Genomic DNA, 144,179 nt, shown 5'->3' on the forward strand with positions numbered 1-144,179 from the left:
CATATTTAGTACCCTTACAGATAAGCCCTATCACACCGGCATTTTCTGCTTCGTACATCTATCGTTTCTTTCAAAAGTTGTTACTGCACGGTTGGAGATGCTTATATCAGTGGGGGGAAATTAGGGAACATCATAATAATTGCATACGTGAATACGTTCAGCGCTTTCGTGAAATGTGGACGCCCTTAGAGCACTTATGTCATGAATGCAAATTTCTCGCAGCCTTGATTTTCATAATGTGGACACTAGTGTGAAGATCAAGAATTTCTAGATTTCACGAAGTAAATTGCTTTATATTTTGTGATGCAAGTGGCTTACATAGCCAAAAATCTGAGCTGCTTGTTTTTGACTAGTGACTAAGCACAGAGTCTGTTTGTGAAGACACTAGTGGCATGGTAGATGAATATGTTATAGGTAGGAACTGGATACTACCTTCTTATTAACTGAAAATTTTACGCTTGCTGACAAAAAGCAATATGAATGTAAAAATGAACATGTAGGACGAGTAGTAACAAGTAAGTAAGTGTCACAGGTATGGTGTTATATAACATTCTGCTAGCAGCCAGAAGAACTGTGTGAAAGAAATTTTGCCCAGAGTTCTTCCTCACTGGCCAGCCACGGTCACGTTACTAATGCAGGCAGAATTGGGTAAGCAAAAGTTTGTGGTTACTTTGTTTATCCACTCTATTTGATTATCTGGGTCATGTCGCCTGTTTTGGCGCGAGCCTTCAGTTTAAAGCGAACAATAGCACAAGTACCAGTATTGTATGCCTGATAGGTGCTTTATTTTCTTTCCTCATGTTCATTCTGCCAACAGTCATTAGCAAATAATGTGCATTAAACTGACTTCGGCCTGTAAAGTATGTCCATTCAATGTTTTTCCAGTGCACTTTCATCTGCCAGTAAGTCTACTGCTACGTATCATTCGTGGGCGCGGGATGTTGGACGCTATAAGTGGCTATCTGACTGATCTTCATTTTGAATAGGCCACAGTTCCACTCACTAACTGAACCGTTTTCAGCTGCGCTGCCAGACTATAGAAAGGGGGACCTCGCCTCTTGTCATTCTTTAGCATGCTCATGGCCACAGTGCGTTGTCCCTGAGAAGTCAGCTGCTATCACAATTTAAAAAGTGCCTATTGGCTGCTATGAGTTTATCCTGAGCACGAATTTTCACAGTTATGTAAGCATTAGTTATGTGACCGAAGCCAGCCAATGAGCACGAACTGCTGGCAAAATTTTCAAGTGACTCTGCAGGCAGAGTGTCTGCTCCCTATATTATGTTAGCCACACTGCTTTGTCAGTGTGCTGAATTGTTTTTTTTTTGACAGAAATTTACTACCCAGCCAGAAAAGATATTGCCAAACCATGAATTTTAGGCCTGTACACATGGTCACTTCTTTATTTTATGTTATTCTGGACATGACACCCAAGTCTAGCTTAGATTAGCAACATCAGCTTAACTTATGCATGGAGTTGAGTTGCTGCATGTGAGAAAAAAAGTCACTGCATTGCTAATAGGATTTTGACTGGTACAAAAAAATTATTTGTCTTTATGGCTTGTAGTATAAGTGGTGCTGTTCATTTGATGCACACAGTAACACGTGAACACAAATGTATGTGTACCTTGCATTTATGTGCATGTGTGTGTGAATAAAACAGCACAACTTCTGATATCAAGGTACGTTGTACCAACTATACCCATTAAAGATGTTCTATGTGGTATTCAGCCGATCTTATTAAAATTTTATCACATGGTGCAGTTACAACATTTCATACCTGTATGTAAACCAATTTAACAACTGTATTCACTGCATGTGAGAATGCACATTTTAGGCCAATGCAGTACCTGGGGTAGCAACTTTTTAGTTAGCTTTGCCACAGCTTATTAGAGGGATCTTGTTGATTATGCCAACCAAACAACTCGTATAAAGGTTTGTGTTTAGTATACCAGCAGTTAAATACTGAATGCAGCTGCAATTCTTTGTATACTAGTGAGATTAATTCCACTGCTCATTGTTCTGTAACATGTTGTTCTTCAGTCACACGTGTTGACAGTATTTGGCGTCATGAGTTCTAGGCTAATTTTCACATGGGCCTTTCGATGAAGTCAAATCTGCCTCTTCAACAGTCAGTTTAGTGGAAAGCCACCACTGAACCAATAGCTCAAAGACCAATTCCTGCATGCTTTTTGCCAATTGGGTAGCGCGCGGAAACTATGTGTGATACATCACTTCAGCTACACCAATAATCACACAACTAAACCTGCCACATATAGGTAAATCATTGATATAGGCAGAGGAAGATGATGCACGTATGTAACAGTTACTCATCCCTTGAAATGTGAATGATCGAAACCTTTGCGAGCATATCAGTCACAACCATCCAGCAGCACAAGTGGGAACACTTGTGCTATCCCAAGCGAAAACAAGTAAAATAGTACCACCGTCTCAGCTGGTTTGTCGTGATTACTTTGCCTGCAAGTTCCTTGTTTATATTGGATAGGCTTCCTACTTTATAAATTAACAGCTTTCACAACATTTACTGCGCTAATGAAGGCACAGCACAGATACCAGTACTGAAGGAGGTATATACAAGTAGGACAGAGAACTTGTGGGTAAGTTCAAAAATAAACGGGTAAAACTATGTCGAACAAACCATTTTCACATTAGAAGATATGTCATCGGCAATTAATACGCATTCAGAACATGCAATAAGTGCCCTGTGTGGGAGATTGAGACCTGTGATGCCAAACACCTGTTTACCTTTTAAATATTGACATAAAGAAAAATTCCAGTCTGTACTTCTGTGTCGGAGGGTAGAATATCAAAGGAGAGGTGCAAAACGGATTCTGCATGTAGTAGTCCCTTATGAATGTGCTACTCAAGTTGTGCCAAGCATAGCTATCTGTGTGCAAAGCATTGGACAAGGTACCATATGTATGTCTGACACATTAAAAATCTTTTGCATTGAACATTCTGAGCTCTAAATGTTATGCATGCTGTTTTCAGCTACAAATAGCGTGCATACGTATTTGATCTGCACCACAAAGAGCTGATGTGACAAAAAAAAAAAAATGTGTATACCTTAGTGTTATGTTGCTTTGCATGGTGTCTCAGTTTACTTAATACAGTTTTGAATTTACAGATTGCTTCACATGTTTATAGCTAAAAACCACAGAAAACTACTTGCATTGTGACTGCGAGGTCACAACACGAGGATTTGTGTGGTATCCTTCCTGTTCATCAGTGTGTCCTTGCACTATAAATGTGAAACGTCACACCTGCAAACCTGAGCATCCACCCTTACATTTCAAACACTTTTTTGAATGCTTGGCAGTTATGCTTACAAGCACATTGTGACAGCAAAGCTACACCACCTTAATTTAAGTGCGATGTAAAGGGTTGTTTGTGCATAGCCAAGCTGTTCTAGCGTGCCTGCAGGGATACAGCATTGTCCAGTGGCGCCGTATAGTTCAGGCGTAACAGTGAACTAGTAAACAAAGCGGCTGATAATACTAAGCTGACCCATATGTAGGAGCATTGCATTATCTAACCCACACGCAAAGTTGCTTTCAGTATACTGAATAACCACAGCTTTGATTTACCAAGTTATATTGCTGCACACACACAGCACTGAAACAAAGTCTGTACAATGGTGAGAAATGCGCCAAGGAATGAAAGATTACTTGTGATGTGCGGATTTGAATAGTAGATGTGAATGCATACCCATTTCACCAGTATGCATGTTTTCTTTTGGAACAATTTTACATTTGGCACAGAGGCTGAGCCTCTACGGCCTCTTGACTGCATATTTCTGTGCTCTCACAGTGCTAAAGGGAGTATCATTCATTTGGCTACCCGAATAGTGAATAGGTAATAGAGCACTACAATCTTTCAGTTTTACACAGAACACCTTGTGCATTATTCACAAAGCTGAACCTAAGGAACTATTCGCTGGTTTGCTATGGAAATAAAAAAATGGCAATGAATGTTTCCTCACTTTTTGTGTGGCCCTGTCTTCTGCCCTACGTGCCTTCATTTCATTGTCATGAGCATGTTAAAACAGCAACTAATTAAAAAAGACAAACACAAAACTACTAACTACATCAACCTTTTCACACCACAAGAGGTCACTGAACTCACTGCTAAGCTACACTTGATAATCTCGGTTTGCTTTCAAATAAATACAGGCACTGGCCAGCTGTTTATGTTACGCTATGCATTTTTCATTTTTCTAAAACATGGCTGTGCATGAGCTAGCTAGGTTGTTACTGCATAAATAAATAAACATGCAGCCCATGCCCAACTAACTCATATAAGCCGAGTAAAGCTTATTTTTTATATGTAGAGCAATCAAAATAGAACACGCACGTATGATGCTGACAGTATCAAACAGTCTCAAGTCGAACATCCTTGTTTGGTGCCATGGGTGAGAGGGAGCATGAGTGTCAAGGTACTACAGAATTTTGTGCGCTTCGGTAATGTTTGTACATTGTTGAAATGTTAAATTAGGTATGTTAAGTAGAGAAGTGGCAACATATTGGCCACCCAGGCGGGCAAGAAAGAATGTAATTGTTCGGTTTCACTCAAAATAAGTTTTCTTATCAGCAATGTAAGTTATATGCCTTCAAATAAATACTCCCCTTGGAAACATCTCATGAGTATACATATATCTGCACAAGGTCACCGCTCTACATACATATTGCTTTAAGCCAGTCATAGTGAATTGTACACTCACTGCTTAACCTTCAATTCCTTGCTGCATGAAGTTAACCACTTATGCACAACCTCCTTGCACACGGTGAGAACTTCATTCATCGTTGGGCACATCATTTAAGGTTATATTTTGTTTAGAAAGTTTACAAGCAGCAAGTATTAAATTCCTAAGGTGCATGTTTCATGCCTCATCTTTGGTGCCTTTATATCTGTAAAAAAGGAAAAGGCATTCCATGCATCCAACTACTTTAAGCACTCTCATAAAATTGGCAGAGTGAAAAAAAAAGCACGAGCAAGCGTATCATGTACTCGGAGCCTCATACGCGCGCTCAGTGGTAAAAAGGTGCCTTGGCGACCTACGCAAATGCATTCCGCGACAGATGTGCGTGTGTTCCGTATTCTTGCAAGCTGTCACTAGCACTACAGAAACCGCGCTGACCGCGCTTCCGGCGACACTATCCGTTTCGCGTGACGCAGAACGCTTCACGTTCGATAATTAGAGAGGTTTTGTTCAACCAGCAGAGGCAGCGCGCACTGCAAGTAATCATCCGAGAATATGTCGCGTGCTGCGACGTGATGCGATTGCAATACATCTGTAAACGGTGGTGCAGATAAGACGACTGCACAATGTTTCGAAGAAGGATGACGGTGCCAATGCAACATATACGGCTGCAGAACAGAATGTGGCAGCCTAGAGTCGCATTTTCACCGGGACGCGGAAACTTGAAATCCCACTGCCACATCTGCAAAAATATGCCAGTGTCGTCTGCTGTCAAAGGTCGTTGCCAACCTTGAACACCTATGCTCCGCCGAACGTTTGCCGGCTGTCAACATGCCGCGTCGCCCAATGGGAGTGCGCGTGTGATCCGCTCGTGCGCATTGAGCATGCATCGAATTTCGCGACAGCTTCCGGCTTTTGGGCTTCCGCAGGCGGGCGGGCTAGGGCGGAACGGACGGGCGGACTGACCATGTACGGGCCCTAAAGCCCGGGATACATGGCGCGTTCTTTCACGGCGAACATGGCGCGGCAAAAGTAGAGGCGGCGGTACGACGCCGGTGGTTCGCTGGCTTCGCTTACATGCAGCGACAAACAGGCGGACGCCGCCGCGTGCTCGCCGCTTATGTCTCAGTGTTGCCAGACTTTACGAATGTGTTTCTGGATAAGAAAAAAATAATAAGTAGGGTTTTTATTGTATTATTTGTTGTTACTGACTAAACAACTCCGAAAAGGTTTCATAGTGGCGCTTACGAACAATTTCTGCACACGTTATTGAGCTGCAAGCATTTTAGCGGGGTGGCTTTGCGCCGTCTGGCTACGTTGAGTGAGCGGTTGCGCCGCGGAGTGCACGCTTTGCGGTTCTCTAACAGTGGCGTTTACATTGTGTAAAAATAAATTGTGGTGATTAATGTTTACTTCAGTTTCAGTTCCTGTTTTAAAGCCTCCTCCAAGAACTAGCGTTTAGTACTGCAGCCGGAGAGGATAGAATTATCGATATTTAGCGTGAAATGGGCCTGTCACCGGCTCTCGTTCTCGGTGCCCTAAGCATTGCGTGCGACATTTGGGCCCACACAGATGCAAACTACCAGGAGACCAGGCATGGTCGGCTTCTAACTGTAATGTGTCGTACCTCTTTTTCCTCGAGGCATTCGAGCAGAAGGGACTTTCTTTCGCTGGTCCTTGTAGTCCTGGCGACCACAATCCCAAACTATGCCACGTATTCGCACTGCTGAAATGAGCTTATAAGTGCATTCTAGTCTCGCTGCTTTCCATGACTTTGCCATGGTTACATACAGTATTGTCCCTAGAGCACTTGGATATTGTGCTGTCTCCGCGCACCTCTCTTGCAATCTGCGACAACTGTATACCGAGCGCGTGCTTTTTCTTCGTACCAACGCTTGGCAGTGTCATGTAGTTATCTGGAACACCCGATTTCTCTGCAAACTATTGTAAAGCCTTTCGGCGTTTCACGACACTAACCCTGGCATCATAAAAGATGTGGACGTGCTCGGCAAGGTGCGCTGCAGTGACCACAGGATGGTAAGAACTCGAATTAGCCTAGAACTGAGGAGGGAACGGAAGAAACTGGTACTTAAGAAGCCGATTAATGAGTTAGCGGTAAGAGGGAAAATAGAGGAATTCCAGATCAAGCTACAGAACAGGTATTCAGCTTTAACTCAGGAAGAGGACCTTAGTGTTGAAGCAATGAACGACAATCTCGTGGGCATCATTAAGGAGTGTGCAATGGAAGTCGGTGGTAACTCCGTTAGGCAGGATACCAGCAAACTATCGCAGGAGACGAAAGATCTGATCAAGAAACGCCAATGTATGAAAGCATCTAACCCTACAGCTAGAATAGAACTGGCAGAACTTTCGAAGTTAATCAACAAGCGTAAGACAGCTGACATAGGGAAGTATAATATGGATAGATTTGAACATGCTCTCTGGAACGGAGGAAGCCTAAAAACAGTGAAGAAGAAACTAGGAATAGGCAAGAATCAGATGTATGCGTTAAGAGACAAAGCCGGCAATATCATTACTAATATGGATGAGATAGTTCAAGTGGCTGAGGAGTTCTATAGAGATTTATACAGTACCAGTGGCACCCACGACGATAATGGAAGAGAAAATAATCTAGAGGAAGCAGAATCTTTCGCTTTCGTCAAATGTGCGCTCCTAGGACGCTCACTGGTGCCGTGCATCGCCGTATGTGTCCCACTAGTTTCGTCTGCCGCTCACCTTAGGGCATACAGCTTGCCATGTTCCCTACTGGATTTCATTAGGCTTCTTGCATAGTAGTTTCAGTTGTCCCTTTGCACGCTATCTTTACAAGCGTCACCTTTTCTATACGTACGCCGACAACAGCACGTGGAAGCTGCAACGGGGAAGTCAGTAATTTATAAAAGTTACTTTATTTAGTGTACGGATATTTGTTTTATTTGCATTCGTACGTTTAATTTCTTTTCTCGTTCTTGTTACCTGCCATTTTTGGAAATAACTCTTGGCAGCGATTGTATTAATAATAGTGGGTTGTTTCTATGCGTCCTCGTACGCGTTGAGCGCTCTGTCTTAATTCTCAGACACGATCAGTGCAAGATATTTTCAGTGTGACAGGAGCGAGTGGTGCCTGAGCACGAATTTAGCACAACGACATAGTCTTTTTCGCAGCCCTAAACATGATATACTGCAACAATGGGGCCGAAACATCAAATGTGTTGACAAAAAATTGGAGGACGCTTAAGCTTCACCTTCAAGATCGGAACGCGATAGCGTTATCGTGCCCCATTCGCACCGCCCACTCAAAACGATCTACGCGAGACAAATGCCGAGATCGGCACGGACAGCCGGGCCGCGACGCCCCATGAAGGCGGACGCGATCATGGGGCGAGCGGCACGCCACGTGTCGGGGCACCGCCGTACATTGCGAGGAGGGGGTCTTCTGTGTTTGCCGCAAGATGGCTCTGTGTTTGCCGCAAGATGGTGCGCAGAGCGCAGAAGAAATGGAGCGGAAACGTACTTCGCTACTCGTGTAACTGCGACTTCTGTAATTTACATGGTCATAATTACTGATATACACCGCAGTATAACTTTCTACGGCACGTTTCTAAGACAACACCGCATTCACTAGAGGCGCTTTTGTCCAGATTTTAGCTATCGAATTCGTGGCTGAGTAGATTCTGCTTCTGGACGCCGTGCAGTACAGATGCAGAATGGAGGGCTCCTCAAGACAAGAACTGCGAAAGCGGCCGACGTTGGCCGTGGTACCCCGTGTTCTGCGTTGCCCAAAGATTACCGTGTCATCTTGCCTCCGTTACCAACGGGTCAGGGACAAAGACGCGCAGTAGTATTGCACTGCGACGTCACTGGACGACCTTATAAAATCGACGACTTCCGGAAGCCCTTGAAGGATGCTGCAGTAATTCAGCAAGCAGGTGGAATTGGTGCATGCTAAATATCGCACGTGTGGCTGCTGAAAATGAAGAAAGGTGAGGCAAAGCAGAAGCTGCTAGACGCCGGACTGCTACTGGTTAAGGACCGGCCATGCCTGGTCATTGATCCAGCGCGGCAAGAACTCAGTATTAAGCTACATTGGGTCGCGTTCGACGTCACCTATGAGACCATTCGACGAGCCTTCCGAGAGTATGGCGAGATAAAGGAAGTCATCAGTGATCGGTGGAAGGCCGAGGACTTTGAGGGTGCCGAGTCAACGACTCATGTAGTGCGTCTTTTGCTGCGCGATGGTGTCACACCAGACCGCATCCCACATCATATGCGTCTTGGTAGCGGCACTGCGCTAGTGGTTGTGCCTGGACGTGCCCCGTTATGCCTTCGTTGTCACAATACTGGACACATCCGACGTGAATGCCGAGTGCCCAGGTGCGCTGCTTGCCGAGCGTTCGGGCACGAACAGGCTAATTGTACTCGCTCGTAGGCTAGAGTTGCAATCGTAGGTGGTGAAGCAGACCGGAGCGAGATGCTCATGGACGAAGAGGAAGCGGAGAGCGTGGCTGGGATGGTGGCGTCTATCAGCGACGCGGCTGCAGTGGCGGCGTCCACCAGCTCTGCAGGTTCGCAAGAGAACAAGGCAGACGCTCTGGCAGGAGACGCCACTGTGGAAGACGCTTCGACAGGAAAGTACGAAGAAAGTTCGGCAGAGCGCCCTTCTGAAACCCACTTTTTAGGAAAGCAGCTGCCACTAAGTACGTCCGGGAGTAGTGAGAAAATAGCTGAACTCAAGACCGCAATAAGCGAGGCCGTTGCGACGCTCGAAGACAGTGATTTTACGGACGAGGCTGCAATGGACGCCGACGCAACACCTACGAAGCGCCGACTCAACAAAGCAAGCACAGCTTCTCAAGACACCCGGCTACAAGCAACGGAGAGGCGTGGGACCGAGCCTGGAACCAAAAAGCCTCGTGTGGCCACCAGCCATCAGCGGTTGGCGTCGCCTACACGCAGCGGCGGCAAGTCGACGCCCTGAGCGTCGACTGGACTGCGGGCTGCTACAAGGCAAGGTCTGTGAGGGGAGCGCCGTAGGCTCGGTCTAGTGTCACTCGCCAATATGGAGTCCTTAGAGAGGTCGATAAATATTGCAACACTTAACGTCCGAGAGTGCCAAGAGGCGGCAAAACCAACTTTACCGCCTCGTGACGGAGCACGATTTTGATATTGTAGCCATTCAGGAGACCAAAGTAGAGAGAGAGGATCAGATAGAGCGTATGGTGCGTCATTTCGCGAGACGCTATAACGTGTGTGTTGCCCATGCGGTGGGGAGGTCTCCGGGTGCATTTTGTTAATTCGGCAGAGTTTTGGTGCTGTAGTGCAGTCGGTGACTACCTGTGAGTCAGGCCATTTCGTTGTATCTGACTTTTCCATGTTAACAGAAAATTGGCGAGTAATTTGTCTTTATGCACCAACTCAGGCTCTAGAGCGAAAGCTCTTTTTTTGAAGAAATTGAGACGTACTCGAAATGCGAGCGTAGACTAATCCTGGCGGGATATTTCAATTGTGTCTGTGCGGAACGTGACAAAACCAGTGGGAAACACAATGATGCAAGTGCTGCTGTTTTGAAAGACTTGATTGCAGAATATCATCTAGAAGACGTGGGTGAACGTCTTTGCGGCGGAAAAGTCGTCACCTTTACCCACGTTCAGGGTGCGAGCCATGCTAGACTTGACAGAGTGTACGTGTCGGCTGAACTAATTCAGTCGTGTCGAGATTATCGAGTCACACCTGTTGCATTTAGTGATCATTGTTTGGTTTCTTTCCGTGTTGGAAAGGAAAAAAACAAATAACAAAGAAATTTCCTGGGATCTCTGGAAATTTAATGCAAACTTGCTGAAAGACGACGAGTTTCGTGAGTAGTTTCTCAAGGCTATAGATAAAACAACTCAAAACTTAGACAGTTGGGGACATAAATGGGAAGTTGGTAAGCAAATAATTAAATTGAAAGCACTTGAAAGGGCCAGTGTTTTAAGTCATGCGAAAAAAGAACTCGAGTCCTGTCTTAGATGGAATCTGAAACAATTATTGGAAGCGGAAAGTATACAACCCGGTTATTTCTTAGAAGACATAAAAAACATAAAGCAAAAACTTGCGCTGATAGACCAAGAGCGATACAATGGAGCATTGATTCCAGCCAGAGCTGAAAAATGGTGCACAGGACAAATGCCAAAAAAACGCGCCTTGGGAGACGAAAAGAAATATGCTTCCCAAAATGCAATAACAGAAATAGAACATAATGGGTCACTGTCTACCAACAAAGAAACAGTAGCAAGTTCTTTTTTGGAATATTACAAAGTATTGTTTTCTCGTAGCCAAATTGACACTGATAGATTTAAAAAACACTTCATGTCATTGATGCCAACATTAGATGATGAAACTAAAGAAATATTAGAAGTGCCCATAACAGTGAAGGAAGTTAAGAATGCGATTGACCATTTAAATAATGGCAAATCACCGGGACCGGATGGCTTAAGCGCTGCATTGTACAAGGCGTTTAAGGGTGTTATCGCGCCCGTTTTGACTGAAGTATACAAGGAGGCTTACGCGAACAAACATCTACCGCCGTCCTTTTTATCAGCACACACGGTCCTAATACCAAAAACTGAAGACCTAATCAAATTATGTAAAGTAACATCGTATCGGCCGGTTAGCCTGACAAATATAGACTATAAAATATTAATGAAGGTATTGTCTTATAGGTTGCAGACAGTAATGAAAGACTTAGTCGGTCCACATCCAACGTACGGAATAAAAGGAAGGACAATTATGACAAATACACACATAGCACGGTCCATCCTTGAATGCTGTGACAATGCAACTCAGTGTCGCTATGCTGCAAGTTGACCTTGAGAAGGCATTCGACCGCGTGCCGCACGATCTGTTTCTATCTAAACATGAATATGTGAATGTAGGTAATGTGATCAGCGAAGGTGTGCGGATGGCTTACGCCGGATGTACGACGAGATTGATAATAAACAAAACAGTAGGTGAATACATACCAGTACAGCGCTCGGTCAGACAAGGGTGCCCATTATCACCGCTTCTTTTTTGCATATATATTGAGCCCTTTTGTCTAAGCGTGATTAGGAACAACGAGATACGAGGATTTCAATTACATCAAGCCGTGGTAAGCCTTCTTACTTACGCTGATGACATTGAAGTTTTCTGTGTTGATCGTAAAAGTATAATGCATACTGTCAATGCTGTTAAAAGTTTCTGTCAAGCTAGTGGTAGTGCAGTAAACTGGGACAATTGCGTTGGGTTCTGGCATGGAGAATGGGATGTCGCACCAAGGATGTTTTTGAACATTAAATGGCAAGAAACACCGACAAAATACTTAGGAGTACCTCTGCAGTACTACTCTGACAACGAGCCTTATTGGAAAAAACAACCCGCCGTGGTTGCTCAGTGGCTATGGTGTTAGGCTGCTGAGCACGAGGTCGCGGGATCGAATCCCGGCCACGGCGGCCGCATTTCGATGGGGGCGAAATGCGAAAAACACCCGTGTACTTAGATTTAGGTGCACGTTAAAGAACCCCAGGTGGTCGAAATTTTCGGAGTCCCCCACTACGGCCTGCGCCATAATCAGAAAGTGGTTTTGGCACGTAAAACCCCATAATCGAATCTAATCTATTGGAAAAAACAAATGGAGGAGTTACGTGAAAATGCACAAAAGGGGAAAGGATGGGATAAGTCGATTTTCGCACGGGCCACGACGTGCAACCTATTTCTTGTAAGCAACCTATGGTATGTAATGCAAGTTTTGCATTGCAGCAGGTTAAATGTACAAAAAATGCACGGAGTGTTCGCGGTCTTTATCTGGAGCTCTCTATGGGAAAAAACAAGCCGAAAAAATCTGTTTAAAAGAGGGAGTGACGGTGGTCTTGGTTTAGTGCATCTGTACATGAGACAGCTCGTCAGTCCATTTGTTTTTCTCAGAGATGTAGATGATAGCTTTCTCAGAACTATGATTCAACTGAGGCTGGGTAAAGTGCTACCAGAGTTTGTTGTGTCTTCGGTGTGTCAGCAAGGACCAGTAAGGGGATATCTAAAAGAAGTGGTGTCATCTTTCCGCTTCTTAACGGTGTGTTTTTCTTTGCAATATTTGACTGATGTGTCACGTAAAAAACTGCACAAGGACCTTGTGGATGTGTTATTTCCTGTGCCATTGTACAGTGAATTATACTGTGCAGGCAAAGGAAATGATGTTTTGAACGCGTTAAAAAAAATGTTAGTTGCGCCAGGGCTTAAAACCTTTTTTTTAAGCGGCACACAGGAATCTTACCTGTTAAAACATGGTTAGAAGAAAAGGGTTTATTTGTTCCGTAGAGTAGTCATTGTTTGTTATGCAAAAAACCAGAGACGATTGAGCGTGTGTTTTTAGATTGCTGGGGTGGAGTGTTCTTCTGGGACATCTTACAGAGAACCTTGAAAAAAGAGTTGCCATTAAGTCCGCATGGAATCCGTTATCTCACGGTCGAAAACGACGATGGTGTGCCTTTCGATCTGGTTATGCTCCTGGGCCTGCCCAGTATATGGCGAACTCGGACTCCTGTACACAATGCGGATATTGACACTAGACCAGTTCGCGAATATTTTTGCGAATCGGTGTCCCATTTTGTTGAAGTGCAGAAGGTGCAGTCGTATGTACCAGAGTGGGCTCCAAGGTTAGAAATATTGTTGCAGATGCCGAAATACTGATGGCTTGTAGTCTGCAAAGAGCTGACGGTTCTCGGTATTATTATCTTGTTAATCTGTTCTGATCTCGTAAACTCTGTGAAAAGCGAGGCAATAAAGAAAAAAAATTCGTGGCTGAGTGGTAGCGTCTCCGTGTCACACTCCGGACACCCTGGTTCAATTCCCCCCCAGCCGATCTTGCAAATTCTTTTTTATTATGAGTTACTTTCTGGGATTTTTCGCTCGCCGCCGACGCCAACGACCTCAGCTTTTTTGCGACACGAGTTCCTTAACGCTGTCGCGTTAAGGAGCTCGTGATGGGACTGCATCTGTTCTTGACAGCGGTATGGGTATAATCTGGGCACCATCATGGGCCGACCGGGCAGCGTCATCCGCAGTGTCATTTCCCGAAATTGCGCAGTGACCCATTATCCACTGGTAGGTGATGTTGATTGCATAATGGTAGAGAAAGCTCTAGGACACTGGTCCAGACGGGTTTCGGCACTCAAGGCCTTAAGGGCTTTGCTCAAGTTCTTGAGGACATGTGAATTGTGCGACCGCCTTTGACTATTGTTGCGCCTAACATCTCGTTACTGTGTGCATTTTCCTTGTTTTTTTTTTCTCTCTTCCTTCTCCTTTTATTCCCTTTAACCCTTTCCCCAGCACAGGGTAGCCAGCCGGTATTTACACTGGCTAACCTCCCTGTCTTTCCTTCCCTTTTGTCTCTCTCTCTCTCTCGTGATGGAGCTCGTTAAGGAGCTCGTGATGATGCCACTGTAATCTGCGAGCGTACTTTGAAGTGTGCTATAGCCAGTCGAAATGCCATGCGATGTGCCTCAGTCCACAAACGATGCGGCGCCATTAACAATCTTCCCCGATGTTCCAGAGTATGAATAGAAGCCTGTTACTCGGAAAAGAAAAGAGCGCAACCTGTGTGATCAAGCACCACCAAGAGTTGCGAGAAGACGAAATATTAGTTCATATTAACCAATGATAGCTCAGAGCACCCAGGCGACGATTATAGTGGTTCGCCGGCGTCACCAGTAAATTCAAAGAGTTTAACACCCCGTCATTCCCGACGAAAGATAACTTCTGAAAACGAGGAAATGTTATTGAGGACATCGGCAACATTTTTTTTAAGACTTCCATGATGTACTTATTGGAGTCCGCCGGATTTACTGCAATTTGACGTTGTTAATCTGGGCTAAGCTTACCTTTGCAGTCACCTATTTTCCTGCATTTAACATTTACGCAGAATAAAGGTTTGAAGCAGAATATTTCATGGTAATTGCAGTTTTTGAAAGGGTTGGTAAGAGAAGTGTACCGCATTTATAATTACCTGTTTCGTGAGCACGTCACTTATGCTTGTAGACGAAACATAAGTATACACAAATTTGTACTCTTCATTTAATGGTCTCAAACATTCAACATTCGGCTGTAACGATCGATGGTGTCACTTTCACGTTCAGAGGTACCAAAAATGCGCGGCCAAACAAGCGCAAACGCCCAAATTCTGTCGATCCAGCGCGGCCGCGCGACGGACGCCCCCACGGAGGCACCAGCTAAAAAGGGAAAACACACAAAAACATTCGGCTGCCGCCGGAAGTCGGTGAGAGATCGATCCTCGCGACGCCTGGTGAGCACGAGAGGCACTCCCGCCACTTCTGTGCGCCCATACTGAATTAATGTAAATTAATATGTGCGCCCATACTGGGCAGCATCTACATAGGTAGTTAATTGCAAGCTTTTGTGCGTAAAGTTATTATAGTGCGTAAAGCTCGTGCCTTGCGTCTAGCCGTATTATATTGGGGGTGTACATTCCGTGGGAAAGGGCTAACCTGAAAGGTAGCCCTAATGGTGTGAGAGAGCATCATATCATTCGCGTCGATGGTCAAGGGGGTCATACCTGCGGACATTACTCTCCTAAGCAAAACTACACCCTTTGGGTTGTATCTTGCCACACAACAATAATTTTCATCTGACTTGTCCGCATTTCCTTTCTTTAACGCTGCGAACCCGGTACTGCCAAGTCATGAACGACGTGCGCGTTGTCAGCATGGCAGAGCATTTTCGACAGGAAAGTAGCGAGCGCAGCGTTTTAAAGAAAGGAGACGCAAGCAAGGCAGATGACGATTATTGTTGTAAGCAAATATACACCCCAAAGGGTGTACAGCTGTTTAAGAGCGTAATGTGCGTCTGCCTGCCTTCAGAGACGAGAGGCCGACGGTTTGTGCCGTTCTTTGTGCTTCGATTACCTCCGTGAGGGTATGGTGAACCTCTAATTGTAGGAGCTGTTCCGTGCTGTGCAAGTGAGAATTCCCAGTATACATGTGATGCTTTTTCTCATCAGCGCATCAATTTTGCCCTCCTCCGAGCGGGACCAGTTAAGTGCCGATGCTACGCAATTTAGGTGGCACATGAGGAACGCATGGTAAACCTTAAGGAGATTGCTGTCACTGAGACTGCCTCTGCGGTTCGAGGTACTTGTAACTAATCGGGGCATGTTCTCCGTCTGTGTCTTGACGCGGAAATCAGCTTGATTGTTGCTTCCCTTTGTATTTAACACCAGACCTAGAATCCTGACGGCTTTGACTCTGGGTGCCATCTGACCGGATTCCGCATATAGGTTAAAGGGAATCTCGTCGAGAGGGCTAGAATGTTTCTTGCCCCTGCGCGATCTGGTCTATAAAACAGTAGTTCTGACTTTGACGGTGACAGACAGAGCCCCGTCACTTTTAAGTACTCTTCGGTAACATCTAAGATCTCCTGAAGGGCACGCTCCACGGCCCCGTCGGACCGCCCCCTCCCCCCCCCCCTTACCCCGCACAAAACGGTGATGCCGTCCGCATAGAGCACATGATTCGGGCCCTCGACCCAAGCCAGCCTTTCCGAGAGGCCCTTCATCGCTATGCTGAAAAGGAGCGGTGAGACTACATCGCCCTACGGAGTGCACTTAGCTCCTAACTTGAACTCGTCGGATCTTAGTTCACCGATTTTAATAGTGGCTTTACGGTCCCTTAAGAAAAAGCTGATGTAAGTGTATCAGGTAGATAAGCCCAAATGATACGTGCCTGCGTGTAGCATCTTCGGCGCATGCTCGCCACTTGTGTGCCCTTTCCTGTACTAGGTATAAAACGAGCACGAATAAATGCTGGGGTGTCTTCGTTTGCTGAGAACTGGTCCATGCTGTTACTCTGTCGACACTACAAACGATACATGGTGTCAGAAGTCACGCCCATAGTGCTCGGGCACGGTAAAGCAGCATGGAACTTGTGAAGCCACCAGAGCCGCTACATTTCACCGGTGAAATCAGTAAGCAATGGAAGCTTTTCAAACAAAAGTTTGAACTTTTCTTGCTTGCCTCCGTGCCCGACAAGAAGCCTCGACCGGATGCCTCAAAGATTGCTTTACTGCTAACCGTGGCAGGTGACGACGCACTGGAAATTTACAACAACTTCACCTTCGGGGACGATGAGAGCCGGGAAAGTTACGCAACTGTCATAGCCAAGTTCGACACCTACTGCGCTGAACAGCTGAATGAAGTGCACGAGCGCTACCTCTTTAGGCAACGCGTCGAAGCTCAAGGTGAGCCGGTTGAACAGTTTGTCAGAGAGCTCAGGAAGATGTCTCGTTCATGCAACTTTGGCACCATGGCAGAGTCGTTCATACGTGACCAAATAGTTTTTGGTACAAATGATGACAAAGTAAGGCAAAAGTTGCTGCAGGATAAGACGTTGACCTTGGCTAAAGCGGAAGAAGTCTGCAAGGCTGCGGAAATGACTGCCGCGCAAAACGAAATCTGGTCTCGAGAACAAAGACAGATTGACGCTGTCAAACTACGGGAGCGTACGAAGCAGCAGCAGTGCGATGAACGACCTGCTATGTTCAAGTGCCGCAGGTGTGGACGTACGCACGGTCCGAGAAGCTGCCCTGCATTTGGCAAAGTGTGCAGAAAATGCCAAGGGCAGAATCATTTTGCTGTCCGTTGCAAGGTGAATAGACAAGTTAGGGAAGTGAGGAGCACCGAAAATAGCGAAGAAGAATTTGACATCCTTGATGTATCTGTCAACAGCGTTGGAAGATCGTGTGACCGTGACTGGGTGGTCAGAGCGCAAGTTGCGGACACGACAATAGACTTCAAAGTTGACACAGGATCGCAAGCTAACCTCGTGCCATTCTCTGCCTACAAAAAACTGCAGCCGAGGGTACCCTTGGCTAGAAGCAACTGTGTCCTACGATCTTACAACGGAGGAGTCATCAAGCATCTCGGAGTCATGACTACCACGGTGGCCGTCGGAAGCAAGACGGCAAAGATTAATTTCTTCATCGTGAAGAAGAACCGTCATGCCATACTTGGACTGCGAGCCAGCGAACTGCTTGGACTGTTCTCGCGCACCGTAAACGACATCGGAACAAGCAACAGCGAGGCAGTTGTCCAAGAGTTTCAACAACTTTTTTCTGGGACTGGATGTATCAAGCGACCATACCGCATGGTTCTTAAAAAAGATGCGGTGCCAGTCGTCCAGACAGCCCGCCGTGTGCCCCTTTCCTTGAAAGAGCCTCTGCGCGAAGAACTTGACCGCATGGTCAAAGCCGGCATTATAGCCAAGCAAGACCAGCCGACGGACTGGGTGAGTCCTCTAGTTATCGTCAGAAAAAAGGACGGAAAACTACGGTTATGCATGGACCCGAGGAAAATTAATGACAACCTCAAGCGCGAGCACTATGAGATGCCGCGTCGAGAAGATATTGAATCGGAACTAGCTGGAGCACGTTTTTTTTCGCGCCTTGACGCCAACTCGGGGTTTCACCAGATACCGCTGCATGATGAAACGTCAACAATTTGTACGTTCGCGACTCCCTTCGGTCGTTACCGCTTTCTGAGGCTGCCCTTCGGTATAGCGTCCGCCCCAGAAGTGTTTCAAAAGGCTCTTAGCGAAATATTCGAAACACTGCCAGGAGTGCGAGTGTACGTTGATGACGTCATCGTGTGGGGTGCGACAAGAAAAGAGCACGATCAGAGGTTACGAGCGGTACTAGAAGCAGCACAGAAAGCGGGTCTAACGTTTAATGCAGACAAGTGCAGCATTGGCGTGCGCAAGATTTTTTTTCTTGGCGACGTTATTGCGGCAGACGGCATACGCCCAAATCCTACCCTGGTCAGTTCTTTGTTAAGTATGCCACCGCCGACTGACAAGCAAGCAGTGCAGCGCATGCTCGGTGTCGTAAACTATTTGTCGAAGTTCCTGCCATCGATTACCGAACGAACGAAACTGCTTCGCGACTTGATAAAGAAAGACCGTATCTTTGAGTGGACGGAAAACCACGCGAAAGAATGGAAAATGATTTGTGACAGTCTGAGCAAAGATCCTGTACTGGCGATTTTCGATCCTAAACGGATTACGAAGATAACATCAGATGCTTCACAAAATGGAATAGGCTCGGCTCTCTGGCAGCTTCATGAGGGTTCTTGGAAGCCCATCGCTTACGCCTCACGCGTCTTAACCGAAGCGCAACGTAGATATTCCCAGATAGAAAAAGAGGCTATGGCTGTTGTCTTCGGGTGCGAAAAGTTTCACCATTTTGCGTACGGACGTAACGTTGTCCTCGAAACAGACCATCGACCCTTAATAGCTATCTCGGAGAAGCCGATTGGAGAAATGCCGCCCAGACTGCAGCGATTTTTTCTTCGCTTGCTTAGATACCACTACAAACTCCAATTTGTTCCAGGTAAACGCTTGGTGGTCGCTGACATGCTGTCTCGAGCGTCCGTCGAAAGCCCAGAAGCAAACATCGACGATGACGTGGAAGTTCACGCGGTAAGCGTTTTGTCATCACTTGTCAGCGAGGAAACTTTGAAGCGCTTGGCAGAAGAAACTAGCAAGGACGCCTACTTGAGTCAAGTCATTCATTGCTTGGAAAGCAGTCGTCCAGTCCCTGGGACACTAAAATCCTTCGGAAGTGAATTGGTTGTCTTGAGTGGTGTGTTGCTTAAGGGATGCAAGGTGGTGATAGTTAAGCATGCGCCCTGAGCTACTTCGAAGAATTCACGAAGGCCACTTGGGAATAAATAAATGCAAATCACGAGCACGTAAGCTGCTGTTTTGGCCTGGTCTCAATGCTGACATTGAAGCACACATCAAGAAGTGTGCAGTCTGCCAGAAGTATGCATATCGGCAGCAAAGTGAACCGCTCATAGACCGCCCAGTGCCTGAACATGCATGGTACCGAGTAGGTGTTGATATTTTTCAGTGGGCCGGAAAATCGTACCTGTGTGTTTTTGACGCATTATCCAACTTCCCGGAGGTGGAACTTCTAATTGATACAACGACGGCCACAGTTGTGCAAAAGCTCAGCGCAGTGTTTGCACGGTATGGAATACCTATTGAAGTGTGCACAGACAATGGTCCGCAGTTTGCGACTCATGAGTTTTCACTGTTTGCCAAGAAGTACGATTTTAAACACATTACGTCCAGCCCGCGGTTTCCTCGCTCGAATGGCCTCGCAGAAAAAGGCGTTCAAATAGTAAAGCGAATTTTAAAGAAGACGTCTTAGATGAACGATGACTTGTGGCTTGGATTACTCGCTTACAGGAGCAGTCCGCTAGAAGACGGTCAGTCACCTGGAGAGTTGCTTCAGGGCAGACGACTTCGCACAACTCTCCCAGACTTCAACGAAGCCCACAGACAGTCGGTAAAGAAACATGAACAGTACCGAACCCCAAGACGCAGTCTGGCACCGCTACAAAAAGGCCAGGTCGTCAGAGTACGAGGAGGCTCGTGGTCGCCGAAAGCAAAGATTCTTAATGCAACTGCCCAACCAAGGTCGTACCAGGTCGCCACCGAAGACGGCGTCGTCTTGCGACGCAACCGACAACATCTCATGGCTACGGCTGAGCCTTTCAGCATTGCGCCTAGTGATGACGACATACCAGACGACAGCCACGAGAACGGGTCCCCGTGCCAGGTCCAACCAAACAACGAAAGTGCTCCCGCCATTACGCCACCGACACGAGAACCAAGAAGATCCCAGCGCGAAAGAAGACAACCACAGCGGTTGCGATATGACGACAATTTCGTGCAAGTTCCGTGAGCTCTAAACCTTCTGAACTGCGTACGCAAACTTTAATCGGTGATGGTGCTGTGTATTCTTCCGAGCTCATTTGTTCGTTAAAACGTTAAAATTGTTTAGTTTCCTTCCAAGAAAGGAAGATGTATCAGGTAGATAAGCCCAAATGATACGTGCCTGCGTGTAGCATCTTCGGCGCATGCTCGCCACTTGTGTGCCCTTTCCTGTACTAGGTATAAAACGAGCACGAATAAATGCTGGGGTGTCTTCGTTTGCTGAGAACTGGTCCATGCTGTTACTCTGTCGACACTACAAACGATACAGTAAGCTTGAAAGCGTTTCCCTCTGTTTATGTGCGAGATCGATTTCAGAAAGAATCTGTGTATGATGGAATCAAGGGCTTTGTCGGGATATAACGCCAAAATACCCCTGACATCCCTGGTGTTCACATCGATGATCTGCCTTTTGATGAGAAGCATGACGTTCTGCGCGGAAAGAGAGGGCATGAAGCCTACCATGTCATACGGGCACAATTCTTGTTCCTCGATTTATCTCGTTATTCTTTCATGGAAGAGCTGCTCAGCCACCTTGCCCACGCAGGACATGAATGAGATTGTGTCTGAGGTTCTAGGGTGTGAGTGGTTTACCTCATTTCGGGTTAAGGACTACAGAGGCAGTTTTCTAGTCCTGCGGGACCCAGCCAGTTTCCCACGTACGGTTGACCGGCTCCGTAAGCTTCTCGATTGATTTCTCATCGAGGTTACGCAGGAGTCTGTTGAAGGTGCCATCCGGTCCAGGCGCCGAGCGCCCCTTTAGCTCGTGTAGCACCTTTCTGACATCGTCTTTAGTGACTGGGGCGTCGAGCTGCTCTATGGCTTCACCTGTATACTCTGGGTAGTCCTCGTGCCCCGAGGGGCCTGCAGGGGAATACCTGTCTGCTAGGCTCTGAAGTATGTCTACGTCTGTTAGCCCCTCTCATTTAAGATGGTGGATTATTCGAACAATAGCCAGGCACTTATTGTTTTCGAATTGTGAGTCATCTAACAGCTACTTCAGGAGGTTCCATTTGCCTCCCGTGCGCGTCTGTCCGTCGACTGCCGAACAAACCTCGTTCCGTTATTGCTTGCTCAATTCTTGGCAGTACGCTTCGCTTTCACGATTTGACATCGCTACTTCCTTACGCAGCCTTCGACTGCGCCTCTGCGTTTCCCATCTGGCGAGTAAGGAGTTTTTCGCCTCTACCAGGTGCGCCACGTGCGCATCCGTCCTGTTGACTTTTAAGCCTGCTCGAGTGTTCTAGTAACAGCCTTGGCGTCCTCCCTGACTCTCTTTAAGGGGTATTTGAAGCACTCGTACTCCTCCGAGTCTTCCCCCCCGCCGTTTACGGAAGGCGTCCCAGTCTACTACGCTGAACGGCTTAAGGGGAGCTGCGCTAACTTGCAGTGAAATTTCCACAACAAAGTGGTCACTTCCCAGATTTTCTTGCTTACTGTGCTAACTAACACAGGTGGTCTTCTTAACGAACGCCAGATCCGCTGTGGTCTCCAGCGACACTGAATTACCTATGCGCGTGGGAAACGGTGGGTCCGTAACTAGTTCTAGTGAGCAGTTTGCAACCGCTTGAAGTAGGTTTATTCCTTTAGGGAAATACATTGGCTAAATTAAGCATTTAATGAATATATTTCGTTTTTGGGTTTAGGCGCTACTACATCTCTGGGAAAATGTAACCCAGGAAAAAGAAGTTGGTTTTGTATTTATAAAAAATAAAACGTTATTAGATAAGCAGGCTTTAAATGATTACCTGGAAAAGAATGAGCAGTAATATAGGTGAGGCCGACGCGCACATTGAGAGCCGGCAGCAGTCAACCGCGTGTAGATCAGATAAAAAGAAGTTAACAAATCAGGGGTAATATACGCTAGAAAACGACAGCGTTTGTCAGTTTCCCATAGCGCCTTAACGTGACTTGGAGGAGCTCTCAGGCCCTTCCTTCTTTACTATTTGTGTGTCACAACAGCACGCCTCTCCAGTTTCACACACATTTTATTTATTTGCCGTGAGTGGCCATCTTACATTGAGGTGATAATATATAACGAGGAGGGCCGTTATTCTCAGCTATAGTAGAAATAGGTATTAACGGCGGCGGTAACCATGGTGACCGGCGGCCCGTCCGCCGTAGTTAGCTGGACCATATCGACCAGCACCATAGCCAGCACCATAGCCAGCACCATAGCCGTTGGGGCGTCCATATCCAGCGTAGCCCGAGCCTCGGAGCCCCTGTCCATACGGAGCGTATCCGGAACGTCCGTATCCACCATACCCGTAGGCACCACCACCACCAGCAGCAGCAGCATTCTGGCCGTATCCGTATGCACCGTATCCGCCGTAACCGTTCGTGTAGCCAGGCACTGCCGCCCTAGCACCGTATCCTGCAGTAGCTGCAGTTCCGGAGGGAACCGGCGGGACAATCGGCGCGGCGTTGAACACGACATCGGCGCTGGCTCCGGGTGCTGTGCCCGGCTCGTTGGTGTCTACTGTGGCACGGAATCCGTTGGCGTCGGCGACGTAGTTGACACGCCGGTACAGGCCGTACACGTCCATGTATCCGTACGAACCGGTCTTCACGTTGTTGGCGTCGCCCTGCTCACTGCGGTACTGCCGGTTGCCGAACTCATCCACCGTGTCGTATCCTGAATTGTATGGCTGGGGTGGCTAGAAGGAATGGCGCCATCAGGATTTAGAATCGATGGAAACGTCTGAATGGGCGTAACATAACCGCCAACTTCGACGACCTCATGCACGCTACGTTAAACGCCTCGCCGAAGTGCAATATGGAAGTTCAATATCATTGGTTAAACGCAGAAACGCTTCCGATTGGTGCCAAGTGTTGGTTATTAGACAATGTCTGGCTTGTCATTTCGGCTGCTTGCTATTACGAATAAACCGCAGTTATTGCTGGCAGCACTTCCGACATAGAAGTGACTTACCTAAATCGTATTTTGCGCTTGCAAATTCGTCGATTGGGTGCACACATGCTCGAAGAATAGTTATCTAGCAACTACTTCAAATGTCAGTACAATGGTGCCCTAGTGGCTCTTCTAACAACGAAATATATTTCAGCTTACATTTGGTAACGAGGGCTGAAAGTGATGGCTATCGGGGCAAATACCTATAGCGCTACCATCGGAAGATAGAAGCAACTTTTCAGCCACGGACACCAGTCTTCGGAAACGCTATCTCGGTGGCCAATAACTATACTACAGTTGAACAGCATTCTGTTTATGAAACGCGGGGTAAAATTTCAAGGTCCTCCAGAGCTCTAACTATCTGTTCTCCTTAATGCAATAATGGAAATCAAAGAAAGAAATCAGTGCTTCGTTTAATGAGATCGTTCAAAAACGTTGAAAGGTGCGCAGTGCTGTTCTGCGCGCGAGACATGGGTCTGGTGGCCATATGCGAGATACATTCTGATTCGCGGAAGCGGTAGTAGCGGAAGGATGGCATTACTTACTGCGGCGTAGTCAGAATATCCTCTGTAAGGACTCCCTGCAGCAGGGCCAAAGTCGCCTCCGTATCCGGGACCTTGGTATCCCGCCCCCGTTTGGTGGTTACGCAGCGCGTTGGTTCGCCACATAATGCAAGCCAGGAAGAGCTGCAACTGGAGTGGGAAGCAATGTCGTTCTCCTAGGGAAGTACCATCTCTTATCCCCCGCCAGAATAAGTGCGAGGCTGGGGAAAACTGTCATTTCATCGATTTTTGAGGCATTCACTCCGGTGCTGACAGAGCGAAAACAGCCCTCGTTTTTCAGAAAGTCTGTCAGAGTTTTGTGGACGTAAATACGAACGTCTAACGGTTGTGTGCTATGCAACAATTCTTTTCTATCACCATTCCAGTTGGGCCTCTGCAATCCGCTGACAGAGTTCAAATTTTCTTGCGACAAAGTGTATGTCGAGCGTTCGCTCCAACTTGAACAGCAAGAATTTCTAGCGCGTTTCCTTGTATATGATGCCTTGAGTTGCTAACAACCAAAATGACAAGATAAACTTGAGCAAGTGCGCACTGTTTTAAAAGGGAAAAATAGAAAATTTCCAGAGTAACGGGAGAGTCAATAAACGATTTCGTGAGACTTATCTCGACGAGTTACTGTTTGCCGCTGTGGACCGCATAATTTTCACGCCCTGAACAAGAGAGTTGATCGGGAACAGAATATTTAGAATATGTACGTTTTTGATGAAGCGATCACTGGCCTGATAACCGGGACGAAGGAGCGAGTGATTAAATTAATCTCGAGTGATTCTCACGGTAAAATAAGCTGCAGCTCCCTGTCTGCTGTTGTATCAATCTCAATGAAGCAGCGACGGGACTAATCGAGCTGCACTGATGTGAAGAATTCAGGATGCGGATTATCCCGCACAAGAGGTGGTCCTGACTGGATGGCAAACATTTCTGCACACACGACAAGCAAAACAAAGTATTATGTGCAAGTAACCCTGCGAAACGAGGCGACTAATTACATTCTAGAGATACCGAAGTGAATATTTGTTTAGCTTGCATATTTATCGCGAAGGTTGAGCTTGATGCGCCAGGTTGAAAACGGTGGAAGCGTAACATGCGACCATGGCGTAACATGGCCACCCAATTCGGAAACGTTGGAACACGGGAACCAAGGCGAACCACGACGCCTGCTACTACCAATGTTGCAGAGAATGGCTTTTACAGCATGTTTGACGCAGATGCGTCTGTTGTCTGCAATAACTTAGACCAGCTGTGGCATATACGACCGCCTGGTATATCGGTCAGTTCACATATGATGCGCTTTCCAAAGAATAGAAAAATAATAAGCTTGACAATATCAGCAACAAAATTTTGAAAAGTAAGTTTTTTCCACAACAGGCGTTACAGTGGTGCAGTTTACCATGTTCCATTAAAAAAGTCTGACGCTCTTAAGTTTTGGCTAGGTTAGCAGTGATTTAAAATAAGGTGTTGAATTTATTGGCAGCTTAGCATCAGTTTACGGCAATTAAATTATTGCCGTCGCTTCTTAGAGTAGCATGTGTTGGTGCAACAGCTGCAGATGGCCTTCCTCAGATTCCTGCCGTGAGTTGGATGTAGGGACACCTATTAAGAAGTATTTATTTATTTATTTATTTATTTCAGTACTCTCAGGGCCAGAGGCATTACAGAGAGGAGGGGCATACAAAATCGGCGGCAGATTTCTTAAATTTGTTGACGTCGGTGATGGCAGCCATGAAGGCAGGGAGGTGGTTCCAGTCATTTCCAGTTCGAGGAATAAATGAATTTATACAAAGGCTAGTTCGGCATTGCGGTATTCCTACCTTGCAGTTGTGGTCAGTGCGGGAAGATATATAAGATGGAGAGAGGAGTAACTTATGTTTGAGAATAGGGTTGGTATAATAAATTCTGTGAACAAGACACAAGCGAAAATATTTACGACGCAGAGAAAGAACGGGAAGACCAAGTGCAGATTTCATTGCAGATACGCTTGCTGTTCGGGAATAATTTGAAACAATAAAACGGGCGGCGCGGTTTTGAACAGACTCTAAAGCGTTAATTAAGGTTATCTGATTAGGATCCCAAATGGAGCAAGCATATTCTAGTTTAGGCCTGATTAACGTCCTATATAGATGAAGCTTAATGGTGCTGTTAGAAGCTATGAAATGGCGCCGTAGGAATCCGAGCGTGCGGTTAGCCTGGTTAGATATGTAGTTGATGTGCATTTTCCAGGACAGATTGTGTGTTAAGTGAATACCCAGGTATTTGTAAGATGAGACAGATGATAACGGAGTGTTATTAAGAAGATAGCGAGGGGTGTATTCAGGAGGACGGCTGGAGATACGCAGGTGTTTGCACTTGGTGGTGTTAAGTGTCATGAGCCATTCGCTGCACCATGAAGAAATTGCGTTCAAGTCCGATTGCAAACATGCTTCATCAGAGGGATTAGTAATTGAACGATAAAGCACACAGTCATCTGCGAAAAGGTTAATATGGGAGATAACGTTATCAGGAAGGTCATTAATGTAAATTAAAAACAGTAGAGGACCTAACACAGAACCATGAGGCACCCCAGAAGTTACGGAAACAAGAGGCGAGTCATAATCATTAACTGAGACATATTGACGACGGTTGGAAAGAAAACATTTAATCCAGCCTAATACCTGATCGTTAATATTAAGAGCACCGAGTTTAATTAATAATAGATCATGAGAAACAGTGTCAAACGCCTTAGCAAAGTCTAAAAAAATGCAATCCACAATAACGTTAGCATCCATAGCGCGAAACAAATCATTAGTGAAAGACAGGAGCTGTGTCTCACACGAAAAAAATTTTCGGAAGCCATGTTGACATGAATTGAAGAAGTTGTTAGATTCAAGGAAGGTAATAAGATGAGAATAGATAATGTGCTCAAGAAGTTTACAGGGAACGCTGGTTAATGAAATAGGCCGATAGTTTAGTATTGAAGCTTTACTACCTGATTTGTGCAATGGAACCACCTTCCCCACCTTCCAATCAGGAGGGATGGTACAACTCTGTAATGACTGTTCAAAGATTGCACAAAGAATTAATGATGAGCACGTAGATGTACTTTTCAAGAACTTCGTTGTAATGCCGTCGACGCCTGAACAAGATGAAATCTTCTGTTTTTCAATTAAACATGTCAAACCAACCGAATCAATGAGTATGGGATCCATGGGTAAAAATTCACGTGTACAAGGATGAGGGACAACATTCGGCAAGGCAGAAGAAAAACACGAGGCAAAAAATCATTCAACACTTTGCAGCAATCGCTCTGGTGTATTGGAGTGTTGTGATTATCGCAAAGATCTATTGTATTCGGCTTATTCCCGCTGACCACATTCCAAAATTTCCTCGGATTATCTCTAAGAAGGAGCGGGAGCGTGTGCTGGTAGAAATTTTGCTTTACTTCATACGAAGTTTGTTTATAATCCGTCTCAGCGGTGGCGTAAGCGTGCCAGCGTTCGGCCGTTTGAGTTGCTTTGGCCCGCCGGAATAGCCTTTTTTTCTTGTTCAGTAGGCGCCGCAGACGCGCGTTAAACCACGGGGCATGAGAGTTAGATATAATGTGTTTCTGAGGGATGAATTTATTAATTAAAAAATTGACTTTATCTTTGAATAAGGTCCAATTTTCATCAATGTTGCGCGTGTGGACACTTGGAATGAAGTCAGTGACAAAATCCATTAGTTCGCTGTTTATAGATTCAAAGTCAGCATTTTTATAGTCTCGGATAACTTTTGGGGTTTTGGTAGCGGGAACAGATATGCGCAATTCAAAATAAATGAGGCAATGATCACTCAAACCAGGTAAATATCTTAAACATGAAACAAGCCGCGGTGTAGTAGTGAGAAGGAGGTCAAGAATGTTAGCAGATTGGTCAGTAGATCGTGTAGGCTGAAGGACAAGTTGCTTAAAATTAAAATCCATACAGAGGTTGATGAAGAGAGAGCACTCAGATGAGCAGTCAGATGAGGGAGGAGATTCATGCCAGTTAATTGCTGGAAAATTGAAATCACCAAGAAGGAAGAGTGGACATGAGGGGAACCGGACAATTAACTCATTTAATACATCATGTAGATCTGAATGAAATGTTAAGGGCGAACTGGGTGGGCGATAGCACGCACAAAAAATAAAATCACGATATCCGAGAGTGACTCGCGTACACACGATTTCCAAACGAGTAGCAATATCTATAACACAACAACTCAAGCCGTCACGTACGGCGATCAACACTCCGCCACCAGTACGCGAGACACGATCACAGCGAAAAAGTGTGAAAGCTTTTTCACATTGAAAGATTTCATAGTCTGCAATATCACTCGAGAGCCAAGTTTCAGTTAAGATAACAACGTCAGCACACTATTGCCACTATCCTCGGCAAATATCCACTCATGTTTTTGTTTGGCAGACTGTGCCCCCTTTAATGCAGCGTCGGGCTCTCGATGTGTTGCAAAAGAGTTCATAACGCGGAGGATGTTTGCCATTGCAGCAGTGCTTTGTTACCCAGGAGCGCGAAAGCTTCAAATGGCGGCGTTGTCAATTTCTGGGCTTCGCGCTGCTCATGGCTGACAAGATATATTTGATGATTGCAAATAAAGTAACAAGAAGTGCCACAATCTCACCTTCAAGAACATCTTGGCTCTTGCGTGTTCGAGTACGGAGTGCTTCAGCGTACTGTGGTAGCTACCACGCTATCGCAGCAGTGAAGTGGTGTGTGCGAGGTTTCTAGCGGGAGGCATTTATACTCCCGTCGACGACATCTACCTGACACTAGTGCCCACGTGACAAAAGCACCGTTTTCAAAACAGCGTTGTAGCGCACGACCTTGCGTGATGCCCGGTCAGCGGGTAAGTAGCGCGCTTTACTCAAAGCGTGACCACTGCGAGGACCTTGTTGCTCACGCAAGGCACAAGGAATAGAGCATGCATTTCACAATTTGGAGGTTGTAAGCGACGCTGCTGACATAAAGTCTTAATGCGTGCAAATGCGCGTTGCCAGTCTAGACTCGACTCCTTTAATCTCTTACTGCTTTTTGCAAGTGTTTTCTTCAGCAGTACGGGTTGTGTGCACATTTGTTTGTTTCCATTGTAGGGAGGCAAACAAATAAATTTCAGTTTGCTTATTGATGCAAGCTCACTTTGACGAAAGCCCAGAGTAGGCAAAGCGAACAGCAAGTTGCACGTGACATGCGTTGAGATAACCTAACTGGACAATACGCTTATACATTAACGCTTACTTTTTCTTTTCAGGAAACATAAGGCCCACTTTAGGGCAAGTACTAATACCGTTACTGCTATGTAGCAAAGAACGAGGACTACGAGTTGATAGGTACCAAGTTGCCATAATATACACAAGGTCATTTACCTCTGCGCACAAAAGTGATACATTTCATATCAATACTTACTGGTGGGATAACCTAAAACCTGGTGGCAACTGTACGGAGGAAACACGGATATCTTTTAAGTCACCTCATTTTATTAAAAAAAAGCGTGCGCAACATGGGGGACCGGCATTCTGACTTGGAAAACGGGGCTCAGAAATGGTTTTGCAGATCGTTTTCCAGACGGTTTGAGGGGCCCTATAACATAAAAATATTCCTATGTGGTTTAATTTCAATCTCCTTACATCAAATTTGCAAGCATCGGGCGGTGACCCGCAGCCTTGCGTCAACAGCCCAATCCAACGCCCTTTTAGTTTATAGGAGCGTACTTTTCCTTGCTTTCAAAACGAATAACATTGCCTAGATTGCGCGGTTTTTTGTTTGTAATTGGCCGCCAGGAGGCGATGAGCACGCTCAAGTGGAGAGGGTGCCGATGGGGCCGAGCCAGCGCACTGAAGATAGATACCGAATGAAGGGGTTGGAGCAGGCCTTTACGATTGGTCCGCTTTCCCTTTCTTAGCTTGCGGTGGCTGGTCGAAAATCGCGGCGGCGGGCAACGGAAGGATAAGAATGCCGATAAAGCGGATGCCCAGCATGGAAGAGTTGGCAGAGTGAGGTCGTAAACGTGCGGAAAGTGCTCGAAAACGTTACACGTCCACGCAGAAAGTTTTGTTATACACATAAACCCACGCTCACCGGCAGGTGCGAGTAGCCAGTGCCTGAGTGATCGGCGGGAGCCATCTTTTATTCCTTTGGGAACGGGACAGCCTGCGACTATTCAGAAAAAAAATTAACTTTTGTTCGGCATATTACTGCATTTTAATGCGTACACGTCACATTGACGCGGTGAGCTTTCGCGGTTTTGTGACGTCGCGTGACAGACAGGTGAAGTGGGTGCAGCCTGAAAACTTTTGACCAATAGCCGAGGGCTAATTGCGAAAAGACGTCGAATGAGAAATAACTACTTTTCTTTTGTTCGGTACAATCATGCGTAATCAGTGTGTACACGTCATATCAGATCAGGAGCTATCACGGTTTTCGTGACGTCGCGTGAAAGACAGGCGAAGTAGGGGTGGTTCGAAAAAGTTTTTGACCAATCGGAGAGGGCTGATTGCAGAACTGGAATAGAAAAGTTTGGAATAGGTTTACGTTATAGGTGCCCCAGATTAGAGGCTTTTTACAGGCTTGCGCAGATTGCATCACAAGAATAAATCAGAGGCCCACGTAAAAGCTGAAACGTTACTCGTGTTCAATTTTTCAGACAACAAATTTTGGGCAGCGTAAATGGCAGCGTTTAAAGAAGGCAGGTGAAGAGGCTAAGTGTGGGACGATAACAAGGAATCAAGAAATGTTCACAGTATGCACGCATGTACTCTGGCGGAGCTGCTACTAATGAAAAATGCCTACAACAGCGGTGCAATGAGGACGCGTCCGTTGCGCGTTGTTACCGCTGGAGACGTGAGGTACACAGTATCACAGCCGAGTGCGAGGCTAAGATAAACAGCAAGCACTCCTGTGCCATTTGCGAGGAACTAGTCACGTCTACATGAGCGTGACAGAAGGGTGCCAAATTTCTTGGTGCACCACAGAGTACTGCATCGACCGTCCTTTCTTTTTCAGGCCTGCGCCCTGCCCGAGACCGGAAGTGCCATACGTTCACCATACGTTTAGCCGCCTAACCCGGTCCAATGATTTCAAACAAGGCCTGTACCCGGTGCCGGCCGGCCTGGCCCGCCTATTGCGGTTTGGTTCGACCTATCAGATGCTGAGCCTAAACGAAGCATAGGGGACTTCTCAATTGTTGTGAACATGCTGGTCGAACACATGCAGTATATTCTTCGATTATTCAATTATTCGATTTCAAAACACACATATACAATAGACAGAGAGGCAAAGATTGAAGGAACAGGGAGGAAACTACCACTGAGATGGGTTCACCGCCTGTCTACTTCTTAGGAAGAAGGATATAGAAGAAGTTGACTATTATTTAGAATAGAGAGATTTCACTGCGCCAAGTTTTGTGCCTAAGTTTCCGTGTTAGAGGAATGAGCAGGTAAAAGGCAAAAAAAATTACATTGTCTGCTCACCGTGCTCATCCTATTAAGTTTGATATGGGCGACCATACTACGCTTTCCAAATAGCTGTGCGGAAATATATAGCGAAGCCATAGGTGAACACTTCCATAATCCACCGCCAGCCAACTCAACACACTTGTGATTCTCCATAATCATTGCAAGGTGCAGTGGTGTAACGAGACCTAATAAACTACTCGCAAATGTAAATTTAAACACGATGGTCTAATGTCTTTCAGGAATATGGCAATGCACTACTACTAGGAGTTTTCATTAAATTGAAAACCATGGCATGCATTAATATGGTCCCACGGAACACGCCATATTTTACTGATTTATTCCACTTCTTTTTTAATGGTGTCAGTTTTTCAGTCGACAATATAATCATCCGTGTTCATACTATAAGTAATAGAACAAATTTGACTATCTAGTTCTGTTTCAACACGTATGTAAGCACATTACATGTAAACTGTAGGCACCATAGTTTTTTTCCCGATATGGTGTTTCTTTGTTCACGTAAGTTCACAAGGAACCCGCACGGAGAAAGCAATACATGTGCATATACAAGTTAGGGAACAGCATGATTGAGCAACTAAACAAGTGAAAATATTGTTACGTAGGAAGACGCAGACGAAAAGCTATGTACAAGTATATTTACAAGAAAATACGCTGCGCTTGGCCAAGAGGCAACCGCCCGCGCTAGCTTCTAATCGTCGTCGTCGTCTTCTTACTGCTCGGCTCTTCGTCATTGGAAATACTATCCCGTAGCACTACACCCGGCGGCAAAAGCGCCGTCCCGGAGCGACTAAAGGCCGGAGTCTGAAGCAGTGTAGTAGGTCTTGAGCCTACTGACGTGCACGACATCACTAGATGCCAGAGTAGATGACGAGGTTGAGCTCACAGGAGCAATTTCGTACGTTACAGGCGTCACCTGGCGCAGCACGTGGTAGGGCCCTGTGTATCGCGAAAGGAGCCTTTCTGAAAGTCCGACGTGACGAGAGGGCGACCACAGGAGCACGAGTGCACCAGGTGAAAACTGTACGTCACGGTGGCGGGCGTTGTACTGACGCTGCTGCGTGGTTTGCAAGTCCGTCAGTCGAGCACGGGCAAGCTGGCGTGCATGGTCGGCGAGGGCGACGGCGTCGCGCATATACTCGGTTGTTGAGATCGCAGCAGGAGGAAGTACCGTGTGAAGGGGCAAGGTTGGTTAGCGACCGTAGAGTAGACAAAATGGAGAAAATCCGGCGGTGTCGTGCCGGGAAGAATTATAAGCAAATGCGACGTAAGGAAGGGCAACGTCCCAGTCGTGGTGGTCCTTCGAAACGTACTTGGACAGCATGTCGGTATAAGAGTACGGTTTAACCGCTCTGTCAGGCCATTGATTTGAGGATGGATATGAGGTAGTCAGCTTGTGTTGAATAGAGCAGGAAGGCACAATGTCGGCGATAACTTTCGAGAGGAAGTTACGACCACGGTCAGTAAGCAGCTGTCGCGGGGCGCCATGCACTAAGATAATGTCACGCAAGAGAAAGTCCGCCACGTCAGTGGCGCAACTGATAGGGAGAGTCCACGTGATAGCGTATCGGGTGGCGTAATCAGTTGCGACGGCTACCCATTTGTTCCCAGAGGATGACGTGGGAAATAGACCAAGGAAGTCTAATCCAACGCGAAAGAACGGTTCCACGGGGACGGTGATCGGCTGGAGATGACCGGAAGGTAGCACCTGAGGTGTTTTCCGACGCTGGCAGGGATCACAAGCAGCAACATAGTGTCGGACGGAGCGAGCGAGACCAGGCCAATCGAAGCGGCGGCGGACGCGGTCGCGGTGCATTAAAATATGCACTGAGATCCGAGATTAAATTTTCTTCGTTCTGTTTTCGTTTGCATGTCTCTTTCACCGAGGTTGCAAAATTTTCAGCATACGTGTTGGCCTAAACTCTTTATATATGAAGCATGGAAACTTGAAAGTTCAAAGTTAATAATGGACTACTAATGCGATAAACTGTGGCAGAGAATTCATTTTGCTTGAAAAAATAATGAAGAAATAAATGGGAACCAGGAGCAAGTTGCACTATTCCTTTACAGACAATAAGTTTGCGCATGAATATTTAGAAATTTATTTGCTCCCTGTTCATTTCAATACTGTAGGAACGTGCTCAAAATTTGTCGCATTTTGTTTTTAATTGAAATGAATACGTACAAGGAAATACAAAGTGACACATTAATGACCCCTGAAATCTCCATATTCTTGTGCAGAAGGGGATACCGTTAACGACACTGCCTTATGACGCGTGTTTTTCTCTTGAAAAATGGAGCCATTTTTAAATCTGCTTCATTGATTCCGCTCGGGGCAACGTATTCTATAAGAAGGATATTTTGGGCAACTGAAGGCCATCTAGGGAATCGTTTTGCCGCGAGTCTCTCAACGTAAAAACAGTTTACAATCACTTCAACGCCATTGCAGTACGAATATTTGAGTGGTCAATGTGAGGCCTTAATAACCTGGAAGCAATGTTGACCACAGTTTTCTGTCGTGACGAAGACGAAAACATTCCTGTAAAAGCAATCTCAACGTGACCACTGAAGCTAGTGCGATTAGCACTCATGCCTTATTTTGTTATAGCGCAAGCTTGACACGGACAAAAGGAAGGCACATCAGACACACACAGCGCTGTGTGTGTCTGATGTGCCTTCCTTTTGTCCGTGTCAAGCTTGCGCTATAACAAAATAAGATATGCCGTACCAACAAGCCCCTATTGCTATCCTTAGCACTCATGCGACACACCGCATGACCGAAAGCACCTTTATTTAGAACACGTAGTGGTTGTTTTGAGATTTCCATTGCTTCGGCTATATTCGACATACCCTGTTTTTGTGAAAACCTTCGCTCGTCAGGATCGATCACGAACTTTATGGCAGGATAACAACAACTGCATGCCAACGACCGCGCAATTACGATAGATTGATGAAGAAGGAATGGCATCGAAGGAACAACGAAGGCGGTATGGCGGCGATGCCATGACGGCAATGGAATGACAACAACTGTATGACGACGATGGCGTGACGAAAACAGCATGACGGTGACAATGTCATGACAGTGACGTCACGACGGTGGTGCGGCGAGAATCGGATGACGAAGCTGGACTGGCGATGACAGGACGACGACGACGAGAGCACGACGAGGGTATGACAACAAATGCGTCACAATGGCTGTAAGGTGACCAGGACGATGGCGCACATGACAATGGCGGCGTGATCACGATTGAATGACGACCGCATTGTTATGGTGAGACCAGGAATGTCGTCGATGAAAAAAGAACGTGGTATGATGACGACGGTATAATGGCTATTCGATAACGTTTCTGGAATGGCAATCGTACAACAGTGTTACAGAAGACTGCACGACTACAACAGGATGATGATGACTGTATGACGATGATGGATCATGACCGGATCACTACCCCGATGACAGGGCATAATAAAAAGTTCCTAATGTAGGATATGCATTCTAATCCTAATACGTCGGGGCGTATAGTCAGCTCCGGCGATCTTTGGTACCGTTTTCCCAGTGACCGAAGAGCACCGCCAATATACACAAATCTGTGCACCGTATCACTGCTGTGCCATGGCTTGCCTACGCCGAGTTTCCCAGAAACAGACAGACATGACTGACCTGAAACTTTATTAGGTATACCTTCTTTGTAGTGTTCAGTTTTGCGCAGTTGCAAGTAATTCTACTGGGCCTATGCCTGAGCCTATTAAGCCTATTAATGTCGGGGCGTATAGTCGGCTCCGGCGATCATTGGTACCGTTTTCCCAGTGACCGAAGAGCTCCGCCAATATACACAAATCTGTGCACCGTATCACTGCTGTGCCATGGCTTGCCTACGCCGAGTTTCCCACAAACAGACAGACATGACTGACCTGAAACTTTATTAGGTATACCTTCTTTGTAGTGTTCAGTTTTGCGCAGTTGCAAGTAATTCTACTGAGCTATTAACGCTAATGCCTGGGTCTATTAGCGGCCTGACTGAGGCCCAGGCCCGGCCTGCGCACGATGCCCCTAGGCCTGTCAGCTATTGCTTAAGCCTAACAATTCCGGGAAAGCCCGAGCCCGCGCTAGTATTTACGAGACAACGTTTACTTATAGCGTACTCCCCCCCTCCCCTCTTCCTTTGGTCCGAAGCGCAGAATCTGTTAAAGAAGATGCGCGTGGAGTGAAGGAGAGCACCAGGCGGCAGCTCTCTCACTTCTCGCTCCCTGATGCCCCAGCTTACATGTTCTGCGTGAGACGACTTACCCGCCTCGAACAAGTCACAACAATGTGATTCCCTTTTTAAGCGTGTTACCGCAGTTTACATAGAAGCGACGCGCTAGAAATGCAATGCCTTGGGCCACTCGCGACATTCATGGAGACGAGCAGGCGATGACGTGTCTCTATTGGCATCTGGTATGCGCGGCGACTCGAGCACTGCCTTTCACCTAACAAACTTCACTTTGCGCATGGTGTGTCTATTTTTTTTCTCACACAGAAACCGCCCTAGAACAGAGGCTTGAAGAAATGCAAGTGAATTTTTATTGCGATAGCAATTATATGGACACTCCAGGCGGGTTTCTGCCATCGCCGTGAGGTTCCGCTTGAGTGAAAGCGTGTGAGGATGAGCCGGCGAACGCGGTTCAATCTTTTGCTAGAGCGAGGAACGTGGCCCGGATGCCTGCCCTATTCTGTGGCGCGCGAAGCAGGGGGTTGAGGCGAGGGAGGAGGGGCTTTCTTCTACGGCGGCTGCTGCGGTGCCTCAATGTCCTCCTCGCCCGCTGCTCCGTACAGAGTGGACACAACCACGGCGTCTACTACGGCGTTGGCCACGCGAATCGCGGACGTGGTGGTAGACGCGTCGCCGGCGCTCGTGTTCTTTGAAAGCGGTCTGGGACGTGGCGAAAGTGCGCGCCCGCGCAGGCCTCATCTTCAAAACGATCTGCGATGTTTGCAGAGTGCGCGTAGTGCTGGTAGCTTCATATGCGCTGTGCGTTCCACCTTTCGTTCACGTTGAAGCGACAGATGCACGGAGGACAATTGGCTCGCGGCTCCTGCCGCGATTCCTAACTGCACCGGTTTCATACAGTTTCCGCTTTCATAGAGCGAGATGTGTTCATATTTACCAACGCGCGTGACACCGTGCTGGTTAAATTAGTATGGGTAAGTATTGTAGTATGTGTAGTAATTTAGTATGGGTATAATGGGTAAGCGTGACTGAACAAGGACGTAGAAAGAAGCAGACACGCAAAGACAGCGCTGTCTCTGTGTGTCTGTTTCTTTCTACGTCCTCATTGAGTCACGCTTACGTATTGTATCATTGCTAATTTAGTTAGTAAGTGAATGTTTACAAGCTTATACGGTCGATAAAGCTACTATAATTACTCCGTGCAGCTATCTAACAATTTTCTATCGCAATCGGTGCTTCGCCTTAATGTCAATTATGATATTGGCTATCCCCGTTTGCTCTGATCCATACCACTCTCTTCCCGTCTCTCAACGTTACTCCTAACATTTTTCGTTCCAACGCTCTTTGCGTGGTCCTTAGCTTGTTATCGAGCTTCATTGTCAACCTCCAAGTTTCTGACCCATATGTTTGGATCGGCCATTCAATGATAGGGGTAAGCTTCCAGTCAGGATCTGGCAATGCCTGCCATACGCACTCGAACCCATCTGTATTCTTCTGTAAATTTCCTTTTCTTGATCACGGTCCCCTGTGAGGGCGTTAACGTTTATAGACAGGGATAAGTTTCGGATGATCCGGGAGGAGAGAGGAAAAAGGGGGAAGGAATTCGAAGGCCTGCACCGGCCGTTCTGGAGGATTGAATCACCAAGGTGAGGGAGGATGTGAAAGTGGCTACGGAGGAGATCACTACGGATTTGTGGGGTGATAGTGTTGATATCAAGCTGGCCCATCTGTTTGAAACCAAGCGGTCTGTGCTGGCTAGGCGGAAGGGGCAGCGGCTTAATTGCAGGCTGCGCAAAAAAATTTCCGAGCTGAATAAGCTGATTGAGGAGCACTGTAATCTTTTGTCTAGGCAACAGTGGGATGACGTATGCAACTCGGTAGACGAGCAGGTGCGTAACGGGAGATCGTGGGGCTTAGCAATTGCTGTACTCCAATACGAGAGTTAGTCAGGGGCACGTCCTTGCTAGAGCTGTACACGAAGCAGTGGGGCCTGCCTCAGAGGAAGAGCTGGTTGAGAAGCTGTCCAACAAATACCTTCCTGTTGCGGACCCGCATGCTCTTTTGACGGAGCAGGTGTACACCGGAGAGGACAACTTTTCCCTAGATGAGGACTTTTCTGTGGACGAGATAAGCACGGTTTTGCGCAACCTTAATAGCAAGTCGGCTCCCGGACCATACCGAATTTCGAACAAGCTTTTGAAGAACCTGGACGATAGGTCGATCGAACGGGTCTACCTTACCGGGGAGGTTAACGCTTTGTGCAGAGATGGGTTGGTTCCGGAGCAGTGGAAGACAGCTCTCACGGTGCTGATTCCCAAGGCTAGGCGAAGTCCCGAGCATTGATAATTTAAAGCCTATTTCGCTCACTTCGTGTATGGGCAAGCTGGCCGAGCATGCGGTGCTTAGTCGGCTTACAAGGTACCTTGAGGAGAACGAGGTCTACCCCCACACTATGATTGGTTTTCGGGCCGGGCTGTCGACTCAAGACGCAATGAAGCTTATCAAGCATCAGGTCATTGACGGAGATGGAAGGGGCGTTAAGGCCATCCTAGGGCTGGATTTGGAGAAGGCTTTTGACAACGTTCGGCACTCTTATAATCTTAAGTCCATTTCCGGTCTTGGCCTCGGCGGGCGCTTTCATGACTATGTTGGGTCCTTCCTGTCAGGCAGGACCACAACCCTGAGGGTTGTGGAGGTGGAGTCAAAGACATTAAATCTTGGAGGCTAGGACCCTCTTCAGGGGGCCGTCATCTCGCCCAGATTCTTCAATATGGCCATGGTCGGATTGGCCAGGAAGCTCTAGGAGATTGAGGGTATTAAGCACACCATGTATGCAGATGACGTGGCCATATGGTGTCCCGGGGGCAGTTAGGGCTATATCGAGAGTGTTCTGCAGGATGCGGTAGATGTAACCGAGACTTATTCGGGCGCGACGTAGTTAAGGTGCTCCCCCTCCAAGTAGGAGCTGTTGCTGTAGAGTCCTACTAGAAGGGGACCGAAGTGAAACGACGCCAACACGCTGACGATCCAGAAGATCATTGCCAAGACAGAAAATCCGGTACGCCTAGTGAAGAGGGTGGCCAACAGGCAGACGGGGTCGAAGCAGGATAGTCTGATTAGACTTACGCACGCATTCGTCTTGTGTAACTTTACTTATGTGGCGGCCATGTACAAATGGAAGCCATCAGAGAAGGAGAAGCTTGACAAGGAGATTACGAAGATTACCAAGAAAGTGTTGGGAGTGCCATTGTGCACCAGCAACGACCGACTTCTCCAGCTGGGCATTCATAATACATTGGATGATGTAGCTGAGGCTAGGACGCAGATGGTGCGTCTCTCTATGACTAGCGCGGGTCGGCAGATTCTGAGTTAGGTGTTCCTCAGGAGAAGATTTCGCAGCTACACGTCGGTATTCCCTTGAAGGTCCGTGAGCGGTATCACGTTAAGCCGGTTCCCAGGAACATGCATCCGGAGCGAAATGTGGGTAGAAGAAAGGCCAGGGGGGCTTGCCTGGTGAGACTCATTCGTGATGAGAGTCAGAAGGTTGGCTTCATCGATGCTTCTTTTAATGAGGAGAGGAAGGTGTTAACCGTAGTTGTAGTGTACGATGATGGCAGTGTCGTTAACGGTGCTATCGTTCGGACTGATAGGCTAGAGCTAGAATAGCAGCTTGGGCTTGTTGGTTTTCCATCCTGCTAGTAACAGCGCAAAATATAGACAAGGGACGAGACAAGAAGACACCACAAGCGCTGACTTTCAACAACGTTTATTCCGAAAAAAACACGGCTTTTTATAAACATTGCCCTCATGTGTCGCAGTCACGTGATCGCACATCATGTGAAACAAGCACTTTTTTCTTTTATGCACTCAAGATAGCGGTTGCACGTGCAAAAGCTCAAGTTCTTTTTTTGTCAGTAACAAGGACGGCGTGCTAACGCATTGATCACGAAGTCTGGTAATCTCGGCTGCCTCAATTATCTCCCGGACCAGCTGGTCATTGTGTTTCTTCAGCACTTTACAGCGTCTAAATTCTGCGGCGCAATCTTTTGAGGGGCAATCCCTGATATGTATGCCTAGATTCCTGTTAGCCTGTTCGACGCTAAGTTTATGTTCCTTCAGTCTCTCATTTGTGCATCTAGAAGTTTGCCCTATATACCTTTTTCCACATTTCAGAGGTATTGAATACACAACGGCTTCTGCGCACTCCACAAAACGATTCTGGTGATTAGTCGTGCACCCTTCCTGGTTTATCGGCTCTTCAGCATTGACGCGTCGGCAGAGGCTTTTTAGTTTTTTCGGGGCAGTAAGCACTACATTGACTCCAGCTTTTCGCCCAATCTTTTTCAGGCGGTGAGATAGGTTGTGCACGTATGGCAGGGCCACGGTCCGTCGTTTTTCTTTTGGCTTCTCGCTACCTGGCTCGCCATGGGCACGCTCGAGTTTTAGGTTCTTGCTCATTTTTTCCGCAACGGACACAAGAAGGTGCGACGGGTAACCAGCCCTAGTAAGCCGGTCAACCTGCCGACGAAAACTTTGTTCCATTGCGTGGATGCACGATTTTTTGAGCGCATTTGTTAGACAAAGGTTTGCAATTGCTCTCTTCACTAGTTTTGAATGCGCTGATTCGAATGGCAGTGGCGCCTTGTCGCCTCTGGGTTCATAGGCCCAGCAGACCTTCCCTCTGGAGAGCTCGAGCCGGAGATCAAGGAATCTCAAAGACCCTTGCGTGGGGACCTCGTGGGTAACAGCAAGCGGCTGAAGCGCATGACTAAAGCATGTTAGTGCCTCCGAAACTGCGTCATCTGAATTCGTGCCAGAGCCATCACATAGAACCAAGTAATCGTCAACATACCGAAAGACTTCCCGGACGTTTGTTCTGGTTAGGGCGTTCTGAAGTAATCTATCTTTCTGGGCAAGAAACAAATCGCTAAGTACTGGCGCAATACATGACCCTATACAGACGCCGCGTTTCTGGAGGTACACATTCCCTTCCCACGTAACATAAGTGGATTTCAAGTATACAGAAAGGAGTTCCAGGAACCCACCGGTTGAAACCCCGGAGGCGTTCTGAAAAGCGACAGCACCGTGTGCATCTATACATTCTTCCACGCACTCCAAAATTTCATGTTGGGGGATCGAATAATATAAATCTTTAACATCTGCAGAGCATGCTGCAAAGTCAGTGCTAGAATTGTCTTTTAAAAACCTTATTACAGCGTCTGAGGATTTCACCTGGAAAGGATCGTCAACAGTTAGTAGCTTTAGTTTTTCTTGCAAAAACAGGGCAATCGTTTTCTGCCAGGTGCCCTTCTCAGATACTATAACCCGCAGGGGCCACTCAGGTTTATGCGTTTTTACAGTGAAAAACATGTCAAGGGATGATTTTTTGCTAGTTTCGATGCTACGCACAAGGCGGTCGAGTTTGAGATTTCCGCATAGCTTCTTTGCAGCTGACTTTGCTTTTCGCAGAACAGACTTTTCATGACTGTTAAAAACAGGACTTATGGCCTCTAACGCCTTATATTGGTAGACGTCTTTCGGCATCACAGCGAAGCCCCCCTCCTTGTCAGAAGTAAGCAACAAGAGGGAATGTTCTTTCAAATACGTCACCACTTGTCGCACAGGTAGGCGGTTTGTGCCCATTTTGCAACGGGCAACCACGTCGACTCCGTCGGACAGGCACCTGGCACTTTCAGACTCTGGCCCTGCGCGCGCAACTCGTCGCACCATTGCCAATAGTTCCGGTGTAGAAGTCCTCGGCTCGACGGCAAATTTCGGTCCATGACGTAGAACCTCCAGGATCGAGTGAGGCAGAGCCTCGACTCCGCTGGTATGGACACTGCTTCCAGGCGTCCGTGTTTCTGCTGCTCTTCGTTTCAGGGTAGTGTCGGTGCGCAGCTTCGCCAGGATGACGTTCCACAGAGCCTCGGTAGACCTGTCGATGACGCGCAACGTATCCCGCCATTGCCAGGTGCAGCTGGAGAGACGTAGGCGTAAACAGTCCCTGTACAGACGGGCCTGGCGGTACCATTCAGATTTTAGAATCTTCAAGCATCTTCGCCCGTGGCTATCAGAGGGTGCATGTCCTCCAAAGAGGGCAATTACTTCCGGCGGAAGAATCTTCATACGTGCGCAGAACGACATGGTTCTCGCTCGGCAGACAGCGTTGACAATGAGGGCAATGAGTGCTGGGAAGTCGAGAGTGAAACATTGGAAAGGGCCCGAGGTACTAGAAATGTATTTCGCTAGAATAGCAGCTTGGGCTTGTTGGTTTTCCATCCTGCTAGTAACAGCGCAAAATATAGACAAGGGACGAGACAAGAAGACACCGCAAGCGCTGACTTTCAACAACGTTTATTCCGAAAAAAACACGGCTTTTTATAAACATTGCCCTCATGTGTCGCAGTCACGTGATCGCACATCATGTGAAACAAGCACTTTTTTCTTTTATGCACTCAAGATAGCGGTTGCACGTGCAAAAGCTCAAGTTCTTTTTTTGTCAGTAACAAGGACGGCGTGCTAACGCATTGATCACGAAGTCTGGTAATCTCGGCTGCCTCAATTATCTCCCGGACCAGCTGGTCATTGTGTTTCTTCAGCACTTTACAGCGTCTAAATTCTGCGGCGCAATCTTTGGAGGGGCAATCCCTGATATGTATGCCTAGATTCCTGTTAGCCTGTTCGACGCTAAGTTTATGTTCCTTCAGTCTCTCATTTGTGCATCTAGAAGTTTGCCCTATATACCTTTTTCCACATTTCAGAGGTATTGAATACACAACGGCTTCTGCGCACTCCACAAAACGATTCTGGTGATTAGTCGTGCACCCTTCCTGGTTTATCGGCTCTTCAGCATTGACGCGTCGGCAGAGGCTTTTTAGTTTTTTCGGGGCAGTAAGCACTACATTGACTCCAGCTTTTCGCCCAATCTTTTTCAGGCGGTGAGATAGGTTGTGCACGTATGGCAGGGCCACGGTCCGTCGTTTTTCTTTTGGCTTCTCGCTACCTGGCTCGCCATGGGCACGCTCGAGTTTTAGGTTCTTGCTCATTTTTTCCGCAACGGACACAAGAAGGTGCGACGGGTAACCAGCCCTAGTAAGCCGGTCAACCTGCCGACGAAAACGTTGTTCCATTGCGTGGATGCACGATTTTTTGAGCGCATTTGTTAGACAAAGGTTTGCAATTGCTCTCTTCACTAGTTTTGAATGCGCTGATTCGAATGGCAGTGGCGCCTTGTCGCCTCTGGGTTCATAGGCCCAGCAGACCTTCCCTCTGGAGAGCTCGAGCCGGAGATCAAGGAATCTCAAAGACCCTTGCGTGGGGACCTCGTGGGTAACAGCAGGCGGCTGAAGCGCATGACTAAAGCATGTTAGTGCCTCCGAAACTGCGTCATCTGAATTCGTGCCAGAGCCATCACATAGAACCAAGTAATCGTCAACATACCGAAAGACTTCCCGGACGTTTGTTCTGGTTAGGGCGTTCTGAAGTAATCTATCTTTCTGGGCAAGAAACAAATCGCTAAGTACTGGCGCAATACATGACCCTATACAGACGCCGCGTTTCTGGAGGTACACATTCCCTTCCCACGTAAAGCCGTGTTTTTTTCGGAATAAACGTTGTTGAAAGTCAGCGCTTGTGGTGTCTTCTTGTCTCGTCCCTTGTCTATATTTTGCGCTGTTACTAGCAGGATAGGCTAGAGGTCGCGGAGCAAGCGACTATTGCGCTCGCCCTGGTTGACAGGCGCAGGCCTTTTGTACAAAGTTATTCAAAGTCGGCCGTTAGGGCCTTTGAGAAGGGCTCGGTGGCTGAGGTTGCTTTTCAAATTATGCAGACCTGTAAGTTCTCTCAACACTAGTTATGTTGGTTCCCTGCTCACCTAGGAATGATTGAGGGAGTCCCTCCGAATCTCAATGAGTCCGCTCATGAGGCAGCGTGAGATCTTACACTCCGCTCTGTCCTGCGCCACGACGTGGCGGTACTCCCCGAGAACAGACTCCCTTTCCACATACAATGAGATCACGAAGTATTACCTTCTTAATCGCAGGGTTTACGATTTGCCGCATCCTAAACTAAACAGGGCTCAGGCACTTCCATTACGCTTTCTACAGACTGGTACTGTTGGAACCTCAGTGCTGAAACCCGTTATTGCAGTCGCACCGCTGGCACGAGTTGTTGCAAATGGGTCGCAAGCCCCAAGGGTAGCGTTGGCCTGGCGGCCTGGGGCACAACTGGAAGCATCCGAAGGTCCTGGCAAAGCATGAGTCGACTGCTAACAGAACAACTTGTTTATTCTAGCATCGCAAAAGAGCTGCCGGTCAGGTCGACCGAAGTGGAGAGACGGGAGAGCACGCTTCTCGACGGAAGAATTTGGAGCCTCTCTCTTGGCGTCCGGGGGCAGCTGCTTTTATACTCTTGGCGTCGCGGGCAAGAAGGAAGGTCACGGGATGACACCACGTGACGGCGGGGCACGGACGAGCTGAGAGACATCTTGAGACGAGTCTAGTGACTCATCAGCCAGGCCGGCGCCGGTCAGACCTCCTTGCTTCACACTTGGGGAGCTCCTCTCCCCGGCTGCCGCGCTTTGACAAGCGTGGGCACACACAAACACACGCACACACGAAGACACGTGGCACTGAAACACGCCTGGACGCGCTTGGCGGGGAGGCTTTGCGGCAGCTCCGAACGGGCCAAAATGTCCGCCGCTTTGAACGAAGCCTCGGCGACCGTTGCATCCGCGCCGGCTATACCGCGCGTCGTAGGCGAAACGTAACAGTACTTACCTTGACCACAGAGGCTGAACATGTTTTATCCTGAGACGTATACAGAGCCTTATTGCCAGGATTGTGGTGCTTTTGCCACGCTCGAACACATGCTCTGGTCTTGCGAAAGAATGGAAGACTCGGCGATCAAGGACGCGTCCATGTGGCAGGCTGGACTTCGCAGATCGGACCTGGATGAACAATTCTGGGCTGTCCAGCAGGCTCACGACGTGGCCATGAGGCTTGGCCTTCCAGTCCCGACGTGGGAGCGGCCCGTTTAGTGGTTAATTATTGCTACTTGCAAGACCAAATAAATTTTATCCATCCCCAAATTTAGGTTGCCACACTTCTAAATTCAAGTTTGCTCACTCCAGCCACATGTATTTTCTATGGAGCCCTGTGCATTCCTACAGTAAATGTGTCACGCGTTTTGCGTTTGAAATACGATTTTGATACTAATATTGCTGGGGTAGTTGCCAAAGAATACTACACATTAATGAGTTAGCACCAGCAGCCGGGGTTAGAGAAGACGGTTGCAGTGCTCGACGTCGGAGGTTCACTTTCCTCATCGACTACGCATTATTTTATTTTTCTTAAAGCAAAGCAAGTCAGCAGCCTACCTACCTCCCTACCGCAAACAGCCAACAATGAGGAAAAGAACGCTTCGCATTAAAACACAAGTAGGGGCAGATAAACCTATTTAGCTGCCTAATGTAGGCGTCTCACGTGTATTGGGATGGACCTACTGACTGATGGCAAGTGTAATGGCAGAGGCTTATGAAAGTCCTTTTTTTCTATGCAGGGAACAGAATTTAACGCACGGCAACCACAATAGTGGCTTGATGGATCATGGTTATAACGACGCGCTTTGAGGACGGGGCACAGAAAGAATACACAGAGGACCAACGCCGTTGAAGTTTGGTGTATGTGAGCTGTGCGCTCTTTCTGTGTCTCGTGCTCAAGGCGCGCCAGTATAACTATGTTCCATCAAGCCAGCAGCCAACTAGACACTTAATCACAATAGCGGGTTCACGAGGCACAGGGAGTTCGGCACCATGGGTTTGGTGATATGGTACACTAGGCTTTCTACAAAATCAGCGTCGTTGCTGATTTTGTAGAAAAACGCATTTCTTGACGTGTTTTCTTTGCTCATATGAAAAGAGTAAGAAATTTCGCATTTTTGCATTCAATGAATTCAACGCGGAATTTTGCATTCAAATCGAGCGCGCATGCGTTGGCTATCTTATTATTGACAATTTCAATTTTGATTCAGTCTGGCTCTTTCCCATGTCGTGTAGCACCCTGCGGCCAGAGCCTGAACTGCATCGGATGCCCATAGTTCGTTGAGATGTATTCTTTTTGAAACAATCACATCGGTCGTATTGACCAATCAACGCGCAGCACTAATCAGAAGGGCTAAAGTGATCGGATCCGAAATTCGGCTTTATGTGAGCGCGTTTCTTTGTGTTTAGTGATATGTGGTTTGCGGGAAACGACGAACCATGTTTCTTTATTTTTCTATTGTGCGGATGGAAATTCCCCATTCCACTTATAAAGAAGAAACTGTTTTTCGTTGTAATGTGTCCATAAGTTTTCAAGTTATGAGAAGTCTACTATGGATACTCAGCTATTGGGCATGCTGGGTAATACAGTATATTTATTAATTCGAACACGCGTTTTAACAAAAGCCTACGAAATTCACCAGAATTGCGTCACTACGTGTAGGTATCTGCCTAGGCGGACGTCATTCGCTAGTAAATCCAAAGCAATTAGTTGACTAGGTAAAACTTTACACTACTATACCTTTCGTAAGAAACTTAGAGCATATATATATATATATATATATATATATATATATATATATATATATATATATATATATATATATATATATATATATATATATATAGACACGTTGCAGGGGGGGGATCGTCATAACAAGCGTAGTTCCGTATTTATAGATTTCAGTATGCCCAAGTAGACCTAAATAATCGGCGTCAAATTGTTCGTTCAATTTACCTGATTATGCACGCTGAACCGCGAAGCGCGGCTTGCTGTGCGCCCCTTCTCAGACATATTGGGGCGGCGTAATTTAAAGCTTTGATGTCCCGTATCGCGCTATAGGGCAGTACGCTCGTCTCGTCCCTGCTACTAAAATGACTATGCGTTGGATCGGAAGCAGCGCGAAACGTTAATTGGCTCCAGATAGTTGTGAGAGGGAAGCGCGACGGCTGCTTCATTTTTCGCCAACCTTCTACGTAACATAGTGGGTCGGATGGCCAGCCACGCTTCGCGGTGCTGTGAGCGTAATCAGGTAAATTGAACGATTACTTTGACGCCAATTATTTTGATCTACATGGCCATCTTGAAATGTGGAAACACGGAATACAACTATTATGACGACGCCAATTAACTTTCTATAGTATAAACAGGCGCCGTAAAGCTTCTTTGTTAAATGTTAGTCAGTTTAATCAATCTATTTGTGAACAGATTGTTTTCTGTTTTTCTTGAAATGATGCCCGACCGTGCAGATAATTCATATGTAGTGGCGTAATTAAGGTAAATTTCGAAGGTAAAAAAATGCTGTATACAAAAAATTCATCGACGATTACGACACTTCATAATGCGATATAATGGCTGGCGCGGACAATCTGTATCGTGGGCCGCATTGAAAGCGGAGCGCCATGTGGCGCGACTGCCTCGCTAATCCTGAGATCGCGAGATGCAGCGCGTGGGTGAGGCGTGGGCGCGATTCGCAGCAGCCGCCGCAGACAGATTTCCGCTCATGCAGTGCTTTGGTGAATAGACGACGTATGCTACTCTGGCGCCACTTCGTAGCCATCGTGGCCACATAGTCCGTCTTGTGCTGCACTACGCTTTAATTCTCACGCTTTTCATGTACCCTCCTCCATCGCTTTCCGCCTCATGGTTCCGCTGCACCCTCCTCCTCCTCCGCTTTCCTCTTCGGGCTCTCTTCGCTATCGCCGTCTTTCGTATTCCGCTACGCTCTGCGTTCGCTCTCATCCTTCACGGTGCTCGTTCGCTCGGTTACGATGTACGACGCCGACGCTCGCTGCAGGAACGGGCGCTTAAAAACATTGTTCACGTAGCAATGGAAGGTGACTGAAGACAAGGCGGTAAATGGGGCTAGCTGGTCTGCCAGGCCGGGATTCTTAGTAGGGATAAAATGACAAGGACAGAGAACAGGACTAGGAATTATCATGTCTGACCATCTTTGTCTTTGCGCTAATAAGGATTTCTGTATGCGAGTGAGATGCAAGCTTCAGGAGAGGGAATTTCTGGAAAGTGCCAAGTGTACGTCATAAACAAAACACATAAATTAATACAGCGCAGCACAAGAACATCGCGTAAAAACTGTATTAGCTGGAATAAATTTATTGCAGATCGTAATAAATTATTACAATGGTATTACAATCGTTTGGTGGACTATGATTCGTTTTAGCTGATACGTACAAATGCGGCGCTAAATCGAAATGAAAATAGGGGCATTAGCGACACGACATCGGGATGTGTTATGCCTTTTGGTTCCTTTTGTGCTGATATTGTGGAGTATCTTATATTTAGTGCATAAACTATAATACATTTCCTAGGTGAGTTCACACTCTCAGCAGCCTGTTTTATGGAAGGCCATAGCGCTCCTGCCGAATCAAGTCTTGGGGCCGAAGAGTTTCCACAGACGAGTGCCCTGCAACGACAAAATAAGAAGTGAGGGCGCGTCATTAAACACTCATTGCTGTTGCAGATCATGAACAGCAGGTTGCCATTATGCCTCAAGAGAAAAGTGTATAACAACTGTGTCTTACCAGTACTCACCTACGGGGCAGAAACCTGGAGGCTTATGAAAAGGGTTCTCCTTAAATTAAGGACAACGCAACGAGTTAAGGAAAGAAGAATGGTGGGTGTAACGTTACGGGATAAGAAGATAGCAGATTGGGTGTGGGAACAAACGCGAGTTAATGACATCTTAGTTGAAATCAAGAAGAGATGCGCATGGGCAGGGCATGTAATGAGGAGGGAAGATAACCGATGGACATTAAGGGTTACGGAATGAATTGCGAGAGAAGGGAAGCGTAGCAAGGGGCGGCAGAAAGTCAGGTGAACGGATGAGATTAAGAAGTTTGCAGGGATAACATGGCCACAATTAGCACATGACCGGGGTAGTTGGAGAAGTATGGGAGAGGCCTTTGCCCTGCAGTGGGCGTAGCCAGGCTGATGCTGATGATGATGATGGTGTTGCAGAACACAAAACAATGAACATTAGGCAGTTACGCAGATGCAGGGAATGAGATGATTTTGCAGCGCCACAAGAACGACAGGAACCACTAAGTAGTGAGAGTTAAGATGTCAAAGTTGAGTTAGTTCATAGTAAGGCTTGTTACAGCGCAACACAATACAGGGACAAAAGGAAGTATAAAACGATGACACGGCGCTGTCATCCTTATACCTTCTTTTGTTCCTCTCTTGTGTTGTGCTGTAACAAACCTTACTATGAATGCCAACCAACTGGCCCAACTTGCCGTTTTGATGTTGAGTTAGTTACCAGTGGCAGTGAATAAAATTCAGAGAAGTGCGTGCCATTTATGACTCCATAGTATCAAAGATGACATCTTGTTCCCATTCTGTTTTCTTGTAGATGGACTCAGGCTTAGCCCAGGTATCATTTTACGGTTCCTCCATCCGTCATACCTACTTGATTTCAACATCATCAATAGGAGGAAAAGCTCAGAAGTTAAGCATGCAAACTGCTGGTGGTTTTCTTCCCTAAAATGCCGCAGTACGAAAGGGTACCTAAGAAAAGCAAAGCATGTGTTGGAAAGCAATGTATATGCACAGACGACAGGGGTTGACCGTGTATGCAAAAGACGTTGAAAAGTTTGATTGCTATAGGCAGGTTCTATAGCTTTCTGTGAGCGTGATTCTCTAGAACACTCGTCTTCCGGTATTCTTTTCCACTTCATGTCATCTCAAACATCTCATCTCAGGAAGCCCTGCATATAGCAGAGCTGGCATGTTCAGCTTCCATTAAATTCTTTCGACCTCTTTCGAGACCAGTCAACCGATAAGTTCTGCGACATCTTTGTCCTCAAGTCTGCCTCGGCTAGCACGTGCAGACTTACTCTGGCCCTTAGAAGCAGGGGACGGGTCAAGGATATTTTCGGTGGTCTCGTCGCAACCGCAGAACTTAGGCGAAAGTCTGTCCATCCCGCTCGTAAAAAAAGAAATGCAGGGAAGTGGAAGTCAGTGAAATACATCAACTGTAGTCTGCACATTCCTGGGCCATTTATAGCGCCTTAGAATGTGCCATTTTCCGTTGTTAGGCAAGCCTAAGGTGTCGCTTCTGATTGAGCGTCGTCTTTAGATGGCAGTATTAGCTAAAGTTTCACTTCGTTCTGTGCGTCCTCCTCAGTACTGCTATTGAGTTCACGGGCACTATAACGTAAAGCCATTCCAAACTGCTTCTATCCCTTTTTCTGCCATCAGCCCTCCACGATTGATGAAACATGTTTCGGGTTACCTACTTGCCCCTTTACCTGTCTGTGAAGCCACATCACGAAAACCGCTAAAACTCCTAAATCTCATATGACGTTCATACACTGATTACGCATAAATAGACACAGAAAAAAAGAAATAACTACTTACGATTGCACACACTTTTCGCCATCAGTCCACCGCTATTGGTAAAATGTTTACTGATTGTGCCCACTTCGCCTTTCCGCTATGTGATGTTGCAAAACCACGAAAACTCACGACGTGAACGTGACATTCACGCATTAAACATGCAATAATAGGCAAAACAAAACTGAACTTTTTTATATAACCGGAGCTGCGCAAGGCACCACACGCGCGGCTTCCCACAGACGCCGCGCGCACTTCTGCTGCCTCGCCGTCGGCGAAACAACGGAAGTGGCATCCGCGTCCGACTCCTCGCCTCTCTCGAGACGACTACATCGTGGTTCTCAACCCTCGCATTCCTTGCGAGCTCCGAAACTTTCCCCCGGCTAATCATGTGGGCGACGCAATGCGGACTTACCTGGGTTACCCGACCACCACACAAGTCCAAGCGAGGCCGATCTGGGACCAGATCATCATCATCTGCAGCACCACCGTGATGCCCAAGACACAACAACTCCTCGGAGATTTCCAGCTGCCGGTGTGGGACCAGCAGCTACCCGTCCGAGGTCACGTCAAGCCTTCAGGGGAAACTTTCAGGGGGTTATCCCTGTCAACCCTGCCGAGATCCCTCCAAAGATGAAGTCGGAACTTCACTAGCCCCAAGGGACCATCCTTGCAGTTCGTAAGCTCGCCGACTCCACCGCGGCGGTGGTTACCTTCCAAGTCATGAAGCTCCCCCGCTTCCTCTTCTTCCACTGCGTGGCGACGTACGTTCGACCATATAAAGAAAACAATCCCGGCCTGTCCGCAGTGCAGCACCATCGGCCACCGGCTGTCTGTGTGCCCCCACTCTAACCCAAACCGCTGTACACAGTGTGGGACCCTCGCTCCCGAAGGCCTTACCGACCACGATTGCCACCCCACGTGCCTCCTCTGCCACGGTGCTCACGAAAGCGCGGCTAGAGGCTGCACGAGCAAATACCGGACGCCCACGTCGCCCAAAACTCATTCACGAGGGCTCACGTCACCACCACTCCTCGACAAGGGCGCCCACCCGAAACAGCCTGGCTCCCCACGTCCGGCTGACAGTCAAGAATTTCCGCCGCTCGATGCCTCGACGGCGCCACCCCAGGTGAGTAGTTGGGCAGAAGTACTGCTTCCATTCATGATGGCTACTAATCGCACACCCCATCGACATCTGCCGTCTCACTTCGATATCATACAGTGGAACTCCAGAGGTTTCGGGAACAGGCGAAAGCGCTTACACCTTTCCCTTTTTCTCCAATATCGTGGCTTCTAACAGGCTGTCTTGGCACTCCAGGAATCTGGCCCAACTCCAAACCTTTCCGGCTGCTGCCCCTACGTAGGCGGCACCACCACTTGCCTCCTCATGCATAAGATGTACACGGCGGTTCAGATCAATCTCGATTTGGACCTCCCGTAGGGCTACTTCATGGTCTCAGTGCTCTCTTTGCAGAGGGGCCAACCATCGATTCATATTCTGAACGTGTATTGCCCCCTTCATCTCTCGGAGGTCTCCTTCACGTGACTCTTACACCAGGCCTTGCATACGGTAGCCCGTCAACCCCTGGTGATAGTTGGCGACTTTAACACCCCCAGACTTCACTGGGGTACCCCTATGAGAAGACCAGAGGCCGACAGTTTAAGGAGCTCCTCTCCTCGCTCAGCCTCACGTCGCTCACCGATCCGGTACGTGCCACACGTTGCGGTAATTTGGTCTCACGTGACACTTGCCCGGACCTCTCCCTCGCCCGTAACATCCGCGATGCTACGTGGTAGAATCTCGATGAAACCCTCCGTAGCGGTCATTTTCTGCTCTGCATTGCCTTCACAGCGCGACCGAAAATGCGCCAACACTGGGGACAAGCCCGTCTTACCGACTGGGCCCAATTCAGATTTCACCCTCCCCCCCCCCCCCCATCTCTGATTCAGGCGAACAAGCGGCGTGGGCATCCTATGTCCCTCATGGGCAACGAGCGCACACTCAGACCCTTGCCACCTCTAACCTGACTCCTGCTATCGACCCACACCTCCTGCATCTATGGGATGCTCACCGCGGCCTCACACCGTTGGCGGCGAAACAAGCTGAACTGTAAACTCCGCTGGCGTATCGACGTCGTCACCGCACAAGCGGCTGCATATTCTGTGCAGCTTGCCGACTCAAACTGGACCGACAACTGCACGAAGGCAGCAGGTCAGATCAGCTCCAAGAGCACGTGTAGACTTTTCCGGAGCCTTCTAGACTCCTCCACCACCCGCGGAGAAGCATAGCGTCAACTCTGCTGCGCCTTGCATACCTATCAGGACACGACGGATCAACTCAGAGGGATCTCTGCGACCGATACATATGTCGCACGGTCGACACCGTGGGCCCAGAATATACATATTACGGTTCCCCCAACTCCGACTTCGACGCTCCATACAGCTGCGGGCTGCACAGGCGAAAATGCGACGGGGCACGGCTCCTGGCCGGGCTGGCATCAAAGTGTCGCTCTTAGCCCATCTCCTCGACCAGGCTCTTTTATCGCTGCTCCACCTCACTAACACGATATCGGACCGCTCGCCGCTCTAATCAGAATGGATCACTTCGCTGGTCACATTCATCCCCAAGCCGGGCAAGCCAGTTAGCAATGAGGCCCTCATACCCACATCTCTCACCTCTTGCGCCGGTACACTCATGGAAACTATGGTCCACGATCACATTTGCGCCTACCTGGAGGCTAGGGGGACCTTTACCGACACGATGTTTGGCTTTCGCCCGCATCTGTCGGCACAGGACGTCTTGCTGAAGCTCCACCCCAATGTCACAGAGCCCACTACTATGCGCCACAATCTCTAACCCGGCCCTACCTCTCCGATAACGCAACTCTGGCGTCAGAAGCTATGGGTGAAGCCACTCCCCCGCAACATGGATACCGAACAACACCCCGGCCACAGGCAAGCGTATGCTGCTGGCCCTGAGGCGCGCCACTCCGATTGCCTCGGCGTATTCTATGTAGACGTCTCGCGCCCTTCCCCGCCGGCCATTTCACGGCCGCTGTGATCACCGAGGGTCACCACGTCGATGGCCTCTCCTTTAGAGTCGACAGTGTGACTCATGCACATGAGGTTGCCATCGATTTGGCCGCCTCCTACCCCACCACTCGCACTATCTTGACAGATTCTCGCTCAACCTGTTCTCGATACATCCAGGGATCCATCGCCACGCCGCCGGCTAGTCTCCTTCAGGCCAGCTCCTGGCGCTTCAACCCTCACTCCAGTCTGGACCCCAGGCCACACAGGTCTTTACAGCAACGAGGCGGCGAACGCCGCTGCCCGCGCTTCTCTCCTCCGGGCCGGTGCCCCTCCATGTCCTGAGTCGGATCCTGGCAACTCGAGCCTCACACGCTACAGCGATATTCTGGATTATTATCGCACTTCGAGCCAGCTCTACCCTGACCTTGTACGCGGGTTGGCGAAAGCGGACGAACGACTACTACGGAGCCTGCAGACCAATGCTCTCCCTAGTCCGGTGGTCTTCCGACACTTCATGCCGGAAATCTCTGGTATGTGCCCGACTCTGGTATGTGCCCGGTCCTCGTCGACACCTTTCACGCCGTGGTTTCGTGCCCCGCTACTCCACGCTCTTTCTCATCCGCTATCCCCATTCCTACTAGAGAGGCTTGGGAGGTGTGCCTGCTCGGCTGCTATAGCTTGGAAGCTCAACGTTCCTTGGTGGCGCTCGCCCGGGCAGCGGCCATCTTCAATGGCGTCGCGAACTAGGGGCTGCCACTCAGGCGCACCAAGCAACTTCCTTATTAACTTCTTGAATAAAATGTTTCAGAGTGCTTGGTTATCGTACGGGCTCTTCAAAATTTCGCCCATATCTCTACGGTCGACGCTTTGACGTGGTGACGGATCAACCCGCTCTTTGCTGGTTGTCTAACCTAAAAGACCCGTCGGGCCGCCTTGCTCGGTGGGCCCTCCGAATCCAGGAATATGATATGCGTGTCGTCTACCGCTTTGGATGCAAACACTCTGACGCCGATGCCCTCTCGCGCTCCCCACTTCAGACAGCGGCAGGTCTACCTACAGACATGACATGTCACCACTTGACATCCTGGACATGGCATCGGAGCAACAAAAAGACCCATGGATCGTCATGATATTCGACGTTTTGCAAATCCTTCGGCAACTTCGGCACCTCGAATGTTACGCCGACAGACGCAGCATTTCACAATCCGCGACAGACTTTTATACCGCCGCAACTACCACATTGATGGCCGGAAATGGCTCTTAGTAGTGCCTCGCCACCTACGACAATAGTTATGCTACACTTTTCTTTCTGGCCCGCAGTGTGGTCACGGCGGAGTGTCAAAAACCTACACACGACTTCGCCTACGATATGATTGGCTAGGGATGTACACCTCCGTCCACAAATACGTACACACGCTAGTGCATTGCCTGCCAGCGACGCAAACGTGTCCCGAATCTCTCTACCGCACCTCTCCAAGCACTTCCCTGCCCAGCTCAGTCATTTGACCGTGTCGGCATTGATACATACGGGCTTCTTCCATCTACTGGCGCTGGCAACCAATGGATTGTTGTCGCTGTAGATAATTTGATGCGGTATGTTGAAACCGCCGCCTTGCCTGGCGCATCAGCAAAAGACGTCGTCTAGTTCGTTCTAAACAATGCACTGGAGTCTGTATGGTGCAAGATAGTCCTATCTGATAATTTCACGTTCACTGTTTGAGTGGTTTATCACTCGCCCAGCTCAGATATCAGCACAGTGCAAATAATATATGAAATTCTCACCGAGGCGTCAGCTCCTGACGATACTTCTTGGGGGGGGGGATTTAATCTGTCTGGGTTATCTTGGTGCAATGATACGTGCATAAGTTCTGGCGGGCGCATGAACCTTGCGATGAAAAATATCGTAGACACGTTTGGTCTGATGCAGTACGTTACCAATCCTACTCGCAATGACGCTGTGTTAGACTTGCTGTTTTGTAACTCGCCGGATTTCGTAAGAAATGTGACTGTCATTCCGGGAATTACCGACCATCTGGCTGTTGCTGCCGGTATCCACAAAGAAAAAAAAACCGTGCGAAGTTATCTATGAGTAGAAGGGTCTGCTTTTATGAGAAGGGTGACTACGATGCAATTTCTGAGAAACTTCGTAATTTCTGTTTTCGAGTGCTTATCTGAGGAGCGTAATGTGCACGATATGTGGGACAATTTTAAGAATATGTTACTCGAACTGGTAAGTGTACATATCCCCAATGTTGATTCGGCATGGCTTAAAAAGCACTAACAGCCATGGGTAACAACGCATATACTAAAACATATCAAGAAAAGGATGAGGGTATTTAACGCATTCAAGAAAAGCAAATCAGCTGCTCATTCTTCAAAACTACATATGATTACACGCAAATATAAACTAAAAATAGGAAAAGCTAAAGATGACTACATCACCGAGCTGAGTAACAAAATGAAATCAAACCCTAAAATGTTTTGGAAGTACTTAAAACAGTGTGCTTCAGATTCCTACGGAACACAGGAGTTAAATTATAATGATAAGATAATATAAAGGGATAAAGCTGCGTGCCTAAACAACCTTTTTCATTCGGTATTCTTACGCAACCACACCTGGCATATTCATCCACCTACAACGAATCTTTCGCCTATGCTTCCTGTTGAGCTTAGTGTTAATGGAATTGAAAAACTATTGAAGGATATTGCTGAGAGTAAATCTAGTGGTCCGGATGGAATTTCCCCACGTGTGCTCAAACGTTGCATGGAGTCAATTTCTATGTATCTTTATTTAATTAAAAAAATCTTTATCGACAGGTATTTTACCACATGACTGAAAAATTGCACACGTTGTTCCGATACATAAAGGTGGGTCCAAAAAAGACGTTGGCAACTACAGACCAATATCACTTACGTCTATCCCGTGTAAAATACTTGAACATATCTTATATAAACAAATAATAAACCATTTAAGTAAGCATAAGGTACTAATTAACGAGCAGCATGGATTTCGTAGGGGACTCTCTTGCACAACACAACTAGTTGAGTTTTATCATGACATAATATCCAGCGTAGATGCAGGAGGCCAGGTAGACGGTGTGTTCCTGGATTTTGGGAAAGCCTTCGACACGGTATCGCATTCACTCTTATTGTTTAAGCTTAATACCCTAAACGTTGATGCAACTGTTTTTAAATGGATTGAATGTTACCTTTCCCAAAGAAGGCAATGTGTAATACTGAATGGAGAATGCTCCGAATATGTAGATGTTACGTCAGGAGTCCCACAGGGCTCCATTCTGGGTCCGCTATTATTTTTGATGTACATTAATGATATTTCTGCCGGAATTTCATCTTCTATACGGTTGTTTGCGGATGACTGTTTTGTCTACAAAAACATTGCCCATCAAAATGATACAATTGAACTTCAGAACGACTTATCACTTATTCATGATTGGTGTACTAAATGGAAAATGACTTTGAACATGACAAAGTGTGTACATCTCTCATTTACTAAAAAGAAGAAACTAATTCAGTTACGGTATCATCTGAACAATGTACTACTGAAGCAAGGCAGTACGTATAAGTATTTAGGTCTGCTACTGTCGTCTGAATGTTCGTGGAAACCTCAGGTAGACAGTATCATAGGCAAAGCTGGTGAAGCTTTGAATTTCATTCAGAGAAACCTGCGGTGTTCACATGCGAATTTAAAACGTATGGCATATATAACTTGTGTTAGACCACTCTTAGAATATGGCTGTGTTGTGTGGGACCCCCACGAGGTAACCTTAATTGCCGCTCTAGAAAAAATACAAAAGCATACTGCCAGGTTCGTCTTGGGGCGGTATGGAAGGAGCGAGAGCTGCACTGCAATGAAGGCTGAGCTAGGATGGGAAACTATTTCTGCCCGCCGCAAAAAACTGAAATTAAAATTTATACATTCAAGTTACTATAATAAAACTGGAATTAATAGGGAAATTTACCTACAGAAACATCATTACATTTCAAAACGAACTGACCATAGTTGCAAAATCCTCGAGTACCCTGCCAAGACGAACATTTATGCCGATTAATTTTTTGTTCGAACAATTAAACAGTGGAATAGGCTGACTGAAAAGCAAGTGCATTGTGTGAATGAAGATGTATTTTATTCCATGTTGTAACCCCCTTGCTGAAACGCCTTTGGGCGCTGCGGGGTAATTGATGAATAAAGAAAAATAAAGAATGTGCAATATGGCTGGTGTATTACATATTGCATATTCACATTCCATATTGCGTATGAATATGCATATTCCATATTGCATATTGCATATTGCAATATACAGTATTGCCAGAAATATGCAATTATACACCACGGTAGCGCAAGGACGCGAAATAACTGCCGCTCCCCTCCTGACCTCCCAAGAGAACCAACGAAGTTTTTACGATCAACAGAGAGACGTGCACTTTTCGCCTGGATCTTTTTTACTGCACGACCCGTTGTGTTGGGCTGTCAGAAAAATGTATCGGTACACAGGCCCATACCTAGTGCTGCGTGCCCTGACTCCAGTTACATATGAAATCGCTCTATCGATGCCAGTGCCTCATCTGCGTCGCATGGCACTGATATTGCGTATGTCTCACGTTTCAAACCCTATTACCCTCTTGTCAACACCGATATTTAGATGCACCGGGACGATGCTTCTTCCGCTCGAGATAATGCTAAATGCATATTGCGCGTTTCTTTTCCACAATGCGCACGGGCGCCCCGACGAAGACGAACTGCTCCTGACTCTTGAGCCGTCGGCTGAACAGGCCAGAACAGCAGTTGTTTTTGTAGATATATATTTTAAACAGTATTCAGTGTTCAATCCATGGTTCGCATAAAGATGTTTTTTCTGGGCCATTCTCTTGTTTCGAAAGCGCATTCACCTAATTCTTTCTATAACATCTGGTAGAAATGACAGACGCTCCTGATAATGGCTGCGCACCTGACAACGCGTCCTAGTAAAGGAGTGCTTGCGCTTTCAACATTAGTTCAGCTATTGAGGGCCTCTGCTCGCCTGTCTGATACTCCGTATCAATGAAGTGCCAGTGGGCACACAACTTCCTGTTACACTGCGGACGGGCACTTCAAGGAGAAAGTTGCAGCATTTTGGGAAAAGTCCATTGTAGGCTGTACATTGGAAAGGGCGTTGAATGTAGATTGCGCTTCGCGTGTGTCAGGCGGAACAGCTAAAATCTGCTGGAAGTAGTAACGACTGCAGTTACCCGCTACCCTTCGGTGCATGCGCGCCTTGTGTTTCGTTGCCCAGACACACAAGCCGATCGCGTTGTCGCCACACTGGAATTAACTCTGCTGCTCAACCCACCTCTTCCTCTGTTAAATGGGTGTATCTAAAAAAATAAATGCCACTGTCCTCAAACGTGTGATCAATACAGAAGCACTTTGCGAAGAATAAAGTCATGGCGATATACGAAAAGCGCTTGATGAGGAGTTCTTGCGATCAGTTCACAAGACACCGCACCATAACGCAAGTTTAATGCATCCAACGTGTGTGACAGTGCTGTCGAAAAAGTTCGTGTACAGTTGCAGTCAGTCTTAAGCAATAAATGTGGATTTGTTTTCTGCTAAAAAAATGTATTGGAGGTTATTGCAAGCGTTTACCCAAGAACATCAGAGGGCGTTAAGCTGTAAAGTATGCGGAAGTTAAGAAAGCGCTCCATTCGCCTCGGTCGGTGTTTTACACTCGTTTACAGCCTACGAGCTTATTCTGGATGACAAAGGCACTCTCTTGAAATGTAGAACATTCAGACAATAATTGTGTGTTACTTATATTTAAAGTTATACAAAGAATTTTAAGCAACCCGCTTCTTTCCTTATTGGGAAATTGACTTAGTTCGATTGGTTAGGCGTGCATTCGAGCTTTTCTCATTGACTGCTTGTCAGCTTTCATTGCCTATATTGTGTTTTCCGATTTGTTACACTTGACGCACTACTGTAATGTTTTGTACTGTAAATATACAGTATAATACCTGCTCATGGTGTCAGAACAATTGCGTTAAGTGTGTTGGATGCAGTATGTGGACTGAAAAAAAAAAGTGGCCTCTCCTGTGCTTAGCAAATCGATGTCAAGCGACGGCAAGCGCAGTATGATTGCTACCTTTCAGATCCACAACTGAAAGCTTCACAGTTTTCTTACCATGAAAATGAGCTACTGACATTGAATACATAAATCAGGTCGCGGTTTGCGAACAATTTACAGTGCCTAAAGTGAGGTACCACATGTCGTGAGTCTAAAATTTGGTATATGCTTCTGAGTTATGATTATATCTATGCGTGCCAGGAAAATACAGTAATCAGGCTTCTTTAGTTCCTTTGGCACGGAACTATATTGCTGCGACAACAGCTACTGTAACACCTGCCACGAACTATACCACCAAACACAAACAATAATGGCCAGAAACTGCTTAGCGAGCATGAGAAACCGCTTGGAAAACACTTCACATAGAAGGAACTGAAACTGGACTTCAGATATTTTGCGTTTGTGCGCTGGGCCAATCACTACTATTTAATTTGAATTCACTATTTTGAAGCTAACAAATCTGTATGTCTGATTCGTTACTTTTCAGGTGCAGCACAAACTGTGCGTTCAATCCTTCTTATTCTTAACGGTGAGTTGAAAGTGCATTTGTATTTGGCTTTGTTTCTGCCGTAGGGTAACAGACTTTTGCCCATATGCCCTGCTTTTATATTTCCTTGACTCCCGATTGCGGCTGCGTCAGGCTACGTTCAGAATGTCAACACAGCAGTTCAGGCTGCAGATAATTTTTTACCGGCTCTTATTAGCACAAGGTCATGTTACGTACAGGTTACGGCAGTATGTTCTGTTATGCTCACCCATTAATGCGAGAGCCCTGTCAAGTTCCGTCCTGAAGATGTCCAGCATTTTCTTGACACCATCGGTTCCCTAAAGTAAAAAGTTGCAGTCAAAGGCATGCTTGATGTATTTCTTAAATAGAAATTTAACAAAATGCTGCGGTTCCTGTTTACACGTTACCAAGCACGACCTCCCCTGTCGATAACCTCCGCGGATTTTCACCAAAAGCATACACTTGGGTTTAGCGCCGTTCCATATGGTCATCTCCTGCGGCAGGATCTATGATGCTTGGTTATTGGTTTGATGTTTTGAAACTTCGGATACGGCGAAGGAAGTTTATTTTAGGGAGCAGTGACTAGTAGGAAATAGACTCAGTTCCATTTTTTTCATGCTTTAGTGATCAATACTGGCCGAAGGCCAGACGTCGCCGGAGCCATTGTTTCGACGAGGACGCCTGCCTACATGTTGTAGAGAACATACATATGTATCTCGTATTTCATAGTTTATGAAGGGGCTGGGGAAACGTGTGAATGGTCCATCTAAAGAAAGGCTGCCGGATAAGTAAGCACAGGTGTTTTGCATGAAGCCATTGCTTTCCACTTTCGGCAACCTAATTTATCAATGAAAGAGCTTTACAGTTGTTCTATTCAGATACGTCACGTTGCCCACAAATGGCAGATGTGTTTTGGGAGCAGGTGACGTGTGGACTGCCGGCTCTCTTTCACCTCACCTTTTCGTAATAGACATGCAGAAATAAGCGGCATCCAACACTCGTCTTTTACCCTCGCCTATGCCCAATAAACAATTCAAGACGCCGCTGCTTGTTATTTCTTCGCCTTAGCCTCATTCGGTCGACTGATGCTTCGCTTTACTTTGAACCCTTTCACAGGCCAATTGATTCTGCTCATAGAAAATTTTGCTTCGACATATTTTTCGCATTTTATGAATCATGAAAGCGTACTGCTGCTGAATGGCTTAAGAGTGTTTAATTCTTCATTGAGTTTTGTCAACTTTGTTGAATAAGGTCTCTATGTGATAACTCTCTACATAATAGTCACTTACGAGAAAATAACAATGTCATGTCTAGCGTACTTTGGAAGCACCCATCCAGCCATTTGAAATATCAACTGCATGTAAAACACTGAAAAACAATGAAAGAGGTGAACCGGCGACACAATACTATATTGATATCGAGATAGAACACACAGGTGTCTACATTTCAACTCGTTTTGCTAAAACATACATATTCAAATTTTGTAGCACAGGTAAGATCGGAAGTGTTGGAAGATGTTCGCGATCTTAAATATCATTAGTTGCATCGGTGGTTGTGCTTTTCAAGCAATATCATGCTTTGGACAATAGCGCACACAGTGCCTGAAGGGGTTAAGGAATTCGGTCAATTCAGTGTTTTGGAGAAATAAACTTTTCTTTTTCTGACAAGTAAGCATCATCATAGGTGCGATAGACGACCCTTAACATGGATGAAATAAACTGTACTACTTCAAGCGCTATCAAACTCTCGTCTCAGTTATTCGGTAGGCACCAGGGGATGAAATCACGAAGATGTTTGTTCGTATGTGGTGCTTACCAATGGCAGCCCGTCTTCGCTAATAATATGTCTAGATTCAGGATTGGCTGAAATTTTTGTCTCTCGAACAATCCTAGCGTACGAAATTTTTGTCACTGCAGGCACACGTGGACAGGATAATTACAGTATTAAACCACAGCTTCTGTAGGTGTAGTTCTCGTTCGCTGCCGTGTACAGTAATATTTTGATGACCTTAAGGGTAAGGGTGTTACTTACTGCAAAAACCAGCCCTTTCAAGCGTGTAAAATTTTCAGTAAGTACACTCTTACGTTGTAGGCCAGTCCCGAGAGCGCAGGCCTGCCGACGAATACAGCTCTGGCACCCAAGGCAAGCGCCTTGAGGACGTCAGTTCCCGTCCGCACGCCGCCGTCCAGGTAGACCTCTGTGCAGTTCCCTACGGCTTCCATGATCGCCGGCAATGCCTCGATCTGCGCGTGACGCAGGTGTCTATGATAAGAACTTTTGATCGGAACTGCCGGACAGTTTTCGTTTTACAGCATAAGTGATGTGCTTATTCGAACAGCTGCTTCAGGTGGTGATGGTGTCCGCTGCCGCCGCGGCCTTCACCGCCGGTATCCGTAGCAGTTGTCGCCGGGAATGAGAAAAAAAAAGTAACTAGATCCCGCCGGGATCAAACCCGGGCCCGTTGCGTTGGAGGCAGCTATTCTACCACTATACTCACTATGCTCTATAAACGCGCCCTATCGCGCAAGGACACACGCGATCTGGCAGGCGCGCCGCGTAGCGTCGACACGTGCACGTTTCGCATTGCAGTTGCATATTATTACATCAGGTAGGACCCCACATACCAGGTGCACAGGAAGGGGTACAAGGCAGTTGGAGAATGAGGAAGAAAAAAGAAGTTTAAGGACATGTATACAACAATGCTAGAAGAAATATACATTGTGCACCTGATTAAATACAGCTAGCTAGATGAGTATGTCACCGCCTCATTTCAAAGGAGATGCGAATAAATCGTCAATAAATCATCAACATCATTAGCATCGTACTGTGCTACTTGCCTGGCGATGTAAGACGCGCGCCGCGTAGCGTCTCTACGTGCGCCATTTGCATTGCAGCTGCATATTATTACGCCAGATGGCATGCCATGTAGCAGTTGCATATGCAACAGTACAGGGTAGAAGACTTCAGTAAGAAAAAGATTGTGCTTATGTATAGACATTGATGTAGCGAAAAACAGGTATTGTACATCTGATTAATTAAAGCAGGCTAGTTGACGGTTTTTCACCGTCTCATTTCAGAGAGAATGCCATTAAATCATCACCATCATCATTACTATCCTATCATGCCATTTGACATGCGCGCCGCGTGGTGCCAATACGTACAAGCTTTGTATTGCACTTGCGTTATATTCCACTAGGTGTCCTGACATGTTGCAGTTGCCTATAGCAGTTGCATGCTGCATGTAGCTGGCATGACATGAATGGAATTGGGAGGCCCCAGAAAAGCAGTCAAATCCTACAAAGGTGATGTCCTTGAAGTAATCTTCACCGCAAAAACAGACGAAGATTTGTGTCCGTTCCATGACATCGTGACGGGAGAGCGCTTCTGGCAGCACATGTCCGCTCTTTCTTGCAACGCCACCACATGTTGACACATGTAGACCCTTTCAAGCTAAACTCGGAATTGCTCGTGCAGGACCTAGCGGAAGTATTTACCTGTAGCAAACTATGGTGTCTCTATCGACGTTGAGGAGCTTTTCTACTCTGTGCCATACGATGAGTTTTTAGCAGTCCGTGATTTCAGGGAGTTGCGGCCTTTCAAAACTCCTCGTTAGTCAATGTGAGCATTTTTTTGGAGTTGTTGAAGTGTTATTTGTGCTCCACGATTGTAAGCTATGACATCAATAGCTATGTGCAAAAGAGGGGCATATGTATCGGCTCTTGTGTTGCGCCTGTGCTTTGCGAGATTTTTCAAACGAAATTGGACCGCCGGTTGCAACCTGAACTTGTAGAAAGGCATGTTTTAAGAGTGTGCAGATACGTTGATGACTTTCTTGTTTTTTTTTAAGTGTACCGAGTAACCAAACGTCCCTATCAGCAGCTAATAGCGTGTTAAATTGTTTTAATGATGCTTCATGTTCTGTCTTTTACCCTTGAGCTTCCCGCCAATGGCGTGTTGCCGTTTTTAGACCTCGCTTTGTATATTAAATGGGACGACCATGTGTATGGTCGTCCCATTTAGGAAAAGCCTACCTCATGACTCCTCATACACTGAGCTCGTCAAACGAGGGATTGCTTTGTCGTGCCTGAACTAGGCTTTGAGAAAGTCCTGTAACCACAAGGTCGAGCACAGCTTCAGTTTGCAGTTGTCACGTCTCGATAACTCGGGTTTAGTGTTTTGGTGGCCGTGGGAGGTTCGCTTTTAAAGAAGCTCAAAATGGCTCAACCACACAGGATAAGCGGAAACCAAGAAGGGTTGTGATGATGCCATACATACATGCAGTTTCGCGCCACCTGAAGAAAGTAGAACGCAAGCATTAGGTGGACGTAGTTTTCGCAGCTCCCTGTGAGCTCGCGAATTTGTGCTCTCTAATACGTAATCGGAGCGAAAAGTGAAAAAAAAATACACGTGAGAAGAGACACGTAAACCCCCTTGTGACTTGCCCCACTGAGGTCGTTTACCACATTCCGCTCCGCTGTGGCAAAGTTAACATTGGCCAAACGGGTCGATGTATAAACGACCGACACAGGGAGTACTCGGCGTCTTCAAAGGCTGTTGCGGGTGGTATGCGCCTACCTGACCACGTCAAATATTGCGGTTGCACTCCGCTATTTAGAAATGCAACCATTCTAAACAAGTCTAATGAGAGGGTGGCGAAAGGAATAGTTGAGGCTGGCCAGATATAAGCACAATCTGCCACGTGTGTCAGTGTCCCGTCAGTTGCCTTGACGGATAAAGAAATTAGTATTTCCTTGGGTGATTGCATTCTTTTAACATTTTTGTGTGTGATTATGCATGAGTTTTATATCTGCCTTTCGACTGCACATGTGTCGCCTTCCGCTTCCTGGAAAGTATTGCATTAAACTTCAGTTGTAAGTGAGCGTCTGTGCTGTCTACTCTGTTGCTTCCCGCCCGTTTTCCCGCTCAATGACACTACTTGATGGACCTACTGGCCCAACAGTCTACGCTTGTGGCCGCATTTCGATGGGTGCGAAATGTGACAACACCGGTGTACTAGGTTTAGGAGCATGTTAATGAACCGCATGCAGTCATAATTTTCCGGAGTCGCCCACTACGGCGTGCCTCATAATCAGGTCGTGGTTTTAGGACGTAAAATCGCATGATTTAGTTTTTAAAGCAAAATTATAAATCGCCTTAGAGTGAGCAAACGTTGATTGCAGGCGATCATTCCAAAATAATAGGTCGATTATTACATGAGAAGATGAAGACCAATGTATCAGTATTTGAATTACGCGCCAAAGCCCCGGCGACGGTACGTCAGTGTGACGTTAGGGATTCCAAAGAGTTTTTTGGTATTTCGACTACGTTGGCTCAGTAAAGGTTGCTGTAACTTGACGTGCCGAATATGTGGTTCCTGTAGAACACAGCGTAGTAAATCTGTACCGCTAAATAATTAAGTAAGCCCTAGAAGATGCCATCAAATTCCAAGACGTCACGTCGAGTTGGTGCGGTTACTTCAAGGGGGCTTCGGCACTCGTCTTTCGTAATATTTGTGAGGCGTCGATGGAATGTTCCTATAAGTGGGAACTATTCACTTTCACAATAAATAGGTCATTTAAGAGCCCCGCAAGAAATTTTGGACGCGTTTTATTGTTGTCCAGTAAGGTTGTTTGGTATGCTTACCTAGAACTTTGAAGTTCACTGTTTAATTTGGTACTGTACTTTCTAAACAATCTTAGTCGTGGGATCATGGCTAGAGATGAATTTGGTACTGTGCTTTCTAAACAATCTTAGATCGCGGAATCAGGGCTCTGGAGGCAATCAGTACGATTTCCTCCAGAGCCATAAGATACTCTGTAGGGACTAACAGGCGAGTTATGGTCACTCTTACCAACTTCTATTCTTTCAAACGATCAGGAGGCGAGCACCACCCCTAAGAAAGGCACTGTGGCTTTATGTTTTAGAGATTTATTCACAATCCTTATGCTTAATTAGACATGTCGTTTTATTGCAGAAACAACGTTATGATCCGCCACTCGCGAGGTAATCGTTATCCATAAAAGCGACATCATGAGAGATTCAGTCGCAGACAATTATTTGACGAGCCATTCGTCTGACAAATAGCATCCGACACAATGGTTGCAATTAGTAGCCTCATAGCTTAGCTTTCAACCACTTCTAACGCCGTTTAACTAATGCTTGTTACTGTTGTTAGTTCGGCTAACTAAAATTAAGAGAATTTCAATGGTTGCACATGTCTGATGCATGCCGTATATATGCTCACAGTGGCCGGTGCTCCGTCCAGCTGTCGACCGCCATGGTTGGACACAAGGATGGCTCTGGCGCCATACTCCACCGCACGCTTGGCGTCCTCTGCTGCGAATTCCCCGGAAACCACCATATCAGCATTTCATGAGCCACAGTAAGGCCAAAAGTATAACACTCGTCTTATACCACGAATGATGTTAGCACTTCCGCGATGCATGCGCTGCTCAAATTTTGCGGTCATACTCACTCAGTGTGACATACTAAAGAGTTGGTACTACAGCTGAAACCAGTACCGTGACAACCATTGCTTAAAGTATAGATATCCCCTGTCGTCAAATCTTCTCAGCCCTGGAAATTACATGTAGCAGTCAACCAAAATTGAATCTGAGAGAATTCATTTCAGCACCAGCTGAATGAAGCGATGTGTGGGATGATATAAGTAGGAGGAAATTTAAATCTATCGTGGCCATGGCGGCATTATTGCGAGGTGATATTGCGATTATTACGCGCGCATTGGCAAGAGCCTGTAACGGCTTGAAAGAGCTGATAGAATGTCAGGCCTTTTGCTGTTCCTGGCTAGCCAGAATAGCTTTAAAACCGCGACCACCTCGAGTGCGGCTGAAAAGTATGAACCCGTCGTAACACGATCGGAACGATGGACTAAAGGTTCGGTAGAAACAAACGACTTGTTTCTTTGATGAGTGTTTGAGAAATTTCGCGACTTAAGGCTAGAGTTCCTTTCATTGCTAAGTTATGAGGTTTGTTAATGTTTTTCTTCTTTTGGCAGAGCGATCAATGCTGTTGCCCAAATGGTAGTCTATGACGATACGTGTAGAAATGTCAGGGTATATGTAAAAGTAAAATAAATGCAGAAAATAAGAAGTAATAAATAAAGAAAGGAATAAAAATAAAACTAATATATAAAAGACTAAACAAACCGCAGAGTTGTGTGTTTGTGCATCTATTCAAGCAATATACCATAAGAACCATTTAGAACCTAATAAAGCTATTGAGGAATACAGCTTCGGTGGCCTTCCATCCTCACATAGTGGAAGGGCTCGGAATTTCTTTCACTCTAGTTGTAACAGTTAAGTCCAGCAGGTTTAGTTCAATAGTCACAAAGTATATTTAGAAGAACGTGTACAGCGGTATTCACACTATTGCGATATACAGGGCACCGTCGTGAGGAGCTGCGTTAGCCATCTATGAAACCCTGTGGGCGAAAGCAGACGCATTTCTTGAGCCAAGGATGGGATGTCGGTACGGTGCCCGCAGCAAGAAGGCCTGATGATGTGGCCGAACACCCTTGCGTTGATGAGGTCAGTTCGATCGAGTTAGATTATGATCTCATGGCGTTGCTAGACATCAGTGCACAAGATATTGCAGCATGCCGCGCGTCTTGATTTGCTTTAGTATTAAGGCGAAAGCCTTAACTGGCTCGTTGCGCGATGACCTTGAAAAAAACGCGACTTCTAGTCGACTACTACAAAAAAAAAAAAAAAGAAACTCACGTCACCGTCTTCCAGCGAACGGCGGGTGTAGAGGGGAACGAGCGGCGCCCGCCGACAGAAAAACACGTGTAACGTAGCGGCGGGGGCGGTAGTTGCACAGTCGACAGCGAAGCGAGAGAGACTGCTGTGAGGGGCGCTCACTAGGCGCCTAGCAGATTGCGCAGAAGTTCTTGGAGTACGCTACGGCCAGGGATGCTGGCCAAACGAGAAACGAGGTGCGACGTGCGAAGCGGTGGGAACAAGGCGTGGGTCGGCGAGTGCTGCTTTCCCCTGCTGAGAGGATGCAACGTAATTTTGTGCGACTTGCATTACACATTTCTAACACTTACGGGCGGCAAGCATGCTGCACCTTTAAGTAGTACGTTAAATGCTCGCATGTGTTGTTGAGGACATCGACCTAGACCGCCATGCGCGTACTTCACACTGCAGCTCGTTATGCCTTACAAGATGTCTGACCCCTCTGATCCTATAACTTATAATTTAATGCATAGCTAAGTATGCAGGAGGCTTTCGTTCATGTGTTATATGAATATAATAGGTCATATAATTTTCTCAAGTAATTTTCTCTGATGTAATCAATAATCCCATAAGACTCGGCAAAAATTGTAATTCCTACATTCAGAGCTTCTCCACTTCAACGCTTTCACGTCGTATAGCAGTTAACAGCGACTTCGGGGCGAAAAGGCTGGAGTAGGCCGGGATATCGCTCGTGAACAGCGGCAGCACAAGACAAGGACGAAGCGAGACGACAACACCACGCTCTTACGATTGCAAGACGACGGTATGCGGCGAACATGCCGTGTGTGTACGCGCACGCGCGCGAGAGAGAGAGTCTCTCGGTGCGTTTCTATGTCAGAACACCACGGAAGCTAAATAATACCTGTAGCAGAGTGTGCGTGGCCCACAAACTTTCCACGCACGTCGTGCGCTCGCTTGTATGTTTAACCTTCATGATGGCGGCGGGAAACCAATATGCGCATAGTGTTGTCCGTTTTATACGAGAGGTCTATAGCTTTTTAGAAACGGACGTCCTCTCTGCTTATACAACCGATATAGATGTCTTGGATAACGGTCCATATTATGCGGAATTACACAATGAAGGAAAAAGAAAACGCTAGTAAATATCTTCCCTGCAACAAATTGATGTCTTCAAGCACACAATTCCGTTAATAAAGCTTTCGGCTATTCGATGACATTGATAATTATCGCCGACTGTTTCGTCACGGATTTTTAAAAATAAGCTATTTGTTGCAATGTATACAAATCTGTACCTTTCGCAATTATCTGTGTATAAGGTATCCATTTCATTTGCCTGTACTACATCCTCCTCGACCATCCGTGTGCTCTCTGCTTAGTATTTACAAACTTGAACAATCGTGTCTTACCGGTTATGATTCCTTTGAGTACTATGGGCAGCGACGTGAAATTCTGGAGCCAACAAACATCCTGCCACGAAAGTGACTGGTCGAAGAAGTCGTTCGTGTACTCGGTGAGACCCGAGCCGCTGGTGGCATTCGTCATGTTGAAGTTGGCGTAAATGGACTGGTCGAAATTACCTAACCTGAAGCAAAAGAAAATACAAATGCGACTGAACAAGAAAACTCGAACTTGGGGCGCGATCGGAGATATTTTGTTCGATACGCGTTCTGTTCAGTTGCTGCGACGTCACAAAGTTGCAGCATGCAAAATTTGTGACAGCGGGGCGGAGAGAGCAGCCAATCAGGAAGCGGTGACCTCCCCGGAAGTTTATTTCGTCGTTTGTCGTCTGCTTGCAAACAGTATACTACAAACCCAAATGTTTCTCGTCTTCCAATTGAATGAAATCTTTGTCTAAAAAAATTTATTTTTTCTTTTCAAGCCCAAACACGTTTTCAAATAGCAGTACGTGTGACTACTGCAATTTATAACTATTAAGTTCTTAGCATCGTCCCTAGGTGGTGTCGCGCACAGCGAGAAGGAAAAAGAAAAAAAAAACGACTGGAAGAGTGGCGCACTTTTCAAGAGGCAGCGACAACATCCCAGTGGCTCGCTGGCACCGATGATGTTGTCGATTTCTCTGTGCAACCAACGAATTATTTGTTTCGAGAAAGAAAAACGACGCCGGAATTAACTTTCTGTCATTTCTTCAAACGCGTTTCGCAAACGTGCCATTCTGCAGCCGAAAAGGCCGCCTGTTGGATCCAATCCAATCCACCAGACGCGCCATGCGAAGCCGTATGATCGCTCCAAACTTCTCAACTCCCGTCGCGTTCGGACGAAATGCTCGGTGGGCGGATGATTGACAGGAGCGTGTCGTCATTTTGACGTCACCAAAAACGGGGCGGCGCCCCGCGGCTGGCGACGTCGGCGCGGAGTAGGCCAATCGCGCGCGCCGGTAACCGAACGAACGCGCCGAACAACCATCTCCGATCGCACCCTTGCTGCGTAATTTGTGCTCGCTCGAAAAAATATTGAAAGCCGTTTTTTTGTGTACGCTTCTCTTTGCGCTTTGCGATGACAGAACAAAATTTGCCGGTACTTTCACTTCTTTCATATGCTGTGACAGATACAGCTGACGTTTAACTATTGCGAAGGATCGCTGCAAAAAGAAATCGGAAAAGAGGCTGTTTCAGCCGAAGGCAAGACATTGAAAGCGATCGCAGTTTTAGTGGTGTGATTCAGCCAACACCACCTAGATAGCGCATCTCTTCACACCCATCCATGACGTAATGCTGCTGGCCCGACTGCCATAGAATGTAATCGGTATGCTTCTGAATAAGGCGCGGTGATTTTGACGTCACCGCTTTCGTCACGCCAGCCTCGGCAAAGGGAATTTTGGGCCAGTAGCATGACGTCATGGATCGGGGTGAACAGGCCTTGTGCTGTGTAGGTGGTGTTGCGTTAGCACGAATACTGAATAAAAATAAAAGGCGTGGCTTGCACGTCAGGCGGGCCGCAGTGGGAGCGAATGCCTCAGCCATAGTATCATTCTCTGCCGCTGCTCTGGGCGGAACGGCGCTAGCGGTCTGGGACGAGACGCGTCGGTTTCCACGGGCGACGGCGTTCCAAGAGCGTTCCTCGCGCATTTTCTATGCTGATCCCCGACAGCAGTCGTTGACCGCAGGCGCTATGGCAGATAACAGCGTTTTCGATGCACGCGGCAGGCCGCACTTTTATTTTTCAAGCAAAAGCTTTACTGGCCGCAAACTTGCGATTTCGCCGTGGTGGTGCTTCGAGGAGGCACATGACGTCACAACGCGGGCCTCACCGCATATATTTCTCTCTCTCTCTCTCTCTCGCTCCCTAGTCACTACTGCGCATGCGCCACTAGTAGCACCAAGCCCCAGGCGTTCCGCTAAGGTCCCTCTATAATCTTCAAATAGCGCCATCTGCCGCGCGCGCCCCCTAGGAAGTTCCTGTAGCAGACGGCGCCCACGCTATACCGCGGCGCCGCGGCATTCGTGAGGTGAAAAAATATCTGCATACGCGCGGAAATAAAGCCTACTGGTGCCTGACTGTGGCGAAAAACGAAAGGACCCGAACTGCTAAATTTAGTCCTTTAATTTCAAATGAGAGCTCCAAGAAAATAGCTCAAGAGAGCGTAATGGGGGCTTTATCGCCTCGATTCCGCGTGTTTACATTTCGTTCGTTTGCTCTCACTCACCGCACGAGCCTTGGTGATTGCTTGCGCCTAATCCCGTATGCTCTGTGAAATGTTTTGCATGTAAGTGTGCTGCGTACACATAGCGGTTGCATTGAACGAAGAAGTCATGTAAAAATGAAGGCTCACAGTCGCTTGGACCGGAAAACTTTCGACATAACGTCGCTCAAACGTGCGATTCTCAAAGCGCGCGACCTTCACGGCAACTAAACAACATCCTGTGTGTGTGTGGAAACGAGTGCGCCAACAGTCTTCTTGCCGCTGAGTGTAACTGTCATGTAGCGATTACGCGACGACTGCTCTGACTTGTGGTTCAATGCTACGAGCCAGTGCAACTGTCGTGACATGATGAAGAGGCGGTATGGATCGTGTCAGCGTGTCTCCTCGATCGTGTTCGGGCTGCCAGCGCGATCTGATCTCGCGGCACACCAATATCAAGCGTAGTGTCTGCGCGTGTGTGAATGCGGTTGACTGTTCTCGTGAACCGTGCGACGTCGCCGCGTAAACTCGAATCATGACGCGCATTGTTGTGTTTATCCATTTTCGCCTCCGTGCACCGCTAAAGCCCCGTAAGAATTAGAAGGCCCTTATACGAAACGCACGCGGATTGGCCCAGCTATTACTGCACTGTGTTTTGCTGGCAATCCGTGTATCGCTTGTGGCGATTTTCTTATGTTGATTTGCAGTTGTGTGTTTTTCATCACTAAAATGGCATTGCCGATTACTGAAACATCTTCGAGTGTAAGGGAAACTTGGAAGGAACGAGCTCGCAGCTGTATGTAATGTACTTTGATATACTCTATTACGCTTTATTATTTGACGGCCAGTAGGTGTGGATATATGCAGTATTCGTTTTTAAAAACAGAGTAATGCAGGCACCTAGCAATATATTTATTCACATATGCAATGCACAAAATACGATTAGGATATTGTAAATTATTTGGACATTATGTAAAGCGCAGTTAACAACGCGCGCACAAACACAGGAAAGTGTAAAAGTAGAATTCGCTGCTGAATTTTATTTTTTATCGCACGTAACGCAATGCGGATATTTGTCAGCGAGTTAATGCGTTTCTGCCCCACTATTTACTTGCATGCTAGGTAATACTGCACTTGCTCAGTTAACGGGCTCGTAATGCACTAAAATCAGTAATCTCCTCAAACTTCGGCCGTCAACATTCATGCCCGCGAATGAAATAATACTGCAGCTCTGCACACACAGGTGTATACTTTCTCTCGCACCTTCGTATCGCTCTACGTTACTTTCCTTGCATAGTCGTGCAGTTACCGACGGTTCAGTCTTTCCGTCCATTTCTATGCAACCAGAATTACCTTCTGGTTAGGTTTTGTTTGCTGCGTGGGATGCAAAATAACTTCTTGTCATCCTCCGTCTGATCTCGGCACCCATCCGCACAGCAACAAGGCATTTCGGTTCTTCGCATCCTAGGTCATACCGATCTATTCAGCGGGCTCACAGCGAACTAAAATAAATAATCTCCACAAACTTCTGCCCTCAACATTCATGCACACGAGTGAAATACTATCACCGCTCGACACACGCACGTGTATACTTTCTATCGCACCTTTGTATCGTTGTCTGTTACTTGCCTCGCATAGTCTTGCTGTTACCGACGGTTCAAAGTCCGTCCGTGCAATTCTGTGTAACCATACTTTTCGTCTGGTTAGGTTCTGGTTGCCGCGCGCGATGCAAATAACTTCTTGCCATCCTTCGCCTGGTTTCGGCACCCAACCGCACAGCAACAAAGCATTTCGGCCCTCCCGGAACGAAATGATCGCAGTGATGTGGATAGCACAACAGGCGAAACGCGCGCTCTTCGCCCGGCGCGCAGGAACTTTCATGGCGGCAAAGGGGCGGAGCAAGGTCACATGTCACCGATCAGCCTATCGCAGGCGTTGTCGGTTGGATCAAAGCCTGGCGGTACTTTTAAATTATTGAGGGATTTTACGTTCCGCCGCTGCGCAGCGCCGCGCCTTTCCGCAGCCGACGTTTTGTATGACGTCACACCGCGTTCCTCGTCGTTGCCTACGCTCGCCTCGCCAACTGCGTCGCATGCCTAATAACATGTCGGAGGATTGAAAAAGAGAGCTCGCGTGTGCCGCAACCACACTTGAGGCAGCAGTATGGACGGCGACAATTCTAAGAAGCAGGAGGAGGCCTGGAATCGACATCGGAACGAGATGAAGAGGAAACAGATGAACAGGGCGCCGAACTACTGGCTAAACGCCACAACATAGCTAGACAACCAGACTAAACTGGACTTGCAATCAAGATTAACCAAGGTTAACCATGCTATGCCTTAGCTTTCCCTACGTGTATCCTGGCATAGCCGAGCTAAGTCACTGCCAATTTTTTTTTACTAAGCGGCCGCGGCTTGAGTTACTTTTACCGTGTGCTAACACAGACAGTAACACAGCTTTCCGTTCCGTAAATAGCTGTCAACGCTGTGGAAGCTACGCAAAATGTTTTTGGTCAGGAAACGTTCTCACTTTGTGCGTTCCGTCCATGCTTCGCTGCGCAGCAACAGCGCTCGCTGGCTCAAGCACGAGCACGAGGCTCCTCGCGACGGGTTGCTAATAAATAAACCCGGAAAGAACAAAAAATAAAATCAAAATAAAACTGATCTAAAACAACGCATTGTATACCGCAGTGTGTTTGTTTCAAATGATTAAGACTTGTTTCATTTAAAAGTGAGCATATATAAAGAATTCGCAGTTACTCCCGAAAAGCGAAGCGCCGATTGCGACAGCAAATTAGCAGATAGCTGTACGAAAGACAGCAGTTTTATATGCCGTATAGATTTGTAAACACTCGCTTACTAATTAAAGTAACAATGATAGAAAGTGTAAGGGTGACCCAATGAGAACGAAGAAAGAAACAGACACACAGAGAGAGCGCTGTCTTTGTGTGTCTTTTTCTTTCTACGTCGTTGTTCAGTCGCGCTTGCACTTTCTATCATGAATTCATACTAACTAGCCCGTGAACGTGTTTTAAGTAAATTAACCAGCACGGTGTCACGCAAGCACAGGTCAATATGAACACATCTTGCTCAATGACAGCGGAAACTGTCTGCGAATACGCTGGAGTTAGGAATCACGGCAGTAGTCGCGAGCCAATTGACCTCCGCGTATCTGTTGCTTCAACGCGAACTAAACGTCGAAAACACAGTGCATACCAAGCTGCCTGCTCTATGCGCACTCTGCAAACATCGCAGATCGCTTTGAAGATCAGGCCCGCGCGGGCGCGCAGTTTGGTCAGGATCACCAGTCAGCCTGTAGAGACTGTGAAGAAGTACGTCTACATAGGTGAATTAGTCACAGGGAATCCTGATCCTAAGAAGGAAAGTTACGGTAAAATAAAAATGGGTTGGTGCTCATACGGCAGCCATTTTCCGCTGCCGACTGGAACCTTTCAATATCATTGAAAAGAAAAGTGTACAATCAGTGCATTTTACCGGTACTGACATGTGGGGCAGAAACTTGGAGACTGAAAAAGAAGCTTGAGAACATGTTAACGACCGCACAAAGAGCGATGGAACAAGGAATGGTGGGCATAATGTTAAGAGACAGAAAGAGAGCCGTTTGGATCAGAGAGCAAACGTGCGCCGATATTCGATATTATATATATCGATATATAATATATATATTATATATATTCGATATTATATATATATATATATATATATATATATATATATATATATATATAGCCGATATTCTAATTGACATTAAGAGAAAAAAATGGGGCTAGCAGATCATGTAATGCGTAGGTTAGATAACCGATGGGCCATTACGGGTTACAGAATGGGCGCCAAGAGAAGGGAAGTGCACTCGAGTACGGCAGACGACTAGGTGGGGCGGTGAAACTGGGAAATTCGCGGGTGCTAGTTGGAATCGACTGGTGCAGGACAGCGGTAATTGGAGATTGGAGATTGTCTTAATATTCATCCACCGGATATACAACCCAAGACAGCGTTGGTCATTAAAAAGATTTCCCCATAGTAAGCATATGTACAAAGAGTTTGCTTATACCTATCTCGCAAATGTATTCATGGAACTTAATGCATAAAGACATGTTAGCGCTGTTCACTTTATAACATAATAAAGGTATATGAATTTATCCGTAGGAACTTCCGGAGCGCGCTGCCAAAACGTGCTTGTTTAGGCGAGGCAAAATAAAGAAAATTGTAGCTCAGAAGGAAGAGATAAAAGTGACGAGAAGGCTTGCAGTACTACGCAAACAAAAAAAGAAAGATAATGTAGCGACAGCAGTTGTGAAGTTCCCGTACAGATTTTCATCACGTCAAAAAGGTCGTAGTTTGCGTCCATTTCCTTCTTCTACATTTGCACTTATATTAGTCTTCCCGTGTTTCCGTTTGTGCTCCCGTAGATCACGAGCGTGTATTCTCTACTGCTGTATTGTAAGTACTGCAAGGGCGGTGGCAAGAGGGACGCCAATTGCTTTCCCGCGCGACTTGTACAAACCATATCTAACTGATCGCAGACGCGTTTGATGTAGCTGTCCAAGCTTATAGAAAGGACGCTTCCAAGGTGACCTGGTTTACGCGCAGCTAAGAACCATATTGTTCTGACGGCCCACCTCGCCACTCAGGATTTGCCCGTGAGCAAAATTTTCGGTATATTTTTCGGTATATGTATTTGTTAAATATTATGCTCCGAAAAAGAAGTTAAGAAGCCGAAGTTAGAAGCGAGCGTGGAGCCGAGCGCACGCCTGTATTTTTTTTAGTTGTTGCTGCAAGCATCGAATAAAGACGTTCTCAACTTCGGCTCCACTTCCTGGTTTTCAACATATGGTGCCGTGACCAGGATATGAGATCTACAGTCGAAGACCCCTGACGATGAAGCGAGCTACCTGAAGAGGACGACCGACCAACGCGATCAACGCAGCGACGCTGCGACAGAGTCGAAGAACGATCCACGTTATCACGAGGCTTCCGATTCCCGACGTGACGACACGGAAAAATTACGACGGAAGCGGGCTACCGTTCGAGCGGCGGTCACCAGGATCATCAACGACATGACAACTCTTATGCAAACAGAACCAACTCCATCTGGTGAGCTGACCGACCTTCTTGACCTATTAATGATAAAGGAAACTATGCTTACGGACCTTGATAACCAAGTGGAAGAGCATGTTACCGTTGATAAATTTGAGGATAAGCTTCAAAGCGTCGGACAGTATCAAGAGTCTATCGTCCTCACGAAATCCCGCACTGAATACATTTTATCCGACCAGCAAACAACGACTACGCACGCATCTCACGATGACTCTCATCAAGCACGCGCACACGTTAAGCTACCGAAGCTCGATGTGCCGAAGTTTCATGGTGACCCCATTAAATGGCCAGAATTTTCGCATCAATTGGAGTCTACTGTTGACCAGGACTGATATATCACAGACGTAGACAAATTGAAATATCTTTGGAACTACTTGATGGGTAAAGCGGAACGTGTCATCAGCGGCCTGTCGACAACTAACGAGAGTTATAGCACAGCTATAGAACGTCTCAAAGAGAGATTCGGTCTGAAGTCACTGATTGTTAACCACCACATGCGTCGTCTTCTAAACCCATGTAAAGTTCGTCCTTGCGAAGATTTCGAAGGGCTTCAAAGGTTGCATGAAGAAGTGCAGACGCTCGTGAAATCCCTGCACAACCTTGGCGTCGAAGAAAAAGAATATGGAGTGCTTCAGAAAACTGCTATAGTACAAAATCTTCCGCAGGAAAAGGTACTCCGTTATACTCAGCGCATCTTGTCTTCGACAAATACAGGCGTTGCTAGTGACAGGCGAAATGAAATGTCTGTTCTTCTAGACTTCTTCAGCCTTGTAGTAAGAAGCCGGGAACAGACTATAATGATGACTTCTGACAAGAGAGAACAGTCCTCAACTGCAAAACGACAATCTAATGAGCATTTCCAAGGTTCTCCATCTATGTTAACCGTAAAACTGACTCCAGAGAGTTGCATATTATGCGGAGACAAAGATAACTCGGTGGATGTCTGACCAACGGAACTAACAATAGACGAGAAAAAAGAGAAACTACGCAAATAAGGATGCTGTTTCCGCTGCGCTAGATGATTTCACAAAGCTAAGGAATGTCGAAGCTGGAAGAGACTAAGCTGTGCGAAATGCAAGGGGCGACATACCACCACGACTTGTGACCCAAAATGGAAGCAGAAAAATACAGAAACGCAGACAACTGTTTCCAGCTCGTGAACAGACTCGCTAAAGTACAGAGTTCTTCTGCAGACCACCCGAGTTTGGGCTCTGGGCACTGGATGCAAATGCTTTGTAAGAAGGTTGATTGATGGTGGCAGTCAGCGCAGCTTCATCACGGAATAATTGTCTAGGAAGCTGAAAGCCACTGTGTTCGCCGAAGAGCAGCTCACCATCTCAGGATTTGGAAACGTTGCAGCACCGCGGAAATATTATTGGAGAGTGCGAGTCACGCTGCATAGCCAGTACGACACAAACTCACTTGAAGTAGAGGCTATAGTAGTTCCGGAAATATGCAATGACTTGTCAGCATTGACAGAGACAAATGTACTTGCAAAGTTGAAAAGCAAGAACTTATGTTTGGCTGACGTCAACGCAGTTCAGGTCCCGGCTGATCCTGGAAGAAGCGTCCTTATAGGTGCAGACTATTACTGGCAGCTCGTCAGCGGAAGAATTCATCGACTGGACGACTCCTTGACCGCCATCGAAACTATCATAGGATGGACACATCATGGAGATACCTGAAGTCCACCTAAGTTCTACAAGTCGGAAAGCGTAAGGAACTTCAATATATGCCTAACGGAAGCCAATGTTTCCCAGCAACTTTACTTTTTATTCAGATACCCTAAATGCCCTTATGGGCATTACATAAGGGGGGGGGGGGTGTTAACAACAGGATATTTCAAACAAAATTATGGGGGAAATGCAATATAGAACACCGTGGTAAAGATCACCGAATACAACAATAAAATATAAAAAGGAAAGAAATAAATGCATACATGATACAAAAAAAATCGGTACAATGCATGTAGATGCACTTACAATGCGTCAAAGGCACAAAATTGTTTTTAATCAACATGCGTGAAACTGCGCTTCAAATGACTTACATATAAGTCATGATCATGTATAGAAGCGATTTCTTTTGGCAACTTGTTCCAGTGATAAATAGCAAGAAAGAGCAATGATTGTCGAAGGAGATTCGTACGCGCAAACATGGAACGCACTTTGAAGGGATGGTCGAGGAAGTAGCACATCTGGAACTGACTAACGAAGAGAGACTTTCGAAAGATGAAGAGCACGTTCTGAAGAAAATTGTGGAATCAATTACTAGAAACAGCGGTCGCTATCAAGTTGAACTTCCGTGGCGCAGCAATTGTTCCCAGCTTAATAACCGGGATGTCGCGTTAAAGAGGCAGGAGTCCTTGCAGAGAACGCTACATCGAGAACGAGAGTTTCAGAAGGAATATGACACTGCCATTAGGAGCTACTATAACAAAGACTTCGCTGAGAAGGTCACAATGGACAGTACGAGTGAACGTATCACGTGCTATATGCCACACCGAGCAGTAGTGCGACGCGACAGAACTACGACTAAAGTACCGGTCGCATTCGACGCCTCTTCTCGTGCTTCGGACTCACCTTCACTCAACGACGTCTTGTGGACAAGGCTGAATTTGAACCCCAACATCATCGACTTACTGCTGAAGTTTCGCAGCTTCAAGATTGGAATTTCCGCCGACATCGAAAAAGCGTTTCTTCAAATATCGCTGGCTGAACAAGACCGAGACGCGTTCCATTACTTCTGGTTTGAAGAATGGACTTCCAATATTGAAGAATTTCGCATGACAAGAGTTCCTTTTCGCGCCAGCAGCAGTCCCTTTCTCCTTGCTGCAACTCTACGACACCACTTCCAACTGGTAAAATACAAATACCCTTCAACTGCCAAACTATTCTCACGAATTCGCCAAAATTCTCGCGAATTATTAAAATATTTGTTTTGATTTCTCGTGGTAGTAATGTCGGCCTTTCAGAATAATCCAGCTCAAGGACAATGATTTTGTAGGCTATAGCAATAAGCGATTTCCGAAAATTCCGAGATACTTTAAAAATTGTCATCGCGTAGGTGAATGCTTACAGCACACTAGCCGTGGTTGCTTAGTGGCTTTGGTGTTGCGCTACTAAGCAAGAGTTCGGGGCATCAAAACAGAGTTCGGGGCATCAAACCGCGGCCGCGGCGGCCGCATTGGATGGGGACGAAATGCGAAAACACCCGTGTACTTAGATTTAGGTGGACGTTAAAGAAACCCAGGTGGTAAAGTTATTCAGCAATCGCCCACACAGTGTGTTTTATAAGGAGATCAGGTTTCCGTACGTAAAACTCCGTAATTTAAAGCCCACGGCCCTACTGCCGCTAAACTCATGTACGCCTGGCATTGCACTTGAGTGCACATCCTCATTTGCTGATATATGATGGTCCTTGCCTAGTAAAAACCCCAGATTTAACAAGGAAAATTATGCAGAATTTAACTTGTGCCGAAGTAATAAGGAAGCGCTTGCTTGAATAGTTGCGTTCATTTGTAGTAAACTATGCGCCATGGGGATGTTCCCTTTTCGTTTGTATTAATTGTGTTACGATAGACCATAGCCGCTAGGCATTTTGTTAGTTAAAATAGATTTATTGGCCCGAAGGCGACTTAGGCTATGCTGCGGCAGCCGGAAGGTGTTGGAAAATTAGCTCTAAAAGCGACAAAAGCTGCATTGCTGTACAGTTTAAGTAAAAAAGCCTCGTTATTCTAAAAAAGCTAAGCCAAGTCAGTCAATGACACTAGTGGATCGTCTCCTAAATTTAAAGAGGGGTAGAAAGGTATGTTTACTTGATTTGACTTGTGCAAAGGTTTCCGTCTCTATGTTTTATTCTGTGTACACGTGGTTAAAACGTGCATCACTGTTAAGGGGTCGTGGCAGTTCTCGCATGCTGGCTGTAAGTAAATATCGCTCGTGTGTCTTCAGTTGTTGTCTGGGAGTCAGTACATCTGCCCTAACACGGCTGCCAGTGCCTCTGGCTTCATAAGGAGGAATGTTGCGAATCTGTTTTTTAATGGGCGCCAGTATTCCTTCATGCCTAAAGATTCTTGCAAATACTTCGTTAGTTTTGTTTATGCATAGGAGACTGAAACGAACGGATAATAACACAGAATAGAACACCATTCGCAGTGTTCTCGTCGTAGAAAATATGCGAAAGCTTACGTGATCCCCTCGGGTATCGTAAAGGCGTTGCGGACGTCTGCGATCCTCTGTCCCCATATCGGGGCGTCCACCGTCATCACGACTGCCGCAAAGTTCGCGGACTCGGCTCGCCGTAAGAGTTCCTCCGTGACGGTCCGGTTCTTGAAGATGTACAGCTGCAACCAGAGCGTGGCGTTTGGTGCGGCTGCTCTGACTTCCTCTAGGGACGTGGAGCTCAGGGTGCTCAAGATCATCACCGTACCGGTTGCTTGGGAGGCTGCGTTTGATACGACACATTACTTCAGACTAATTGTCAATCGAGAAAGCTGATAACACCCTTCTCTATACGTTTGCGCTCGAATCTAAATGTGGTAGTAAGATTATTATTCCTCTAGTGTAATTGGCTGTTTGAAATGACGCTCAGTGCTGTCGTTGGGCCATAGCCGTGGAGTTCGGTGACTGAACTTGGAGAAGCTGATATAATAGCCAACCGAGGGTGTAACGTAATTGTTATTGAACGCAAACACTCTCGCTTGCTGTAAGGAAAGTGAGAACACAAGAAAAATTCGCATTCATGGGTTGTGGCGACTTCATAGCCGACAAATTTCGAAGGAAGAGTTTATCGAAAAGAACTCAGATTACCTATTGAAATTATTTCATTGTTTAAACACAATGTCATTTTATTTCAAGGACATTATGATTTTTCTAACGACTCTTCCCGCTGGCTAGCTTACAACGGGCGGGGAAATTCAAATTGGAATCATGTTGGTTGGCTACGTTCGTAAAGCGCCCCTCACCAGGTCTGGTCATTTTGAGCTGACAAGCGGCGTGCTACTGTGCTCGGTAACGCTCGTGTTTGCTAAGTATTACATAATTGCGTACCGCGGAGAGAGCTGAACTTTCAAACCGAACGCAGTTTGCCCTTCATCTCGCGGGCGCCGCGCTCCCAGATGGATAGTCGACGCATATTGCACAAGGGGGCCTATGTACATCGTACTGCTGTGACGTAGCTCGTAGTGACACGTGGCTTCGATAAATATTCAAGGCAGCGTCTGTTATTTGTGTAATCTGTTGCTCCACTCGACGAATTAAAGTTGAGAAAAATAATAAATTACAAAAACCAAATGTCTGACCTCAGTCCCCAGCAGCTGCCGAGCACCTTGCCGAGGCGGCGGTCAGTCCTGTAACGCAGCAGAGGTTGCTAAGAATCTCTGAACCCGGAGAGGCCACCAATGGAAACTGACCCAGGCAGCCTTTAACAGCCGTATTCTCTCGAGTGAAGCTAAGCTTATCAGGCATTGTTTGGGATATCATTGGCCTTAGTGAGGTTAAAAGAAGTGGTGAAGCTTATACGGTGCTGACGAATGCCCACGTAGTCGCTCATCTATAGAGAACTTCCAGATAAGAAGCAGTACAGAGTGGGATTCATAATCCATAGGGAGATAGCGGGCAACATTGATGAATTCTAAAGCATTAATGAGAGAATAGCAGTAGTCGTAATAAAGCTCAATAAGATGTTAGATTAAAAGTAGTACAAGCGTACGCTCCTACCTCTAATCATGGTGATGATGAAATAGATCAGTTTTATGAAGATGTCAAATTAGCGATGGGAATAGTACAAACTCAGTATATCGTAACAATGGCGACTTCAATGAAAAAAGTTGGGGAAAAGCAGGCTGGTGACCTAGCAATTGGCAACTACGGCGTCGATTCTAGGAACACTAGAGGAGAGATACTGGTAGAATCCGCAAAATTAATAAGCTGCGAATAATGAACACTTTATTCAGGAATCGTAGGAACAAAAATCTGGCGTGGTGAAAGCCCTAGTGGTGCAACCACAAATGAAATTGGCTGCATACTTACGGCCGATCCCAGCATAGTGCGGAATGTAGAAGTGCTAGGAAGGGTAAAGCGCAATGATCATAGGTAAGTAAGGGCTAGGATTCACCTCAATTTGAAGAGAGAAAGAGTAAAAGTGGTCAAGAAGAAACAGGCCAACCTAGAGGCAGTAGAGGTAAAAGGAGACCAATTAAGGATGCTACTTGCAAACACTATCAAGCCTTAGAACGCAGATATGAAGATGATATAGAGGTAATGACTGAAACTGTAACTAGGCTGGTTTCCGAAACAGCAACTGAAGTGGGAGGTCAGGCACCAAGGCAACCAACAGGTAAGCTTTCTCAGGTAATAAAGGACTTAATAAAGAAGTGAAAGTGTCCAAATCAAAACATCAGACTGAATTCTTGGGACTGTCAAAACTGATGAACAACGGGAAGGTACGGGATATTCGAAATTGTAACATGAGAAAGACAGAGGAAGCAGTAAAAAATGAGCGCAGTATGAACTCGGTGAGAAGGAAACTTGGCATAGGACAAACCAAGATGTATGCAGTGAAAGATGAGCAGGGTAATATCATCAGCAATCTCAAAGATATAGTTAAAGTAACGGAAGAATTCTATACTGACCTGTATAGTACATAGAAGAGCTACGATACCTCCGTTCGCAGTAACGAACAGGTTACAGAGCCTCCTTTTATAACTAGCGACAAAGTTAAAAGGCCCTTGCAAAACAAGAAACGGGGAAAAGCGGTAGGGGAAGATGGAATAACAGTCGGTTTAATCAAAGATGGCGGAGACATAATGCTTCAACAACTAGCTGCCCTTTATATGAACTGTCTTAGGAGTTTAAGGGCCCCAGAGAAAAGGAAAAATGCGAACATTATCCTGACATACAAAAAGGGAGACGTCAAAGAATTGAAAAATTATGGGCCGATTAGCTTCCTTCCAGTATCATATAACAATATTCGCCAAGAATATTTAGAATATTGAGAATAGAATAAGGGCAACATTGAACTTCAGTAAAGCAAGGGGACAAGCTGGTTTCAGGAAGCAATACTCTATAATGGATCATGTCCATGTCATCAATAAGTTAATCGAGAAATCCGCAGAATACAACCAGCCTCTCTATATGACTTTCATAGATTACGAAAATGCATTTGATTCAGTAGAGATAAAAAAAAAATTATGGGGTTTTACATGCCAAAAGCACTTTCTGATTATGAGGCACGCCGTAGTGGAGGACTCCGGAAATTTCGACTACCTGGGGTTCTTTAACGTGCACCTAAATCTAAGTACACGGGTGTTTTCGCATTTCGTCCCCATCGAAATGCGGCCGCCGTGGCCGGGATTCGATCCCGCGACCTCGTGCTCAGAAGCCTAACACCATAGCCACTGAGCAACCACGGCGGGTATCAGTAGAGATACAAGTAGTCACAGAGGCATTACGTAATCAAGGAGTACAGGACGCTTACGGACATATCTTGGAAAATATCTGCAGAGATTTCATAGCTTTCCTAATTCTGCACAAGAAAAGTTGGAAGATACCTATAAGGAGAGAGTAAGTCAAGGAGTCACAATCTCTCCAATGATATTCACTGCGTGCTTGGAAGAAGTACACAAAGAATTAAGATGGGGAGGCTTATAAGTGAGGGTCAACGGCCAATATCTCTGCAAACTTCGATTTGCAAATGACACCGTCCTGTTCAGAAACAGTAGGGATGAGTTAGAACAAATGATTGAGGGCCTTAAGAGAGAGAGTGTAAGAGTGGGGATGATGGTAATTATGCAGAAGACAAAGATAATGATCAATACTCGGGCAAGGGAACAAGAATTCAGGATGGCCAGTCAGGCTCTAGAGCATGTAAAAAAGCATATTTAGCTTGGTCAAATAGTCACAGGGCACCCTGATCAAGAGAAGGAAATTTGCAGAATAAAAATGGGTTGGGGCGCATTCGGCAGATATTGTCAGATCTTGACCGGAAGTTTACCAATATCGTTAAAAGTAATAATTTGATTAAATTTATTTATGGTGTTTTATGTGCAAAACCACTTTCTGATTATCAGGCACGCCGTAGTGGAGAACTCCGGAAATTTCGACCACCTGGGGTTCTTTAACGTGCACCTAAATCTAAGTACACGGGTGTTTTCGCATTTCGCCCCCATCGAAATGCGGCCGCCGTGGCCGGGATTCGATCCCGCGACCTCGTGCTCAGCAGCCTAACACCATAGCCACTGAGCAACCACGGCGGGTAATATCATTAAAAGTAAGGGTGTGCAATCAGTGCATTATACCGGTGATAACACACGGGGCAGAAACTTGGAGACGGTCAAAGGAGCTCGAGGACAAGTGAAGGACCGCGCAAAGAGCAATGGCACGAAGAGTGTTAGGCACATCTTTAAGAGACAGGAAGAGAGCGATGTGGATAAGAGAGCATACAGGGATGGCCGATATTCCAATTGACATTAAGTGCAAGAAATGGAGCTGGGAAGGCCATCTATTGCGTAGGTTAGATAACCGGTGGACCATTAGGGATACAGAATGGGTGCCAAGAGAAGGAAACTGCAGTCGAAGCCGGCCGCGGACTTGGTGGGGTGACGAAATTAAGAAATCCTCAGGCGCTAGTTCAAATCGGTTGGCGCAGGATAGGTTAAGTGGACATCGCAGGGAGAGGCCTTCGTCCTGCAGTGGACATAAAATAGGCTGATAATGAAGAACAGGTATTTACCCCCTTACATTACGCTACGGTTGGTTTCATTTACTTTCTGCATGTCTTCACAAACAGGAGTGTTCACACAATGAGGATACCCTGCTTCCATTAACGACGTCGTCTGTTCGCATAAACTTTAATTAATCTCGTGCTGGCATGACTTCATTCAACCAACCTTTACGCATGGAATTAGATGAACTTTTTAGTCAATGAGTGCGTGATGTCATAGGACAACTCGCCTGTCTTGAATTTGGGGTGACATGCCCAATATCCATACGTATCTGACGAAATAGACTGTATCATGAAATGTACTGTTTTTATTGGCAGTTTGAAGGTGAACTTGACTTCGCCGGTTTAGTGAATAAAAGTGCTTAAACTATTGTTGAACATGTCATTTAAACATATAGATGCACTCTATTAAAAATTACCATCAACATGCCTAAAAATACATGAAACCCGTTACAACTAAGCTAACGCCAATTTGCTTTCTTTTCGCAGACTCTTGCTCGCTATCAAAGTTTTGCAGTCACAGGGTCTAGAAACTATCCGCTATGGTGCAGTGCCATTAATCAAACTAGATTCGCAGAATGCAGGAGCAAAGTGGTTCACTTGATGCCCCTACGCGGTGGTAAAGTTTGTATAGCTCAAACGAAGCAGAGATTTAATAACTGTGCAGGTCAGCACAGCAATAACGTCAAGAATCGGTACGTCATTCATTTAGCTAGGCATTGTAAAGAACTCATGCAAAAAATTCAGCGCCCTTCCACTCTGTGAAGAAGGATGATCAGCGATGCTGTGTATGTGGGCTTCTTATTGGCGAACTCCACTTTCGGCGCGGGTCAGCCTGGCATTGAACTATCTTCGGCTTCGGTGCACGTATGGGAAGTGCTTAACATCTGCATTCACCTCCGCCGCTGGTCGGCCCGGCATTGCACTATCTTCGGGTTCGGCCCACGTATGGGCAGTGCTTAACGCCTACTTTCACCTCCGCCGTGGGTTGGCCCGGCATTGCGTCACCTCCGCCATTGGTCGGCCCGCTATCGCACTATCTTCGGTATCGGCCCACGTATGGGGAGTGCTTAACGCCTACTTTCATCTCCGCCGGGGGTCAGCCCGGCATTGCACCAACTTCGGGATCGGCGGACATATGGGGGAGTGTTTAACGCCTGCTTCCACTCCGGCGCGGATCGACCCGGTATTGCACTATCTTGGGGATCGGTGCACGTAAATGGAGTGCTTAACGCCTGTTTCACCTCCGCCGCGGGTCGACCCGGTATTACACTATCTTCGGGATCGGCCCCCGTATGGGGAGTGCTGAAGCCTGCTTTCAGCTCCGCCGCGGGTCGGCCCGGTATTGCACTAGCTTCGGATTCGGCCCAGCAGGGGCGTAGCCAGGAAGGAGGGGCTTATGGGGCTTCAGCGGCCCTCTCAAAATTTTTTCGAGCTGTCATGCACGAAAAAAAAAACGACCAAAAGAATCCTCGGCGCCAGACATTATTCTAGATTTTGTCTAGAATGTCTTTTTCACGTTCGAAAAGGAATTTCAGCGCGAACATTGCGAACTCAGGCTGGACTTCGCAGCAACGCCCATGCACCGGGATTCATATAACGCAAGGAGGCCCATCTCAGCACAAAGTTTCAAGAACGTTTTCATGGCGAGCGGGCTTGTTGCCGCATCTGGTGGAGGCCCGCGGAATATATGGAACGCATGGATTTCAATTCCGAAAGTTTATGGATGTTAAGTTTCCATAAACGTTTCATGCGAAAGGTGCATTGACATTTCCAAAGTCGTGCTTTAGATTTTCAACTGCGAAACATTGTGGGTTTAATGTTCTTATAAATATTTGACGCCGAAAGTGTATTGACTTTTCTTAAGCAGTTCATTGGACCATACAACGAGACAACCCAAATCAACGCAATATCAGACAACTTGACAAAGCACGCACTGAGGCCCGATGATACGAAACGTTGCGGTGGTTCATTTGTGCCGTCATGTTACAGAAAAGAATATCAACATTTTTTTTCACCTCCGCCAATGCATCCATGTCAAGACACTAATGCCAGCGTATAAGGTAACTAAGTTATTTATTTGCGAGCACACATTGAGTCTCTTGAATTTCCGCTACCCGCGAGCTGCCACAGCCAGCCAGGTTTCTTTTACCTGTGAATATGTGATTGCGCAACATGTTTATTTGCTTTTTTTGACGCCTTATATATTTCGACTTTGCCTTAGATACGTAGATTTATTGGAGACTTCTACGTATATTTCAATATCTCTTTCCGAGGTTTTGTGTATACGTGCAGCGAACTTTCTGTCTTTCTTTCTTTCTTTATTCATTTATTCAAGAAATTCCTTACCGAAATGCCTTGGGGGACGCGACAAAAGGCACTGAACGTGCCTGACTGGGCCTCGCCACCTTTGGCAGCTGCGGTCACACAAGCACATAAATTAATAAAAAATTATTGAATACAATAGCCGCAATTTGAAACATGGTAGAACTTAAACATCAATAGGCGTTCTTTTTTTTACATCAATAACATAAACACAAATACAATCAGACACATTGTACGGGTATGTCTAAACAATCGTGCGGGTACAGAAAATATATCGGACTTTCACAATGAAAAGCCAAGACACAGAGTAAGCGGAAACCAACTGGGATCAGTCCGGCACGATTTTTAATCTGTGTTAGGGAAAACATTTCTGAGCATTTTTCTGAAAATGTGCACTGAGGTAGCTGTAACGAGTGCTTCAGCAATTTCCGGATATTCGTTGAGAAGGCCTGGTATCATAAAACTTTGTTTTTGATCGCCATATTTTGTACGAGATTGTGGCCTGGGTTTTAAATTCTTTCGTAGGCAGTACGGACCAGGTTTCACGCGATATTTGGTTTGGATAGGTGTTGTTTGATGCTGATGAAATATTTCCAGGGCCAATTTATATTTATAGAACTTATGAATAGGCAGTATTTTATTTGATTTAAAAAAAAGGTGTAGTATCTTCAGAAAGTTCTAAATTTCCGATTGCACGCACCGCTCGCTTTTGCAAGGAAAGAAGACCGTCTAGGTTGGTCTTAGTCGTTGTTGACCATACTAAGAAACAGTAACATAACCGGGAATGAATAAGCGCGTAGTATATCTGCCTTTTCACCGGAGACGGGATATAATATCTTACTTTATTTAAGATTCCAACAGCTCGCCCTAGCTCACTTCGGAGCAGGTCAGCGGGAGGCGTCCATGAGAGGTTTTCTTGAAATGCCACCCCCAAAAATCTAACTGATACAGATTGTTCCATGGTAACGTTTTGAAATATTAAATCCAAGTTTACAGTCGGGTGGTTTCCTCGCGGCCGGAAAAGTACCAGTGCCACTTCTTTGCCCTTTATCAAGCTGTATCTTCGAATTTGTATATTCCTATGTGTCGTCACATTTCTAGTGTACGAGGGCGAGTCAAGTGAAAGCGAGCCAACCCACCCCGCGCAATAATGGTTTGGTTCATAATCTACGAGGCATGCGCGTAGCACACAGACATCTCTCATTTACGAAAGTGACACGCAGGTGTGACGATAAATATTCTTTAATGCTTTTATACATTGCGTTCAACGTGGTTGCGTGAAATAATGGACGCTGTAAAAGTTAAACAGAGTGGTGTCGTGAGGTCTTTGACAACGGAACGTGTTTCCCAATAAGAAATTAGTCGCCGTATGGCTGGCGTTTACGTTGAACACTGCATTTCATTGGCCACTGTGAAGCGTTGGAATAAACGGTTCGAAGGACATGAAAGTTTCAAATACGATCCAAGACCGGGCCAATTATTATTATTATTATTATTATTATTATTATTATTATTATTATTATTATTATTATTATTATTACGTATGAAAACATGCAAGCACATAAAGGAAACATGGAGGGAGCAAGCTGATAACAGCCACCGAGAGGGTCCCGACGCCTGCTAACTCTTTCGGGAGAAGGGAATGAAAAGAGAAGAAAAGATAGGAAACAAAGAAATAGTGAAAGAAAATAGGAAATAAACAGATGACAGGGATGCTGACAAAAGAAATTAGGAACACAGAAAGAAATTTCTATAAACGGGAGGCCAAATAAAGTTTTCTTCGTGAAAGTTAGCAAGGCTCTATGGGCCTGGTCGTGTTGAGCAGCACACCCTCTCGGAAACAGCCAATCGTCAAGGGTCGGACACTTCAGTCCCATCAGTCCATATTCTTTAATTAGCAGTGCACGTTGTGTGACGAATGCGGGTCACCCCACTATAAGGCGTTCAAGTGTCTCACAGGAGCCAGAGGACGTACACGACGGGCTGTCCATGCGTCCTTGACGATACAAGCGGTCGAGCACCAACACAGGCCAACTCTTAACTTCACTAACAGTGCTCTAGCACTACGAGGCAAGCCACAACCACGAACATAGGGAGGGAACGAGCCGTTTGCAACACGGTGGTCTTGGTGCTGCTTTAGGAGGTATCGGCGGATCAACACATGGGCGTTGTCAATCATACAGGAAATTTATGGGCAGTCGCTTTTGTTGTGAGCACAAGTTGAAGCGAGGCGATGAGCCACTACATTTCCAGAAACACCCACACGCGAAGGCATTCACTCCGCAGTGAGGGACACCCCACGAGAAGTCATTTTGTCGGCGGGTTCTAGTATAGACTACGTAGAGTTGGGCTATTGGCATCTTTTCTCAACAGCCTGCTTAGGGCAGCACGGCAGTCTGTAAGTATGACGACCTTCGATGTGTTTTTTTCTTCCTGTACGTACTTCAGATCAACATCCATCGCTACCAGCTCTGCAGTTGTTGATGAGGATGGATAAGGTATTCGAAACGCCCTTCTTATGTCAGTCGAAAGGCAGAAGAAAGGTGCTGCAGCGCTTTGAGCGTCACTGCTTACCGATGCGTCTGTAAATACATTAAGATGGTCTCGATATTTTTCAAATAAGTGCAGCTGGGCCAACTGGAATAGTGCCGAAGCAGGCTGGTCAGACCTTTTGCCTATCTCGGGCATCGAAAGATGAACAGAGAAGGGGAATTTCTTGTTGTGTTCCTTCGGAGCTGTCATGAGGTAGTAGCTTCTGAATTGCCAGCAATGGCCACTAACAATGCCGTCATTTTCCTCATACAATCAGCTGGTTAATAAGTGCTTGCCGATCTGATGCTCGGTGCAAAGGCTGTACGTGATATAACAGTCTCTGGTCTGCTTGCAGCCTCAGGGGCAGCTGGCGTGCTTCAGTAATCGAAGTAATTACCCACGAGGTAAGCCAAGAATGACTCGGAAGCCAACACGATGACCCCGTTCCAATTAAGACATCAAACTAGGCGGCACGTTTAACAGTGGCAAGGCATACGTCAAGCCAAAATATACAGATGATCGATATACGTCTACTGCTGTCATTTCGTCACAGCTGTCGCCACTAGTAGTCAAGGCGGCCACATATCTGAATATGGATAGCGATTTTTACCGCACAAAGGTGCCGGCAGAGTGGCATGATAGGCGATTATCGATAATTACGCCCAGGTAGCGGTGCTGCTGTGCCCAATCTATGGGTGTATCTCCGAGGTACAGCCGGCTCGTGATTCGATGAGCGCGTTGTCTAGGATACGCAACTGCGGCTGACTTAGCGGGTGAAATCTGCAGACCAACTTCTTCCGTGTACTCTTACGTGACATTCAGAGCTCGCTGCAAGATTCCCCGAAGACGAGAACCGTGGCGCGAAGGACTTCTGAACCACAGTGCGATGTCATCAGCATAGACTGCTATGTCTATTGGAAAGTCACATTCTTGAGGCAATCGGCTTGGAAGTCCAGCAAGTGCGCTGTTGAAGAGAAGCGGCGATAAGACGCTGCCTTGTGAGACACCACACTTAACAGTGCGAGATTCACTTGTTTCTCCTCACCCCACCGCGCGGGCAGCCAGCGGCGGAGCGTAAACAAGCTCGACTGCGCTCCGCAATGCCGGCATGTCTAAGGAAAAAACGCATACAACAGGCCCTAAGAAACCTCCTCCGTAGTGCCTATTTATAATAATATATTCAAGGAGAAAAAGCCCCCATATTTGCTCTCTCGCGCCTGCTCTAACTCGAGCCTGCGCATAACAATGCAGCTCTCGAGACATTAATATTAATTGGAGCCGATTGCTACTGGACAATAGTCAATGGTCGCATTCACTTCAACCAAAAATAATGCTAATAGAAGTGACTTTGGATTCGACGGTTGTAGGGCCTGTATGTATTCGTCCTAAGCCACTGAAATCTTCGGCGGTCATGGTCCGAGAGGTCACTGCCAAATATGGCACAATCGCCAACGAACTGCAGAAGGGCTGGGATTTGGAAAGCATTGGTATCACGGAGAAACCAAAAAATTGGAGGCTTATCAAGGTTAAGCCCAGTGGATGCGAAGCATCCACTAGGGTTAACCTTAGCGTATCCTTAGCGTTTGGAGGCATCTTGACCGCATACACGCCCGGCGCAAAGACGCTGGCGCGGTTGCGGGCACAGAGACTGACGCGACGGCGGGCGCGCGCCACTTCATCCCTGGCGTGACGTCACATATCACGTGATGCAGCGATGGTGGCGCCGCCGCCGCGTCGCGCGCGACGGCGCAAACCGAAGCGTGGAGGCCTCCGCCGGGCGACGTCCGACGGCGCGATATGAGGCCCCATCTGCAGCCGGTGTGACGTCATCACGTGACGTCACATCATGTGATCTCACTTCAGGGTCAATGGTGGCCACCGCCGGGAGGCGACCGACGGCGCGATATGAGGCCCCATCTGCAGCCGGTGTGACGTCATCACGTGACGTCATGTCACGTGACCTACTTGAAGGTCACTTGAAGGTCAATGGTGGCCACCGCCGGGAGGCGACCGACGGCGCGATATGAGGCCCCATCTGCAGCCTGTGTGACGTCATCACGTGACGTCATGGCACGTGACCCCACTTTAGGGTCAATGGTGGCCACCGCCGGGCGTCGCGCGAAGGCCCAAAACCTACGTTAATATGTTTGGCATAAAACGAAGCCAGCGGTGAGCGTGTTATACGTTACGCCAGGGAAACCACGGAGTCCATGGCAGGCAGATAGCAAGTGTGGCTACCAGGGAAGGATCACGTAACACTGGATTTCAACAAGCCAATTGCAGAGAAGAGGCTTCTGCAGGTGACGCATAAATTATTCATGGAAAGCGATGACCTGCAGGCCTACGACATTGCTATGCGTGAGTATTTCGCGAGAGAAATAGCACAAAACGTCGAAGAAACTGCAGGATCAGACATAGAGAATAAATTTGTCTCTTGTAGAGCACGAGGCTTTAGACTAGGCAACGGTCAGGCAACACTTCTGCGACTGGAAAATTTCGCCTCCGTGGTCGAACACCACGCACCATCCGGGGTTTGTGGCTGCGTGCTCTTTCTCGTTGCTCGTACCGATCATGCCTTATGTTGAATGGTAGTGCGTAGCCTGGTTCGAGAACAGTAATGTATAGACTACAGTGCCGTTGTGCAGAAACTGTCCGGCGCAGACTACCTTTTTCATGGCGCGAACCCCAGAAGAGGCGAGGGTCTGCTGTGCCGTCAAAGAAAATGTGGGCATAAGATGAAATTACAAACGCCAAGTATGTGTGGCACGCCATTGATAAATTATTCTGGAACGTAGAGCTTGATGTATAGATGTCTTGCAGTGACGTGCTTTTAGGTGGCATGTTGGGGAGCCAGCACAGGGAGCAGATGCGTCCCCTGGCATCTCGCGCAGCTCGAACACAGCCGGTATAGCACTGGGGTCTGTCTGACAATAAGTTGAAAGCGCAGCGAATGTTACATGCCTCAAAACGTTCTTCGAGGCTGCGTACTACAGCGTAGTTCCGGTGCCATCGTGTACTGGTTCGCCAGTTAATGCTTCAAAAGCAACCTATTCGCCAACATTCTGCGCTGTTTCTCATAGCCGTTCCCCATTTCTCGTTTTTGTACTTAAGCAATGGCTCGGCCCCGGCTGTGCATAGCATGTGAGATGCTGTGGCGCGCTACGGACGCTGCTGGATCTCAGAGGCCATTGATCACAAACGTTTTCTCCCCGGCGGAAGAAAACAGCGGTGTCGCATCATCACACTCCTATTTGGCCGACATGCACTGCAGCAGTCATTTCGCTGCCATCGTATTATGAGACGGAATGTAAGCTTTCCTTCTTTCATTGAAGCAGGCTATCCATGACAATGAATGTGACACGCTGACGTCATCCTAGGCGTCATATTGGAGAATCATCACGTTCAGAAGCTGCGTCAGTGACTCCACTTGCAAGCTAAACGCCACCATGTCTAGAAATGTTTGAAGCAAAAAGTACTGTTAATTTGTTTTTGATATAAAGCACGCTTAGAAGATTCGTGTTGCGCTGCGTGGAATTAATTTTTGGTAAGTGCATATGTACGCAAATGAACACATTTTTGGCACCAGTCTGCCTCTGAAAGTTGGGCGCGATGTTTTGTGGAATCGATTTCAATAGCTTTGTGTTGGTGTGATAGTGCGTTGGCCTCGCGACCAGGCACTCATGCCCGTGACGGGGCTCAAATTTGCCGCCCCTTTACGGAACACGCGTTGCTGCGTTTGGCTGAAGAAAACATGCCGGCGTCATTTCGATATCCACGGCAGCAGCATTCCACTGAGCCTGAGTGAGCGCAGATGTGCTGTCAAGTAAGGAATTCCTGCAAGAGGGTGGTACTTGCGTGGTAGACCAGGTTAATTCAGTTAGCAGTTCGCCAATTCAGCAAGGAAGTTTGGTGTTGGGAATTTTTTGCCTGTTTAAAAAAAAGATAGGTAAGATATTAGCGAAAATAAGAAGAGCTTGCTGGTGCCACCCACCACTCTGTTTCAAATGAGACGCTTATAGCATAGAATCACCATCCGTGCATCCATCCTGTCACAAAGAGAAACAAACAACAACAAAAAAAAAACGGACGACACTTTGTCGAGACTAAAGCGTGAAACGGCGGAAGCCTGACACCATTGCGAATGGCGATTTGTTGCGCCGGAAACACCACGGAGGCATAGAATTCGTACACAGTTATGTGAATGTTTGTTTGTTTACAAAATGCCTGCAACATCTTTCTGGGCGAAGTTTCTCTTAAAGTAGTTTGTGGCCGCCTGGAGCTGTTGCAGCGCTGTTTGTGGATCAGGAGGACACGCGTCTTCCACGGCGGTGTAGGGGAGTAGTTGGCCATCTTTATCATCCACTTCCCTCGATTGACTTGTACTTGCTCGGCTTGCCGCGACACGATGGCGATCACGGCGCTTCCGAGCTTCATTTGCCTTGGTACCTGGAGATGCACTGAGTCGCTTCAAACGCATTGCCTCTCTTGCATTGGCCCGTCGCGTTCGTGGGGTCTGTGGTGTCTGACGCGCCTCGCCGCCCTGATGCATGCGACGTATACGCTCAGCCGCTCTTGAGGACCGCTTGTGTTCAGCGGCTGCCGCACGCATGAAAAGGGAGAGTCAAGTGCTGTATTCAAAAGTAAAAGCATGTTTGCCGAGGTGCTGTGGTCGCGCCCCAGTCGGGTAGCCGCTTCGATTCCAAGAAAGAGCAGGAGGCAACGACTCCCACCCACTCCGAGGAATGGCGAGGTAAACTGGATTTCCGGAGGAAGGGGCAATGACCCCCACGGCGAGGCATGGAGTAGTGACACACGGTCGCTACAAGTTCCTTTAATTTTTTCTATGACGGACACAAGCGCGGATAATCTGGGTCATCTCCGCCACACATGGCACAATGAGTACCAGAAGTGGAGATGTCAGAGAAGTGATAATCTGGAGCACAGGTTTCACAAGTAGGGTACCCTGGACAGCTTTGACACCCATGTCAAAACCGATGACTCTTGGAGCATAGGCGTGGATTTTAATGTACTGTCGTGCACGTTTCTTACACTACCCAGTTTCAATATGTTCAGGCAGGTGGCTGGTTCCAAAGGTCATAATTAAGTGCTTAGCCGAGGTTTCCTTGTCACCCCGCCATAGTTAAAATTTTCGTACGTGTACAACATTCTGATCTTTCCACCCTTGGAGCAGTTCACTTTCGGTGATTTCTAGCAGATCGTTTTCAGAAATGCCACTACTGACAGTATTCATGAATCTATGAGGATTTAGAGGAACGCAAATGTCGCCGAATGCGACAACGTTTTGAGTTTGGTGTGTTGCAGCTTTTAACAAACCTCAAGCAGAAGATCGCCGCTTGCTATCTTCCTTACTTTATAGCCAGAGCCTAGGGTGTCTGTTCAGCATTTTGAAACCAGGAATGGGGATATCCCTAGGATAGTCTGTTTCGTGCTCACTGTGCACCACGTGATACCTGGGAAATGTTTCGGTCTGTTGACCGAAGAAGTTGAAAATTTTATCGGTGCGCCCCCTCTTGAGCTAGCGATCAGGGAGCGCAGCAAATAATGCTATAGTACTTGGCAGGCATGCCAGCCGCCCACCACTGAGCCCAACTATGGGACACGAAAGGACTTGAAGTATTCACTTCAGATCACGCCAGCGGTACATGCCCACTATAACCTAATATGTACACCTTGGTTCGTTATGTTACTGAACGTTAACCCTCGCTGCCTGGGAAATCACAAGTGATACAGAAGTGAGTAGAGGACGGGAAAGGGAGAAAGCGAGAGGGAGCTAAAGATTAAGAGAACAGGAAAACACAACTACCGATTTCCACCTCGTGAGTGAGCCCGGAACTGCAGCTTGCATGAAGCGGAGGATAAATCTAAGCACGCAGTATCGGCTCAACCTCAAGGGTGAACTTTTGCCTGGACACGGCTAAGACATGCAGGGTTAAGCTATGGAGAATTTCACTCCATGTGCTCGGGTGCATGGAGTGAAATTCGTCTAGTTTTTGCGCTCACAGGTCATGAACTTATCCAACTCGTATAGCTCTCGCTACTTGTGCTTAGTGGCAAGGAGCGCTCAAAATGATAATTCTGCAAACAGCTGCAGCTGTCGTTTAATTAACATGCAGCGGCGGGAAGGTTTCGCAGACTGCGAGTGGAATTCACAGGAAACGCCCGTGATATTTGCCCTTTTCATTGCATCCAAAAGCAATGTCGCAATTGAAGCGTTTCGAAAAGTTCGCATTGCGTCCTTAACCACGGCAATGTGTTTGCTCAGCTGTTAGTACAGCGCGCTGCTTTCTCAAGGAGGTCAGAATTCATCAAACGCGACCATATGCGAGGCTTAGAAAACCTAATCGATATGTACGTAAGGATCACTCAATTTACCAGACGACGCGGATGGAAATACGGCACGTGAAAAAAAAAGTGTGACTTGTCTCTTTGTACAACTGGGCGCGTGTCTCATCCGTGAATTTCCCTGAAATATACAGAATATCACGAGCTGGTCTTGGCATATGGTGTTCTCGAGCTGTTGTAGCGCTGAACGACACAAGAACACTGTGTGTGAAGCTTTCAGGGTGGCTAATCAGCGCTTGCCATCGTGGAAATACAACCATCTCTAGCAAACGATTCAACGTAAAAGGGGCCGCGATCACTACCACGGGACAAGTGGACACCTTCCACGTTCTATCTGCCTACTAGAGGAGCAATAGGCTAGCGTCGCGGGCCAAAGTTTCTTCGCCTATTTATGCAAACACACAGGTGACGCAGCTACGAGAGAGGCTCAAGCAATTGACGCAACTTTCCAGCTCCCTCTTCTATGTAGACCAATTTGCTTCCTCGCTTTCGATATTATACTTATATACGCGTGTCTTACCATGAACAGCCACTTCGGCCGGAAGTCGAAGTTATACAAATGATCTTTTATCTACCCTCTTAATAAATTGTCTAGTCCTCCCAATATGAGATAGAACAGACAGGAAGGTAAGTGAGTTATGCAGAAATACACAAGGTAGGGAAACTTGCAGAATAATTAAAAATTATTATCCACCTTAGAGCACAAGGTTAGACTGCAAATGTTTACGGGTTTCTCGGAAAGCTTCACAGCAGAATAACTCTGAATGAACACACATCCTCGCTCACGTACTGTACTACCAAATACCAATGCCATTTCATTGTGGTCGCTCTACCACCCGAACTAGCCAGGAGGATGGCAGATCGCAGAGTGATGTCCACGTGATCCTGAAATCGAAGCGCTGGCGCACTTTATATGGCCAATTGCATCTGAGCCGATTTGTTACCACACGGTAAAAACGCTTGTCCAGGGTGCAATTCCTACACCAGGATTATTTTTCTGCAACTGTGAACCTTTTTGCGAAATACTTCGTCATCATCAGCATCATTAGCCTACCTTTATGTCCAGCAATCCCCATTTACCCCTGTCTTGTCCTAGCTATTTGCACATTACGCCTGCAAATTTACTCGCTTCGTCACAGCACCTGATTCTCAGTGTCCTCGAGTGCGCTCACCTTCCCTTGCTACCGATTCTGTGACCCTAATTTTCGCACTATGTATTACATGGGCCACCCAGCTCCATTTTCTCCTCTTAATGTGAACTAGAATAGTGGCTATTCCAGTTTTCTCTTAATCCATGCTAGTTTCCTGTTTGTTAACGTTACGCATAATATCTTTCCTTGCATCGCTCTTTGCGCGATAGATTACTCAAGATTTTTGTTAACGTCTAAGTTTTTGCAAAGTTTCTTCTGATGACCAGTGTTCTTGTGAATAACTGTCCTTGCTGAACGTACTGTTTCACGGACTCTAGAGGCTCATTCAAAAATGCGTTTGTTCTTGCGCGGCTTCGCGCTACTTTGGGCGGTTGAAAAAGTTGTGTTTCAACAAAATCTTGTTATTTTAGTGCACCTAAAGCGTCATGTCATAGAATACGCCGCACATTTTGTTCATGGTGTAATGCGGAAACAGTTTCGCAGTGCGCTCGCGGAGCGCAGACGAGCATGGGCGCCACTCGCTTCTTGGGTGCCGAAAACACGATACTGCGAGGCAAACACGGAAGGCAGAGTTCGTCGCCATTCTTGCTGGCAAAAATACCTTAGCCGTATCCTTCCAGGACTTGTGTGGCAGAATGTTTCCAGCTGTTCGTTTTCTTATAGGCTGCATTCTGGGTTTCTTTTAGCTCTTTGTTCTTTCAATTTCGATTTTAGATAAGAGGCAGGCCAAACCACTTTATGAAGTTATAGGTAAAAATAAAACATTATTTTGGTTACCCTGATGCGTGCTGCGCTAGTAAAAATGGGCATAATCCAGCTTACTCACCCTCAGCAGTGCCGTTCTCCCCGTCAGGGTGTGCCATCTTCTGCATGGCCGATGGCGCGATGCCGAAGGGCATGCTCACCGATTTTCCCAGGACAGTTGCGTTCAGCTGCCTTTTGGTCACGTCCACAAGGACGCGGTACAGCATCCGCCACCTATTAGCGCAGAGGAAAGAAATGGACATATGGAAATCGCTTGTTGAAGTATGGTCAGTGGCATTGTTGCAAACAATACATTCCCTAGACGTCTCAATATTAGATAGCGGGTTCAAATTTCGGTCACGTTGGCTGCGCTACGATGTGAATTCTGTGCGAAGCTTTACACATTATAAAGCAACACTGTCTATTAAGGAACTTCATAACATAAAGAAATAAGGTCAGGGCTCGTCTTACAGAGCTTTCCAAAACTAGGGATCGAACAGAACGACGCAGAGACCATCATATGCCATTCTATTTAGCCTACTAAACTTGGTAGATATTCTTGCTAGTCGACTGTTTAATGTTGTACATGTCCGAATCACGATATAGACTAAGGTCATCTATCGTATAGAAATAGCCCTTGCAGAAGCCGCTCATGCAACCTCAATGCAAAGAAGCAAGTCACACACACACAAACACACACACACACACACACACACACATTATATATATATATATATATATATATATATATATATATATATATATATATACACACACACATACAAAGCAAGGTACATCGCTTTTCTGCGAAGCTCTATGTTTAATGGGCACCTCGTCTTCCACTTCCACCACTATCGCACCGCACTGTCGTCGCACGCTTACCCTTCTCCCCAAGAGAGTCGTAGGTGCAGGGGCGGATGTGTAGGGCCAGGTCGCGGTCGATCTGGTAGTTTACAGCAGAGATATTGCGTAGGATGGCATACATTCCTTCCATTAATGCACTGGGTTTACCGCTGCTGGGGTGCCAGGGTGTCTCGTATAGAACACAATCCCCCACTTGAAGTTCTGATGGAAGAAATTTCTTGCCACATATGAGGTTGTTTTTCGGGTGATACGTCAGGGAATAGCGCACCGCACTTGCACCACGTTCCTGCAGGTTCTCGGCAACGTCAGTGTTAAGATGGTGTGCCGTACATAAGGAAATAGGGAGAGCAGCCCATGACCTTCGACAAAGTCAAAGGGGAGACGCGTCCGTGATTTTGGGGGCTCGTCGTTGAACTTGCAGTGGAGGCGTGTGCCTATGGACTGATTAGTCCGCTGATTTAAGCCATTGGACTGAGGTCGTTCTCAGCTCGTATAAAGCTGATGAATGTTATTGTGTCAGAGAGGAACTTCCGAGGCTTTCCAGCAATGAAGCTACTCTTTAGGCTAGGAAGATAGGCATCGTAAATATCGTGACTGCATGAAAAAGCCCACACAGAATCGGTGGCGTCGTGAACGGCCAAGTGAATGAATCTTTTGGAGGAACCGTAGTTAGCAAAACCTCCCATGGTGTCCATTTGCTGCTCCGCTGTTGGTAACCACTGCAAGGAACCAAAACGTTCGATTTTCGTCTTCTTGGAGCGCTGGCAAGTATCGTAGTGTCGAACGTATTCTGAAATATCAATGACGATGTCAGGCCAATAATACTGTGAAGAAAGAAGTCGCAATGTCTTCCTAATTCCGACATGACCGAAAGCATCAAGAGCCTTCCAAAGAAAACCGGAAAGCGAAAGGAATGTAGACTTTTCGTATCTCTGCGCCTCATGGTGGTCATTGCCTTCTCAATGGTATGCTTGCAATGCAATTTATCGTGGGGCTGCTGTCGCAGTTGTTCAGTAAATATGAGCTGAATAATACGGTTCCTAGACAGTGAATAGGCTCAGATGCTGTTAATGCCCTTTTCGCGCTTGATGATTACGTGGTACATGGAGAGCTTCACGGGCCATCGGAATAGACGGCCTCGAGGGTTTCTAATGCTTTTAAGCCACTGCAATGCCGCGTGATCGGTGATTCCAGTGAAAGGTTTTTCATGAAGACAATGCCATTTATCGACGGCATCAATAAATTCTAAATATTCATGTTCTGTGATAGCGTAATTGATTTTATGTTTGAACAGCTTGGGTGAATGGTATGCAACTGGACGCTCTTGACCTTCATCACCAGCCTGCTTCAAGACGGCGCCGATACCTTTGTTGAACGCATTGCAGTAGAGCACACTAGGTTTAGCGGCATCGCAGATGGCAAGAATAGGCTCTTCCATTGGACATTGCTCAAGCAGACTGAAAGCCGGTTGGCAGTCAGGCTCCAAGTTGCAGGTGGTGTCTTTGCTAAGTACGCGTGTTAGCGAGGGAGCAATTTCACTGAAGCGGGCGATGTACCGACGGTGGACATTGACGGTGCCGAGTAAACACCGTCACTCTTGAGGGCCTGATGGCGTGTGAAACCGCAGGATTGTCTCCATGTTTCTTTGTTTCAGAGTGGCTGTGCCATTTGAAACCCTGTGTCCCATGTACCCAATGGAAGTTTGTGCAAACTGACATATCTTCAACTTCAGCGTAAGGCATTCGCTAAGGCGTTTCGAAACGCATCTAGATGCTTCGGATTGTAGGTAAACGTGTCAGAATACACAACAATGTCATCAATGTAGTTAGTGACGTCCCTCAAGTGGTGTTTTGTCAAGATGGATTTGACTTACCGTTCGAAAGTGACTGGAGCGTTCAGGGGAATAGACATGACAACCCGTTCGTAGTGACCGGTATGTGTGTCAAAGGCCGTTCTCGGAACGACTTCTGGATGCATCCTCACGTGCCTTCCTCAGTAATCTTACGTGATGTCTAACGTCGAGAAGTTCGTATATTTTCCGAGAGAGTCAAGAACGTCGTCGATGAGAAGAATCAGTTCATAGGCGGGCATCGTCACTGCGTTTAGCGTGCGGTGATTGTGCGGAAAGGCAAGCCTCCTTCCCCTTTTTGCTCTGCCAGAAGTGCCGGCGCAGCGTACTGGGACGTAGACAGCCGCATTACGCCTTTTGTGAAAAGGTCATTCATTTGCCTTTCCATTTCGATGATATCACCTTCTGAGCATCGATAGGGAGCGCTGAGGATGGGAACATTGATGGTGACACGAATGTGATGCGTTTCGCTAGTGATGCACCCCATGCCAGTCTGATTTGGAAAAAAAATGGCTTCGCACTAGTGGACAAGCTGCTTCAATGTCAAGGTTGTTCCTGTTGCCTCGTAGAACAATTGCCTGAATTTAGTTGGTGATTGTTTCGATGTGTATCTTTAGATTGACGCGGCTCAAAGTTTTGATTGATGATGTAACTCGTTGGACATTGATGCAGTAATCTCTTATATATAGGTGAAGAGGCGCGAGCACTGCATCGCTGATACAGGTAATCTTCGCTCCCGTATCAAGAGTAGTGCTGACAGTGTAGCCGTTATGACTGCGTGAACATTCATTGTGGCTGTGCATTTGTCGGGGTAAGCCATCCATTGTGCAGTGTCTGCATTAGGACGCGCGTGCTTGTATGGACGCATTAAGTGGACGTGGATGGGCACTGCCGCTTGCTGCGTTGATTTGCGCGTTTCGACCTGGTAGAACGCGCTGTGATTACCTCGTTGCACCAGCGTCACTGAGATCCAGGTCGCTGGTGTAGACTGGTTAAGCCCAGCAAGAGCCATCTCCATATCGGCTGGAAGCCCATCGATGAGCCCTGAAATGAGGAGTGCATCCTTAAGGCCAGTGAGGCATTCCAGACACATTTTTTTTTCATTGTAGTAGTCTTTCAGGCTCTGGCCCAGTTTTAGCCGACTCTGAGTGAACTGATGGAAAGTATCCGCTACGGCGCTTATGAAGCGTTGCGTAAAGCATATAGTGAAGCTCACCCAAGATGGCTCAGTGTCAAAAACCTGGGTAAGGTACCATTGGAAGGCCTCACCTTCAAGGTAATCGGAGAATGGGAAATCTTGTCTTGAGCCGTCCGTGCAGCGGCCGCAGTTTTCACCTCGAACAGGCGGAGCGGCTGGTAAAAGGGGGCGTCCTCGGGTGCTGGCGAGCACTTCAGGATGTGGATGGCTTTCTCGAATGTTCATCATCATCATCATCAGCCTCGTTACGCCCACTGCAGGGTAAAGGCCTCTCCCATACTTCTCCAACAACCTCGGTCATGTACTAATTGTGGCCATGTCGTCCCTGCAAACTTCTTATCTCTTACGATGCCATATATGCCCAACCGACTAAGTCCCGCAGCGTCTCTAATAATATAGCAGTCCTGGCCAGGCTCCCCTCCAGGTGGTGCTCCTCTTTGGGCAGAACTCTCCAAAACTTCTGCCAGGTTCTCACGAACCTCGACTGCATGGGCCTCGTCTGCATGAAAGGTTTTTTCCCCTGAGCTCACTGATCAGCCCACTGCCGCATGGTAGAAAAAAGGCCGCGAGAACACGCAAAGTGCCTCAAGTGGCCAGTTGCGCGGCAATTCTCCGTGCATTTGCGGGCTTCTTTGACGCTCGGAAAAACACTTTTATCTAGCACGTATTGAGCAACAGAGAGCTGTATCGAGAGTATTTCATGTCGCTCTAAAACTTTATCATTCAGACTTTCCATGTAATTATAATATTTAGGTTGAATAACTAATTAAGAGTAGCTATCTAACTAGGAGGTATCCAAAAAAATTGAGTATCTCCAAGCAACGGCGAACAACATTACATTGGTTCTGTGCAGCTACGTGGCATCCGCATATATTTAAACTCTGGCTAAAGTTAGCTGGGACACCCTGTATATTGACTTGCGGGGAGCATACCATAGAATAGTTGCTACCAAACTGCGAGAACAAAACAGCCAATTAGATGTCATAGCTGCTAAACGGGCACAAACAAAAGCATATTGTAAGACAGTTCCCAAGACGCTATAAATAACCCGGAAAGCGTGGCCGATAATGTGCCATAGGCTGACACGTGGCAATTTAGGAGGAAATTGACTGTCAGTGCAATTACGGACCTTATCACAGCGTTTTTCTGGTAATGAAAGGCGCAATGGGGATACTGCATGGTAATATTTGTGGTAAGTAACATTCAATAATTGGCCAACACAAGTGCTTTGAAACAGACCTTTTGAAGGCTTCTACGTTTTCTCGCAGTGTCTGCTCCTGGTCAGCACCACTCTCGTAGTAGTCGCACACCGTCTTGTTTAGCTTGGGCACACCACATCGCCTGAGATCATCCACAGTGATTATAGTCTCGTTATCGCATTTTGCATCGTATTCAGTACATTCGTCTGTAAAAAAGAGGAAATGGCTGCTTTAGCTTGGAGGAAAGTCCCTACAAACATAGATAACACCAGGAGTGACGAGGTTCACAACGAGAATTCAGTTTGCCGGAGTTGCGGTAGGGATGAAGAAAGGTCAGATCAGGAATATAAATAGTCCTGCATGGAGAAAAAACACAGATGAAGCAACAAATACCCGTAATGTGCGGCCCCGCTCGCAATTACGTTTCATTAAAAATGGTTTATAAGATTGTTTATCCCAACTAATAAGCCATAAAAACATTTGCCTGCGTAATAGAAACCCTACCACCTTCAGCAATTGGCTTCGAGAGATGACAAGCTGCAGGTATGAGGCTCGCTGAAACACGTGGCATGCGTGGATTATTGCTGTTTTTTGAGCAATATGGGTTTGGAGACAATAAAGTTTCATCAAACAGGGACAAGCGACGACAGTAGGAAAACGCGCTTTTGTTTCAGTTATGGGTATGACGTTGCAGCGATCTTCTCTGTTAGAAAGGGTGACTACATTACAGCATTTCACAGTGTTTTAATCACTAAGCCAGATTGTCTGCTAGATGACTGGTACAACATCTGAGAAGTCGTTGCCTAAGTGCGATTCTGGGATATGAAAAAAAGCAAGAGACAGCACAAAATTTTCATGTTACCGAGGAAAAGAAACTCAACTTTTTGTACAGAAAGGTTGTTAAGCTGCAAAAAATGGCTGTGGCTTAGGTAAGGTTAAGCCCAGGATGCGAAGCATACTAGCCTTTATTTTAGTTGTTGAACCACTGTTTAGCCTGGTGAACTGCTGTTGCTTGGCTATATTTGGTTCGGCTAGACGAAGAAACAACTCATGCATTACTTCTTCGCCTTCAAGAGTGGAACGCGACAGCGTTCCCGTCGACCCGCCAAGGAGTATAAGACAATGGGCTACAGGGCAGCGACTACGCGCCCCGCATTGGACGCGGTGAGCGTCGAGCAAAGCAGCGTTCGGCGCGGCAACGAAATGTGCGCCTGAGCAAGAGACGCACGCCTTAGAAACAGCGCGTTTCTAAGGCAACACCGCATTCACTAGAGGCGCTTTTGTACCGCTTTGAAGCGTTGTACTCGTGGCTCAGTGGTAGCGTCTCCGTCCCACACTCCGGAGACCCTGGTTCGATTCCCACCCAGCCCGTCTTGCAAGAGTTGAGCCAAAGCCACTTCTCCTCTGTCGTGACGTCACGGTGTCACGTGATTTCATGGTCACCGCCGCGCCTGAGGAGCTGGGTTGAGCCCTCGTAATATGCTTCGCATAAAAGCAAGGTAACACGTGCTTGCTTTATATAGATGTACACAGATGTTCGTTGGCTGAGTTGTCGATAGGTGCAAGACACAGCACACTGAGAAACGGGGAATTGCGTAGGCGCAGAAATAAAAAATAATATCAATAACGCAACCAGCTGGAATCGTCTGATAGTGGCATACGCTGTGGACAACAGATTGGTAGAGAGTGTGAGCCAAGCGAGATTACAGGTTGTTATAAAATATGTGACTACGTAATAGTCATTAATGGGAGGTGCAGTATATTTACTTTGGTAAGTGGCAGGATTCCCTAATTTTATAAATGTTCACCCCCATCGTTGGACAAACAGTTTAATGTGCTAATACAAGATTGTTCTAATACAGAAGCGAGCTATACAACAGTGATCTTTGGCGCATATAACGACATGGTCCCAGGTATCGTTGCTTATCACTATATCGAGGAACGACTATGTATTGCAATCGCATTCATCAACTAACAAAAGGAATCATCACAGCCTTGCGGTTCGCCAAAGGTAAAGCGTATGACACGCGTACCAGCCGGCCATCTGTCATTAGTGCGGAAGCGGGAATTGTCATATTTGGAACGCGAAGAAAGACCTCAGGGTTAGCATTAGATTGTCACGTTTAGTAAATAATGAGAGATTGACGAGTAAAAATCTAACAAGAATACACAAAGCAAAACAGCCGCCAGTAACGATCCCAGATCGTCCCGTGAAATCGTCTTTGTTGAGGATTATGTATGTCTTTGGCGCCATTCTTCGTTGCTTCGTAGCTTCACCCACGGCTCTAAAGGCGCCGCCTCTGCGCTTGCTATGATATGACGTCTCGGTACTAGCTATAAGGTAGGATAGCTATGCTACCTATAACAACTTGGCTTATGATGATGCCAAGGCATCATCAAAATGCGCCGATAGGGGTAGGCATCCTCGCGCGTGATTTTATTAATACGCACTTTCAAGGGGTTATCTCTCTACGTACAGATGTTCTTATCTATTTATATGTCTATTCTTCCATGTATGTTTGTATATAACGGCTTTCCGGTCCATCTTCCTGGGACACTCGGTAGTCAGTAGCGGAATGGGTAACACACAGGGCAGCTGTGCTCACGCAACCGGGTTCGAAACCAACCACCGGACAAACTTGCACCACTGAGTATGTGGCAATGTGTACATACGCGCCGCTCTTCAACGAACCCCTTTCATGCCAACAATCGTCGGTGTAGACACGAGGGTGGGTAGGTAGCACTGCTCGAAGAAACTTTTTGACGCTGCCTTGGAGTAATGGATATGTGCCAATCGGTCTGTGCTAGTCTCCAATGAAACTCTGCAGCAAATTAAGATTAGTGGGTATGTGCCAGCAGGCGTGTGCCGCTCTTCAATGAATGTCCTTGATGCCAGCTTGGGTAACAAGCTGTGCGCCACTGGGAATGTGCCATTCTACAATGACGAATACGATCCCTTAAATTTCCCCGACACTGAGTGGAATAAAACCAAAGTCACATGGGCTCCTCAAGGACAGCAACCAAAAATGTACTGGGTAAGTGCCGCTTCTCAACGAGTGCCTTTCACGCCAGCGCTTTAGCGAGCTGCACCATTAATCCAGTAGGTATGTGCCGCTTTTCAATGAACCTCTCGCTTGCTCGGGTTACTGAGTATGCGCCACTAAGCGTGCGGCAAGTGAGGGAACAATTCTCAGCGTTCGCAGGGATCGGCGCGCCACAGTTCTAATATCAGGGTGGTCACGTATGGACTTCGCGGCAGTGCCACTAGATGGCGCAGCACGTCCAGAGAGAAAGTACACTGAGCAGCTGCACAACAGAGGTTTATAAATACTCGTTCCTTCCTCGATCCCTAGGTGCGGGGAACGTTCGACCAGCCATCGTAGACGAGCCGCCTCTCTGCGAGAGGGCCTACGCACACACATTTTCGCACTGGTTCACGGTTCCCACCGAGGTCAGATGGTCTTCATAGAACTCGGGGCTTACGTCAGGAAAGGCGCATCTTATTCCCCTAGCTGACCCCCGCAGCGTGGCCGCCGGTTCTCCATTGTCTTGAGTCTTGAAAGGCGCGTGGGACGTTGCCGCCAAATACGTTCCCTCGGGAACACCCTCGCTCGCGGCAGACCAGGTCGGCGGTGGCGTGTTCAGTCACAAAGTCTGGTTCGTCGAACTCATCTCGGCAATCCCGCGACGCAGAGTGGCGGACGCGGCGCATTGTCCGGCGCACGCAGTAGACTTAGTGACGCCTTGGCTAGAGGGTGACGGTGGCTTTCCAGGAAAAGTCGACTCCGTTTTCGCACCTGGCTGGCAAAACTTGCATCTCAGCAGGCCGTTCTTAACAACGCCAACCGTAACAATACTACCACATTCCCACCGTCACCGAAGCGTACGCGCCTAGACTCGCCGACCTGCAATATACCTTCTCGCTGGCGGCTCTGAGCGTCAGCTGGCCGCGCTTGCATGTGGAGGACGTAAATCAACGACGCCCTATTGTTACGGGTATCTCCTTGTGACGTAGTCTGTTTCCTTTGTTCAAGTCGACGGCTGCACCGGCATTGCGTGGGCCCATCGAGGCGACTGGCGAGCTGGTGGAGTTGCCATATACGTGAGGAACAACGTAGCCGCTGGCGTAGGGCCGTACGACGTGCCGTCCCCTACTCAAGAACTAGACAGTGCGGTGTTTTCTGCCGACGGGTGTACTGTTAAGACCACCGACAGGATGGTTAGTGCCACCACGACCGTTCAACTTGACTCTTCCAAACATGACGTATAGCACTTTATGAACGACCACATTGGATGGCTGGTCGGTCTGGCCGATGATGATCAAACTCCAGTCGTCGCCGTTCGCGACTTCTACGTGGATGTGCCCCGGCCAGATGGTGTTATGATTTTGGTTTGCTTAGGTTAATGCGGGGTTGCTTGCCCGGTAGTGTATTCACACTTGTGCAATTCGATTTGTTCTGGCCACCACTGAGACGAACCCACAGTGGGGAGGAGAAACAACGAAGTCGATTTTTAACGAAACATGTGTAAATAAAACAAAGCATACCGCAGACAAACCAACTAAACGGGATGCCATAACTAACAAAAACGTTGATGCAACTTAAATGTTCTCGCATAACTAAAGAACTATTTACAACAGTAAGGTCCGTGACCGGTCACAATTACTTGACATGCGGCGTGGTGCAGCTGCAGAGCGTCGGTCACGTGAGCACCAGTCGCTGTTTGCTTGTTTAGGATCAGCCGCAGCTTGGCCAAGGAGACACAGGAGGGGAATGGTAGAAAGTTGTTGCGTTCCGCACCTTGTCACCAGGATCCGCGTGCACTATAGGCTGGAGTTAGGACCGAGGCGGGACCGTCGCTGAAGTCTTGAAACTAGGGTCCACAGCCCGCCAGCTTCGTTTCTCTGCCCGGCGCTCCTGACGTCTTGAGATTCGAAGCCGCAGCCCGACAGCCTCGCTTCTCCCACGCGGAACACAGGAGTTCTCCTCGACAAAAAAAAAAACCCGTTTCTCCTTCTTCTCTTCTTATCTTCTCTCTTCCAGAACTCGCGTGCCTTCGTGGTTAGCTGTTGGCCTATGTGCCGCGTTCTGCGAGCTCGCGCCGAATGCCACTATTCTTTCTCTTATAGAATCACTGGCCGTCCGCCGCACCAGACACGCGCACATTAGGCTTTTTACATGAGAGATGGCAAAGGCTGCCATCGTTTATGCTCTAACGGTTCGGGCTACAGTGCAACACCGATCCAAAGGTACCAACGACCACGAGGTGCATATATATATATATATATATATATATATATAGAGGGAGAGAGAGAGAGAGAAAGAGAGAGAGAAAGGAAGAGAGAGAGAAATACATCTGTGTAGTACATTCAGATATAACATGTTTACAGCTTCGCCGCTCATCCACCTCAACGGAGTGGAATGGCTGTCGAATTTCTTTCAGTTGTCGGTAGTCCACGCAAAAGCTGCAGCTGCAATCCTTCTTGAAATGTACGAGAGATGGCGACCCACTACAAGATGGTTCAATGACGCCTGTAACCAACATCTTATGCGCGTCTTGATGGCGTATGAGGTTTTATGGCGCAAGAGCAAGATATGGCCAAAGAACACCATACATGTGCTGATGGGTTTTCACTGAATTCGTTATGAAATAGAGAAATGTACTTTGAATGATGGATGTGGGACGTCTGTATATAGGCCTAAAATCAGTCGCTGTAAATTGCGTAAAGTATAGAAGTATTAAAACAATGACAATGATGAGAGATGTGAACTATGACAGTAAATGTTCTGTCACGCAGGGATGATGTAAGATATAGAGCGTGTAGGTAGACGTAGCACTGGTGCCTCAACAGGGCCCTTGAATGCAAGCGCCTGGAGACACGTGCTATACTAGATGCAATGAACGAAGCAGCAGCTTCTGGGAAGAGGCCGTACTACAGAACTTTTGGTCAGATAATGTGCAATGTAATGCTATTCAAAAATGTTAAACAGAATTCATGTCGAATAATAGGTTCGTGCCAAGAAACTGTGCTCAAAATAATGGGATATGCTGTCGATATGCTGAAGGAAAGTGGTTTTTCATCTCGATTTCTGTTTCCAGACACTGCACAAGAACGTGGATGACCGTCAGTATTTCGCCACACCTTGCAGGAGGAGGTTCATGTAGGAGGCTCATTACCAGTGAGCAAGAAGTTGTGTGTACCACATGTGTGCCCTATTCCTAGTCGACATAACACGGCATCGGTGTCTTGTGGTTTCATTATTGATGAGGAGGTGCTTGTGTCCTAATTAAACAAAGTTTATTCGAAGTTTGGGCGTCCCACATGCGCTGCCAATAGTCTCTTAATTTTTTCTGAATGAAAGCGTTCAAATCTATGGCGGCGACAGCTATGGAAGAGTTTAAATCTTTTGTTGGTGTGGATGTGGCGATTTTGTCAGCGAACACGTTACCCTCGATGCCTCTGCGCCCGGGCGCCCAGCATATTATGACACGTTGATAGCGTGCATAAACAGCGCACAAGAGTGTATAAAGATTAATAAGTACATGATTTTCGTGCTTTTTAGCAATACTAAAGCCTTTACAACGCTTAGAAAGTCAGTATAGATAATTGACTTTTCTGGTTTAAATTTTTTGATGTGTTTCACAGCCGTTACTAGTGCATAGGCTTCAACCGTAAAGATTTTGGTTTGCGCATGCAGAATTCCAGAGTCCGAATAGGACGAACCGGCTGCTGTGTAAGTAACCCGCCTTGAGGCTTAGATGCATCGGTGCAAAACTATGGGAAGCAGTACTTCGACCGAAGTTCAAAAAAGTACATTCGAATGTGCATCTCAGGAGCCCGCTGACTTCAAGAAATGACATATCATATTCCACGAGCTGCCACTGCCACGGTGATGACATCTTCGCTGGAAGCAATAGATGGTGCTCTAGAAGCGGAACACACATTTCTTCACTGAGATTCCTTACACGCTGTGAGAAAGGCTCCCTCGTTGTGAGCCGGTTATTAAAAAGTATGGCACAGGACACATCGCTTACAGTTGTGTAACAAGAGTGTTCAGGATTCGAGTTTACTTTACATAATATGTGAAGCTGGAATATGACCTCCGTAGACGAAGTGACCAGTTGTTTGATTCTGCACAGAGGTTTTCTACAGGGCTTTTCCTGAAAGCAGCTGTCGCGAGGCGGATCCCTACGTGGTGCACAGGGTCTAGGATATTTAGCGCGCTTGGCGTTGCAGAATGATAGATTATAGCACCATAGTCAAGGCGAGAGCGGACAAGACTTCTGTACAAGTTCAGGAGACATTTACGATTACTATTTAATGTTGTGCCTGACGGAATTTTTGAAATGTTAATCGCCTTCAGACATGTCGACTTGAGATATTCAAGTTGGGGGTGAAGGTAAGCTTACACTAGACTTATTCACAGAAATATGTCTTCACAGCTGACAGATAGTTCCTCTCGATTGACCGACTCTTTTGTTTGAAAAGAGCAAACACGTACTTTTCTTGGTGTCGCCAAGAAAAGCTTGGTATCGTCTTCTCGTCTCGTCTCTCGTCTACATTTTGCGCTGTTAACACCACGACGCACTTTTCTGGGCGTGTATTTTAAACCCACTTACATCCACTTATTTAGAAGACATTTTCAATGCAAGCTGCACCTGTCATTCCCAGATAGCAATGTTACATGATTTGAAACCTATCTACAGATCACTGACATACGCTAAAACTTGGTGTGTGGAATGACTACATACAGGGAGCTCACTTTTACAATAAAGAATGTGCAACTAAGCATACGCATTGCGGCACGCCATTCTCCTGGGTGAATGTTCTATATAAAGCACTGCCCACTATTGCACGAAACGTGCGGTTGGACAAGTAGCCTTTCTACTGTGTTTAGCATATTTCCACGGATCTCCATCGCGGAATTATCTCACAGGATCCTGAAGCGCCATGTCGTGTCATATGCTTTCTATAAATCTAGAAAGACCCGACGTAAAAGCTCCTTATATATAGACGCATCTCTGATGTTTGCCTCGATGCGAACAAGGTGGTCTATTGTCGACCTGCCTTCTCGAAACCCACCCGGGAAGGGGCCTATTATTTTGCTATTTTCTAGGAAATAGATTAAGCGCCGGCTTGTCATTTTTTCATACAGTTTGCGCAGACGGCTTGTCAGTGCTAATGGCCTGTAGAGCTGGCTAAGGACGGATCTACGCCTTGTTTACTTATAGGGATAACTACGCCTTCTACCCAAGAGGACGCAATATACCCAGCCGCTCACATGGCATGAAAAGAGAGGGGAGTGTTTTCAGTGCTTCTGGATATAGGTGCCTAATTGTTTCATGCGAGAGAGATACCTCAAGTTCAGCTGTGCTAAATGAGCTACTGTAAGTATCAGTCGATGAACCTTTGCGGTTCAAGGGCTGCCGATCTTCACGTTCACTGAACCTTAGGACAGTTTCTGTGTAGTGCAATGCACTCGAGCGCATCGCACTATATATATATGCGTATATATATATATATATATATATATATATATATATATATATATATGTTGTGCAATGCACTCGAGACAAACACACACACACACACACACGCACACACACACACACACACATATATATATATATATATATATATATATATATATATATATATATATATATATATATATATATTATGTTTGTGTGTGTGTGTTGATCGTTTCAATAAATATTTAGTTGAGAGTTAGCGCTCGTCCGGTCTTAGTCGGGGTCACTTCGCGCTACAAAGCAAGAATATGCTGACTTGTGATTGAAAAAAACTCTTAGAATATAAAACATCACCAGTTTTACCGTGAATTCTGCATATTTTAATGCGAAAGCATTACGTGCCTCCGTACGCGGAAATCCGGCGTTGCCGGCGGTGGCGTGGCCGAAAGATGGTACCAAAAATGGCCCGCGGCGCGACGAGTAAAAGCACGTCAATAATGCTCGGATTGACGTCAGATTTGTCCGGTAGGCATCTGCAAACAAAGTCAATTAATGGAATTGGAATGAAAACTTGGTAGATTTCGGTCTCGGTAGGAATCGAGACCGGGCCTCCCGGGTGCGAGAGGAGCGCGCTTCCTCGGCGCACCGGGATTCCGCGGTTATGGTTGACTAAAGTTGCAACTAGTGCGTGCGTGATTGCAGACGTCACATCACTGCCTCCGACGTATGACTTGCTGTTCAGATTTTATCGGTGCTATATCTACTGGAATGCACTCCGAAGCGTCTTCCCCAGCGGCATCTGTGAAACGTTGTCGCCCACGTAAGCAAGCTGCATAAGGTGAAACAAGGGAACCCAAAAACGAAAGCCGTGAAAGTTTACAACGTGCACGATGACATATGGTTGAACACCTAAGCGAAAAAATTTCCCGAAAGGGTCTGCAATGCTTTCGCATTCCAGCAAGTAAGCAGTTCTAAGTGTCTCTGCCGAACTTTATTTCATGTGATACAATTTGCCGTTTAGCACGCATGGCTTACAAAAGTTTCAAGTGTTACATTTAACACTAGCGTTTGTTGCCCATCCTATAATATTGCAATACAATCGCAGAGCAGTGCTCACAAGGTATACTTGAGCTTAGGCTTGACGCTATAGTTTCTTGAGTTAGAAGGGCGAATCAGAATGCCTTGGCTCCTATATTTTATTAGCCAAAATAAGCTGCATACAGGTAATTATAAGCATACGCGCTGTTCTACGTACATTACACTATTTTTCCACATAGTCCCCACACAGGCTCAGATATTAGTCCAATTGCAGCAGCAAATTTGAGATTCCCTCGTACATCTTCAGATGTACATCAGATGTACATCTTCATGCAAGCCTTCGCGGCTTTTTGTGAACTCAGAACACCCCCACTGACATTGCCCAAAGCGAGACACCTTGCCCCATACCTGAGCTCCGTTTTCCTGTGGATTTCGATGGGCGTTCGTCCCTTGCTCAATTTAAAGCGAATCAGACACCGGCACTCGTACGCCGTGGACGTGTGAGACACAACTGCATTCGCTTTCCTGACTCGCTTCGAAGCAGCAGCAAGATTCGCTTTCCTGACTCGCTTCGAAGCAGCAGCAAGATTCGCTTTCCTGACTCGCTTCGAAGCAGCAGCAACATTCGCTTTCCTGACTCGCTTCGAAGCAGCAGCAAGATAATTTGCTCTCCTGATTGATACGAAGCAGTAGCAATGGATTCGCTTTCCTGACTCTCTACGGACCGACAGCAGAGCACATCATGGATTTCGCCTCGCCTGGAGAGCGCCCGCCACGCGTTCGCCACCGTCGCCACGCCAGTCTAAGCCTGGTGACACTCGGCCCCGCGTCACTGGGCGAACTCCGGGCAAGGGAAGACCTCGAACTCCATGCCACACGCATGCTGGGCCAGTGGCTCAAACACCTCGCCAGCACCAGCACCATCACTCCACCCACGGTTTCCCCACCACCTGAGGATACCCCAGAAAACCCCATGAAGCCGTCAGCCCCCGAGGAAGCCTTGGAGCCTCCCGCGAACGGTCTCCCAGCACACGAGGAGCCGCATGCCTCAATCCCCCTGCCCTCCTCCTCCGACGAGGACATGGATCTGTCGAGCTCGAGAAAACGAGCTCGCGAAACGGAGAGTGACGATGACGAGGACACCACGCGTCGTAAGCAACCGCTGAGAACTCCCCCCAGCTCGGAGGAGCACGTTGCAGCCAGCAGACACGAGGAGCAAAGAGACCTGGGCAGCGCCATTTTGCCAACCCTCCCCGAAACACCTGCGAGTCTCTCCCTTCCGGCCGCCCAAGGAGCCCCGGATGGATGGATGGATGTTATGAGCGTCCCCTTCGGAACGGGGTGGTGGGTTGCGCCACCAAGCTCTTGCTACTATGCTGCCTGATATCCTACCTAGGTTAACCAGTGAAAAAGGAAAAAAAAACGCTATGAACTAACACGTCCAAATTTTCTGATCCCCTATTGCGAACTGTGTTTTTGTACGTCTCCGTCTTTTGTCGTTTCCCTACTTTTCTTCCACCAATCCTCCAATCGCCTCTTACTAATGTCTATTGCCGACCTGTGCTTTACCACTGCCTCCACTGAATCCAAGGGCATCAAGGAGGCCAGTGGTGCCTAAATCGACCGCTGGGTAGACGTCTTCACATTCTAATAAAATATGCTCCATCGTTTCCCTAGCTTTACCGCAGCAAGCACATGCTTCTTCTTCCTTCTTATATCTCGCTTTATAGGTGCGTGTTCTAAGGCATCCCGATCTCGCTTCGAAAAGTAATGAGCTTCCCTTTGAGTTATCATAAATGGTTTCTTTCCTGATTTCGTTTTTTCCTCTTAAGTAGTTACTCATGGCAGGTTTCTTTTCCATTGCCGCCACCCATGAGATTAATTCAGCCTCTCTAACTTTCCGCTTGATCTTCTTTGTTGCTGTGTTGCCCACCCCACAGGCCGCATACTTGCTGGTAAGCTTCCTAGTTCTTTTCCTCCACTGTGAATCAATGTTTTGCCTGTACAGATACCTGAACACTCTCCCAGCCCATTTACTTTCTTCCATATTCCTCAGCCGTTCTTCATACTCAATTTTACTGCGAGCTTCCCTCACTTCAAAACTAGTCCAGCCCATATCCCCCTGCACAGCTTCATTTGTAGTCTTCCCGTGAGCGCCCAATGCGAGGCGACCCGTGACCTTTGGTTCCCGTCGAGCCCTGATTGTACCCCTGATTTAAAGCAAACAACAGCACTTCCGAAAGTAAGTCCTGGAACCATTACCCCTTTCCACATACCTCGTAGGACCTCGTACATATTGTATCCCCATAGCGCTCTGTGCTTCATTGTGGCTGCATTTTTCTTCCCCTTGACTGTTATGGTTTCTTCCTGTGCTTCCATATATCCATTGCCTTCGTTTATCCATATACCAAGGTATTTATATTCTGTTACCCGAGGTATTTCTTGGCCCTGTATCTCCACTGTCTGTTCACTGTTTTCATTGAATACCATAACACCTGATTTTCTAACTATAAATTTCAAACCTACATTGTTGCCTTCCTGTCCACAGATATTAGCCAGACGTTGCAAATCACTTTGCTTGTTAGCGAGCAACACAATGTCGTCCGCATAAAATAAACCTGGGAGTTGCTGCTCTATTACTGTACCTGCCTGTTTGTACGAGAGATTAAACCCGATATTACTTCCTTCTAGCTCCCTCTCCAGCCTCACCATGTACATCATAAACAGCAGCGGGGATAAAGGGCACCCCTGCCTCAGTCCCTTGTTGATTTGAACTTTCTCCGCGCTTCTCATCCCTTCCCACTCAACGCAAACGGTATTTTCTAGGTAAATCTCTCTCAAAAGCTGTAGACAATCGTTACCTAAGCCTTCCCCTTCCAGGATATCCCACAAAATGTTGCGGTCTACGTTGTCGTATGCTCCTGTTGTGTCCAAAAAGGCCACATACAACGGTCTGCTTTCTGCTTTTGATATTTCGATACACTGAGTAAGAACAAACAAGTTATCATCCAAATGCCTACCTATTCTAAAGCCATTCTGAAGCTCTCCCAAAATGCCATTATTCTCTGCCCATGCTTGAAGCTTTAATTTGATTGCTGCATTGCTAGCCTATATATTACCGATGTAATGGTCAACGGTCTATACGAGTGAATTCTGTCTTTCTCCCCCTTACCTTTATAAATTAAATTCATTCTACTTAGTCGCCAACTGTCTGGTATTCGTCTATCTCTTAAAATTTTTGCACTGCTTTCACCAGAGCTTCCTTACTTTTTGGTCCCAGTTCATTTATCAGCCTAACGGGAACCTCGTCTAGCCCTGTGGCTGTGCGCTTAGGAATTTTCTCTTCCGCTTTCTTCCAGTTTAAATTTGTCAGCACCAGCTCCTTTCGCCCTTGGGTCTCTTTCATGCTCTTTTTTTCTTCAAATACAACCTCGTCCTTGCCTTGGAAAGATTCGGCTGTTACTTTTTGGATGTAATTTATTGCCGCTTCTCCTTCCAGTCTGTTTTCATCTTCGTCTAGGATATGTTGTTTTATTGTTGCTGACTTCCTGCCTAATAATTTTATGTGATTCCAAAATATTCTAGGTGCGGCCTTCTTTTTCTCACGTATTTCTGACAACCAACATTCACTTTCACCTTGTAATTTTGCTTGCACCAGTATTTCAACCATAGACTTTTTCTCCCGGTATATTTCCCATTTACTGGTTACTTCATCCTGTGGCAACTGCGCCTTCTTTGCCTGCCTGTGCTCTCGAGATGCTTTCTGTCGTTCGGCGATCGCTTCTCGTATCTCCTTGTTCCACCAGCTTTTCGGTTTCTTTTTTACTCTCCAACGAACGTGTTTCTCTTTCCGTATTTCTGCCGTTATTACACTTAGAAGCTCACCATATTCCCACTCTTTACTTGGCCACTTGCCAAGTTCTTATTCAACTCTAGTGACTATATTTGCTATTTGTTCAGCGTTCAAATTTGGCCTGGCCATTGTGCTTTCCTTGCTCTCTTTCCCAGCTACATATCCCATTTTCAAAATGGTGCGTTTATGGTCACTCCATATGCTGCTAAACCCTTCCTCATCGATGACCATTTCTCTCAACTTATCATGAATTCCTTCTGTCATCAGACAGTAATCAATGTTCGATTGCCGGTTTCCCACTTCCCACGTGATCTGTCCTTCACACTTAGGCCCTGTATTCACGATCACGAGGTTATGTTGCTCGCAAAGGTCTAGCATTGACTTCGCGTTATTGTCGGTATAGCCATCTAAATCCTGTATGTGGGCATTCATGTCACCTAATAGGACAATCTCAGCACCATTCCCGAAACCCTTAATATCAGCGCTTATGCATTCCACTAACTCTTTATTCTTCTCTGTGCAATTTTTTCCGGTCCGCAAATACGTAACTCCCAGCCAAGTTTCTTTCCCACTCATTGTACCTGATAACCAAAGATGCTCTTGACATTGTGAATTTACTCTTTTCCATTTGGCTCCCTGATGGATGAGCATTCCGACTCCCCCTCCCTTTCTTTCCGACTTGGTTCTGTTGCACCCTTCCCATACATAATTCTCAATAACTGGTGGCTCTTCTGAGTCTCTAAGGTACGTTTCTGTAACCGCACACACCCCTATTTGTTCTCTGTGTAACTGCTCCTCAATCTCTGCCCACTTTTCCTTTCTTCTGCCGCCCTGCATGTTTATGTAGCCTATTGCATGGCGAGCTCTTGTTCTTGCGTTCCTCCTTTTTCTGTTATCGACGGCGATGCTCTGCTGATGTTCCCCTAGGGGACCTTCTTCATTACTACCTACTCTGACCTCCTGAGCGCCCGCGGGCCCCCTAAAAAAGCAACAGCGCGACCCCCCTGTCGCCAGCCCACTTCTCGTGCGAGCCTGTAATTGAAGTGGATCCCATCTCGTTTAAAACCACCACAACTTCTCACTTCCCTCTATACTTCGACAACCTTGAAGCCCATCTCTCGGCTCGTTTTCCATATTTCCTCATTGGCAGCCATTTCGGCTCTTTGTACGTGACTGTCACGCACAGGCACCTCCGGCACCGTGCACACCACGATCTGCACTTGAGGGGATAGCTCGCGCAAGTCGTCCACCCCCTTCGCCAAGCGCTGGGCTAGTCCTGGCCCTTTCCTGTTTAGGACGTCATTTAGCCCACCTGCTACTACGACAAGGTTGCGTACGTGGGCATTTTCCATGAGCTTTTCTTTTGCTCGCTCCATCACAGCACTCAGTGTCCGCTCTGGAAATGTGCCCACCGCCACTCTTTTGTCGCCTTTCACCCTCTCCACAATTGCTTTTGAGCACCCAGCCATGTTTGAGTCGCCAGCGATTATCACCCTTTGACTCTCTCCTACCTCTCCCTGCTTCCCTGTGTCCTTTTCCGCGTGATTCTGACTCGACAAATGGCATTGTCCCCTGAGCTCCTGCTTTTTCCGCGTGGCCTCAAGGTAGGTGCCGCTCTTTCTAGCTTCCTGTGGCTGCAGCATCGCCTCACTCGGGGCGTGTTGCGCTGCTTCACTATAGCTACGCCGATTCACCGGTGGCGAGCTGGCGACCGCTTGCTTTGGCTCCCTGCCTCCCACTTCGCCTGTAGGGTCTACCCTACTTTCTGAGTCTTTGCCACCGCTTTGGTGTCTTGACCCGACCTTCTCCGCGGCACGCGTCTCAAGTGCGTCGAGCCGCTTTTTCAGTTCAGCGCTCCTTTTTTTCTCTTCGTCAAGCTCGGCCACGGTCCTTACTAACTGCGCGGCCTGCACCGCTTCCACCTTGACCAACTTGGCGACTTTCGCCTGCAAAGCTACCCGCTTCTCCCGCTCCTCCCTCAGGTCTGCTTTCAGCTCTTCGAACTTGGCTGTCCAATTTCCTTGCAGTTTTTGGACTGCTTCCCTGACCCCTTCGCACAGCCTGCACGTAAAGCTAGACTCCTCCGCATCTGCTAAGCTCTGTAAACTGGTCTCGTCGAGGGAGCACCAGCGCAGGCACTTGTCGCACTGCACTTGCTCCGCGTCCCCGGCGGCCTTCCCTTTCTTCGGTTTCATCGCTAGGCCTACGTCCTTAGGCTCAACGAGCACGTCCGCCAAATCACTCACGCAAAGCCGACCTCGACCACTATTCCAAACAAAACTAAAGAGTTATCACTCCCTAGTCCATGTAAGCATCCGAAGAGCTAGCTGAAAGAATTAAATAAGCCTATCAAATAGGTCCCTCCTACCACCTAGGCCTAACGGGGGAGCCGCCAGACCTAGACAAAGCCGGTACGTTTATTCACGCGTTTACTACTCCTACCAAGAATTCAAAATTTGCGCCCCTACTCCATGCAAAAGAAAACACTTCAAAACACTAGCTAATAAAGATAAAAGAGGACTTAGCTACGAACGAAGACGCTGAAGCCTCGTGCACAGGAGCGTCCGCGAGCCACTTCCGCCACGTCCGGCTGCCGACAATAATGTCTCTCCGATAATGTCTCCGGAAAGCGCGGGCGCCATCTCTAGGCATCCCGACGAGTCGACAGCCACCTGCTTCGCGCCTCCTTCGAATGAGGGCGCGCCTGACCCCGCCCCCAACGCGCCGTCTGCTCCCGATGGCGGCGCGCCCCCCGCAGCGTCGTCTGCTAGCTTTCTGGCTGCACGCGAGAACGATGCTGCCGCGATGGAGCTAGCGGACGAAGGCCCCACTGGCTCGTCCCAGCAGGGCTCCGAGCACACTGCGGCCCGATTCCTTGGACCCGCCACGCCAACCTGCTGCTCTGCCGAAACGCAATGGGAAGAAGCACCAGAAGCACATTAAAGCTCCTGTCAATGCCTCGCCTTCTTCCGACGCTGAGGACGACTTGCGGGGCCCACCCGCTAACCATGTCACCCCCAGCGTGCCTGCAGCGGCCGTACAGAGGAAGTCACCACCCGCCAGCGAGCCTACTTCAGACGGCTTCACCCTCGTGCAGTCGAAGGGGCACAGGCGTCGTGCGAAGGCCCTCGAGACTGCTGCACTTCCAGTGGACCCTGCGGTCATCGGTACGGTGCTGTTCCGTCCTTCGGCACCCGGCGGAGCCTTCCAGGGAGCACCGCGCCTTGCACTCGCTGCGGCCCTCTCTTCGCGGCCCGGGGTAGCAGCGGTTCGCGTCAACCACAGGCGCAACATCGTGGCCGCTTATACCAACACCCACGAGTGCCTGGAGGGGCTGCTCAAGCTTACCGAGCTGCACGCGATCCCCGTGACTGCTCGACAACCGGCTGAGCGGGGCAAGAGCACCGGTTTTCTACACGGGGTGAGCGGGCTGCCTGCTGACACGGACCTGCTGGGAGCAATCGAATCCAGCATTCCTGTGCTGTCGGCGACGCTGGACGGGAGCACCACCACCCTCCGTTTCGCGGGACCGGTCCCCCCCTGAGCATGTACGCTTGCTCAAACTCGGGTTCAGGGTGAGGCCAGCCAGGCCCCGTCCAGTACAGTGCCGGCAGTGCGGCCGCTTCGGGCACGTCCTAGAGTCCTGCCGATGGCCGAGCGATTGCAACACATGCGGCAAAAACCACGCGGCGAGCGTCCCCTGCTAGAACATCCGATGCAGGAAATGCGGGGGCTCCCACAGAGCAGACACTCCCGCTTGCCCCAAATGGCAGGAAGAACGGAGGGTGGCCACGATCATGGCTTCCTCCACCTCGGCACTGTCGAGGCGCACTGTCAGGGCAGCAGTACGCGAGGAGCAGCGGTCCTCCTCACCCCCGGCGCGGTCCTACGCCAGCGCACTGAAGGGCCCCAGCCCTGCACCGAGGCGCCCAGTACCAGCCCCGTGTGCTTCCCAACGCCAGCACAGAGAGGAAGCCGCCGCCCCACCTGCCCAGACCACTGTGGATCAGCTGGTAGCAAATCTGCTACTCACCATGCAAGCAGTCAGCACTATGCTGCCAGCTGACCACCCGCTCCGGACCCCACCCAACCAGCATGGCTAGTCGCAACACCAAACGTCGGCCGCGCATCCTGCAGTGGAACGTGCGTTCGCTACGGCGTCGTTACGCGGAACTAGCCGCGCACCTACTCCTGCACGAGTACGAGGTACTCGCGTTGCAAGAAACGTACACGCGCGACGGGGACTGCAGCCTACCGGGTTTCGTGGGCTACCACAGCGCGACCACCTGCGAGCTACGGACTTGCGCGAACGTGCCGTGTTGTGACCCGTTCCACCCACCCGGTCGCTCCCGCGCTGCTGTCTACATCCGTGCGAGCCTTACTCAAGCCATCGTTTGCGTGGCCGACATCGTCCCTGCCTCCGTGGAGTGCGTGGCTGTGACTGTGCGCGTTGGGGGGGCCGACACTTGTGCCGCCAGCGTGTATGTGCAGCCCGTACGACGGTGGGATACGACGTTCATCTCGAGCCTCATCGCGCGCATCTGTGGCGACTGTGTCGTGTGCGGTGATTTTATTTCTCACCACACGGTATGGGGCAGCGCCCACAGCGATCCGTGTGGCAGGGACTTGCTGAACTGCATCAACTCAACGGACCTGCTCATCCTGAACACAGGCAGTCCCACTTTTGTTCGTCGGAGGGTACACAGGAGTGCAATAGACCTGTCGCTCGTGAGCGAGCGCTGCCACTACACTCTAAGCCGAAAACGGGGAAAAGGGGACTAACGGCAGTCGTTGGACCTTTGGATCAACGGTTAATCCACCGTGCGTGCCGTGTGCAGAGGCAAAGTGTCGTGCGCAAATTTGTGGGACTAAATGTTCGTCGTTGCAAGGTAACGGTCGACGGTGGGCATCAAGGGCACAATTTAGTCCTCTGACTTTAGTCCCTTTAGAGAGGGGGGCTCCGTGTCCTCCCTCTCCTCCCTGCCTGGACGGGTGGCAGCGGGTCATAAAACACTGTCGCTCTGCTGTCATCCCGCCCACACGAAGGTCAACAGGCTTTCGCCATTGGCTAACATTTTGGCGGGAATCGGGCCCTGCTTGCGTGCACTCTGGGTAAGCGCGCGCAAGTCGGGTCCCGGGGGCGTGTTTCTATTTACGCCCAAGCCCAGCGCTCGACCGCTGCGCCGCCATGCGCCACTCGCGCGTACCACGCTTCTGGGTACTTTTTTTGCTGAAGCACCACGGCAAGCGCTCTAAATCCCCTAGATTCTTCTAGGTACTTGGGGGACTAGGGATGTGTTCCACGCCTGGGCGCGCAGTCTGCTTCGCCAGCTCGCCAACGGCCTTCGGCGACGCCCCGCCGTTCTACGCGTTTGGGTCTTCGGCAAGAACTCCGTTGTTTTTGTGCGCATACACTGCGGGTCTACGCAGAGTGTAGAGGTAAGCATTTCCTTGTTTTTGTTTCTGAACTTGGTGTGATACTTTGGCATCGCTGTGTGGCGGCTGCGTCTTGGCTGTTGTGTGGGCTGGGAGAAGGCAAACGTTATATACTGAACGCTATACTGGTGCAGTAACCCGCGTTTCTCACCGGAGATTAAGCGTACGCTTCCGTCTTTTGATGCTGGTGTCTCAGCTTCACTGAAGAAGTCGCAAATACACTGTGAAAATTGTGGCATTTGAAACAGATCAGTCCACGAAACATGCTTTTTAATTGCTAACGCGCTTCTGACTGGTGTTGTAAGTCGCGAGCCACGTTTTTCGTCGCGAAATATGTGTCCAGCCGCCAAGTTCTGCAACACCAAGTCAGAACTTAGCCGTTTTTGTAACCCACGTTGCGTGGTATACGCACCGCGTTCAACGAATTTCAATTTTTATCATAATGTGGTCTTAGTTTTATGTACCCTTCCTGTTTCATGTAGAAACGTTTTCTACGCTAGATTTCCCTATTTCACTCATGTGATTAATGGCTCTATTACTTTTTTTTGTGATCATTTTGTACCATGCTGTGCCAAAATTGATGATTTACTTGGCTTCTATTTTCCTGTTTGAAGTACTACATTCAACCACTGTGGTCACGGTTTGGGTCTTTTGAAAAAATGACAAGCGATTTAGTTGAAGTATGGGTTTACTCTCTTCAACTGCTAAAAAATACAATGTGTAAACATATTTTTATTTACCTTGAATTTAACTCTTTCATATAATTAATACCTGGTTGACTCTAGGTGCAGTTTTTGACGCCTTAGAGATTCTCAAGCACTGATATATCACTTTTGCTTGACTTAATAATTGCTTTAGTGTCCCTTTAACAAGTCCTGTAACTGAAATAACTCGCGTTTTGCATGTGTCTCATCCCGTGTGCTGCAGGGCACTGCCCTCAGCCTTGTTCTTCAACTCCTTAATAATGAATTGCCACATCATATTGCTATCAAAATATGTCCTAACATAGTTGGCTGCATGCCGTACCTTGAGGCTCCATTGGTCAGATTACTTTTAACATTGAGTTCACATACTCTCCATTTATCTGACACTGGGCAAATGAGCACTAGCTTCTGTTGTACTGTCGCATGATGATGCACTAGTGAAGTCGGATTGTGCACGTGTCTTGAGTACTCCCGTTCTTTCAAGGAAAGTGGGTTCGTCATATCATCTTATGTGCAAGTTTGAAGATGATTGTGTTTGTTCTGCAGTTTACCCCATTGCTGCCATTACTTATGAAAGTGTGATGATATTGAGATAAATAACGACAGCTGACGCCTGTGGGATTTCATATTATGATTACTGAATACATTTTCTGTCATCACTGCTAATGAATTATTCTTGGCTTTCCTGTTGGGCACAAGCTTGCCAAAATAAAGCTTTATTTTCATTTGTTGCTTTTTTTTTCTGCCATCTGGAGCGCTCCAGCCAGTGCGTGACAGTACCTTAAAAAATTCCTTGCTACAAGGCATGCCTGAATATGTTGGTCTCCTGCACGCTATTGACTTGTCTTGGTGTAAACAAATCAAAGTGCGAAAAATAGATAACTTGCATATGTCCTGCACTTATTTCATGTAGCTATCAAAAAACTAACTTGCTGGCCTCGCGCCCACTTGTCTAATCTGTGAGTGCTTGTAAGCTGTAAACATTAGTGCAATAATATTAGCTGGACTGCATGTACAAAGAACTAAGACGTGCACATATGCCGATACTCACTTCCTTACAAATCTAAATAAAGAAAACTAACCCCACCTTAGATTTAGGTAAGACTATCCTACTGAATGTCTTACCTAAATGGTAATATTACTCCAGTTTAGCTCCTTACTTACAGTTTGCAGAAGGAACAATTGCCAGATCTAAGAACATGAATATTCTCACCTTTTAGCCATGTGTATTCATTGTCACCTTTTATTTTATGTTTTCAAATAAATATATTAACAATAAAAGTAGTGAGGATCATAAGCGCAGGCACTGTAACTTCAGCCAAGCGCATCAGTAACTCTAGATGAATCCACACTGACATGGAAAAAAATGCTCAGATTCGTGTTTTAGAAAGGGCAACAGATCTTTGAGATAGTGATTGGTAAGTTTGGCAAAAATAGATGTTTTATGGATGGCCGCTTAGTTGGCTTACATATTTCATGTGAAATGTTTTGAGTATAATTCATGGTATGTTTACTAAGAGGTGGTTCATGATCATTAGTCTCATTTGCTTGTTCAAGCTGGAATGTGATGTCCATTGTCAGTACTCAGTTATAAGAGCTTCACTAAATGATTAGAGCAAATGTTGCGTGTCAATATCGAAGGACGCAGATTGTTGTGAAAGAGAAACAAGAAAGAATAGTAGGCTGCCAATGAAAACAATTTAATCTTTAAACGTGTCAACAGCAGTTGCAAAAAACTTGGCACATTTGCGCGGCAAAAACGTAACAGACAGTACAACAAAGAACAAAAGGTGAAAAGTGAAGTCACAGAGGAGAGGTGGCAAAGAAAATAAAGAGCTGTACAATGCCAAAAGGATATGGTACAGAACGAAGATAGCATTTTGTTCAGCTCATCTTACGTCTCTTCCATGGTTACCTTTTTCATGCAGTGCACCGTCTACCTCTATTATGCATTTCTGTGGCATCAAGGCATGTCTTGATGTTGCATCATGGCGTGTATTGGTGCTGGTCGCATATCTAATCAACACAGGACTAACGCTACTAAAAAAATTGAAATGGCGTGCTTCATGATGAAATCATGGTTTTGGCATTTAAAACCCAGAATTAAACATTAAAAAAATTCACACTCTATTCACACTAGGTTGAGAACGACACAAACAGAGCTAGAAATGTTCCTGTGACCAAAGTAACAAAATTTACGAAGAGCGCCAGTGTAACACTGCCAATCACAATTTACTGAGGTGTGAGCAACCGAGGGCCACCATGTGGCATCAATGTTTGAAGCACAACTTATGCGCAAGGCTGGCAACTTGCAAGCTGAACGGATGCTATTCATACAATGCTTTGGGCTGTACCTTACTGCTACCAATCAAGAAGCCCTGCCTGATAAACAAAAGCTAGCCCTACAGCTCACTATAACCACAGCACTGGTGGTTTTACACACAAAATGAAGGAGTGGAGGACAGCTGAAGTGCAAGCAGGATCGCCAATGCAGAGCACGAGACAGTGCTCGACCTGAACCAGTGCTCATCGCTACGGACCTTTCTGCATTCATGGCCCATGTTCAGTAAACATCTTTTTACTTGCAAACCTAGATATTGTAAGCACTATTAAAATACTTCGTCGTTTTAATTTGTACATAGCCATCATCATCTTCCCTGTTCTACTTCTTCACGCATGAGCTGGGGCATTTCCTTTTTGGAATAAAAAGCGCTTGACAGCTTGGTTAGTCTCAGTCTTACAATATTAGTGCTAGATTTCAATACAAATAGCAATATCATCCTTGAAAAGTCGCTTGAAGCAATGGCACTATGAAGGCAACAGAACTAGAGGTGGACTCTTGGTAATGTGCGGATGCTGCATGAAATATTTAAACCACCTCAAGAAGGGACAGACAATTGATATAAGGTTCAGGAGCAGCTGGCTATGCAATTTCATAAAAATAACATACTGCAAAAGGAAAGGGGCACGTTAGCATTAGTAACCACTGCAATCAGACTTTGTGAGCTACAATTACTGCTTAAAAATCATCCTAGTGCAGGCCGAAAATGGGCATTTTCGATGACAGATGATGTGTGTTCAACGTATTCACTGTCCTTAAGCATGCTGAGACATATTTAGTGGGTCAACTGTGAGGTCTCCATAAAGTTTGAGTTCTTAATGGCATTTGGCGCCAGGCACATCATCCCGCACAGAGAGAGAGAGAGAGAGAGAGAAACAACTTTATTTTGCCACTGCAGGGTAGGAAGTTAGGGCAGGTAGGCCTAGTGTGGCTCCCAGGTGGGGGCGACGTCTTGGGCCCACGAAACGAGTGCGAGTTGCGTTTTCTTGTCTTGCCTTGTCAGCAGCTCGTTCCAACCCTCTTCGGAGGGAACTGGCAGTAATGATCGTGGGGGAGGGTTACCCTCGCATCCCCAGAGAATGTGTGCCCGAGTGGCGAACACTCCATGGTCGCACTTAGTGCAGACGGGGTCATAATCCCCTCCAGTGATTAAATAAAGTCTAGAATGACTGAGTATTGAATCGGTCTGCAGTCTGCGAAGCATGGTGGCTTGCGCTCGTTCGAGGTCGGGGTGGGGAGGCGGGTACACGCGTCTCGTCTCCTTATAGAAGTTTGTAATTTCAGCGTAGGATTTGGGGGCCTCTGCGAGCGCATCTGGGTTCGAGGGGCCGGCCTCCCGGTTAGTTAGGCCTCGGGCTAAACGGTCGACCCCTTCGTTCCCAGAGTTCCCCGCGTGAGCAGGTACCCACACTAAGCTTATAGTTCTGTCGAGAGTGCAACCGCGGAGGATGTGTGCGGCGGGGAGACAAAGTGAGTTTTTTGAGAAATTTTGGATGGCTTGTTTAGAGTCACTGAGAACCGTGCTTGTGCGGGGATCCGCGATGGCTAGCGCGATCGCAACCTCTTCGGCAGCGGTGGAGGAGTGTGTGCGCACTGTAGCGGCACTGATGAGAGTGGTGGTTGGCGTCGCTACGCAGGCTACGTATGTGTTACAGTCGCATTTCGCCGCGTCCACGTACATGGCATGTTCGTCGGCGGAGTAGGTGACGTCTAAGGCTTGTGCCTTCAGTTGGCGGCGCCTATCGTGACGGCCGGGTAGCATGTTCTTGGCCATGGGTCTGATGACTAGCCGACTGAAGACTCCAGTCGGGAGGGGAGCAGTGGCGTGGATGTCACCTGTAGGGTTGATATTAATACGATTAAGAATGTAACGACCGTGTTCGGTGCGAGAAAGACGGTGTACCTGTGCAGTCTTGTGTGCCTCTATCAGCTCTGTGAGGGTGTTGTATACTCCAAGCTGAAGGAGACGCTGTGTGCTGGCGGACTGGGGCAGTCCCATTGCCGCCTTGTACGCCGAGCGGATGATGCTATTTACTGCCTCTTCGTCTTTGCGGCGGAGGTGGTAGTAAGGGTATGTGTAGACAATCCTACTAATGAGGTAGGCTTGTGTGAGGCGGCAGAGGTCGGTCTCCCGCATTCCCCTGCGGCGAGTGGCAATGCGGCGGATTAGGCCGTTGATTTGGTGGGCTGTGGTTCGGAGGCGTTGGATGGCTTCCGAGTTCTGCGTGTTGTTCTGAACCAGCATGCCTAACACGCGGATGGTCTGTACGGGGTCTATTGGGTAGGTGGTAATGTGAAGCGTGATTGGCTCTTGAGGGTCGGGGACGGGTCGGCGAACACGTCTGTCTCGTATAACTAACAGTTCAGACTTGGTGGGCGAACAAACGAGACCGTTTGCCTGTACGTAAGTGTGGACGGTGTCGATTGCCTGTTGAAGTGAATCTTGTATCTCCCCGTCCGAGCCAGTGTTTGTCCAGAGGGTAATATCGTCGGCGTATATTGAGTGCTTAATGTGGGGTATGGTGTCGAGAAGTGTGGGAAGGCCCCGCATAGTAATGTTGAATAGGAACGGGGACAAAACAGCTCCCTGTGGTGTTCCCCGGGTGCCCATGGTGACTTTGTCACTGCAGAGGTCTCCAATGTGGAGTTCAGCAGTGCGGTTGTAAAGAAAGTTGGCAATGTAGTTGTAGGTGCGAGTGCCTACATTCATCTGTGAGAGGTTGGTCAGTATAGAAGCGTGCGACACGTTGTCGAACGCTTTACTGACGTCGAGGCCGAGAATGGTGCGTGTCGCCCGGATGGGACCCGGGTCGAGTATGTCGTGTTGTATCTGCCACATGATGTCTTGGGCAGAGAGTCCAGCCCGGAACCCAAACATCGTGGGGGGGAGGAGATTCTCCTTGTCTGCGTGAGTGTGGAGTCTGTTCAGAATTACGTGCTCCATAACCTTCCCCAGGCAAGACGTGAGCGAGATGGGCCGCAGGTTGCCCATATCGAGTCGTTTGCCTGGTTTGGGTATGAAGATTACCTTGGCATGCTTCCAGGAGTCTGGAAGGCGACCTTCATGCCAGTGGTGGTTGAAAAGGTCCGCAAGTGCTGCGACCGACTGGTCGTCCAGGTTGCGGAGCATTTTGTTGGTAATATGGTCATCGCCGGCGGCCGCGGTGGTCTTGATGCGGTTGAGAGCGGCGCGGACTTCCGACGCCATGATGTCTCTGTCCATGTCTGGGTTCTGGGAGCCTTTGTAGTTTAAGGGGGTGGGAATGTCGGTGGAGGTGTTTATGTATTTGTCTTTCAAGGTAGCGAGGAGTTCCTGGTTCGTGCCTGGAAACGCGTGTATGACGCGGTTGAGATTCTTTTGTGATGCTGACTTGGTGTGGGTCGGATCAAGCAAGTGCTTGAGCAGAAACCATGTGTTCTTGCATCCCAACTGCCCATCGAGTCGGTCGCAAGTCTGATAGCACTGTTCCTGACTAAGTTTGGTGGAGTAGGCTTCGATCTCTCGTTCTAGGCGAGCGAGGCGAAGCTTGAGAGGGCGGTTGTGTTTGCGTCGGAGCCAGCGAGCGTGGAGGCTGCGCTGGGCCTCCCACATATGCATGAGTTTAGCATCTGGGGTGGGGCCACCCTCCTCCTGGGTGACTGTGGAGGTGGCGTTGGCTGCGTCGTGGAGCAGAGTATCTGTCCATGTGTTGAGGTCGTCTATGGGGCTTTGCGGACGCTGAGTTCGTACGTACCGGAAAGCGTCCCAGTTGGTGTGTTTGAATGTGCGGCGAGGGCCCTTGCTGTGTGTGGCTGTGAACGTAGTGCTGAGAACATAGTGATCGCTACCTATGTTCATACCGAGATTGTCCCAGCGCGCATCTGGGATGTTGCGGGCGAAAGTGAGGTCGGGGCAGCTGTCTTTCGTGATGCTGTTACCGATACGGGTGGGCCGTTCGGGGTCGAGGAGGAGCGTCAGAGCCAGTGTCTGGGCAGTGTCCCAAACCTTGGCTCCTTTACGACCGCAGGCTCTGCTGGGGTAGCCCCACTCGGCGTGTGGTGCGTTAAAGTCACCCACTATAAGTAGCATCTCGTTCCGCGCGATCGCACACGCCTTGCGGAGGAGAGTGGCTACATTAGTGCTCTTGTCACTTGGGGGGCTGTACACGTTTAAGATGTTGAGTGGGGATTCGGTTCGGCTGTTTGGAAGGACCTGCACGAAAGTGTGTGGGACTTCGGGGTAGTCAAGATCGAGTTGATTGGCGGTGAGGTTGCGGTGTACAAGGATGGCGGTGCTCGGGCGGAGATCCGGCGCCACCGATTGGTTGTAAGCAGTATAGCTGGCGAGTTTTGTGTCGGTGTATGTTTCCTGGAGGGCTATAATGTGGGGTGTAAATGGCTGGGCCTGCAGGGTATACTCCAAGGCTCTCCGCTTTGCCTTGAAGCCCCTGCAGTTCCACTGCCATACTGTGATGGGCGCGCTAGCCATCGCGTTTCCTGTAGGGTTCGGGACGCTGCGGAAACGCTACGTCGGTTTTGATAATACCGCCAGCAGACGCACGCGCGGCTGCACTCTCAGTAGAGGGAAGCGCACCAGGCGACTGAGTGGGCTTTGGTGTCGTGAGGGCGTCAGTTTGCGGAGGGCCCGCGAGGTGGTCGAGGCGTGCGGTTAGGGTGTGAATATTGGTTGCCATTTTAGTGCAGCCTTCAATGAGCTGGTCGATAGTGGGGGTCAGCCGTTTTAGGATGTCCTCTATTTTAGATAAGCGGGCGTCAAAAGTTTCGAATTTTGCGTCAAGGTCAGACGTAGAGGAGGGGGGAGGTGCCTTGCGCTTATTGCACTTGGGCTGGTCGGTGTCCATGTTGGGGTCATTGGTGGAGTCGGAGGTGGGAGCGCGAGCCACCTGCTGCGGCCGCGGTTGTGGGTGCGCCTGTGCAGACTCAAGGCTATGAATTTTAGCATTTGCCTGTGCTAACTGTAGCTGTAGTTGCTTAACCATTTCTGCCAGTTCCCTTACCTGGGGGTCGGGCAGTTGGCTTGTGGCTGGTGGAGGGCTCTTCCACGCGACCTGTTTGGTGGACTAGGTATCCGGCCCGACCTGGGAGGTTGCCCGGGAGTCCCGAGAGCGCGATGGGGAGCGGCTAGGGCTGTTGTGACTGGAGCCGCTGCTTCGCAGTGGTGGGAAAGCGTCATTTCCTGGGGGTCGTTGTTGGCGGTCGCGGCTCCGAGAGCGAGACTGATGGCCACGTGACAAGGTGCCGGGGTCAGTTTCAGTGTCCGTGGAGGATTTGGAAGATTTAGCTCGGCTGGTTGGCACGAAACGGTATTTACAGCTTCTACTGCCGGTGGGATGTGGGCCTTTGCATACGATGCACGTGGCTTGACAAGTGGGTGGTTGGTCGACTGGTTGAGGTTCGTGGGCCACACCGCAGCGGCGGCAAATGGGTTGGCGCGGTTGTGGGCACACATCTGTTCTGTGACCTAGCTTGCGACAGTTGAAACAAACCTCCGGGCGCCCCTTGTAAGGGAAGACCTGGAAAGTGAAGCCCAAATACCGCATGTATCGGGGCAGCTTGGTGTTGGCAAACGTGACGACAAAGTGTCGTGTCTGGCCCATACGCCGCGCAGCAACGATAGGGATGTCGGGATTGCGAGCCCGAAGCTCGGCGAAGATTTCGGCGTCGCTTTCATAGCTGTAAGCCCGGTACAGAATCCCTCGCACGGAGTTGTCTGGGGCTGGGGCGTAGGCGGCAACAGGGACTTCTGTGGTGTCGATGGTGATGGCGCGGACGTTGGCGTAAGACACTGCACGAGCACTGTCAGGCGTGCTCACTGTCACTGTGTTGTTAGTGGGGTGCATTCTAACCTGGTCGGCAGTAACTGCCAGGCGTTGGTCGACGTTGGCTGCTGCGTAAATGGCAACAGCCAGCCGGGCGGGGCCGACGGTGTGGAGGTTGAGTGTGCCCTGCGGGCGAAGGACTATCTTGAGGTCGTCCGAGGGCAGGCGGGGAAGCGGGCGCTTTCTGGTCGGCGGTGGAGGGCGGCCGCGTTGCCGCGCATTCGGGGCAGACACCGTCGTGGCCGGCGTCTGGGCTCCGGCAGGTTGTTGTTCAGGCGGAGATGGGCGTCGGTAGCGGCGTTGCATCTCGAACGCCGTCCATGTGCCGTCGGATAACTCCGCGGCGGTGATATCGGAGCCTTCTACGGTGTAACGCATCTTCCATGCGGCGTTGGGCGCGGCAGGGTGCGGCGTCACCACCGCAGCTTGGTATGGGAGAGTCCGCTTCAAAAAGGTGGTCGGTGGGAAACGGCGAGAAGGCCGCTTCCCATATGACTCCCGACGATAGCGACCCGGGCAAGGGCGGTCGGTGAAGGTCGCGTCGTCTCGGTGGTTATGGAGCGCGCTGACGACACGTCCGTTCACCTCGGCTGTCTCGGAGCGAGTCCCTCATCCCGCACACTTTGGCTGAGCACATGTCCACGTTTTGTTTTCCTTTTTCCAGCTGTTGGTCGGCCGGCAGGAATGCGTCCCGAACCTCTCGGTAGGCCAGGTCGGCGCCTTGCCAAGCTTGTTGGTTGTGCCTTAATTTTTTTACCATGCCTGATAGCCCTTCCCATGGCCTTTTGCCTCAACATGCATGCAAACACAGCGCTGCTGGTGTTCAACTTTAACAGGTCTTCTGTTATGGACTTGATAACAGCAGCATACTGAGGAACGCATTCACCAAGTCCATGGGCGCGCTGGTATGCTTCATTGAATGCAGCACACTCTTTTTTGTGGTCCTGCAAAAAGTCACGTAAATGAACATGTTTAAATCTTGAAAGTCCTTTAAGCCAACAAATGTTTTTTGCTTTGAAGTGATGTTTGCTAAAGCCAACGCACTTACATATGTGTTAAAAGAAAAAGCCAAAGAAGAGAACAGGGACGCATACGGATGAAGCCATCAAAAATACACTCCTTTGATAAGTTGTTCAAGTCATGTTCTAGTTTGTGGACATCTTAACAGAGTACATTTTCTAGAAATCTACAAGCTATAGATAGAGATTGTATATTAGCCATTAAAAAAAAGGCTATATTAAGCACCCAAAAAATGCACCTAAATGTGTATTTTAGGTGCTGTAGAGGCCACAATATGCACAAGCTGTTTGCACACAGTAATTTTTTTTTTGGCATGTGCGAATAGTAGATTTTGAGCTAGCAAATATTGATTTTGGATGAACATTTTCTCAATCGAATATTGAATAGCTGTTGTGTAGAGAATTCACTGCAAACTTGAATGAATGAATGAGTGAACTTTTTTAATTTATCAGGGTGAAACAGGGGCTTATGGAATGTAACTACTGAATATTGTACTAATTGTTCTGTGGAAGAATGAGATCAAACTTTGGTACTGTAGGACTTGTTAAATAAATGTCAAAAACTATAAAGAGGTTAATTGATAGTAAAACATGGTGCAACTGCCTTTGTGAATGCAGTAAGTTAATGAGAAGAAACAAAAGTAAAACAGTGCACGCATTAACAATTAGACTACAGCTATGACTAGAAGTATAAAGGGGATGGTGCCATAACAGTGCTTTCACCTTAATTAGACATCTCAATTACACTTAATAGACATCTTGGTGCTCATACTGACACTGTAGCCAGCGCGTGCATACACCTAAGTGAATGCTTACGTGTATGCATGGTATATATGCTTCACTGCATCACACACTAGTATTGCGATGAAGCGGAATCAAAAAGACCGATTATTACTATTACACTTTGAAAAACTATTTTTGTTGTGAATATAGAATTGCACAATATTCAAAACTACTAGTAAAGTTATGTCTCATATCTACCTTAAAGTACAAAAGCCTTCACTTAGGGGAGGAACAGTATTGTGCAACCCTTCATAGTCTATACACTTGGTTGGATTTGTGACAGGCTACCACATGGACTAATAGAATGTTGCAGCAAACCTGTCATTTCATACAGTTCCTGATGCAATGAGCAGGTAATGGAGATATAAGGGCTACACTTCTTACAATGCATCAAGTGCCACTTGCTTGCACAGAAATTGAGATGCTGAAATTCCAATTGGCATCTATAGGCATGTAGATTAGAAAATTGATAACTCACAGGCACCATCAAATTTGTGCTAAATTTCTTCATAACCCATAAATTCTAATCTTCTGCCTTTGATTTGAAGAAATGGAGATATAATTCAGTGTCTGCTCCTGAATGACAGCTTAGTGATATTCTTCAAAAGTTGTAGGTATTTTACTGCATGCCAAAATTATGGTAACGTTTTTTGTTAAAAAAGAAAGCCACATGAGCTTATCACTGTTCCCCCTCCTAATCATTTAAAGTGAATGCCTTCCTTTGGACGCGTTACCCATTATTGATGTTTGGGCACCAACTGGTAATGGAAGCCGAGTGGCACTGGCTAGGTTAAGTAAGCTAAAAGGTGGAAGAGTTGTATGTAGCCCTAATTGGATATCTTAAAAAGTTATTCACATTTCTAGATATACTTAGCACACTATAAGAGCTGTATAATGCTAGACCTAAGCATTTAGGCAGAAGCTTTTTGGTGGCAATGAAGTTTGAAAAGGAGGTAAGGGTCATGCATTGGTTGACAAAAAGAACAACTGTAGTGTATAGGAAAAAAAATTTACTCTTCCCACTGCTGTCCACTAAGCCAGGGATTAAGATTTTAGAAGAAGCAGGAATCCAACCCAGACATGAACCGGCGACCAAAGTTAGCTTGACCCGGGAAACCAGAGCTCATATCATGGTTGACCCCGTCCCGCGAAACATCCACCCAGTGCATAACCAAGGCAGAAGATTCGCGAGAGCCAAGTCCATCCTTAAAAGGATCAATCAGCAGAAGCTAGATGCCCTCTTTGTCGATGCTGCCAGATATGACAGTGGGGATAAGTTCGCTGTCACGGTGGTAGACGTGGGGGGCAACCTGGTCAATGCAGCCTCTGTTTCTACTAAGTTTGCCCATGTGGCGGAGGAAGCGGCGATCGCTCTGGCTTTTCACAGCTCAAAAGTTCCCGCTATCATCTTCTCGGACTCGCGCACCGCGGTTAGATCGTTCTCGTCCGCCCTCATATCTGAACTGGCGTACAGTATTGTGATCAAAGCACTACAAAGGACTAGGGAGAGTACCAAAGGAGGATACCAAATCTCGTGGTTCCCAGCCCATCTAGACAGCTCAATTAACCCGCTTGGATGTAATCCTAACGAGCAGGCCCACCGGAGAGCGCGCGATTTCACGCACCGCGCTGTCGCGGGTAGCCAGGCTTGGAACGAGGTCAACATCCACAAAGATCCATTAAGTACATTCCACGAAATTGTTTCTCATTATCGACTAGGCAGGAGGACATTTCCACCCCCTCACCCCAAATTGAATAAACCTCAGGCTACCACACTAAGACTCCTGCAAACCCGTACATATCCCACTCCTCGGTCTCTTCACAGGATAGATCCTGAACACTCACAGTCGTGCCCCAAATGTGGTCATGACTCATGCTCCTTTGACCACATGCTCTGGCTGTGCCCAGCCCTTAACGCCTCTCCACCCATCACGAAAGAACAATGGCAGGACTCTCTCAAGAGCAGCAATCTCAACATTCAACTCCAGGCTGTCCAGAGGGCCCACGATATTGCCGCGGGACTTGATCTCCTGGTTCCATCGTGGGCGGAGCCACCGACTTGATCTTCGGGAGCCTTCGGTTTGGCTCCCCGAGGTCTCAGTCCCTCAGGACTCAAATAAAGTTCTTGTCATGTCATGTCATGTTCCCACTGCTGTAGAAAGCAGAGAGAACAGCTAGTGAAATCAAAGTACCTAACTTTCAAATCAATACTAAGAAGAATTAGTGGAATGTAAGTTATGAAGTCGTGTAATGCATAGTACTATAAATGCTGGTGTAATTGTGTGATGGACGCATCTTTTCTATGTTGATAGTGTTGAATCAAACCTGTTCAGAATTGAGCTCGTCACATTTTATAAAGGAAAATGCTATCAAAACCTCGTACCAGATGTATTTGGCCCAAGTCAGCCATCTCTCCTTGCACCTCTGGCGCTGTGGAGATTGTCTGCGTCTCCTGCCCTACGTCTTTGTGCGAAGTCGATGGTCCTGCTTCGCACACAGATGAGGGTGCCAAGGTGAGGGCATGTGCAGTCAAAGGCATGAAAAAGCCTGCTGCTGGACAACGCTTTCCGAGGGCAAGCTGGCCAAACTCTGTGCGGTCTCCAACTGTCAGCTCCGGGCTGTTCGGGAAAGCACCACCAAAGGCTTGTTGCACAGCAGCCTGGTGCTTACAGAAAGCACCCTGGTTCCCTGCCCTGCAGCTGCATAGCCCAATGTCCGCCCATACCTCATATGTCCCAGTTCCAGAAGAATTCGGAACATGGTAGCAATTTTGTTCTACTTTTAGAATTGATTTTGGGGGGGGATTCCGGCATTTCTTGCAGAAGGTGCTCATAGCCAATTCGGTGGGTAGGTTCCCGATTGTGTGCGTGGCGCAGCAGCCGTGTTTCGAAATGTTTCTCCCAATTACTAATCACAAATTCAATTAAAGCTACTGCATTGTAGGCTTTTGTTCTTTTTAGGATAATGTCCTTTAGAATACGGACAGAAGCCTCCAAATAGTTGTGTTTTGGCCTCTTGTTAGCACACCAGTACGATACAAGAGCACCCACTCACATTGGCGCAAAAGAAACGTGTTTACTCTCTGAACATAGGGCATATGAGGCAAGGACTGAAGCTCTGCAATGGCTGTCTCCAGTTTGTGCTCCTCCTTTGCATAGAGAATCTGAAACACCAGTTCAAGCATGCATTTTTTTATTAGCATTTTGTTTTCAGCATATCTCGTTATCTGCTATTTCCATTTCTCTGTTAAAGCAGAGTTTTGCAGCCATTGAAAAGTATAACTTTTCCAGAAAAGATTTCCACATGGAAAGTGTACAGTATCATGATATATTCCTTTTTTTTTCATTTCATTGCACGTGTCAGTGATAGCAGTAACTTTGCTTTCCGTATGACTTCTCTTCAGCTACATATTTTTTTTTACTTTACAATAACTTGTATGCTGTGTTCCTTTTCTTCTGTTACTGTTAAAAAAGATTGCCAAATTTCATGCTAATTCGACACTACATGCACAGGCCTTTGGGAAAAGGCAGTAAAAGGTGCTGTGTTTTATTGGTTATAACTTATCAAAAAATATATTTAAGTGGTGATAATGTCACTTGAAAAATAAATTATTACAAGATAGTGGAAATTCAATATCCAATTCTTAGTGTAGGTTCTGTGCCTATCAGCATGGGTCATGTGGGCTCACTGCTTAGTCCCTCCAAGCGTGCTCTTTTTCTGCCTTTTAATGGGAATCACATTTCTAATAAATAGTAGTTTTTCTAGTGATGTGTGTTTGTGAGTGCATGTGTGTGACATTCTTTTCTGTACTATGCGTTCTGGTTCATGCTAGCCAAAGAAAAGTCATGGCCAAAATTTCCTGGTTGCTCTTATTAATCTCAATTGAAAGCTGTTCAGTTGAAAGAGCTTAGAGATAGCACTGCATGTGCGGAAGCATGAAAATAATTTTTGCAACTTTTCTGCTCTAATTATGAATAAATTACTTGGTGTGGAGAGACAGGATTGTTGCATTGTTTTGGTATTTAATTTGTATAAAGTATGCAGCAAACAAGAAAAAATTAAAATATATAAAAGGGTATGAACACACTAATAAGGCTGTTGAGTTTAGAGTGACACAAGAGGCCTTTGCTGGAATTGGGATATTTGTTTTTGAAATAATTTACGTTCTTACCTCAGACAGAGCTCCCATGAATGAGGAAATTATGTGAATGTGAAAGACGTGACAGAGCAGTACAAGTATGACAAATTTGGATTAGCATGCTGGGTGGCATGAAGGTCCTCCCGTAGTCTGTTTTTGGTTGACTGTACATTATGGTGAAACAATGCCAACAGGACATGTCTTGTCCTGTCCCGTTTTTCACATGTCCCGTCATCTGCACAGCTTCGCCATAATGCTGTGCTGATTCTGTTTTGATATTATGCTACGGCTCTACATTGTAATTGGAGTGAGAGAGTGAACAAGGTAGTGCACATTGCCTCTGAGATGATGCACGCAATTAAGTCAGCTCACTTATTCCTGCAGTAAGAAAGGGATGTAACCTATTCTTCCTTTTTTTTCACAGGCAAGTTGGATTGTGAGGTACATGACTGGCGTGTTACTTTTGACAAGTTTAGTTGCAAACAACTGCAATAAAGAAGCGCTAATAGATTGACCCCCAGCCACCAAATAATGCATGGCATGAAACCACATGGCAAAATAGGCTTCTGCACCTTATAGCGGTGCACACTTCTTATCGACAATAATATTTCTGCATGTGCATCCTTCCACAACTGCAAACGTGAATATTTGGTGCTTTTGCTATGTGTGCTCGCAGTATGTCAGTTTGAGTGGGAGATGTCACTTATCTGTTTGTATTCTTGCAAGTTGGGTGGCTTAAGGAGTAAAACGAAGTTTGCGCTGTTCGCGGGGTTTACACTCCATCACTAATGTGACAGTGCATATCATGTGTCTTCGGTAACGAGTGCGCAGCGGTTCTTCTTTCTTAATTTCACTTCTTTGTTGCCAAGCTCCATTTGTTCTTATTTTTGTCTGTGTATGTGTGTTTTCACATCTTTGAACATGCTAGAGGATTCGCAGTGGAAAAGAAAGACTTACCAAATCTTGTTGCAGTTTGCAAGCACACTGTGCATACACATTGTTTAATACTACTGCCTAGTCGCGTGACCCATCATAAGACTTGGTGTTCCATTGGCCCATGGTGCATTTCTGTGCATCATTCCTTTGTCTAATGCTACACGGCATTAACAATGTTAACCTGTGACCTGGAAGTTATCGGTCAAATCGCGAACGCTGAAGAGGCATATACAAAGTTCATAGATATAATTTCTGGTATATACAAGTACCACTTTCCCGAAAAAAGAATTACCTTAGGCAAAAAAATTCGTAAACCGTGGATAACGCCTGAACTGCTTGCAAAAATACATCGCAAAAACGAATTATATCATAAATTTATTCAAAATAAGGACCCAGATACACTGAAACATTGAATTGTTTCAGTGTATCTGGGTCCTTATCGAAATAAACTGAATAAAGAAATAAAACTAAGTAGAGTGCGACACATTCAGTCTGAATTTGAGTGCTCTGCACCAAAACCTGACTTCTTATGGAAAAGGTTAAGTACTGTCCTTAATCGTAATAAATCGCATTCTTGTATAGAAAAACTGAACATAAATGGCAATGAGATATCTGGCATCCCTCTCGCCACTATGTTTAATGATCACTTTGTTAGCAACAATCAAAACAGTTCATCTGGGACATTGCTTAAGTTGAAGCCTGTTGCTAGCTCCTTCTCATTATTTCTTTAGCCTGTCTCTGAACATGAAGTTTTCTCTGCTTTCACGTCACTGTGAAATAGTTCCTCGTGTGATTTTGAAGGCATGCAAATTAGACCGATAAAGTAAGTGTTAGATATTGTCACACGGTACCTTACATATATTATTAATTTATGTTTGTCCAGTGCAACTTTTCCGAAAAGAATGCAAATCGCTAAAGTGAGTGTTTTATTTAAAAAGGGAGACAGAAATGATATCCAAAATTATAGGCCTATATCCATATTGCCCATCTTTTCTAAGGGCCTGGAAAAAATCTTACATCGCCAATTTAATAATTTTTTCGAGAAGAACAATATAATATCACCTGCCCAATTCGGCTTCAGAAAGCTTAAGTCCACCGAATATGCACTGTTGGAACAAAAGGAATTCATCTTATCCCAGTTCGAAGAAAGAAGACTTGTGCTTGGCGTCTATGTGGATTTTAGCAAAGCATTTGATAATATTCACCATTTAACATTGATTGAAAAACTTTATAGCTATGGCATTCGAGGTCACTCTTTAGCACTAATTAAATCTTACCTAGCAAGCAGACAGCAATTTGTTCAGATAGATATGCATTGTTCAAGTATGAAGCCTATTTCAAAAGGAGTTCCGCAGGGAAGTGTCTTGGGGCCCCTTCTTTTTAACGCCTATATCAATGATGTAACTAATATTTACCTAAACGCGAAATATGTCCTGTATGCTGATGACGCCAGTATATTTGTTTCAGGAACAAACTGTACAGATATAGAGTATGAAACGAACCTCATGCTCTCTAAGCTGAGGGACTGGTCAATAATGAACCAATTAGAAATAAATACAAACAAAACCAAAGCTGTGCTCTTTAGGCCCAAAAATAAGCCAGTGAATTCAAATATTAACATTATGTACGGGGAAAAAACGATAGAAATAGTTACTAGTATGAGAACTCTCGGCGTAACGTTTTCGAGTAATATGCTCTGGGACGAACACATCGACGCAGTCACAATCCAGTTATCTAGGGTCATCGGCGTGACGTGGAATGTAAATCACTATTGCCGTTTAAAGTTAAACTTCTCATTTATAACTCGCTTTTTTATTCGTACCTCTATTATTGCTTATTGGTATGGGGTACAACTACCTTTGTTAATTTGCATAAACTACTTGTCTTGCAAAAGAAGTTTGTTCGGCTACTCTTTAATGTCCCCTACAACTCCCATACTATAAACTTATTTCAGGAAGCCAACATAATTTCTGTGTTAAAGTTATACCAGTACAAGTCAACAACTGCATTTAGGCGGGAAGTAAAACTGAACTGCTCCTTTCTACGAGAACTTTCTAACCTTGAACTTAATGACAAATTTTATGTTACCCGTCATAAAGAGATATGGCGGGTGGTCACACCCAGAACAAATTATCTAAGGGAGAAGCTGTCACACACAATGCCAATGCTTCTAAATAAATATAATAATCTAGGCGTTGATATCACCCAAATAACGGCCCAACAACTGAGAGACTTGTATATGCATGATTTTTAAATTACTGGTTGAGTGTACATCCTCTCGGCTAGTATGTATATAAAGTGTGTATATATGCTTCTGTATATGTGTGTGTGTGTAGGTATGCATACGAGTGTGTATGCATATACGGGTATATGAATGCATGTGTATGTATATATATGTGTGTATATAATGTGCAGCGGCGTATTCTTGCCTCATTTGTATCACCACGAGAACCACACAAGCTATCCTAAGTATTGTTGGTTTAGTCACCAGTGGCTCTGTATAGATATGGGTGTGCATGTGTAAATGCGAGTATGTGGGTTCATGAGAGTATTTACGAGTATGTGTATATATATGTATGTATACAATGTATGTGTATATATGTATGTATGATGCATATGTGCTTGCATGTATGCTGTTGCCGAATATTCTGTAGAGGGGGCTGCGGGCCTCGTCAAGCTGCCTACTGGAGCAGCTTTTACTTGCAGCCTCCTCCATCAAGTAGATGGAAATAAAGCTATTCTATCTGTTCTATCTATCTATAGCACTTCACAATGTGCAAAGTACTACACACATTTCAAGGTGCATGTCACTTGAAGCAGGAATCCATGTTACATAGGCATCGTAGGGCAGCTGTTGGATAAAAGTTCTGTCCCCAAAATTTTGGTAACGTGAACAGTTCTCAGAAGTTCCGATAATTGTCTCATTGTTTGCTGTAGCTGCATAATGTTCAGTGTGCCATATTTAATAAACCATGTTCAATGAGCAAACTAAGGCCTCCTGACATCCAAGCATTGCGAGCCAATGTACACCTACCAGTCTAAGATAAAATTAGAGCACAAAAAATATTTAAGCTGACCAAAACAATTTGACTTCATAGATACACAACTTCACTAGTTCATAGTTTCATGCCAGAGGTTTTGATGACACTGCATCAAGTCTTCTTAAATATCTTAAATTTCTTGCTACTGAAAGGGCCCCTGAAACAGTTTGGAGAAATATTGTAGACGCATAGGGTTCAGCTACAGTAGATTATTCACATCACAATTCGTAGGAAGCGCCGCATGTTAAGATAGCTAGGGACGAGTACAAGTTACCCTCCTCCATAGTGATGCATTTTCTCCTCAACTTGTTCACCGAGTGATCGGGGCTAAGCTCCGCCTTCACTGGCTCTGCGTCATGATGACAGGTCATGTCATCTACTTCCATTTGTCTAGGAGCGAGCGCTCAAAGCCTCTCCAACCTCTCCGCCAGCTGCTTGGCAGTCGATCCCACGGTGTGAGCGAGAGCTATCGCAGCAGCGTGCGCTGCGAGCATTCTGTCGCAGCGCTGAACGTGTCTGGTATTTCGGTAACCGCAAGCGAGCTGAGCGTTTCAAAGGATGGGTGGAGGCATAAACTCAAGCTAATGAAAAAGCTTTGGCAGAGATGTGAGTGGCCTGATTGGTCTGCATGGTCCAGCCACCTGGTGGTACAGAGCTTAACCACCCGAAGAGCTAATATTGCTTTAACCAAGTGTAAAACGTTTTAAAGATTTACAAAAACTATGTGTCCACGATTATGCTTCTGAGAAAAATTTACACCAGCATCAAAGTATAATAGACTTCGCTACAGCTACTGTCCTTGGTTGAGCTTTTGCAACCAGGTGGCTTCACCGTGCAGACTATTCCCATTTGCACTTCTGCTCATCCTGTAAAACGGCACAGTCAAATGGCCTGGTCTAGTCTGCTTGCGCTTGCATTTACCCAAATAATGGACATGCGAAACACTATTGTGGTAATAATTCTCAGGCGTAAAGTGACGGCCACAAACGTGCAAAATGGCATCGATCAGATAGCAACAGTCTATGCGCTGTAGCCACTCCGCTTGTCTGCTTCCTTGCATAGGGACAAAAGGTTGCAGCTTGACGTATTGCCAGTTGCTAGGTTTGCGGCCCACAACGTGACAAGGGTGAACCATGGTGCTTGTGAAAGTAAAGATCGAGATCAACACTGACCGTGGGGCTATTGTTTACACGGAACACGTTGTAACAAAAGCAAACACTTGCTTTGTGCCACAAGTGCTTAAGTGTAGTGAGAAATTGTCCTGGTGCATTCTCGTTGTGTTACTTTCTTTTTATAGAAAAAAATTAATAACATTCCAATTATTACGAACATTTGTTCACCATAAAGTTAGAAAAATTATAGATGATGCGCTCAAGGTAGCCTATGGGATAACTCACCATACTGCCATCATTAGGAAAACTTGCGTCAAATAGTTAGGGGTGGCTGAAAATTCAGCCGAGTGACATGGTGCGATTGCTAGCAATGTACGTTTTTAAAACCTTATAATAAATTACAGACTTTACGCGGAGCACTTAGATATGTCAATTAACGATCAGAAAGATCTACCCTAACAACTCAGTACGTTTGTACAAAATCGTCAAAATCATTTCAGGGTTTTTTACTAATTAGTATCTAAGTATACGCAACAAAAGTATTAATTATCTGAAACATTGCTCTACCTTCTGGAAAGCTGCCATGAGCTGACGTCTTTCTGCTTTCCCTATGCTGTTCTGTGCTGATTTGAGCCAGATTCCGGCTCAGTTTTGATTCCGGCTCAGTTTTGCTAAACGGTGGTAAACATTTGTACACGGTCGTCCTTTATGAAAGGGAACACGCGAGCGCGTGGTCTGCGCTCTGCGGCGGCTGCCTACAGTGCCATCAACCTACAGCTAAAGAAAGCGCGTCCGCTTTTGGCGTCATCTATTGGCAAACAAAATAACGACCATGCTTGTGCACCACGCTCGATTTGTTGGCGGCAGACGACGCGCTACAGCCATCGCCCGTTGCTTGAGTGAAGAGGGAGCGTAATCTAGCAGCGCTTGTCCACCGGCCATGACTCGTTATTTTGTTTGCCAACAGATGACGCCAAAAGCGGACGTGCTTTCTTAAGCTCTCGGTTGATGGTGCTGCAGGCAGCCATCGCAGAGCGCATGCCACGCGCTCGCGTGTTCCCTTTCATAAAGGACGACAGTGTACCACACACCACTGCTACCCGCACGCTGGATGTGATAGCCATTTGCTATCGCCACCGCAGGAAAAAAGCTGGGCGCAACGCGATGAGCAGCTATCGTTTTGGAAAGATTAAGGTAGGCTCCCACCATGTCTGCGCAGAAGCAGTTTAGTCTTTCAAAAAGCGCGGAACGCGAAAAATAAAACAATAAACGGCATTACAGGTGATTGGAGCGCGAGAACTTTACGGCTTCGGTTTCGGCGCAAAAAACGCCAAATGCCACTTGCCCTCTCCACGCACATGCTGCCGTTACGACGTTCGGATGTTTAACATGATGTGGCCGCTACGTTAGTTACGTGAATGCCATAAGCTAGGCTTTTGCAGTAGCTTAGTACAGCACGAACATTTATAGATCTAATCTGAAATTGTTGGTAGAGCACACGGTTTACAAACTTTAATAGGGTTTTCACTTCCCGTTACTTTCGATTCCTGTCACCAGGGGCCTCTCTGTGAAGTGTTTCAAACATGGCGTCCCCCAGTAGCATCAGCACTCTGCGCGACTCGCATGACAATTCACCGTGGTTTTTGTTCCAGGAAAGGTAAATGAAGTTTTTTTGCGATGACTGCTTATATTGCAGTAGCATTTAGGAGTACTGTGATGTTTCTGTTGGCGTGCATCACATTTGACTAAGCGTCTCTCGTACGAGCGCCCTTGTTTCAGAGTTGAATCATAGGCTAATGCTAGGAACTTACTTGATCGCTCTCATTTGCTTTTCTTGTTGTCAGTACGTAACATGGTGTTGAGAGCAATGTACGAGAAGGAACACGACGAAAAAGGTTACGTGTTATCCCCGAGCGCAGGGAAGAAAGAGTGACTTTTCGCCTGCTGCGGCTCTTGACTTTGATGTAAGGCAAAATCGAGAAGAGAAGACAGGCAAGCTGTAAGCATCAGTTAAAAAAAAAGAAGAATGAAGAATTCCACTAGGAAGTGAGAAATAACGGCGTAGGCGTGTTCAGATGAGGACACACTTGGGGGGGGGGTGCCGACTATTCCTTCTCAGCGAAATGTTTTTGTATGAGGTGGGCATGTGCTCTAGTCCCTCTATAGAAAAGAATCGATCAACCTTTGTGTTAAGAAATTCAGCGCGAATTTGGAGAAAGTCTAATCGTGGAGAAGAGCATTCTTGCGACTTTCAGATTTTGCAAACTTGAAGACCAATCACTTCAAAAATAAAACTTTGTATACTGCCAAACATATTTTTTGTAATAATAAACTAT

At 47.0% G+C, this 144,179-nt stretch overlaps 4 protein-coding genes across 4 annotated transcripts; 2 read left to right on the forward strand and 2 right to left on the reverse strand.

Annotated features, from left to right (window-relative positions):
* Positions 1-16,441: 16,441 nt before the first annotated feature.
* LOC135901617 (uncharacterized) lies at positions 16,442-20,740 on the forward strand. Its single transcript, XM_065431474.2, has 3 exons — positions 16,442-18,028; positions 19,128-19,216; positions 19,991-20,740. Exons 1-3 carry the CDS (start codon positions 16,661-16,663, stop codon positions 20,487-20,489), a joined length of 1,956 nt encoding a protein of 651 aa, XP_065287546.1. The 5' UTR covers positions 16,442-16,660; the 3' UTR covers positions 20,490-20,740.
* A 1,798-nt stretch (positions 20,741-22,538) lies between these two features.
* Positions 22,539-24,097, reverse strand: LOC135901627 (adult-specific rigid cuticular protein 15.7-like). The gene is made up of 2 exons (XM_065431484.1): positions 23,975-24,097; positions 22,539-23,175 (listed from the first exon to the last, which is right to left on the reverse strand). The coding sequence occupies exons 1-2, from the start codon at positions 24,095-24,097 to the stop codon at positions 22,597-22,599; spliced, it is 702 nt and encodes a 233-aa protein (XP_065287556.1). The 3' UTR covers positions 22,539-22,596.
* A 13,951-nt stretch (positions 24,098-38,048) lies between these two features.
* LOC139054557 (uncharacterized) lies at positions 38,049-38,402 on the forward strand. The gene has a single exon (XM_070531685.1). The coding sequence runs from the start codon at positions 38,049-38,051 to the stop codon at positions 38,400-38,402; it is 354 nt and encodes a 117-aa protein (XP_070387786.1).
* A 9,420-nt stretch (positions 38,403-47,822) lies between these two features.
* On the reverse strand, positions 47,823-106,696 carry LOC135901631 (uncharacterized). Its single transcript, XM_065431488.1, has 9 exons — positions 106,669-106,696; positions 103,192-103,357; positions 98,124-98,275; positions 80,393-80,648; positions 68,855-69,030; positions 65,975-66,066; positions 61,815-61,973; positions 59,978-60,047; positions 47,823-48,136 (listed from the first exon to the last, which is right to left on the reverse strand). The coding sequence occupies exons 1-9, from the start codon at positions 106,694-106,696 to the stop codon at positions 48,069-48,071; spliced, it is 1,167 nt and encodes a 388-aa protein (XP_065287560.1). The 3' UTR covers positions 47,823-48,068.
* Positions 106,697-144,179: the final 37,483 nt, after the last annotated feature.

This window comes from Dermacentor albipictus, chromosome 1, assembly GCF_038994185.2.
Source record: "Dermacentor albipictus isolate Rhodes 1998 colony chromosome 1, USDA_Dalb.pri_finalv2, whole genome shotgun sequence".
Lineage (NCBI taxonomy): Eukaryota > Metazoa > Arthropoda > Arachnida > Ixodida > Ixodidae > Dermacentor > Dermacentor albipictus.

Bases quoted from the DNA above. Each gene is read 5' to 3' on its own strand.
- LOC135901617 (XM_065431474.2), top strand. From the start codon at position 16,661: ATGGAACTTGTGAAGCCACCAGAGCCGCTACATTTCACCGGTGAAATC. The intron at 18,029-19,127 runs GTGAGTCCTCTA...AATTTGTTCCAG, and splicing joins AAGACCAGCCGACGGACTGG to GTAAACGCTTGGTGGTCGCT. The intron at 19,217-19,990 runs GTAAGCGTTTTG...ACTCGCTTACAG, and splicing joins ATGACGTGGAAGTTCACGCG to GAGCAGTCCGCTAGAAGACG.
- LOC135901627 (XM_065431484.1), bottom strand. From the start codon at position 24,097: ATGTGGCGAACCAACGCGCTGCGTAACCACCAAACGGGGGCGGGATAC. The intron at 23,176-23,974 runs GTAAGTAATGCC...CATTCCTTCTAG, and splicing joins GATATTCTGACTACGCCGCA to CCACCCCAGCCATACAATTC.
- LOC139054557 (XM_070531685.1), top strand. From the start codon at position 38,049: ATGGGCAAGCTGGCCGAGCATGCGGTGCTTAGTCGGCTTACAAGGTAC.
- LOC135901631 (XM_065431488.1), bottom strand. From the start codon at position 106,696: ATGGAGAACCGGCGGCCACGCTGCGGGG. The intron at 66,067-68,854 runs GTAAGACACGAT...GGGAATTCGCAG, and splicing joins ACTCAAAGGAATCATAACCG to CAGAGGACGCCAAGCGTGCG. The intron at 61,974-65,974 runs GTGAGCATATAT...CGTCACGCGCAG, and splicing joins TGGACGGAGCACCGGCCACT to ATCGAGGCATTGCCGGCGAT.